Source organism: Tetrao urogallus (genome assembly GCF_951394365.1).
Source record: "Tetrao urogallus genome assembly, chromosome: 2".
Taxonomy (NCBI): Eukaryota; Metazoa; Chordata; class Aves; order Galliformes; family Phasianidae; genus Tetrao; species Tetrao urogallus.
Window position 1 is genome coordinate 16,490,005 of NC_136814.1, and position 117,674 is coordinate 16,607,678.

Genomic DNA, 117,674 nt, shown 5'->3' on the forward strand with positions numbered 1-117,674 from the left:
GAGAAAATATGAAGTAACCCATGTGGAAGACATATCCTTTTGTGTTTTAAAATTAACACTATGTTACTGTTTCCATAGAAACACTAAAGCAGCATCACAACAGGTAGCTGTACAGCCGGCAGACTGGTGATGCTCTGGATCCAGGCTGTTCAGCTACCCAAAACTTGCAGGTGTGATATTGTGTGACTTACAAATTGTGAAACTGGTGCAGCTTGCAGATGGAGTGGAAGAGCACGTACCTGCAGTTGGAGAATGCAGCCAGCAGAAAGAATCTCAGCTGTGGTGTTAATAGATGGTTAGTATGGACATAATTTATCACCATGCTTTCCCTATTAGTGCCTTGCCATGGGTGTTACTGAAGGGGTGTAATACGTCAGTGGGGCCTCTAGTACAATTTGATGTGTATTGATGAATTTGATTTGTGTCTTATGTTTGATCCAATCACGCTCTTCATCTTTCAGCAGAATGTGGGCTTATAGGCAAATAAGACTGCTGCTGTAAAGAGGAACTTACAGATATGCACATGTAAAAGCAACATGTGGTCATTCCCTTTGTGGAAGCTTGCCATCTTATCACAGCTGACTGTACACACAAGTGAGTACATCTATGATGGATATGGGTGCTATGGGTAGGCTAAGAACTAAGCTAAGAAGTGGACTGAAATCTTCCAGCCTTTTCATATCAGTTATTGAGCAGATGGTGGGCCACCATTATTACTATTTCATATTCCAGCCTCATGGAGAGGGGCTGTGAGATGGTGATTTCTTTTTCTCAGCTTGAGACCAGCAGATCTTGAGAAGCCACAATATTATTATTATATTAATCCTCAGAGATCCTCTAAAGTTGAATTCCTTGAACCTGGTTCCTTGTGTCTTACTGTTCCTAGTAAGAATCCCTTGTCCCAGACAGTTGAAGTAAATATTAACCTGTGAGTTGTATATAAAAGAGATTGAACTGCTTTGTGCTGGTCCCTTTTTGCTGAAAGAAGCATCATTTGCATGAAGGCAGGTGGCTGGAATGTAATGATCCTTGATCCCAGTTTATTCTAGCAGTAACTGCTCATCACACACTCCTAATTCCTGCCATGACCTGCTGAAAGCGATTCATCCATACACATCTTATGTCGTGCTGAAGCAGTGTGAGGGCATACAGTTGATTAATGTGTTTGTTATGGGGTTGTTGGTACGTCTGGTTCAGGCATGATAACATTTTAAGCTGTTTTAGTGTAATATCAAGCATTCATCTAATGATAACACGTCAGAATGCAAAGGCCATAAAAAATCTTGGTGAACAGTTTATAGAGTCAAATCTGAGCCAAGAAGCAAAAACCACAAGCATTGTCTCTGCTACAAAAGCTACAACAAACCATACTTATATAATGAAGTAATTATGATTTCCCAGTCTCAGAAGTTTTTGAAAACAGCTTTCTCAGGCTTTCCACTTCATCACCATTTTTTCACTCAGAAATACATTAAATTTTATAACTGTGCTGATAAATTGTCACACCTGAAATAGGTCAAATAGCTGTATAAATACAAGTCACTGAGAGAAGACCTCTGATACAGTCCAAAAAAAAAAAGAAAGGAAAAGCCACTTGTGTGAAAAGCAAGCAGCCCAGGCTAGCTTTTGTGGTTAAAAGAACTAAATAACAAAAATGTCAAAGAGTTTTTCCAAACCATTTTTTATCCTAATCTTCCTGAAATATTAAATTATAAGAGCTGCAGTCGCAGGCTCCCCAGGCAAAACTTTGCCACGCATACAAATTCAAAATAAATAATAAATGGTTTTGTACGGGAAGAATGCAATTCTTCCTACCAAAGTATTGAATGTACTGAGGAGAGCATGTCTCCTTTGGCTTGTAGAGACGTTTAAGAAGAGAAAGCTGCCATTTGTCTTGTTAAAGCAATAGCAAACAATATTTGTGGCCAAATTATGCTTTACTCTCTGCAAAGCAAGAAAGCCAACAAAGACTCTTTATTCTAATAACAAGGAAAAATGTAAATGATCCCTCATCCTGTGTTCCAAGTACAAATGACTTTTGCATGGAGAGGCTTGGGCTCCAGTGGTGAAATTACAGTGGTTGAAATTTGGCAATTTCAATTCCATCTCAGTGATAACAACAGAGGACACAAGAACCCTGAGTATTTGCTATTACACTGGGACTTTGATCCCAGCAAATGCCAGGAGCATACACAAAATGCCCAAACACTGCCTGCATAGCAGCCATCTGGGTGTGCAAAGGACTATCTCTGAGATCTTCTGATCTTGATGCAGTCATGAGGAGGAGAGGGTGCTCCTCTAGAGCATTGTGGCAGGGGTGCTCAGCTGGGACCAAAATTCAAAGTCCTCTGAGCCCTGATTCAGAGGTATGTTGAACACTTGCAGCTCCTCTGTGTTCTTTGGAAACCGCAGGAGGCCAGATGGCCAGAATCTGGTTCTCTCTTAAGAGCAATTATTCACAAGTGTCCAGGAGAAATAAAACCTATAGCAGTCTGTTGCTCTTCCAGGCCAGTGAAAGACCCAAAAGGCTGGATCCAAATGTAATTGCTGGCAGGATTTCCTAAGATGAAGTACAGCCTGCAAAATACCTGTGTACATAGTTCTGTTCTTTTGGGAGAAGAATTCTGTGCTCCTTATTGATTGCAGGTGGTAACAGCCCCCTTTGAATGTATTTTGAATAGCTGATAACTATAGTAACCTTAATAACTAACAACAAAGTACCCAATAGAGCTCCTGCTGTAGATATGACTCAGGAGAACAGGGATGACGCAGGTGAAATATTTCACACAGCCCATGGGTATTCTTCCGAGGTTTCCATCTAAGGCTCACCCTTCTTCAGTATATGAGATATTACAAGATTACAGTTTTCACCAGCAGACCATAGTACAAAGTACTGCTTTAATTCATGGATATTAAATCTGACACCTCAGCTGTAATATACTAGTAATATTGATGTGTCTTATGTGTCCATCAACTTCCTCAGCAAGTACACTTTAAATATGCAAATAGAGAATAAATCCAGGGTATATATTGAAAATGCAACTGAAAGCATTTCTGTTAGTAAATAAGTGCATTAGTACTATGTGAAAGTTTATTAAAACAAGCAGGCTTACACATATGCACACCTAGACTCAAGAGATCTCATGAAAAGTAACTAAACTTCAAGAACAGCCACTCCTCTGATGAAGACATGTAGTCTCTAATTCTCTGTTTTGCAGAGCTGCATCAGACATCCAAGGGAGAGATCACACGTTTAGAAAGCAGCAGAGGAGAGGGATCTGGCTCACAGTGCCAATGGGTAAGTGGTGAAGCAGGGCTGGGAAGAGATGGAGCAGGAACAGCTCTGAGCACCAGACAACAGAGAAATAACAAAGCAGTGTCCTGAAAGCACAGTGCAAGCTTCTTTGGACTTCTTTTTAAATTTATTCTGCATTTAAGTTTTTCTCTTAATTTCTTTCTCCAATAAAAAATGTTTTATGATTTCAATTTCCAAATGTTTGACTATAACAGAAGCAGATGTCCGGTCCTGTGAATAACTACAGCTTTATCTGCAAAAGTTCTTTACTTTCCCTACCAACTCTCTGGTTAGAGAGAATGATATGGAAATTCATTTTCAGGAGATGAAATTCTGATGGAAGCCTATGGCTCTTAATGAAACATACTTTTGTTATGCTGTGATTGCCTGTGGAAATGTTAGCAGAAACTCTTCAACTGCCATTGTGTCAGTAGGGTAGGAGCAACTTAATTGCAATAATAACAAGGTGGTTCTCAAAGAATAAATCAACTCTGCAGTAAGCTCTGCCTTGAGTGTAGATCAGTGACATCTCCAAACAATTATTTATAACACAAGTAGTCAGTGTGGGCTATGGGGCAAAGTGACCCAACAGCCACAACCATTTCTTGTTTTATTTCCTAATCTTTTTCTTTTCTTTCTTCCTCTTTTTTTCTTCCTTTTTAGTTTTGTGTGTGTGTGTGTGTGTGTGTGTGTGTGTGGAGAAGAAAGGAAGAGTGCATGGAAACTAAGACTATTTGTGTGTGATTACTATAAGCAAAATGGCCTTTTCTGAATTAACCTAATTTGCAGAAAAGTGGGGGAAGCTTAATTAATGATCACGTGAGACTTGGAATGACACTTGAATATCTTGCTTACAGATTGCCAGCCAGGGCTGCTGCAGCTCTTTATCTTCTGAGGTCAATGAGGGAGACTTTAGCCAAGTGATTCTGAGCCCCTTAGATTAGCCTACGAATAAGCTGGGGAAAGGAAAATGAGACCTTGAAGTGTAGAATTGTTCGCTTCAACCCATAGGTGCTCCTTGGATGGAAATATTCATTCATCTCATAGGTGCTCCACGGCCTAATGAAATGAGGCATTCAGTTACTTTTTTTCTCCTAATTGGATATGCCATTAAAATAAATGCAAAATGTACTTAAATATAATTGTAACATACTTTTCTGGAAAGAATATGTGAAAACTGTACAAGTCAGCAAAGATCTAGGTATCTACTTCAGTGTAGTTATGCAGTTGGTCTCATACTTAGGCAACACTTGCCCTCTATATAAACCTACAAATTTCTTTATGTATGCTATGGAAAACGATAGCCATTAGGGTTGGAAAGCCTCTGGTCCAACCACCTTACCACTAAACCATGTCACTCAATGCAACATCTTACCCTTTCCTTGAGCACCTCCAGGGACGTTACTGCATGGTGGTAATTCACACGATGACTGGCTTTTATGCTGAGTGTTCAGTTTAAAAGGACAAATTTATCTGGCAAAAATTCCTGTAACAAACAAGTAATCCTCCTGAAAATCTCAGAGGGAGTAAATGTTTTTTATCTCTATCCCTCTAGAGTGATTCTTTGTCTCCAGGTATTTTGCTAGCTTTCTGCTTGAACTCTGTGGGGGAGCTGATGGGACGTGATGATTCTCGGGGACTTGTGATCTGTTTGGGTTGATCCTTGAACTTAGGTATTTAGCTGGGGGCTGCATTTGTTTGGATGAATTAATTTAAAAGTTGTGCCAATGCAAACACATATCAGGATTTTCATTTTCTAGAACATTAATAAGAGAATGGAAAGTGTATGAAGCCAGACTAATTCATATCTTCATTCAAGCAAATACTCAGGTAATATATTTGAGCAAATGCCTTAACACTGAATTTGACGTATACCGAGGGACTGATATTTAGATTCTCCTCACAGTTTGCAAAGCTGCCATAGCACTACGTATATACTCTGAATAACCAACAAGGACAGGTATTAAGCGTACTGAAATAAAATAGAGTTGAAATTGTGCTGCTTCCAACAGCTGCTGCAGCTGTTACAGAACAGGAGGAAATGTTTCTAAGCTATTGCCTTTCCTACCAGCACCAAGAGCTCTGAACTCAATCTGAAGCACTGAAATGAGTCAGTGAGTTCAATAGACTGAAGAGGGGCTGAAATTCTCTGGCTCTGGGTCTAGCCTGGTTAAGCAAGCCAGTGGGAATTCACTGACTTCCATTGACTTGAAGTACAGCACTGAGCACTGAGCTATGGCAAAAAGCAGAATAGCAGAATGGATCTCGACGTTTTATTTATCATTGAGCAGATTGTTTTTGTTCTTCCATTATTCTGTACTTCTCTGACATGACTTTAACCTGTTGTGGGGATCAGATAGCAAAATGCAAAGACAGGTCTTATCAGGCACATCTCACCAGGTCTTTGGCCTGTCCTGCAGAGCATTGCTGCCGAAGGGATGGAGCACACTGCTCAGGTGCTGCATTGCAGACCCCTGTCTCCCTGCTGTGCTTCTCCCCCATGGAATGGGGATTGCAGCATTGCCTGTCCTTGCAGCTACAGTGAAAGGGTCAGGGAATTTGAGACTATGGTAATCGGTGACAAATAATTGCCTAATATAGACATAGCTTCCCGTCCTCTCATATCCCCTATTTACAAAAAGCATTCAAAAGACCTTCATTTTTCTCTGTGTTACTCTGGAACATAGTCTGTAGTGTTTATTGACAGAAAAGCAATCATAGCAACAGAACGCTGGAGGAAAATTTGATTATACTTATTTATTACACCAGGATTTTCATTATTTCACAAAAAATACAAAGGCTTTCTCACTCTTACTCATACTCATTTCTTTCTGTATTGAATTCAATTCCTCTCCACTCGGGTACTAGTTTACTGAGCATGCTTCAGCTAAACAGAAGGCCAGAGAGGTCTCAAGTTAATTTACTGCCCTGAAGGTACTCATCCTTATGAGCCATAATACTGACAGAACCCTAAAGCAAAGATGAGTGCCACTTCTGCCACCCCAGCCTTCTGGATGATGAGGCACCTAAACCTCCAGCAGGCATGTTAGGAAAATCAGAGTGTGAGCAATTACCTCCTTAGAAACAGGCAAACAACAGACCCCTGCAAATGAAGATACGGCAGTTTTCTGTGCATTTCAGTTAGGGGAATTTATACTTGCAGCGCAATCCTTTCTACTTCATTCTCTGGGCTGTAAGGTGACCCAGAGGTTTGCATTTGCCTTGGAAATATTCAAGCCACTTCATGGAAGTTTTTTTCAAGTTGGAGATTTCATCTTCACTCTTCTTTCATCTTGTGATATTTCTTCTTGCTCTTGCTTCACGATAATTCAAAAGGAAATATTTCCACTGAGTGTCCAAATGCTTGTTTAGTGTGCTAAATTTCACCTGACACAGCTGTATTCCTCCACATCTGCACAGACAGTGTGCAAGGGCACTCAAAGCACCGAACCGGATCCAAGAGAAGGACCTGGTAGCCTGGAAAGGTTTTAGAGGGTGCTGCCAAGTTGTCAGAAAGACTTGGAACAGCTGGGCACCTAAAGTTCAATGCAGAAATGATTGGTGCAGCCCTTAACTCTTGTGCCAGCCTTCTCAAGGGGGGGTGTGTGAGCCCTATGCAAAGTGCAAGGGCTCTTTAGTCCCACAGAACAGCACAAATGTGGTGCCCAGTCCTCTGCACAGAGACAAGAGATCTGGAATACGCTCTCTGTGGTGTCATCCTAATGGAAATTAATGTTAATTAAAGAAAACTTGGTTCCATTTAATTGGAAGCACTTGCTAGTTGGGTTGCAGAATTAACCATGTGGGGCAGACTGGCATTTCGCATTGTCTCTTGCTCAAGAGTGGAAACCAATTAGAAGTCGATGACTTTCCACTCTCTCCCGCTGCGCTGCCCATCCTTAGGGACTCACTGCACCAAACTGTTCTCTGTGCTCACTCATCTGCAGAGGGTACAGGGAGCAGAGTTGCTTGGCTGCCTTCTGCCTGGGAAAGCCAAGCAGTGTTGAGACAGCAGCTTTAAGCACAAGCAGAGTGCTATTACTGCTGTCTCTGGGAGATCCATCAGATAGAGGAGGTATCTTTTTGCTCTGTGCAGAGGCCATCTCCACACGAGCAGAGCCAGGAATTCTTTCCAAGCTCACTGCCAAGAAAGCTGTCATGAGAAGCCAGGACAAACCACAAACATTGATTCTCCTGGGGAACATGAGGGTGGAGAGAAACCGAGCCCTTGGAAAGGGCTTTTCTTTTCCGTTATTGTAGATTTGAGTGTGCCAACCATGATTACTACATTTTTTAAATGACATATCAAATCCTTATGTCCAAAAGCCCTTAGCGGAACAGCTCTCAATCTCTTCCAGTCACATCATTTTTGAGTCTCAAGCTCTATACTGATGGTTCTGGCCATGATTTTTCTCTCTTGCTCACTTCATCCCCTGGAGCTCAGGTTAAACATGATGTCACTGCCAAGGAGAGAAGATCTCTCCATAGAGGTGAATGGGAGCAAAGAGGCAAAGGTAGGAGTCACAGAGCCACCATCCCTATGGCTGCTCTGGCTCTGGCAATTCTTTATTTTAATTTATTTGTAATGTATCAGAGCACAGACTGGTGAATGTTGGAAGGCAATTCTGAAGGTCACCTGGTCCAACCACCCTGCTCAAGCAGGGACATAGGGCCAGTTTCATTTCTAGAAAGCTAAAATAATTGTTGTCATATAGGTCAGAATTCTAAAATCTTTCACCCCTGTTATTCACTAATCTTTCCATTTTCAAATGAAAGTTTTTCATGACAGAGATGTCAAGTATTATTTCTACAAACTGTTGTCTTGTTTTCATAATGTAATACAGGTAAGAAGTACTGGGAACACTAATGTCTCCTTCGGTCTTCATTTCATCAAGCTAAATAAGTCAACCTCTTTCATTCTCCTCTTTTAACATCAGCTTGTGTGTCTTTACCATTTTGTATCTATTCCAATTTGGGTTCAGCCTTTCTGAATTTAAACAACCAGAATTTCACATATGTTTGAAAAGAGGTGTTCTTATTCAATGTGGTATGTTCCCTTCTCACCTGTGAAACATTTCCAGGCTGTGTTTTCACAGATGGGATGAGCCAGCATAGTAGTTCATAGCTACTGAAAAAGAGAAGCTTGAGCTGGAAGGGACCTTTAAAGGTCACCTAGTCTAATTCCCCTGCAGTGAACAAGGACAAGCACAACTCAATCAGGTGCTCAGAGCCCTGTCCAGCCTGACCTTGGATGTCTCTAGGGATGGGGCTCCATTGGTCCTGTTTGCGTGAGACTCTTTCTCACATTAACCTAGGGTAATGAAACAGCATCAGCACTCCTAAGAAAAAAAGGCCAGGTAGGGTGCAGGAGCACCCTATGAGAAAGGAAGACTTGTTGCTGTCTGCTGTTCTACTTCAGAGAAACTGTTAGGTCACAGCCTGAACCTGATTGAGCACCTGGTGACGGGGCAGCCCTGGGAGCACAGGTGTGAGCAATTCACTTGTGCCACCAGAAAAACAACCTCATTTAAGGGCTGGCAGCCACAAGGCATACATCTCTATTTGGAGATCCCCTCCTTTTTCAGTATGCTCTGATCCTTGGAAAGGGGGTAAGTGATTCCTTTTCTGTTACTGGATTGAGGCTACTACCTTTCTTGGGTTGAAAGCATCTATGTCTGCTGCTATCTATGCTTACTCCTGCTGACCAGGGAGAAAAAAGGACTCACTGGTCCAGCCCTTTTCATTCCAGCTCTAGTGAAGTTTAGAACTTTATGGAGCTTTTACTATCCTTGTTAGCTAGCGAAGGGAAACCTTGGCAAAGCTTTGCTGAGAGGCAGACCTACAAGGCAGAGAGCTTCCCGATGTGTTGTTTCATCTTTTCCTACTGTCTACCTCAGAACAGCACCTTATGTTACAAGAACTTGCCCTTAGGATAGTGAGTTGGAGAGATACTGTTTACTGTTTCCTTCCCTTAAGTATTTGTCCCTGTTGGAGCCTGCCAGGAGGACTTCAAGTGAAAATCTAGGGTGTTCACAGAAGAAACTTCTCCCTCTTTTGCAGAGAATGTAGCTTGATGTAGTTTTGCCCTGGTTTCAGTTGAAACTGAGCTCATTTTTCCTCTTGGTGTTCTGATGTGATGGTGTATTTTGGCCTTGCTAGAAAAAGTGTGTTAATAGTATGCTGATGGTTTGGTTGTTGCTGAGTGACGGGAGCACAGTAGGACTAGGTGACTTAGTGAGGAAGAGCTATGGCCTTTCTGGTGAAAGACCAGAAAACTGAGGAGTTGTTTAGGGCCAGCTAGTACTTAGGGGCTGGCTGGGTGTTAGTGGGTGGGTGGTGAGCTGTTGTTGGGAGTGGTTCTCTGCTCAGTCAGCAGTGGTGGCAGGTGATGAGACTTTGCATTGTGGAAGTGCATGGGGGGGAGGGAATATATATATGTGTATGTGTGTGTACGTATACATATATATATATACATATATATCTTTGATGTTATTTTTCTTTTTCCCTCTTCTTTTTCTGTATTTAAAAAATAGCTTTTATCTCAGCTCTCAAATTCTACCTTATTTTTCCACCCAATTCTCTCCTTCATTCTACTTATGAGGGGGAAAGTGTGGTGCTGAGCTGCCACTGGGTTAAACTAGAACCATCCTACCAGTAGAGCATCTAACAGCTGCTTTCTGTGGTGATAGGTTTTGCAAGGAGCAAAACAGTGTTGTATTAACAACTCTGTAGCCCTGTAGGTTTGTAGCCTGGCACAGCAAAGAAAAAAGCCAAGCGCAGACAAGGCAGGAAAGTCATGCCTTCTGCTGGAAACAAGCACAGATGGCCGCAATGCAACTGAAAGTACTCCAGGGCTCACTCCTGATCCAGTGGACTGTTTGGAACAGAAGAGGTAGCAATCCATGGCATATCCTTGGCCTCCTGTCAAGAAATGATTGATTATCAGAAGCTGTGCTGATGGGCCATGACCATCTAAGAGCCCTCGCACATTAGGCTCTGCAGCAACTTTCAGCCACTTCCAATCAGAATTTCATTTAAGGTGCAGAATTTCTTTTTAGGCTGCTCCTGATCACTCTGGTTTTATTTGATTCTTAAGCATCCTTTTCCAAGTTACTCACTATTTTGGTCATTTTTTTCCACCAGCCCAAATACAAAAGGGCTTGCAACTTGCAATGAAGTTTGCCAGGTTGTTTCTTCCAATGTTTTGCTTGCAACATGCTCTGTCTTTACCTGTTTGCTGGCAGCTGTACAGAGGTGGAAGATCTTCCAGGCTTGATATTGACTACATTATCAAACTGCCTTTCTGTGCAATTTAAACCAATCAAGGAAGGGTGTGCCGAGTAGGCTTCTTCAAATTGCTCCTCCACTTGCTATAAGCAAGCAGTTCCTCGAAATGCTGTATCTTGTAAAAGATCTTTATTCCAACAGCTGCAGGCTTCTCACAAGGCTTTCTGGAGTTATTCAGAGGCAAGGAAGGCAATGTTTAGGCCAGCAGATTTTCTGAACAGACTCTCAACACCATCAGCAGGGGAGGTGAGCACAAAAGCACTGGGCAGCTGAAAGGCGTGGTGACTGAAAGAGGGGAGAGGAGCAGGCAGGAGTGGGTTAGTGCTTACTGGTTCTGCAGCAGCTGTGTCAGGAGACACTAGGGTGTCCTGGTCAGCTTCACTGGAGGAATTATACTAAATTCGTCTTCGTCCCATGCTTTCTTTTTCCCATGCGGCCTGTGGAAGGGCATCCCCTAATGTTGTGCTTGCTTCCTTACAGCTGCAGGTGCTATTGCTGCACAAAACAGGTATGACAGTGATTTTTCCAGGAACAAACACTTCCTTTGTGGGGGAAAGGGAGAGGTGGAAATACAATTCAGAAAGTAGAAAAACTTATTCATTAGTACTTCTGAATAGTTAACTAGTACCCAAGATTAGTTCATGTGAGTGTAACTTTCAGCCTTAATTGACTCACAGTAACAATGAAGCAGGAATAAACCAACAGGATTCATCAGTGTAGCTGAGATCTGAGCCCTCTGTAGCTTCCTTCTTAGCCATCTGGGTGTAAGACCAGCAGAAAAATCAATAGCGAGAGAGCTCCCCTTTCCCACTCGCCCCCTGTGCACAGAAGGTGGGCATGAACCAAGCACACCATGACAGCTCAGGTATGAGCAGTATTACAGGGTGTAATTACTGCTCTCAAGGGTAAGCTGAGCCTCTGCACTGACAAAACAAGGAGCCTAGTGATATTAGTCTTCACTGTAAATACTTCAGATGAATGTTGAAGTTATATGGGAGGAATTTTCACAGAGAGCCTTTCCCTAAGCTTCTCCAAAACACACTTTCCCAGTGGTCCTTGCCACAGTGCATCCCTATGAATGCACAGCTGTTACTCCCTAAATCCCTTTGTGCTAGAGCTAAGGGATGCTGAACGAAGCTTGTAGGGAATGGATTTCTTAGATATACAAGGTGTATCTGTGTGCAGTATGAGTGAGTTTGTGCAGGTTTATTACCTAACCCAAGAATTGTATATTCTGAGGGACTAAGCAGGGAGTGGGCTTCAGAAACTTGCTTGGCACAGGTGTGCTGAAACAGGTGGAGGGTCTGCATGCCCAGCAGGATATTTTTTGTGTTTCTATGGTTATCTGGTGGCCAAAATAAATCAAATACACTTCTTGTGGATAAATATCTAAAGTAGATGATGTATTTTATGGCTGTCAGATTCAGATGGTTTGTTAAATTTAGAGATGATAGATTTATAGCCCAGAAGGGATTATTACAGCATAAGCAGAGACCACAGACTTCCCGCTCTCATTTCTGCGTTTGCCTTCTTTAGTGCTATCCATGTTCTCCCTTGAGGGATGAGGCTTTTGTGCACAGCCCCAACATAAGCAGAGATATGCATGCCTTGGGCATGGCTAGCATAATGTCAGAAGATCCAAGGTCCCTGCTCTAGCCCACTTCTAATTAACTTTCTTCCTTCTTAAGCATAATCTAGTTTTCCTCACATCTGCTGGTGAAACGTGCATCTCCCATTGCCATAGCCCTTTCCTGGTCTCCTCTACTTTATTTAGCATTCAGATTTCAGCCACTTTTTTAATTGCAGACCTAGTACTTGATGCAGTGCCTGTTCAGTGGGGTGAAATGAGGCATGAGGTGGCAGCTGCAGTCTCTTGCATGGTAGCTGCAGTGCATATGCTGTCATAACTGTTGCTCTGTTGCAGGCTACACAGCCCCTACTTGTTCTGTATCTGCTTTTCCTTTAGCACTGTTTCCACCATACTTTGATGGGGTAAGAAACTGATTGAAATGTACCAAACCGTATCATCTTGAGTGCTCAGAAAAATCCCCGCAGTTGGTGGGTGGCTCTGGGGGAGGGAGTGATTGATGCAAAATGTCCCCTCTCCCCAGGAGATCTTTCTCCCCCACGCCCATAATCCTACCACTTTGTACTTATATAATATTGTCATCTTATGTGGCACATATGCCATTGATCTGTCACCAGCAGGAAACTCCATTAGAACTTGGAGCAGGAGACTAAGCTGGGCTGTCTTGACCTCTGTGGCTGCTGCATGGTGGGCTTGTGGCCTCTTTGCACTGAGAGATCCTACTGATTTTTATTTTTTTTTTTAATTTTTTTTCTTTCCTTACCTACTGAGTTGAAGATTCATTGACAGACCGTATTAATTTATTAATGGAATCTTATCTAATGATCAAACTGTTTCCAATTAACAAAGAAAAATCCTGTGCAAGGGCATAATATGCTGTTCAGCAAGGAAACTAAAAGCCCTGACCCGGGGCAGCATTTCTAGGAGTACAGACAGAAGCAGCCTGCAAACACTGTAGATGTTCCTCTGATCTTGCCTCAAGGCAACTGAGGGGCTGATCAGCCCAAATACATCCAGCAAAAGCCTTATATTTATGTAGCTGCAGTGGGACCAAACCAACAGTGCCCCAGGGCTGGGATCTGACAGGGTAAGGGGAGGGTGTACTGAATGGGAGCATGCAAGGGGTGGTGAGGATGAAGAAAGGAAGTGTGCAGTCACTGTATGACAGATCAGGGCTGGAAGGGAGAAATAATTCTTGCCTGCTGTTCAGTTTAGTGCAACACCACTGAATTTCAAATAATTTCAGAGAATTTATTGGATAAGAGTACATCGGACTACCAGGAATGGAAACATTTCATTTTAAAATGAGCAGATGATTCTGCTAAGCCAAGCTCATCTTGGTGGTGAGGTAGGAGATGTACCTGGGATACACTTGAGGCCTTGGTGCAGTAGCACAGGGGACTCATTGGTCTTTCTGACCTTAATGGTTCTATAAGATCACCTAGTCTGTCCATCAGCCTATGTCTGTGGGCTTTATACCATGTCCCTCAGCACCATATCTACCCTTTTCTTGAACCCTTCCAGCAACAGTGACTCCACCACCTCTCTGGGCAGCACGTGCCAATGTATAACCTCTCTTTCTGTGAAGAAATTCCTCCCAACATCTAGCCAGTCATTGATCTCTGGCAGCTGCTCAATAAGCTCACCTCTTAGTTTTCTATCTCCCTTCCTGGATTGTTAGGGTTCCTTGCTCTAACGTGTATTATTCATCTATTCTATTGAGGTTAGCCCATAACTATCAGAAACACCAGGTCTCTATGAAATCAGCCTGCTTTTAAGCAGAAATTCCTCTCTGCTCCAGCACCACTCCCTGCTGTGCTGGAGCTATTCTTACACCCATTTGCACACACAAAGCATGTGCTGCTCATGTTCCTCCCAGCAGGCCCCAAAGGGCAGCAGGAACAGCTGTGTGCCAACTGCCCACAGCCTCCACATCCGGAGAGCATCCCCTCCTCCAAACCTCCAGCACACAATTTCACTGTGTGACTATGCAGCGTGTCACATCATCATATCCAGTATGTGCTTTAGTGAGTCTGGTATATTTCTTGTGTGAGGCTACTGTCTGTGAACCTTTCTCCTTCCCTCCTTCCTTTACAGAATTTTGGATCTGGCCTTTACCTGTGAGGCAGCATCTCTTCAGATTAATTTTTTCCCCACAATACAACAGGGTGCTCAGCACTTGCACAGGATGATGAATGAGAAATTTCCTTCTTGGTTAATGTAAGTTTATTCTTTCTTTCCCCTTGAGCTTTACTCTCTCATTAGACGTGATGAATTGCAGAGGTAACCAATTTTCAGATGCATAGCATTTGATACAAAGAGGAATCAAAATGTTGAGATGTAGCTGTAGGTTAGCAAAAGGCTATTTGGCTGTCACACAATGACTGTAATGTTGCTCCTCTAAGGCTATCGATGTGCCAGCACTTGTGTGCACTGGATATCTTGTGTGGGCACACTTGGATTTCTTTCACCTCCAGTCCTGTTCAAGTTGTACTGTCCTTAATATTCTGTGAGCTAGGCATACTTTACAGATACAAATTTGTAAATACAAATTCAAAGTACATCTAGGCTAACATATAATGTTTGATTTAAGAGTAAATTTAGGAGCAAGACTCAACAGTGAAGCAAAGATGCACTGTGAATTTGGATTTTTAAGGCACAGCACTGACACCTTTTGCATGAGTTCCTATATCCAGAGTAGCAGATCCCAGCTGTTCTCAGGAGCTTCCTCCTAACATTAGGTGATAATTACATCCACTTGACATTTCAAATGCTTATACCAAAAAAATGTAGTCGTCTTTTGACTTCTAGACTAGGAATAGAGGGGAAAAAAAAAAATCTGAAAATCTGTTTAGAAACATACTGTAGAATCATAAAATGGCTGGGGTTGCAAGGAACCACAAAGATCATTCAATTGTAATGATCTTTTGTGGACAGGATTGCCAACCACTGAACCAGGCACTAGATAAGATTGCTCAGAGCCTCATCCAACATGGTCTTGAACACCTTCAGGGATAACTTCTATCAGTCTACCCTCTAATGTACGAAGACACGTTTTCAGAGCTTGTAGCTTCTCTTCTGCTGAGCTGTGGGAACCACAAGGCATATCATGTGTTAGAGGAATCCCACCCAGGGATGAGGCAGTCCCACTCTGCTCTCAGCGTTCACAGGATGCAGCTCCCACTGAAACCATACTAAAGCAATATTTTTAACATGACTTGGAAGAACTGTCATCTCTTCCTGAACTGTCAGATGAGAGTTGGGGTATTTTTAGCAATTAGCTGCATTCAAATGTTCTTGGTGTGATTTGCATGGAGAGCAAATGGTTTAATCGATTAGCAGGAAGGGTCAGCTAATCCTCTGGACAAAAGCTCTCTGTCTTCAAGGCAGATGGAAACCTCCACACTTTGCAGTACAGACTGACTTGCTGGTTTCAGGAGGGGCCATGTTATCCATGGCACTTCACAGAACTAACGCTTCTCCCTTGATGAAGTCTGACACTAGCTATTAGGCTACCATGGAGTGGCAGGAAGCTCTGATATAGGTGGCAGTGTAGTATGATCACTGCCTCAAAATGGCCCTGATTCTGCTCATATTTGAGTTGCTACTGCACGAGGCACATGCTTTCACTTTAAGCCTGCAGTCAGGGGGCTTGAGCAGACACTCGAAATTTAACGAGTTGTTCAACAGATTTGTTATAAGTCCTCCATTTGCTTCCCAGCATTTAGTATGCAAAGCAATTTGAGTACGTCTCTTGCTTGATCTGCAAAGCTGGGGAATTATTCAGCTGGGAAAAAAGTGCAAAATATTAATTGCTGGCAATTGGCACCTCTCCTTGATTTCTGCACAGGAGCAAGCCTCAAGCCTGCCAGCTGCAGCACTTCTCTGAATGAGGTGTGAGGCTGTTGGAGGCAATGGCTGCTGGATGTGGCTGCCCCATAGCCCAGAGCCTTGCAGGAAGGGCTGAATGGGAAAATCTCTCTTCAGGCATAAAATCACCTATACTTGCAGAGCTGCACCAAGACAAATCTTTTTCTGTGTCTTGGAGGGGAGGGAAGCATGGTCTGCCTTTTCTGTCTCTTGACAAGCATCTGTGTGAGTCAAGATTTCCTCTGCAAGCCAATGTAGGAACTTTAATGCCTGAAATTAAATATTCATTTTCAAAGCTGCATTCAACTGGAAAAAAAAGTCAATTAGCGTCTCTTGCAAGGGGAAGAAAAAAAAGTCTATTAGCTAAAGTGGTGACATTTCCTTTTGATAGAAAGCTGGTGTTTCCAAGAGTCTGAGATAAAGGCTAACAGGCAGTAATCAAAGAATGCATGAACTAGGCCTTATGCAATATCTCTTCCATCTGTTCAGCACAGATCCATGTGATCCTTACCATTAAGCACTGAGATTTCACTTCATCCTACAAAAGAAATCTCTTGCAATATGTGAGGAGTGTTATGTCAAGGCCACAATCTTTCTGCCTGGACTTATGGACGCATTCCCCCATAGCTGAGCTAAAATGAAATGTAAAGATTGTCTTGGCCAAGTGTAAAACTAGTCACCAGTCATAAAAGTAGAACTGAGAGGGTCTTGGCTTCAGCTAGGGTAGTTAACTTTCATCACTGTAGCTGATGTAGTGCTGTATTTTAGACTTACTATGAGAATAATGGAGATAGAGCAGCAATGATTAGCTGTTGCTGAGCAGTGCTTGCACAGAGTCAAAGACTTGGGCAAGGATCTGCCCAGCCAGTGAGGAGATGGGAACAGCACCAGGATAGCTGACCCAGACTGTCCAAAGGGATGTCCCATACCATATGACACCACGCTCAGCAATGATACTGAGATGGTTGTTTGGGGGTAGCTAGCTTTGCTCAGGGACTGGCTGGGCATCAGTTGGCTGGTGAGCAATGGCACTGTGTATCACTTGTTTTTGTTTCCTTTTATTTCTTATTAACTGATTGTTATCTCAACACCTGAGTTTCTTTTTTTTTTTTCCTGATTCTTTCTCCCATCTTTTTGCCCAGAGAGGGAGTGAACTGGTGTGTGGTGCTGAGCTGCCTGCCAACTAATGCACAGCATAGAGCTTAAGAAGGCACTGGACCCTTGTACTCACGTTTGTCTAAAAGATGTGTGGAAAATGCTACGTTGCATCTCAGATGCTGGGCTGGAACTGAGTTTTCCTGGAGAAGTCTGACCATCTGGAGAAGTAGAACCTCTTGTCTCATTGCCAGTAGTGATGCTTTGATTATGCTTGTTAAGTGCGGACAGATAAAGCATTGACCACTGCACCCATTCATTATGGCTTTGTATTTTTTTTTTTTTTTTTTTTGGTAGATTCCTAAAAGCAGAGCTGCTTGCAAAACAAATGGAAGAAATTGCCTTCATTGGGCTTCCCTCCTCACCCCTCAGTGAGAACCTCTGGAGTTGTACCATGCAGCTCCATTGCTTCATGCAGCAGTGCTCTGGCTGTGAGTTCCAGTAATCTGACTACCCAGTGAGTATTTTTTTTCTAATGTTCTTTAGAGAAAACACTAATTAGCTTCAATCAAAAGTAAAGAATCTGATGCTTCATCCTCTGGCACTGCATGTTCCTTGATTGAAAAGAGACAAGCTGGTATTTGTGTCTTTCCTCTGTAGAGGAGACAACTCAACGAGAGAACAGGTTTTGCAGAGAAAGTTGCTGGGAGTCAGAAAGTTGTACAGAACTGCTGAGGCCAGGGGGAAGGGGAAGGGAAATGGTTGCAATTTTGGCCTCCCTTCAGAGAAGGCACTGCATAACCTTTATGGGCATGCTGTCTGTTTTCAGCTTGGGGGAAAAAAAAAAAATAAAGGATGGGGTGAGGAACCTTTCACAGATCTTTATCAGCCTCCACCACACTGTATTCTGTGCTTGGAAACACAGGCATACATGCTTGTATTCACTCAAATTGAAAGGGATTTTTCTACATAGTTCCACATAAATTGATCTCACACTCATTCCTTTTCTTACAATGTGAACTCACAAAATGATGAACAGGCTCGATTCCTGTGAAGGTCAGTACATGTGCTCACTACCAGCAGGATTTGTCCCCTTTGCTTTATGCCCATGTAAGTAGTTTATGATTATTTCTCCTTAGCTAACATATTAAAATGCCATATTGCTCCATTTGTTCTTCACCAGGAATATGAGAATTACCGCTCCTTCAAGCAAGTGTGGAAATGATTCTTTTTTTTTCTTTCCTGTTAATGGGCTTATGAATCTAATGGGCTTCATAAAAGTGTCAGAGATTGGTGCAGATGAAAAGGGACCACTGCAGACCTCTACTCAAATTGAGTCCAGCAACAGTTTGCTCAGGGCCTTGTACAGCTAGTTTTGAATATCTCCAAGGATATAGATCTCACAACCTCCCTGGGCACTCCAACATTTTGTGATAGTCATATCTGAGATGGTCATTTGTTTTTCTGGTTGGATTTCATGTGTGCTATTAAGAACAGATTCCGTTAGTACAGATTCCCATAAAACTGGTTGCTATAATGTGTGAAAACGAAAGATAGAGTAATGGGCTATAATCCTGTCAAAGTTTTATGGCTTCAAGGTCAGCTCTGAATTTGGCTCATTATGTTGGTCACCTGACGGCACTGACAGAAATGCGGAGTCATGAGAGTGACATCTGTGAAACAAGAGACTTAAAGAACTGAAAGCAAGATGTCTCTTGGGAGCTGTATTCTTAAGTATCTGTAGAACTGTAGCAAGGCTCTTCTCTTGCTGAAGCTCACGCTTTCAGTTGCTTGTACCACCTTGACTTCTCTGCAGAGGCAGCAGGCAGTTGTAGAGATCAACAAGGTCCCCCCTCAGCATCCTCTTCTCCAGACTGAAAAAAAAAAAAACAAAAACAAACAAACAAAAAAAAAATTATCTCAGTCACTCCTCATAACACTTATTTTCTAGTCCCTTCACCTGCCTCATTGCTCTTCCATGTGGCTGGGATAACTGCTAGTAAATAAAAATGACTTTGTTTTCTCCCCAGGCCATCACTGACACCTGCCCTTGCAGTCTGTGCCCCCACACACCAAGCATTGCAGACCAGCACAGCCATATCCGAACTCCCTCTGAGCAGCTGCGTGCTCATAAGGGTTGTGGAGTATCTGCTGGGGCTGCTTTGCACCAACGTCCTCCTGGCCAGGGTGCTGTGAGCTCCAACGTGTCAAGTAGCCAAGATGGAGCAGCAGTGTGAAAGACGCACTATATGAGAGCTGTTATAAACCAAAGTGCTGCTATATGTATTTTTTACTTTGTCCCAAGAAGCATACACTGTCATCTTTTGGTCTATTTTGGTTCCTGAGAATGTGAATAGAATTATGACGCAGGATAACTAATTAAGACTAGTTGCAGGATGATTAAATTAAGCAGCATTTTTCTTTGGAAGAACCATGAGCATTTCATGCCTTAGATAAGTGATTTCCATATGCTTTCCCTTGGCTAGGAAATGCAAGTTGCTTGCTACATCCCTGCTGACTTTGGTCGCTGAATTCTTGATGTTAGAGATAATGAAAACTATCATATCCCATGCTCTCCTACAGACTTTCTGTTCAATGCGGAGTCTGAGCATTTCCTCCCATCAGCAGTAATGATAATGAGTCTCACTTAATGAGCATTCACTAAGATAAATGTATGCATGACAACAAATCAGCAGCTATGGGTGCAACCCTGGAAGAAAATTACCACAGGACCCCAGAATCTCTCCTGGTGGTCTTCGATTTCTTGGTCCCTTAATGAAAAAGGAGGATTATCACCTTAGTCAGGAGTGATCCCTGCAATTGGCTCATTCTTTAAAGAGATGCTGTAAGGAAGGGCCATACTTTCCAAAAGCAGTTTCTGAAATGTAACTGTAGACCACAGGATTGCATTGATGCAGCAGCTTGGCTATGACCTGAGGAGGCTGAGAATAGCACTGGGTCCTCTGCCAAAACTGAGCCTCATCTCATCTCTCGGGCATGCAGGGATAACTCTCTTATTCAGACAGAGCAAAAGCAGGACAAGGCAAACTACCTGTAAACAAGCGCCAGTGTGCAAATGTGGAGCCATCCACTTTGATAAATGCTGAAATGGTATCCCTGCAGCAGCTGCTGCTTCCAGTGCATCTGGGCAGGCAAGAGCTGCTTGTCCTCTGCATCACCCCTACAGTGCCAAACCATGGTCAGCAGTGTTGCAGGAAGTCAGGGCCACACAATCTCACCGCAGGTCACTTAAAGTTGGTTTTATCTGTAAGTAGCTCCTGTCAGCCTTAACGTGTGCAAAGCCTTATGGAAGAAGTGCCTGGTCTCAGCCCATTTGCAGAGAGGATGTGTTCCCTTTGCAGCACCAACCAGAATGGCCAGCTCTGGCTGCATGCATCCTCAGCACAGAGATGATATGCTTCCCTCTCACCCAACAGGAGGTCAGCATGCCATGGAATAAGACATGGGTGGCAAAACTTGCCCTTGACTGCCCTCATGCCATTTTTCTTGGCATAAGGTGACTTCAGTTTCCAGGGTTGCTAATCCACTGTAAAGTTCACCTCATAGCTGGAGGGAGAGCTGCAGCTTTACTTAGAATCGACATATTGCTGTGAAATGTGTTGCTTTTGGCTAATGTATTTATCAATGAGTTGTTACTCTTGTTTCTTTCTCTAATTTATGTCATCACTGCACGGCACACTTTAACTCTCTGGTGTGCTTTGTGCAGTTTGTCTACAAGCACAGAGCAGATGAATGCAACCTGATAATAGCTGGTTTGCACTCATTAGAGCAGCACTGGAGGGTTTGCGCTCAGTGTGGACAATGTTTTGAGATTAGGAAAGCAGAGATCAGGGCTCTTGGGGTCTGCTTCCAGCCCTCCCTCTCTGTCTGGTCATTACCAATTACACACTGTGTAAATGGGATCTTAACCAGATCCCTGAAAAAATGTGAGACATCTGAATTAAGTGGCTTAATTCGTTTTGGTAGATTTGTGAATACATCAGATGCCCAGAAAGGTTTGTGTCTGAAGGCAACTGGGAATGAGGCAGAGCCTATAAGGGGGGCAATGAGGATGTGGCTGCCAGCATAACAGGAGTCGCCTCCTCACCAAGGGCCAAGTGTGGTGAATTATGGGGTATCTTCCACTTTCACTGCTCATTAGTTGCACTTAATGAATTAGTGGAATTTGCCATGTAATGGGTGCTCAAAGGACGGAAATCAAATCCTGCTGCTCACCTGGGCAGAACTGCAGAGTATCTGGACAAATATAAGTCCAGCCTTCGCCTGATAAAAAGAGGTGATGGAATAAAATCATAGAATCATTAAAGTTGGAGAAGACCACCAGGGTCATTGTATGCAACCATCGCCACCCGGTGAAAAAAGGTGCTTGGGAACTCAAGTGGGGACACAAGCTTCTGAAGAGCATCCAAATAAAAAAGCAGATGGCCCAGGAAAGAGTATTCCATAGTTTTGCCCAGGGCTGACCAAATGGGTACAGGATGACCCAGATTAGGAGACCTGCATTCTGCTTTTTGCCCGGAGATGGTTTTCCTGCTCATGTCAACAGGCAGCAGAAATCAAGGAAGGGCCACAGGTGCCCACTTGGCCAGTGCTCATCCACCTCCAGCTCACCACACTGAGCATCTCAAAGGAAGGCTCCCCAGCAAGACTTACAATCATGTCTTTCCTCTATTATGTCTCCTCATGATCATCATTAATTAGATATGAATTTAACCTTCAAAGTCCAATGTATTACATCCCTTTTAATGTTTGCAATTAGGAGAACTCTAAATAATTTTTCAGCATTGCTTTGCCGCAACGCCTGCCTCTGGCTGTAGACTCCATGGTTTAATTAACCTGCCATAAGAACAAATTTCCTCTTACCCTTTTTTAATTTCCCACTCTCTAATTTCATCAAATAGTCATTTGTGTCTCAGTTGCCACATGGGGACTGTAAAATAAGGATGGTAGCACAGTATTTCTACCCGGGGGTAATGTCAGTGCAAATAACCTCAGTTCCTGGCAAGCATTCAGATGCTAACTATGGCAAGTACTGTGGCTGTGCTGAGCTCTCTGATACACACCTTAGACTGTGATCTTCCCCAGATGTGCAAGTCACACCCCTGTTATGTTGCCACTGAATTACTGAGATGAGGCTGCTCACTGAAGTTCTCAGTTGGTTTGAAACATTGCTTCTCCTCCACCAACCACTCCTTCCTCGCCTCTTCCCACATCCATTTTCCCATGCATCTGGAATGCTAAAAAAACAGAAGCTTATTTAAAGAAGCTTTCTAAAAAGGGGGGAACCATCAGAGCTGCTTCCCAGAGAGTTCTGTGCTGGACTGTAATGCAAAATTGTTCAGGACTGCTGAGGAGGAATCATAGATCCATTAAGGTTGGAAAAGAGCACTAGGAGCATCATATCCAAACATTAATGTGTCACCACTAACCAAGTCTCTCAGTGCCAGTCAGCTCTAGGCATCAAAACCCCACCCTTGCACAGGAGCCACGGTAGGAGATACATTCTCTCCCAGACAGTAGGATAATCCCTTTCATTTCTTCTGTGGCAAAACAATACGACACTCAGATGTGGGTGCATAGTTTTGCATCCCATTCCCATTGGAGTGGTCTGGGGGTTGATCACTTGCACAAAGAGAGAAGGCACATCTGAGTCATAGTCACTTGTTGCACCTAGTCAGCTGCCTAAATGCAAACAGGGTCATACCAGCTATAGCAACTGTGTGCAGCACCATGGAAGAAACAAATCATTCATATGGACAGGATAACATAGCTCTGAAAGGGTTTTTTGTACAAATTTCTCAATTAGTGCTAAATTGTCTCCCCCGGCAACAAATCCAGACCTGAGTAAGAACAGTTCTGGCTCCCCTACAGGATATATACAGTAGTGTTCCAACATTTTCTCACTCTGTATGAGATGCTTCACAGGGTGGAAAACTTGTCAGAAGGCATCTTTGCATATCTAAGAAATGGAGATCAGTGCAACACAGTATGGAGGATTTAGTGCTCAAGGCACTGTCAGCACAATGCAAGGGGAAGCACTTGGTTCTGTTTCAACAGGGAGCTGTGTTTTGGCTTCCCGGGACCTGCACTTGCAGAATGCAGGTAGCAAGTTTGATTCAGTTCTGCTCTGGTTTTCAGAAGAATCTAGTGAAAAATGGCCCTGAAGTCAAAATGTAATTCTGCTGGGGATGCCATAAAGTGTGGGTGGAATTCCTATATAATCGCATGACTCCAGATAGGGAGGCTTTAAGGGAAGTACTATGGATCCTGATATTTACGATGAAGCCTGCAGATCAGCCCTAACAACTGGATGCCGTTCCTCACCTACACTGCTGTGCACAAGGCAGGGAGCCCATATGTGATACATATTTTTTCTTCATACTTCTTCTATTTCATACTTTTCCTGGCAAGTACCACATTGTATGCACCAGCAGTCAGTACTGGACATAAACAAAACTTGGCTCTGAGGATCTGGAGGCTCTAGCCTGCTGTGGTTACAGAGAGGGGAAACAAACCACAGGTCTCGTGTGCCTTTGTGTCACTTGTCATCAGCAGGATCCCGAAAGTCAGCAGCCCACTGACACTGGTCTGTTGTTAGAAAGGGATGTGGAGAGCCTGTGTGGAACCATAAAAATCTTATTCTCTCTAACTGCTGCTGCAGCCCGTTGTAAAACTCAGCAGCCAAACACTGAGGTTTCTGAAATACTGAATTTACTTCAACGTATGATCCCCTGGGAAAATGGCCTTGCAGGCACCACTTCTCAATGCCGCCAGAGCATCCACTGGTTTGTAACAAAGCACAGCATCCACAGTGCTGTCAGCATCACTGAGGGCCCTGGACGAGTCCTCGCTCACCGGTCCCTCGCTGCCTTGTAAGAGGGAAACGGATGTGTTATGATCCACACGTCAGGCTTCAGACACAGAGATGCAGAGTGAGATGAGGCTTCGGAGAGCAACAGATTTATGATGGGAATTAACGTGACGTGGGCAGTACAATACCACAAATCAAGGAGACACTGTAAGAAATTACATTGCTATGCAGTTAGAATCATAGCAGTGTAATGCTTTGTGCGGACAGCCTTACTTCAAGTCTGATCCTTTCAAGCACCGGGTTTGAGTTTATTCCTGCAGAAGAACCTCCTATCCTCTTTTAAAAAGAAAATCCACTCAAGCCTACCTCGAATGCCGTTAATTTAGTGGCCCCAGTGGAAGGGAACAACCACCAGGGAGACGCTGCTCCTTTGCAGGAACCCTATAAATAAATACCGTATAAACAAAAAGTATTTTCAGAGGCGCTGGACACATTCGTAGAAGAAGAATTCCCCCAAGGGTAATGGTATGCAGGAAGTCCCCGAGCCACAAATCTCGGAGTCGCCATCAAAGGAACAGAAAAACACTCGGCGACGGGTTGCAGGAACTTCAGCGCCCCGCAGCGCCCTTCCCCAGCGAGGCTGTACTGCCAGCGCCCCCTGCTGCCGCTACAGGCTATCACCTCCGAGGTGAGAGGGACGCAGAAGGCCCCGCCCCCAGCACCTGCCACGTGACCGCCGCTCCCCGCCCCCTCCATTGATACCCCGCTCCGCACCGGAAGGTTCCAGGCGCCGCCAGACATGGCGAGTCGCTGCCCGAGCGTCGGATGGCGGCCGGGCGCTGGGGCGGGCAGGGTGCTCGGCGCTCGGCTAGTGCTGCCTGCGGCGGGCGCGCGGCGCGGCTCGGCGCGCCTGGGCTCGGGGTGAGGGGCTCGGCGCTCGGCGGCGATGGCGGAGACGGGGGACAAACCGTACCGCGCGGAATACGCCAAGAGCGGGCGGGCGTCGTGCAAGAAGTGCGGCGAGAGCATCGCCAAGGACTCGCTGCGCCTAGCCCTCATGGTGCAGGTACGGCGCTGCCCCCGGGGCTCGGCTGTATTGCCGGGGGCCCCCGTTGTCGTCGTCCCGCGGGGCTTCGGCCTCACGGCGCCGCGGGGCGCCCGCAATCTAGCCCGGGGGGAGGCAGGGAGCGTGGCGCCCACCCCGCGCGGGGCGCCCGATGGAGCGGAGCGGCGACGCACGTGGCCCCGCTTCCTCTGCCTTTTGTCTGCGGGATGCGGCGCCGCGCTGCCGGGCTCGGCCGGGCCACGCTCTGCGCTTGTATCGTGGTGCCAGGTACGCGCAGAACCACGGGGCGGTTTGGGTCGGGAGGGATGCTGACCGGCAGTGGGCGGGGCCGCCCCCCGTCTGCTCGGGCTGCCCGGGGCCGCGTCCGACGCTCCTCCAGGTGTGGGCCGCCCGCAACTTCTCCGTATGGCCTCGGGCGCACGGAGCGGCTCGCTGCGGTGCCGCGGGGTAGGCGTGCGCTCGACCAGAGAGCCACGCTGGAAGCACCGGTGGCCGAGCGCCGGATGTCATTAACGCCGCCGTTGTTTGTGCGCGGTGTTTGGTGCCGAACCGCCTTTCCGTTCTCTCCGCTGGGTGTCGAAGCGCTGCCGGGTTGTGACCCGGCGGCTCGAAGTCGGCCCAGCACAGCTCCGTCGGCGGGGCGGGGTGCTGCAGAGCTGCAGGGTTTGGGCTGTGGTGCTGCCCTGCTGGAGGCTGTGGTGTTCCCCTGGCGTCGTGGGGGCTCTGTGTCACGTTTGTGGTCTTTATGGAGCGAGGCCAGTGGCTGGCGTTTACCCAAATATTCTTCATTTTCCCCTCACCCCACTCACTTGGGTCTCAACTGCTGCACCTCAGCCTCGTGTGTTTTTTCTAGTCGCCCATGTTTGATGGCAAAGTCCCTCACTGGCACCACTACAGCTGCTTCTGGAAGCGGGCGCGCATCGTGTCCCACACGGACATCGATGGCTTCCCTGAGCTCCGCTGGGAGGACCAGGAGAAAATCAAGAAGGCCATTGAAACCGGAGGCCCTGGAGGAGGTAAGCAGAGCTGTCCTGGTGTCCAGAGCTGGAACCATGCTCTGTCTTCTCAGGCTGTTAGAGTTACTTAATGGCCGTGTCCCTGTGGCAAACGGTGTCAGAAGAGTTGCTGTGGTTTGTCCAGTCTCCAGAGCCAGGATGCAAGCACTGTGATTCAGACCAGTTTTAAAGCAGAAGGGGAAGGGGGGGGAAGTGGAAGAAGGCCAAGGCAGTCGGCAGACATTTTGCCAAATATTTTTTGTTATAAATACTGTATCTTGTTTTCAGTTCTTTGGTATTAATACTCTTTTGGCATGCAGTACTTACTATGTTGCCACTGCAGAACATGTTTGTGGTAGCTCTATAGAGCTGTTAGGTGATTAACTGAGCCAGGAAGAAATGGGGTGATCTAAGTACAGAGCAGACCAAACCCAATGAATGACTGTGTAAACCAGATGCTTGTGCAGTTTCAGAATGATGACTGCCTGATGAAGTGTATTAATAATTTAAAAAAAAAAAAAAAAAAAAAAGGAAGTTATCACTTTAAAAGAGGAAGAGGATTTTTATTTTGAGAGGGGCTCTGTTTTGAAGCAGAACACAGGTTTATTAATCTAGACTGCTGACAATCCGAAACAGATAGGGAAAAAACAAAAAAGGAGGGAGGGTGCCTTTTAAAGCTCTGTATTTACTTTTGCTCTCCAGGAAAAGGAGGGGACCAGGAAGGAGGTGGCAAAGCTGAGAAGAGCCTAACTGACTTTGCTGCAGAGTATGCCAAGTCTAATAGGAGTACGTGCAAAGGCTGTGAGCAGAAAATAGAAAAGGTAAAAAGCTTCTCTTTAGTTCTCCATCTCATCCATCTGTTCTCCCACCAGTCTCAGTTCAAACAGAAGCTTCCCTAACTGCATCCTGATGTCCTGCACTTGGAAGGCAGTTGTAGAGTTTCTTTTCTTGGTCTGAGAAGCAGCAGTGTCAGAAGACTGACATAAAGGCACTGGAGCCTAGACTTCAGATCTGCTGATGCTTCCTTCTTCTTGGACGTTACAACAGACTGAAATGTTGCTTGCCAGCATGCTTGGTTAGAATAGAAGTGTGAAAGAGCCACCGCTAACTGTTGTCTGCTCGTTCAGACACTGCAGAGATGTCAGCCTCTTTCTCCTTCTTTGTTTCTATGCAGTGTATGAATCAGATAAAAACAGCAGTACACCTAATTAATGATAATGCCCCATATTTCAGCTTGTCTTGTTGCTCTACTTTTAGAGACAATTTGCAAAGTGAAGCTGTGAGCCTCTGATAGGTGAGAATAGAGCTGCCAGTTCTGTGCAGTTGGTGAGGACCATGTGACAATGCTGGTATACTTGTGTCTGCAGAAATATTGCTGGCTGGGGTGTAGACAATCCCTTATTGGAGCATGAGGCATTGCAGTCTAAAAGCACTTAAGCCAAGTAATTATTTGGGCATCTGAAAAGTAATTTGCAGAGGATGAGATTGTAGTAAAGATTGACTGATAAGGACATAAAGTCAGCTTTCAGAGTCCCCTCCGTGTGGCTTGGTGATGTGATCTTTGCTTATTCCTGTTAACTGGCAGGGAGTTGAAGGTGTAAAGACTACAGAATTATCTGCTTCAAGTGTTCTTTTTCAACAGAAAGTTACTTAATAGGCTGTTTTTCCAACCTAGGACAAGGTATTAGTGAAAGCAGCAGAGCTGTAAGGAAAGGGTTTGGACAATAGTTGCAGGCTTTGGTGGAGGAGCTATTGGCATTTAGCAGGTGTGCAGGAAGCATCATGTTGGTAATGAGCTTACTAACATCCTGCTCCTCCCAGTACGGCCTAACAATTGCTGTTGTGTCTTTTTATCCTGCCCCAGGGCCAGATTCGGATTTCCAAGAAGATGGTGCATCCTGAAAAACCGCAGCTGGGGATGATCGATAACTGGTACCACCCAGACTGCTTTGTGAGCCGCCGGGCAGAGCTGGGCTTCCTCCCGGCCTATGGGGCCACCCAGCTCCTGGGTTTCAGCATCTTGAAAGCTGAAGATAAAGAAACTCTGAAGAAGCAACTACCAGCCACCAAGACAGAAGGGTATGTGGAGGGTGCAGCAAATTGTGTGATTTCAAGGAACAGTTACTTGCCTTTGTATACGTTTGTGATGAACGTGTTGTGGCATTGTTATCTCAGTCTTAAAAGGATAGTGCTTGTAAGAGGATGTGGTCATCCAGTGGCATTAGGGCAGGTGACAGCAGGCTGATTCCCCATCCCTGGGAGGCTGCAGTCTGCTTATCCATGTGACTGCACTGAGGAAAGGCTGAGTCTGGCAGCTGTGACTTAACAGACTGATGTGGGGTTTTCAGCCATAAATATTATGCATGTGATAGAAATGGATATGGGCTCTGCACTCATTGTGCGATGCTGTTATCAGCCTTGGTTTCTCTGACCTAACCACTTGTTACAGAATTGATTTGACATCTACACGTTGCTGATCTGTGATATGCAGAGTCTGATAACAGTGCTTATTGCCTGTGTGGTGCTTACACTTGGATGCTTTTGTTTGCTGAACCTTTTATGATATTCAGTTGAAATTTTATTGCTTTGTGTTGAAATTTTGAATGGAGGCTCTTAACAGAAGTTGAACTGATAGAGAGCCCTTCCATGTGGCTTGCTAGTTTTGGTTGATCTTTCTCAGTTAATGAAGGCTTTTGTGTTTGAAGCAACCTTGCCTACCATCACATTTGTTAACACAAGCCAGTGTTGCATTTTTCCCTTGAAGGAGGAAGCATAAAGTATCACTGGGTTCTACAAACAGGAATAGCGTTGTCTTGTAAGGTGTTGGGCTTCACTGTGTACTTCCTGGACTGAATTCAGCAATACTTCTGCAAGGAGTCACTGTGAATCTGCCTAGTGAGACTGACATCGGGTTCTGAAAAGATGCAGTCAAATCTGTGCAGTCTTTGTCAGTTTTGTTCCTGTGTAAGTGTGGGGCTGATTGGCGTGGTTCAGAGCTTCTGAGTATCAGCGTTGTTTTTGATCATAGATAACGGAGGAGAGCTTGTATAAATTGATCTGCATGTTAAGAGGCTGCCACTCAGCTTATGTGTTTGATTCTTGGTTGGCAAGCAGTTGTTCCAGAAGTGTTCAGCAGCAGTGCAGATGCTGTGGGGAAGGTTCTGCAGTGTCATGCAGATACTTTTCCATGGGTCCATATTCTAATGTTCAGCCCTGTCCCCTGAGCTGCTGGAAGCTGGGACCCTTCAGACTGTGCTGTGCTATCTGGGACTGCTTTCCTTTCATATAGTAGGCACCTTCTTTCTGCGTGCATTGCAGGATATAGATAGGAGTATTAAGTTTATACGTATTTGCAGCTTATTGCATTCCACTTCATCCTGGGGCAGTGAATGAGTTTAATAAGGTTATTAGTAACTTTCTCCCATGTCTTCAGCAAAGCTCTGGAGATTTGACTGGTTTTTGTTTGTTTGTTTGTTTTTTTGTTGTGGTTTTGTTTTGTTTTGTTTTGTCTGCCCTGACTCTGCTTTTCTGGGCTACTCTCTGTGATGATATTCAAAATATGAAAGCTTTGCAAAGATAGGCCACAGGACAGTTTGCCAAGTCACTGTGTAAATAAAAGTCTAGAATTGCATTGGAAAAAAGCTTAGCGTGGTGATGTAGGGTAATGTGAACCAGGACCTTATGCCAGAAAAACAGTAGGAAATGCCACCTTTCCTGCTTCCACAAAGCACTGCATGAACAAGCCTCTTGCCTGTGAGAGTGCTGACTGGCTCTTGTGAGCCATGTGAGTCTTGTGAGCCACCTTTCTTCTGTCATTTGGGCTGTGTGTTTGACCTGAGGGTATTAAGGATGAATTGGCGAAGAGACCATCTGTCTCAGAGCTAACTGAGTGAGTGGGAGTGTAAATAAGTGGAATGAGTGGAGTGGCCGTTCTTCCTACCTGGGGATTGTCTGACAAGTACAGAGTTCTGAAGAAGCCAAGAAAAAGCTGGGGGGGAAATCCAGAAGCTTGAATGAGGTGCAGCTGTCTCCCATTGTTTAGCTTGTGCATTCCATCAGATAACTGGTATTAATGACAGAAATTGCAGCTTCTTGCAGAAACAATATCAGAGCATCTGCTGTAGGTGAGATTCTGAAAGTGATCTTCAGTTATCTCTACTTGTGCTGCATCCGAATTGCATCCAGTCAGCTGTTTTGCAGTTTGAATATGACATACCCAAATTCATCTGCTGCTTCTGCATGTCTGGCCTGTGCTCAGCAGAGACACTCTGACTGGAGCTGCTGTCAGCCCTTTGCATAAGAGCAATGATGTCACGTACGTGTTGCAGGTGAGTGAAACTGAGGCATTGAGCAATGCTACCAAGAATAGGATGGAAAAATCTCTTCCCTCTGAAGGACAAAAATGGGAAGATTTCCTGCAAGGATCCTAGCTTCTTTCATTGGTCATTGCTGGATGAGGCATGCAGTCCTCCCCTGCATGGAACTGCTGCTCAGTACGGTAGCAAAGCCTCATTCTGGAGGTGTTGTCAGGCAGCACCCAATTAGCTACAGATTATCTGAAGCAGAGGGTAAGTAGTCGTGTCAGCAACAATCTGCAAGTCCTTTACAGAGTGAGGAAGGGGGTTCCATTTCCTTCCTATATCAGGTGCTTGCTTTATCCAAGGTTGCTGTCCTTACGTCTTTGTTTTCATTCTTATGAGAACATGAAAAACGGAGTAGATGGGAAAGAAGGGCCAGTTGGGAGTGGGCCAGTTCACCTTCCTCATCATCTTTTTTAAAGCTGGAGTGGATCTTGTAGTTCTGTATCTTCCAGGGAGGTGAGAAGTGTTCTGTTTTGTCTGGTCAGTGCCAGTCTTCTAAGCAAACTGTTGGACTGTACCTGTTCAGTGCATAGACTTTCCCTTCCCCAGCAGGAGAAAGACTGTATGCAGCAGCACAGTGACTGGTCCCAGTGATGGCAGGTAAAAAGAGTGTGTGTCAACGAGTGTCTACAATGAGTAACTGCTTTGTTAGTTTTTTGTAAAATTTGTGACTTTAGACAGATGGAAGATGAATTCACTTTTGTCCATCCCTTCTTGAAGCTGTATAAAACAACAGTTGGTGTTTGCTTTAAGTATTGGGCGTAGACAGGGACAGAAGAGAAGGCAAGAAACTTCCAGCTGTATACCTCTCTGCAATCCATATGATCCCCTCACACTGCAGTTTGGCTGGAGCAGGTATGACAGCTGTTGGGTACACGCAAAGCAGCCTACTATCCCCCCCCTCTGAGAAACTGTCAGAGATACAAATCCCTTCTGGGACTTGGATGGTTTCCCTTGGTCCAGGGGCTTCCCAGCAGGGTGACTGCCTTCCAGTGCTTTGGCTTTCCTCCTTTTGGAGGCAAGTTGCTACACAGCCATCAGCCTTGGCTTGTTGGAGGCACCCTGGCTCTCAGCCTGCCAAGGAGAGACACTGCAGATGCACAGTGTTTGGGCACCCATCCTAAATACTTGCATGATGAAGCCCTCTGGCTTGGGAAGGTACAGCAATGTGTGCATTGTGTTCATGCTGGTGTGTTTTTCCCTGATTGTTCTGTGTGTCTGTGATTTGGTTAAGCTTCCAGGAGCTGTGATTTGCATGGTGAGCACTTCGTGTGTTTGGTGCTGCAGTGATCAATGGATGCTCTAGGCTTGTACCTTGTGGAGCCTGCAGCCAAAGGCAGAAGAGCACTCTTGTGTGGCCTGGGGACCTTTGGAAGCATGGCTGTGCATGGACTGCATCCAGTCCTGCCTTGCTGTTTCTTGTCTGTGCCATTTAGGAAAAACAGTATTGTGAATGGAAGAGCAATTGAGAAATGTTAACAAATGTTAACTTTGTTCTACCCAACGGCCACAGCTTATGCGTACTTTTAAGCCTGTCTGATGTTTTTAAATGATTGTAACTCTTTGACAGAGTCTGACAGTGCAGTGGAGCATCCAAGCTGTGCTCATGCTCTACCTCAATTTCCAGGCCCATCCTGCCCCAAATGGGGTAAAATTTCATTTTATTTCCTCGTGATGAGAACATGCACTGAGTGATTTATTGATACTGATACAGGCAGACCAAGGGGGTGACATGGCTCTGGAAACCTGAATGTTCTTATGAGGTCTTATCATTCAGAATCCTGCAAAAATCCCTGGCTTTTGTTTGGCTTTCTCTTTTTTCTAGTCTTTCCTGTGCGAAGTTTCCTGTACCTTCTCCATGCACATCTGTAATGGTTCAGCTAATAACAGTAAATTTCCTCACACAAAGCTGCACAATAGTACATCATGTAACCATAGTCAGCCTGGGAATACTTTGCAGGCAGGAACTTCTTCCCATCTGGTTTCAAAAATCTGACTCAATTCCAGTCTGAAGGGGAACTAGCTGGGAAGTGTCTGTTTTCCCTGCGGTACCTTATTAAAATGAGTACATTTGCTGTACCAGAATTGTAGAATCATTGAATTGGAAGAAACCCTTAAAGGCCATTTAATCCAACCTCCCTGCACTAAAAAGGGTCACCTAAAGCTTGGTCAAGTGTTCAGAGCCCTGTCCAGCTTGACCTTGAATCCTTCCAAGGACGGTGTGTCCTTCACCTCTGTAGGCAAACCTGTGCCAGTGCCTCACCACCCTTATTGGAAAAGCCTTTCTTGTATCCAGAGAGTTGGCAGCAGGGGGAGGGAGGGGATTGTTCCTCCAAGCTCTGCCTTTGTGAGGCCCTGCGTGAAGTACTGTGCCCAGGTGTGGGGTCTCCAGTACATGAAGAATGCCGTGTGTCCAGCGGAGGACAGAGATGCTCAGAGGACTGGAGCACCCCTCCTATGATCAAAGTCTGAGGGAGCTGTTACTGTTCAGCCTGGAGAGGAGAAGGCTGTGGGGATATCTTGCTGCGGCTTTCCATTACTTCAAGGGAGTTGATAAGCAGGTGAGAGACCAACTTTTAACATGGTCTGATAGTGATAGGACTGGGGGGAGGTGGCTTTAAACTAAAAGAGGGGAGATTTAGGTTGGATGTTAAATGGAGAATTCTTTACCCAAAAGGCACTGAGGCGCTGAAACAGGTTGACCAGAAAAGGTGTGGTGCCCCATCCCTGGTGGTGCTCAAGGCCAGGTTGCATGGGGCCCTGGGCAGCCTGAGCTGGTGGCAGCCCTGCTCATGGCTGGGGATTGGAACTGGATTGCCTTTAAGTTCCCTTCCAACACAAGGCATTCTGTGATGATTCCATGGTAGTAATAACTTTCATTGCTACCCCTCCTCATATGTGGAGAGGTGTATTCTCGTGGGTCTTGTGTATGCCTTTGGAGTAACTAATATGGATGTGGCTGAATATGCCTGCAGTTCCCAGTGTTGTAGCATTTTATGTGCTGTTCTGTCAGATCATGATTATCCTGTGAAAAACCCCAAAGTGTGCCTGATCTAATTGAGGCAGTTGTTGCAGAGCCAAGTACGTGTCTGTGATGTAGCACTGAGGAATTTTGAAAAGTGGTCTTGCCACTTATTCAAGTCTGTGCAGATCAGCAGTCAGTAACCTGAGCCATTTTAATGACTGGACAGGCATTTAAATAACTTATTTTCACTATGTATGTTATTTATTTTTTCTCTCTTAGAAAGAGAAAAGGAGAAGAGGTAGATGGAAATGTGATTGCAAAAAAGAAATCAAAAAAAGAAAAAGAAAAAGAATCAAAGCAGGAAAAACAGCTGAAGGTGAGTTTTAGCTGATTAGATCCTAAAAGCTGCCTAGCTAGAAGAATGCAGTATCAGATACTAATTGAAGAACTGTGGTACCTGGAGAGGAACTGTACCTGCTGCCTAGATGAAGCAGAGTTGCAGTACAGCTGGTCCTTATGTCTTGGCACGGGAGGTGGCCTGTTGCAAAGCCATTGCTGAAGGCGATTCTCCCTGCTGTTGTCTCCTGAAATAGAGGAAGGAACTTCTCTAGGACTTAGGATTATTAGATTTAAATAGATTAGGCTAAATGCCTTCTTTCTCTCAGAGAAGTTGGTTTCATGAACCTTCCTGTTTCATCTGACTGTGGTTGCTGAAGCTCTGATAACAAGCACTGTTTCAGAAGAGTTTGGCAACCAATAAAGAGCTCACTGTAAAAATGAAGCAATGGCAAAGTGTGGAATTAGATTACTAAGAGATCATATCTCTCTCACCCTATGAGAAGCAGTTGTTGAGTACAAAGTGTGATAGATTGCAGCTTTCTACCTTTTAATTTTGGAATTCTGTGGGAAGAATTCCTAATGGAGCTGTAGGAATTTTATATTCATTAAAAGTTTGGCGTAGGTACTTTCCAAGAAAAAAGTAACAAGCAGCTTTGCTAAAGCTAACACTTAATGGAGCTGTAAAGAAAATGATATGATTGGATTTCGTAGGATGTTTCTTTTCTGTCTAACCCTTTCACCTTTTGTAGAAAGGCCTGAAAGAATGTGCAAGCCTGTCTGGGCCATTTCATGTTTCTGATAAGTGTCTTAAAGTAAGGACAGTGTGTTCCAGCATTTGTGATTTTTATTTTAATACAATACACTTTTATGCAGTGATATCCCTGCTGTTGGCAGTGTGAACTGGGTTGATGATGTTTGCAGAGGCTGTTGAGAACACACTGAGAGTAGAAGTGTGGTAGAAACACAGGTTCCACTCCACCTAAAAGCCAATTGTTTTGCTATAAAAGCTTGTATCTTTTTGTATGGGGTAGTGCTCTATGAGTTGTTCCACAGTCTTTCTTCTCACATATACAATGCAGAAGCATTGGTTTATACAGAATCCCATAAAGCCAAGCTTTCCCTTGCGATCTTCTTGTAAGAGTACTTTTGAAAGCTATCGTGTGCATATATATCCATACTGAAACCTGAAGCATGTAGCTTTAAAGACCTGATCTAGTTGTTTGGATAAAACATGTGGTTCTCCCTGTGGTGAATCTGGTGGCTCTTGGCGTTCTTCACCATGCTGCATTACGGGGGTGTTCAGTAGTGACTGTCTGCCAGTAGCTAAGCTGACGGGTTTTGTCCACAGGAGCAGACAGAACTGATCTGGGGCATCAAGGATGAGCTGAGGAAGGTCTGCTCCACGAATGACCTGAAAGAGCTGCTGATCGCCAACAAGCAGGAGGTGCCTTCGGGGGAGAATGCAGTAAGTTGGTCTGTGGTCATTTTGCATGTGTGCTGGGTCTTCAGTGTCCCAACTGATTGGTATTTTTGTCACTAGCTCTGCAAAAGCGCATTGGCTGTGGTGCTTCACATTGCCTCCTGACTGTTGCTTTAGGCTAGAGGAGGCAAAAACTGCGTTATTTTCTAGTTATTTTCTGGCATGCTTTCTAAAAAAGCCACGTTTCAGATTGTGTAATTGGCAAAAGGTTTCTCTCTTTCAGAGGCACATGTCACATGAAGTGTTTTTGTTTATTAAGGCTGTAGGGAGTGTGGGATGAGATGTGGGAAGTGTCTAGACTCAAAATGGCCAAGAAAATCTCTAGGCAGGAAAACTGGGGCTTGTCTGAGCCTACGTTCCCACCTACATACTTGTGCTCAGATGCAGTAGCTCATCTACTTTTTTCCCTCTCCAGCAGTGCTGTCTGGTCAGGCTCTGTGTGGGGGTTATGCTCTCCTGAATGCCAGTTTTGTACTCTTTGTTGTTTTAGATCTTGGACCGAGTGGCAGATGGGATGGCGTTTGGAGCTTTGCTTCCCTGCGAGGAGTGTAAGGGGCAGTTTGTGTTCAAGAGCGATGCATACTACTGTTCAGGGGACATTACTGCCTGGACTAAGTGTGTGGCTAAAACACAGACTCCCAACAGGAAAGACTGGGTAATCCCAAAGGTGGGTGTTGACTGTAAATGTGATGATCTGAAGCATGCTTCTTAATTGATGCTTCCTCTTGTGAGGAGTTTGGATGTTGCATGCTGGAGAGCAAAGTGTGCTGCAGTGCTCAGCAGGTGTGACAGCGGGGAATCCTGTCACGGCTGCATCTCTCTGGGGGCAGTAAATGTAGAACAAAGTCATCCCTTTTCCCAGTAACACTAAATTAAAAGAGATATTGCTGATTTGATTTAAAACCAGTCATTTACTCTCCTCTAGCTTTGGTTTCTGAATCAATGAAGTGGATATTTGCCTATCTTAATATGAGTATCTTGGAGATCCTTTGAGACCTGTGGTAAATGACACAATCTGGCCAGTGCTTAACTTGGCTTTTAAACTTTGTAGTAGTATTTGTTGTTTTTAAAATCTGTATGCTTCTATCATACAGGAATTTCGTGAAATTCCTTATCTCAAAAAGTTTAAGTGTAAGAAGCAGGACAGGATATTCCCTCCTGAGGCAGCAACTGTGAACTCCGCACCACCTCCATCTGCATCTGCTCCTTTGACAGAGACTCTCTCTACACCCCAAGGTCAGTGGAGTTCAAGGTGGTGTTTGATGCCATTTCCATCCAAATGGGCCTCTTGAATAGGCCTGCTGTTTGTGGTTCTCTTACCCCTGAGCAGTCTGAACTCTCCTGGTAAGAAACAGAATTGCAGATTGTCATGTGCTACCTCTTCCTAGCAAAGCAAGACCTTTTTCTGGCTCATTGGGCACACATGCTTGGGATCTTATTGTTTTTTTCATGTGTGTGTGGTTACTGTTTTTCTGACAAATCATTTTGGGTATTTCTTGATGATGTGCTCACAATGAATCAAAGAGTTAAAGGCCCGTGTCCCAAGTGAGATCTGCTGTGAAATACTTTCTGATTTGGTTTTTTGGGGAGCATCCAGGTTCGTCAGTAATATCAGCTTCCGTATTCTACACCCAGTGTTAGGTTTTTAAGGTCAGGAAGTTGTTTGAAATCCTCTTTGTGTACTTAGTCTCAACAACTGCTGACTAGCATTGTGCAAGAACAAGTGTTCTGTCTCCAACCTGCAAATTGGCAAATGGTTCAACTCCACTAATTCCATAGAGGCCACTGGCACAAGTTGCACCCTTTAGTAATGTGCCTTGTCCACTAAGAACTGTAACTTCTTATTTAGTTTATTTAGCCTTGGCTGTAGTTTGGAGAGCAGGGAGATGTTGTTACTTGGTGAAAAGGGTGAAAGTAATTCTGTGTAGCTAATATTAGCCAGATCACATTGTTTTAACTGGCAACTTGATTCCCATTCCAGTGTGTTCTGAAAGTAAATACAAACTACTGACTAGAATTAAGCCCAGATTACTTCGTTTGCTAGCAGCCTAACTCATTTATGTCTGTGATGGTGGATGGGAGGAACAAAAACCTTTCAGTTTAGCATTCATCTTTAGAAATGCAGAAAAAGCTTTCAGACATTTACTGTGCCCTGGATCCACCTGCACTGCAAAGCTCATTGCATCAGTATTGATTCTATAAAGTAGCGAAGCATCAACTGCTTACCGATGTGCTTGTTGCAGGGTTTGCATGATTCAGCCAGCTTCCAACTTTGAACTGTCTGTAAAATTGAGACTCAAATGTACTGTAACGTGTGAGAATGCTGTTGTTTGAGAGATAAACTTTCTCCAGCTCCTCAAAAGCACGTTTCCTTTTGAAGAGGCAGGACCTTTCATGCTGTCCAGTCATCAGATGAAGAGGGAAGCTGAGCAAAGTCACTAGTAGACAGTTCTGAAGCAGACAAAAAAAAAAACAAAAACAAAAACAAAAAAAAAAAAAAAAAACCAGCAGCTAAATGCAGGCAAATAATGTGCCCACATACACATCTTTTCAGCCTTCCATTCGTTCTGTTTGTTGTATGTGATTTGTCATCTCCCTTAGAGAATGGAAGCTTTCTCCCACTCATTAGTCAGACCCACTTGGACTCATCTCCCTGCAGGCTGTGCTGATTGTTCTGAGTGTGTGGGATGCTGTCTCTTTCTGCTTATTATTTGTGTGGGGAACTCTGTGCCTGTCACTAATGTGTCGTTTTGTTTCTGAACCCCTAGACAAACCCCTGACCAACATGAAGATCCTGACTCTTGGAAAGCTGTCCAAGAACAAGGAGGAAGTGAAGAATATTGTGGAGGAGTTGGGAGGAAAGATGACAACAACAGCTAACAAGGCCACCCTGTGCATCAGCACACAGAGTGAGCAGCCTTGGGGTGGTCACTGGTAGCACTGGATGCATGTACTTGATTAGAGCTCTATGTGGGTTAGTGTTTGGATTAGGGATGTGTTTGCACTTGCATGTGACCTTGGAAAAGTAAAAGGAAATGTGAGTTGGTTGAGTTTTACTTACCTAGCAAAAATGTGGGTTGTGCCGTAAAGGCTGGACCAATCGAGTAAAATGTGTTTCTGCTGTAGTCCAGTCTGCAGCTTTGAATGTTGTGGAAATGCATCTCCTCAAAGTTTTACAGAGTTCTGAATCATTGTCAGAAGTAGAGGCTGAAGTCTTGAAACCTCACTGTTGTTTGTTTGTTTTCCTCCCTTTTCTGCCTCTGCAGAAGAGGTGGAGAAAATGAGCAAGAAAATGGAAGAAGTGAAGGATGCCAAAGTTCGTGTGGTCTCAGAGGAGTTTCTTAAGGATGTGAAATCTTCCAGCAAGAGCTTTCAGGAGCTTCTCTCTCTCCATGCAATTTCACCTTGGGGTGCAGAGGTGAAAACAGAGCACCAGGAGGTAGCAGTGGATGGGAAGTGCAGCAAGCCCCAAAATATGAAGAGTGCTGGGAAGGTCAAAGAAGAACAAGGTGAAGAACGAAGTGATTGTTTCTCCAGGGCCCTGTTTAATGCTCTGTGTGCACAAAGAAAATCTGGGTATAGTCTAGCCTCATCCTTTCCTAGAGTTCTCTGATTGTGTTTTCCCTCATAGTAAATTTTAAAAATCAAGCTTTAGGTAAGACCAGGTTTAAGTGAGTTTGAAGCTATCTCTTGACAGCTTCTGTCTCAGTGGCACTCTTAAAATCATAGAATCATTAAGGTTGGAAAAGACCACTAAGATCATGTAGTTCAGCTGTCAGCCCATCACCACTGTGCAGTAGTCTTCACAACTGCCACATCAAGCTTGCATTATTCATGCTGGAAAGTGAACAAAAGCATTAGATATGCTCAGCTTCTTTTCCATAGCCCCCAAGCTTTTAGCTTGTCATCCGGTTTCATGTTATTGGCAATAACAGCAGCAGGATCTTCAAGAGTACTGAATGTCTGTCCCACATGCCCTATGAAGTTTTAAAGTCCCACTTAAATACAACCACAAATGTGACTTCTATCTATTGTGTAGTTGGAAAAACAATATTGGGGTCGGGAGGAAGGAAGGTAGATGTTATCTGGGGAGATCTTGGTTTTCATTTTCTTCTGGGGGGTGGCTGCTGTGAATTAGCTGCTAAAGGCAGGTGAAAAGCCATTGAAGTGTGGTGGTTTTATTCTGGAAATCTGATTTGAAGCCTCATTAACGTAGTAATTATGCAAATTGAGAATTTATATCTTGATTCAAGTCAAACTGTATTGCCTATGTAGGAAAAAATTATCTTCTTATCCCTGCAGGACCTAGCAAGTCTGAAAAGAAAATGAAGCTAACTGTTAAAGGTGGAGCAGCAGTAGATCCTGATTCTGGTGAGTGAGAACAATAGCTGAGCCTTCACCAAAGTCTTCAGGATTCATGATTGTTTGCAGCATTCTTATTTTTATATATATTTTTTTTTATCTTGTAGAAGGAAAAGGTTTTTCAGTCATTAATGTAGAAGTTAAGGATGCTGTAAAAGAAAGTGGTGTTTTTAAGACAGCTTTTCTTGCTATCAGAGGAAGGCAAGAATTCCTTGCCTTAAAGCTTGGACATTCTAGGGTATTCTAATGCATCTTTCAGGAGGTCCATTTAAACTAAGGTATACACATTTTTCTGCTTCAGAAACATGTTAGAGGAGTGGATAAAGGCTCAGGCAGCAGTGACAGTGGCTGTGGCATAAGCATTTGCCTCAAAGACTCTTTGAGCAGGGGCAAATGATGCTACTCTCCAAATTGATTATGTACAGATGTTGTCCTTAGAATTCATACTGCAACTAAGACCAGCCTTCACTTTTTCAGTTCATTTTTTAATGTGACGACTGTAAAGCTATATCTCTCTTGAGAATTCTTCTAGCCAGTCATGCAGTGTTCAGGGCTAGATTCTAGGTTGCCCTTTCTCAAATGTACAATTTTTTTTCAAGTTAGGGTTGAGGTTCATTCCAGTGTACCTAAAAGCATGTACCTACAATGTGTTGGAAAGTAAGCTTCAAATAGTTTTTAATGAGCATGTTACCACTGTTCTTTCTGATATTTTGTTAATTTTCTCACAATTTTGAAACACCTGGGTGAACATGAATGTAGGAAAGAAAGCTAAAATAGTAACCTCTGTGTTCTAATTCTGTTCCTTCTTTGTAGGCTTGGAGGATTCTGCTCACGTCTTTGAAAAAGGTGGAAAGATTTTCAGTGCAACTCTTGGCCTAGTGGATATTGTGAAAGGAACAAATTCCTATTACAAACTGCAGCTGCTAGAGGATGACAGAGAGAGCAGGTGAGTTCAATTTTCCCTAGAAATGTCTTTGTTCACTTTTTTCTAGTAAGTACTGGATTTTTGGTTTCTACAAAAGTAAGGAAGGAGTACAATGTTCTTGTAAGGAGTTATGGATAGATGTGTTTGTTTAAAAAAGGTGGGAGGTGCTGAGGAAGAGCTGTTGAATTGTCTGGTAGCATTCATTTGTGTATCCTGGAATGAGTGAGGCACATACGAAGATATCCAGTTAACCCAGTCCAAAGAAGATAGCAGGAAAATCACAGTGCTCTGTGACTGACAGCCGCCCATGAAAATACAGGTTTTTCTGTTTTAACATTCAGGAGCCCAGTCATGAAGTATGTAATGTTGGGAATCTTCCCCATATTCTCCAACTTAATTTTGTCTTCTAGTTGCAGAGCTGTGACCTTGGAAAACAAAATCAGATTCTGTCTCTTAACATCACAGTGTAGTTCTGACCTAGAGTGGTACTGAGGCTTAGCAAAATGCAGTGAAAGGTCAGGAGGTGATTGTTATCAAATGTGGTGGATCTGTCCAGTGGTTGTGCTTCTGATAACAGATACAGAAATTGAGAGGGATGTGGCTGGTTCCTGTATTTGGAGTTTGTATCTGGATCTGTGATCCAGAGTTTGGATCTGGATTCAGATGGAGGGTTCCCAACACCTGTGCTTTCTGCCTGACAAGTTGGAAAAATTGATTGCTGAAGCTATCCAAGTTAATGTTAGTACAAAACAAACAAATACTTCGGTTTTTTCTGTTGTCCCTAAGAATCTGAACTCTATGACTTTGAATCACAGGCTTAAGTATGTGTGTTGTTTTTTTCCCCTAAATACATGAACTCATAAGACTGAAGATGTGTATTTGTAAAAAAAAATATTGACTCAAGTGGTAATTGCTACTTTATTTCTTTCCCCTTCTCTCTCTCGCTGTGCATGCATTTATCTTCAGAGCTGTACATCTGGTGTGTTTACAGCAGGTGTTCTTTACACCTGTTGTTGGACATAGGCACTGTGGTGGCTCTTCTGTTGCTTTCTTGCAGAATGTCTCTCCTTAAATTAACGACATGCAAATGGCTGATTCACAGTTGCAGAATCAGTTTCATTTGGACTAAGATCTAGTGCCAGAGCCTTTACATCTGCTCTTTTCTCGCGTTTCACTTCTCTAGGTACTGGGTGTTCAGATCCTGGGGTCGTGTGGGCACTGTCATTGGGAGTAACAAGCTGGAGCAGATGCCATCAAAAGAAGATGCTGTTGAACACTTCCTAAATTTGTATGAAGAGAAAACTGGCAATTCTTGGCATTCAAAGAACTTCACTAAATATCCCAAAAAATTCTACCCACTGGAAATAGACTATGGACAGGTAACTGTTAAATGTCCCTGTGCCAGGTGGAGCATTGCTCAGCTGCTTTCCTGTAACTCTTCTTTCTGCGCTCATTGACACTTTAACTTGAGGGATGAAGTGCTGGGGTTTTGCTGCACAAATAATTAACATAAGCATAGCAAGGAAACTGCTGGGAGGACAATTATTCTTGTTTACTCTGTGTAATCTTACAGAATTTGAGATGAAGTAAGCAGTCATTTCGCAAACTCCCTGTTTTATTTTATTTAAAATAGACAAAATAGACACGCTTCATCTGTTTTCTGCATTCAAAATCCTCCCAAATGGTGAAAATCTTATGCAGCCCAATGCTTAGTGTGCATGTTGAGCAAGCTGAGGAGGAGAAAATATTTGTTACCAGTAGGATTTGGCTGTTTAGACATCTGTGCTAAATAGGAATTCTATTCCTTCTGCCCATTGGGAGTGTATGTACGTAGATAAAGACACCCATAACTTAACCTTTTTTTCAGGTGACATAGCTGAATGCTGCTAGTAGCTATAAAGACATCAGAGAAGATGTTTTCAAGACATTGCTTTTTTCTATAGCCACATTACTGGATGCTGTGTTTCAGCGTGAAGTAGCCAATGCTTAGCTTTCTTTCTGGAAATTTGAGTATTGCAGCAGGAAACTGTCTGTTGTGCTGCAGTGGGCTATGGCACTGAAGTGTCTGGCAGATGCTTTATGATGAAACACTCTACCCAGGAAAATTCCCAGGAAGTATTGCTTCTAACTGATGATGCCTGTACTTACTGATGGCCATTTTTATTATAAAAAATGTTCTGAAACTAAGTATTGTATCTCTACTTTGTTATAAAACAATGAAATAAGCATTCTTTTTTTTTTTTTTTTTTTTTTTCATACCGTGGTGTCTGCAACAGAATCTTGCAGAACAAGTGAATACTGCTGTTTGAGGTAAAGCAGAGATGCCACAGTTCAATTCCTTTAATTCTGCCTTTATTTTACAATGCTGCCTCTTGAAACACTTCTGCCCAGTCACTGAATAGGTGGATTTTTGACACCACTTATCTCCAAAAAGTCAGACCAGCATCCAATGCTTCCTATGAACTTCAGGCTAGTAATATTATGTGTCCACTAAATTGGTTTTGACTGGATACCATGGCTGCCAGTCTGTTACCTTTTCCTTTGTGATTTTACTAATTCTGGTACTACGTTTTCTTCCCAGGATGAAGAAGCTGTCAAGAAACTGACAGTGGGTGCTGGGACTAAATCAAAGCTTGCTAAGCCAATCCAAGACCTTATTAAGATGATTTTTGATGTGGAGAGCATGAAGAAAGCTATGGTGGAATTTGAGGTGACTACACGCATGCATGTGTCTCAGTTACAACTTCCATTTCTCTCTATATCATACTTGCACAGCCTGAAGTAAGTTCTTTGCAATCCAGGGTGTATCATACTTTGCAGAAGTCACTGCTAGTTTTAGATCAGCACTAAATCAGAATAAGGTCAAGAGTCTGACCGAGGTTTGACAGGCTGTGGAAGCAGTAACTTACTTATGATGCACATGAGCGTGTTCTTTGTTCTACAGCAGGGAATGTTTGTATCAATCTCCTTCTGAACTGCACCAAACTATAGATTTTGTTGTTGTTTTATTTCTCATTTGTTCTAATGATACCCTCTTTTCATCCATTCTTCTTTCTTTCAACTTTTAGAGATCAGTCTGGTAGTATCTCTGCTTGCATTGAAAGAGCAGAGATCCTGCAGGTTGTGTTAATACAAGTTATTTAGAATCAAAGCAGACTGACATGTCAGTTTTCTTCAGCCAGCTTAGTTGTCTTCTTCTAAGACTTCGTATTTAAGCAGCTTATCTAAATGTTTTCAGATGTATTGCTGTAGGTTAGTTATGTTCTTGTGTATATTCAATGTGTCTTGATTTTTTTTTTTTTTTTTTTTTTTTTTTCTGAAACAATAATAATAGCTTGTAACTTGGAACTGGCAAAAGGCTCTAGATCATCTATTGGGATGTCATCTGGCTTTGTAAAACTCTGAAACTCTGTTAATTCATACAGCTGCACATTTGTAGGAGACATGAGAATCATAGGACTCACTTCCTACTAGATTTATCTCATGCTGCTGCTGGACAGCTGTTTTTCTTTAGAGGAGGAGTTTTTTTTTCTAGTCTCATGTTTCTCCGCATCCTCCAAAAAATGGCTGTGTGATGCATTTAACAAGCCTGCTGTTGAGCTTTTCCTTCTATCTAGGCAGCCCTTCTATGACTAAACTGTGAGTTCTGAAGCACTTTTCTTCCTGCTTCTAACTTAATTTTTGAGTTTCCCCTCACCAAGTGTACAGAGTGTTATTACAGTTATCCATGTCATTGCCTTGCATGAGGCTGATGGCTACAGGGCAGTCTGTTCCAGTGTTTTGCCCTCTTGCATGGGTAAATATCTCCCTCGCTCCTCATGACATCCTGGCACGTGCAGCTCTGCAGCTAATTCCTCATGTTCCCCTCAGTGTTCCTCACAGTATTAATCTTCAAATTTGTCCTCAACACGCGATCAGTTTTGAAGTCTGTCTTGTCTTTTGCATCCATCATGGCTCCTCTTAGTAACTGACTGTGTGTATACATAGCAGCAAAAAGTAAGAGCTCTCCTTAGCCCAATACAAGGTGGAAATCTCTGTTTAAAAAAAATCACTTCAGAGCTTTCGAACCAGTCTCTGTAGCTCAGAACCATCTTCTGAGTTCAGCTTGCAGAGAAGACTTGCACACAGCCAGGGTTCCTTGTTCTGTAGTGAATGAATAACGTATAGCTTATCCAGATAGTATACCGTGTACGTGGTTTCATAGTCTTTCATCCTTGAGCTGACTTATAAACCCACCAAGTAAAGTAAATGCTAGTTTCACCTGCGGGGTGTATGATGAGTATTGTAAATAGTCCAGAGAGTACATGTGTGGTAAATGACTCCATTGGTGTTTACTTTTGCTATGTGCTTTTGTATTCAGGCAGCCCATAATTGTGCAAAGATTTAATGCAAATCAAACTCATTCAGGATCCACGAATACAAAAGAAACAGTGACAAATGAAATCAATTAATAGATAAATGTAGGCAGTCAAGGCATCAATTCTGACTTAGTTGCTTCTCATTTTTTTCAATCATGGATGTGAAATATCTGAAGTATCTCATAACCTCTTTACATTTGTCCATTGATTATTGTAGTATTACAGCTGGGGGCTGGAAGAGAGCGTCTAGGTTTTACATGTGTATACAGAAGATCTTATGGGCAAGAATTCATTCTTTCATATTGCTTCATTGTTAGCCTGAAATGTATACTTACCAAAAGGATTCGGAAGCACCTTTGATAGTAGGTTAATACTAAAATCCCAGTCAGACACTTAGGATGCATTTTGTGTTACTCTGCCACGCCTAGTCTCCTGTTGCTGCATTGCTTTGTTTATAGGACATCTTTTCAGTAGCAAACACTGTCCTTCTGATACCATTCCTCGATTAATACCAAGTCTGAAACGTGAAGAGATTTGTTCCCTGGAAACCAGAGAGATAGTGCTGCAAAAGTTTCAGTGTAGTGAAATCCTGTTTTAATTGTTTCCAACTTTCAGATTGACCTGCAGAAGATGCCACTGGGGAAACTGAGCAAGCGACAGATCCAAAGTGCATACTCCATCCTTAATGAAGTTCAGCAGGTGAGTGTGACAGATGTTTGAGCAAGTGGGGAATTTGGTTGTTGTGGGCTTGGAATGGGGTGACTGGTGTTGCTGGAGGTTTATTTTGTTGTTGCATAATATAAGAGACAATGGGAAGAGGGTGTGTATTTCTATCTTAAAAGGACTGGGGGAAACCGTTTTGTTGAAATGTAAATGATTACTGATTTGTGTAAAGATCTGAACTTGCTCTTAGGTGTAGAAGAGTATGTGGTTTCCACGATGAACTAGTTAGTTCTCTTTGTTGTTGTAAAAGTTTAAGCAGTGTTTGTATCTTTCAAAGTTTATGTAGTGCTTTTACCTACTTCAAGCTTTTGTATCAAAACTTCAGCTGGCGAAGCTGGTGTTGCCACCCCAGAGAATCTGTCCAAACGTGAGGGTAGAAGTAGTCGACTCAAGGAGGCAATCTGGCTTGATGACTACTGTATTTACACATCATGACATGGACCGTTCCAAGGATCACTGCATAGTAATGCCTGAAAGAGCTTGCAAAAGTACATCAGCATATGCTGCTGTTTGTTTTGTTTTTTTTGTTGGTTGGTTTTTTTTAGTCCTGGGCACCTTGGGAAAGCATTGTTTAAAGGAAGTTTTGATTTCACCTTTCTTAGAACACATCCACGCACGTACCTTTATTTTCCCTTCTGGAAAGCATAATCCCATTAGATTTTTTTCTGAGCAAGCCTTGGCACTTACTGTGTGCAAAAGAATAAAGCTGCCCCTTTTACTCCTTAGGTACTTACAGGATTGAGATGATTTCTATTGCTGCTTCTGTTTATTTGTTCTCAAGTATCCTGTATACACCTGTTGCTGTGGAGCCATATTCTGGCCTATTCAGTAATTTTCTTTTGCTGCTTCTTGTCTTATATAGGCAGTTTCTGATGGTGGTTCTGAATCCCAGATCTTGGACCTCTCAAATCGTTTCTATACTCTGATCCCTCATGACTTTGGGATGAAGAAACCACCTCTTCTCAGTAACTTAGAATACATTCAGGTAATTACTAGAAATAGTATGCTGTTTGCAGGTAACAAGCCTAGTACTAGACCAAATTCGTGAAGTGTGAAGTATTTTTTTCAACACCCAGCTTTTATGAGGTTAAGCTTGTGGGCTTTTTCAGAATATCTGATTATTTTTTTTTTTTTTTTTTATTTATGTGTTTACATATGGAGATTATATATAAGGTTTTAGAAGATACATAAAAATAGCTATAACATGTGAATAGATGTGTGAACACCTGTATTATATACAGGCATTTATTTAAAAGGCAGTCTTGTTAAATGCCAGTGCCTGTGCTTCACGTAAATTTTTATAATTTGGAAGTGTTCTAGAATTACTCTGAACATCAAAGATGCAAGTAAAATAACTTATTTAAATTATTCAGGCTAAAGTGCAGATGTTGGACAACTTGCTTGATATTGAGGTTGCTTACAGTCTTCTCAGAGGTGGAAATGAAGATGGAGATAAAGACCCAATTGATATCAATTATGAAAAGCTTCGAACTGATATTAAGGTAAAAAAAAAAAAAAAAAAAAAAAAAAAAAAGTGACTGACCAGGAATGCATGCTGATGTCTTTTTGGAGTGTTAACAGATCACCTAAGCTCAAAGTGGACAGGTGTACTGGCATGAGTTCAAAGAAGGGCCATCAAGATGGCTATGGTGCTGGAGCACATGTTGCACAAGGTGATGCTGAGAGACCTTGGGCTTTTTAATGTGGAGGAAAGAGGGGTTTGGGTGTATCCTACTGGTGTGTATAAATTCCAGGTAGGGTGAAGAAATAGAGAACATCATAACAGACTTGTTTTATTGTGGTGGTATACACTGGCAGAATGAAAGGCAATGGAACAAATTGAAATGATTGAATTTTTTTTTTCCCCCTAACTGTGAGAGTTGCCTAGAGAGGCTGTGCTGGTTCTATCTTTGCAAAGTATGACTGGACTCAGACTATAGCGATCTGCTACAGCTAATCCTGCTTTGAACAGGGTGATTGAAAGTCGTGCAAGTTTCCAGAGGTGCCTTCCTATTGCCACCAGCAGCAGTTCTCTGATTGAGTGCTTTCTGTAGACTTTACCAATTCACTGGTTGAGGATAAATTTCCACCTAAATGATTAAATAGAGAGGCAGCTTAAACTGGGGAGCATAAGGTGAATGTCTTTATTTTATAACAAGTTTGCTAATTTGTATTCTAAAGAAACATCTCATTTGCTTCTTTGCAGGTGGTTGACAAAGATTCAGAAGAAGCCAAGATTATTAAACAATATGTGAAAAATACTCATGCTGCTACTCACAACGCATATGACCTCAAAGTTGTGGAAGTAAGTATGAGAGTACTGGGATTTAAGTTCATGCAGGTTAACTTTCAGTCTATTTAGTTGCTTATGGCTTCAGTTTATTTTTGAGTACTTTCTCATTTCCTGTGTTGAAGGCAGATTTTGATAGGCCAATTAGTATTTTATTAAATAGAGGAGTCTAGACAGAGATGAGACTGAGCTTTTTTTATTTTGTCTTAATTTGCTGCATAAAAGAGTAGTCATCTGAAATCAAGCTTTAGTTCCCTTAATGATTTTTTTCAGAAAGCGATGGTCTCGTGAGAATACAGAAGAGAGGGTAAAGGAGTAATGCGGTTCTCTGTGATCAAGGCTACCTCTTTTGTGAGCATAACATAGCAAGCTGTGAGCACTGAAGAACATTTAGATCAATTCTCATAGTAGATCGGCCTATTTGCCAGATTGGTTGTGTGAAGGTAATGGCTTATTTACTTACTAGTTCTTTTTCTCCTGTCCCATTTTGAATTGAAGATCTTCAGGATTGAACGTGAAGGAGAGAGTCAGCGTTACAAGCCATTTAAGCAGCTCCATAATCGCCAGCTGCTGTGGCACGGTTCCCGCACCACCAACTTCGCTGGTATCCTCTCGCAGGGTCTCCGGATAGCTCCTCCTGAAGCTCCTGTGGTATGTTCAACAGACAGATTCTCTGGTCGCCTCCATCCTTGTGCCCAGAAGTGATCACGGTCAGAGAGAATCTACATAGTAGGATTTTTGGGGGGGGAGGACCCAGCATTGTCTCTGAGCACAAAGACAGCATTCAAAAGTCCAGAGTGGGTTGCTGTATGGTGTCTATGAGAGTGTGAGTTCCAGCTTGCTTTCCTGAGAGCTCAGCCAGATGGATTCAGTACTGCCTTTATATTACTGATGTTATTATATGAATTTTTCAATCTCTTTTCCCACTTCACTCCTTCCCCTTTGCTGCAGACTGGCTACATGTTTGGAAAGGGCATCTACTTTGCAGACATGGTGTCCAAGAGTGCCAACTACTGTCACACATCTCAAGCTGATCCAATTGGGTTAATACTACTGGGAGAAGTTGCCCTTGGAAATATGTAAGTAGCTCATTAGGAGCATTTTCTAAACATGCTTAAGAGTATTATAATAGAAGCTTATATTAAAATTGAAAGCTGCTTCTTCAGTGTGAAAAAAGAGCACTTTGTATTTCTTTAAAAATAACATTGGCCTTTTTTGTCAAATGAGAACTGTTGGGCAGTGTAAAAACATGCTGGAAGTCCAGAATCATGTTGTAAATGCCAGTATCAATAAAATTAGTCACTGAGATGAAGTATAAAGGCAGCTGACCTTCAGAAAAATAGAATTTAAATTAACTCACCGTAATCTGAAGCCTGAAAAAAACAAACAAACATACATACATACATACATACATATTTATTTATTTATTTTTACCAAGAAATTTTAAGATGAATATCCAACACTGTTGTATGTTCTTTGTGCTATCCAGGTATGAGCTAAAGAATGCTTCTCACATAACAAAATTGCCCAAAGGAAAACATAGTGTGAAAGGTAAGTTTTCTTTGCAATCAAAAATGCATTACCAAACTCGTTTTATGTCTCTGTTCTTCGTGAATAGACCTACAGTCTTCTCATAGCTGTGCTTCCTTAAGCATTTGCATAATATGTAGCATTATGATTGCATCTGAATGCATGTATATAGAGTGTTTTGAGATGAGAGTTAGTACACTTGAAAATGTAAAACTGAAGTTAATGGGCTGCCTAAAGTTCAGGATGAGACTTTCATTTCCTAGTACAAGAAGAACAAAGTAAGGTGTATTCTCCACTTTCATACTCGCTTTCAACAACAATACAATATGTTTTAGAAGAAGGATGAGAGTTTAATAGATCAGAGGAATAATTGTTTAGCTTTCAAAGCACATTGGAAGCTAGTAGCGAAGGGAAAGGCTAAGGGTGAAAGTTCAGATACAACAGCTGTTCTCATTACATTTCTATCAGCAAAAGGTAGGGGTAAAAGAAAAATGAAAAAAGACTTCATTCTCTAATTCAAGCACAAGTAATAGTAATCATGACTGTCTTTACAGAGATAGGAAAGGTCGATAGCGTTTGGTAGTGAATGACTTTTCTTGAATGCTCAGTTTTGAGAGGTTTAATAAATGAGTTTTCTAAAATTTATTAAAACACGATCTAACACTTTTTCAGTGCATTCCAACTATTACAAATGTCAAATTAGATTTGTATTGAAGAATCTAAAGAATGAGAATTGATTTATTAAAACTTCCTGAAAATTTTACAATGTTCACATGTATGTGCTAAGGTACGAGAGCAGTAAGGGTAGTCTGATCTGTCCGATTGTCTAATCGGTATGACAAAGCTAACAGCAAAAAGAGAAACTATTCTTTTAACACAGCAGAGTACAACTACTATAAATGCAGCGGTGCTGAGCTGAATAAACTGACAATGTCTTTTATGTTCTCTTGAAGATATTTTTCCTCCCAGTCAACGTATGACAACATATGGAATGTAATACATGACTGGCTGAGTCTTTTTCTTTATGTGCAAAGTCTGATGTCTGCCTTCAAGATTTGTTAAGTAATGTTTTTTTCCTTTTCTAGGCTTGGGCAAAACTGCACCTGATCCCACAGCCACTACAACCCTTGATGGTGTAGAAGTTCCCTTAGGGAATGGGATCTCAACAGGAATTAATGATACCTGTCTTCTGTACAATGAGTATCCTTTGCTGTGACATTGGTTGTGCACTTGGTGTTGTTGACTTTAGCAGGTTCTTGCTAATACTGGTCAGGATTTTTGCCAGTGTTTTGATTTTTAGATCTGTTTTTGAGTACATGTGTTAGACTCTATTTTCAAAAGGAGACAATTTTACAGTTGTCATGCTTAAGTTACCATCTTGTTAAAAAGGAAACAGTACACATACCAAATTAGCTGTTGCTCCAGCAAGACTCAATGGCTTAAGGTATTGAAGTGGCCTGGATGGATGTTGCCAAGTACCTTGCTCTGCTGATATGTGTGCCAGAACAAGGGAAGGGGAATGCAGCCTGTGGTTTCGCATCACACAAACATGGTTTCTTTCTCTGAATGCTGTGGCTGGGAGGAGATGGAGGAGCAGGCTACTTGGAGTCTCATCACACAGCTTCTCTTAGGTCCTCCACATCCTTTTCAAATATGAAGGTAAACATCAGAATGTCTCTCAGAAGAGTGTAGCCTTTAAGCCTCTTTCCAGGCAGAAGTGCCCCCAAATCAGCACTGCTCTGAGAATGTTGTGAGAATTTGATGTCTATAGTCTCACTGTAAAGATTGTCGAGTGCTTGCTCGCTATCCATGAAACAAATAGCTAATTAATACAATCTCCAGACTATGTAGAAACTGGCTTCTTGGTAAGTTGTTTTCCTGTTAGAAGCAGACTGACTTTGAGATTTGAGGTAAATTTGTGGCCTAAAGCATTAAGAATAATTGACAAGAACTGTATTCTGAAAAAATACAGTGCAGCCACTTAAACATTCCAGAGCTGCCAATAACTGTAGAACTCTTCCAGATTTGTTGGTTTTGTTCATTTGTTTGAAGGAAGTAAAGATTAGTGAGTTTTTGTTGAGAGGTAGCAGTAGAACTTACACGTAGCTTGTGGCTGAGAATGCTAGTGGAATCCTGAGGTGCATTGAAGAGTAGCCAGCAGGTCAAGGGAGGTGATCCTTCCCCTCTGTTCTGCCTGATGAGGCAACATCTGGAGTACTGTGTGCAGTTCTGGGCTACTCAGGTCAAAAAAAAAAAAAAAAAGCAGGGATCTCCTAGAGAGTATCCAGCAGAGGGCCACTAAGATGATAAAGGGCCTGGAGCATCTCCCTTATAAGGGAAGGCTGAGCAAACTGCATCTGTTCAGCCTGGGGAGAAGAAAACTGAGGGGTGATCTGATCAATGTTTACAAATATCTAAAGGAAGGTGAGAAGCAAGTGATTAAGGCCAGGCTCTTCTCACCAATGTGTAGTGATAGAACAAGGAGCAGTAGCCTAAAATTTGGCCATAGGAAGTTCCGTACATATTGAAGAACTTCTTTATAGTAAGGGTGATGATGGACAACTGGTGGTACTGTTGTCCATCTTCTGTGGAAATATTCAAGACATTCAGGACCCATCTGGACATCTACCTGTGCAGCCTATTTTAGGGAACCTGCTTTAACAAGGGGGTTACAGTTGATGATCTCTTGAGGTCCCTGCCAATCTCTACGATTCTGTGATGCCAGGTCTGTAATTTCAGATCTCATTTAAGTTATGTTGTTCCACTATTTAAGTAGCAGGAAAGACATGTTGTATTTTCTACCTGACAAAAGTAACGTTCAGGAGGTACAGCTCCGTATCTAAGACAGTTCACTTGCCTGCCGCTCTGGATTCTTGCTACGCCATCATTTTTTCTCCATGTGTAATTTAGTTGACAGTTTCTAACTCATATAGGATATTTTCAGATTCAAAGAAAAATCAAATTTAAAGATTCCCAGCTTGAAATGTTAGAACTGCGTAATCACACAAGTAACTGTATGATAACTTTAAGCTCAGGGATGAAGTTTGACTATATTTGGAGTTTAGAGTTTTAATGTGTTTTTAATATCAACAGCTGTAATTGTTCCTTAACATTCTTCCTAGATATATTGTGTATGATGTTGCTCAGGTAAATCTGAAGTACCTGCTGAAACTGAAATTCAACTATAAGACATCACTCTGGTGAACAGTAATTAGGAGTCCTGTTAGTTATACTGTAGTTGCACTATAGCGTTGACTTCTGACATGCTTAAGCATTGACTTCACTTATCAAGATACCGAGAGCTAAACTGCAAGAGCGGTTACTAAATCCTATTTAGTACAACAGTTAGTGAAAGTTTTTATATAATGTGGTAACACAAGGACCTGAATTCTGTTGAGAATGCGTAGTTGGTTTTGTGTTATACCACTTCTATCTGTGGGGGCTATCAAGTGTTTCTTTCGATTGGCCGAACAAAATGGATGACAGCAACAGAACTGTTTTTTAGCCAGAGGTGGGCAATAGCAGAGAAGGAACTTGAGGGTGTTTGTCATGTTTGCTCTGTTAGGGTTCCCACTTGTTTAAGATACCCTTTTTTTCAGTTTTCATTTTGAATAAATGATGAATGTGCATTTATTTTGAGGTTTAAAAAAAAATAAAAGATAATTTCATACTAACAGCTTTACGTTTCAAAATTTCCAAATTGTTCTGCTTTGTTCTGCGTTTAATCATTTAAACGTATCTGCTGGCATTTTCTAGAAGATATATCTCTCTGAAGGTCAAATGCCAAACATTAAAATCTGCAGCAATCTTACCTCAGGAAGTCATGGTGAAATGAAAATTTGGACTTTCCACTGAGACTTCATCTGTCAACAGCTGATGTGGTAAACATGAAAAATGAGCTTGTAGCTGTTTGAATCTAGTGTTGGCCCCAATAAACCTCATTTAAACATATGCTTTCAACATAATGTAAATTGGTTGTTGTAGACTCAAGCCTTATGAACTCCAAGTTGAGTTTGGGTGTTAGAGGGTAAGCTTCACTTATCATGGCCTGGAGTGAGGTATATTGCCACTCTGTGGGTACACTTGAATTTCTTCTCTTGAACTATAGCAATTTCATTGTTTAGTGATGGTTATTACTGAAACCAACTCACTTTCAGTAAGTCATTGAGCAACACAGAAATAACTTGACTATAGAGCATCATCAGCATAATTTCTGTTCTAAAAGTACTAATTTCCCTGAGCCATACATCCACCTTTTCCTCTAGTTGTGAAGGACAGATTGTCTTATTTCCTGGTGCAGTTCTGCATGGACACTGTAGTAGGTATCTTCTGCAATCAAAGTTCCCTTCCCAAGAAAAGACCATTCAAGCTTATGCTGACTATTTGTGTGGAAACGTCAGATCTATTTCCTGAGATGTGGTGATGTTCTGGTGCCTTCTGAAAGATAAGCTCCCAGCCAGAGTGGTTCCTTACAATGTAGTTGTTTCCAGGATTCTTGAAGGAGAGGAGGGTGAAAAATAGTAGATGGAAAACCAAGGAGAGAAAAACATGGGGATTGAGCAGGTAAGTTGTGTGACTGGAGGACAGCTGAACTGAGAAAATCAAATGAGGGTGCTGTCCGTGGGATTTAAAAGAAGTGTAAAGAGTGGCTGTTTTCTTACGATTTTTCAGTTGCTTTGTTGATGACTAATTGTTTCGCTTACAAAATAATTTTTTTGTCTGTGACTTAAATGCAATCTTTTCACTCTCTGCAAGAAAATATGAGAACTCACTCCATTTAGTTAAGGTACATTTTTTTTTTTTCCTCAGAACACCAGCTTGCAGATCAGTTTGGACCAGGAAGTAAAGATAGATGCTTTTGATGTGTCCTCTATCATCTATGCCAGAGGTAGCTCAAAGTCCCTTCCTGCTCTGAGAATGTCCTGCCCTGAGATGACTATAAACATCAGGCTACTGTAACAGTGCAAAGGAGCATTTTATGATGTGCATGTAGCACTGCTTTAATTGCAGCATGAGCAAGTATATCTCACAGTCTCTAACCTTGCACAGGCAGCCTCCCCCTAGGGCCTGGCTGAGGAAAGCTGCACGGTGACTGCAGATAAAGGCGTCTGGAGGATGCACCCAGAGTGGAGCTGGGTGGATGGGTAGGCCCACTTCTGTCAGAACTGCTTGACAGCAGTGAGCTGTTGAAACATTGGGTCCCATGACCTCTTTTCTAGAGGTGTGTTGAGGAATGACTAATGATCAAAATGTTGAACTATGAGCAGCAATGTATAAATATTTAATCATTTGTCTTTATTTAATTCAGGCATTTAAAATGTCTGAAAATTTTGTTGTCCAGTGGCTTGCAAAGGTTTAAGGTAGTCTGTACATTTATATCAGGTGGGTAAACTGAAGGAACCCAGCCTAGGTTCACTAACTGCTAACTTGTAAATAGTGATTTGTCCATTTTCATGAAAGAAAGAAGTGGCTGAGAGATACAGCATGAGTTGCCCAGCTTTGTATTATCATTCATTTGCTCCAGTGCGGAGGCAGCGCACGAACCAATGGGTAACTGTGGGCTGCTTTCACAGAAAGTGAGATGCAAGTACAGCCTGAAGGCAAGCAGTAGATACAGCTTTGCAACTACTGAGAGGAGAAACCATTGCTTCCCCCTTCATTATGAATTCTCATTGCATAAGGTGGGACTCCCTTCACAAGAATGTCCTTCATTTTCTGAAGAGCACACTTGTGGCTTCTGCCAGTTATCTCTGCCTTTCTTCCACTACCAAGCCTGCCTAGAGTTTGTGCTACAGTGGCACCTTGCTGCTTTCTGTCCCTGTGATGTAATGCTATCTGTGCTGTGCTAACAAGGTTGTGGACCCGCTGATTAGGTGGTGGTGTAACCTGTGTTTTAACACCATCTGCAGTAATTGAGGAAAAATGGAACTGGTTTTTGCAGCATTTCAGCACACACCATTAAGGGTAGTTGCTTAACATGACCCTCTGGGAAAACTAATAGCATGAGTGAAGCCAATTTAAGGATCTTCCTCCACCTGTGCAAGGCAAGAGAGTCAGCAATACCTAATTACAGGTTGTTAGCAGTGTGCAGAAGTTCTCTCTCACGGTGTGTGTCTATCAGTACAATTGTGTCATTTCCATATTGCCCAAGCATGAACTGCAAATTTGCCCAAATGATATGAAGATGCACTGGAAGCATTGTGTGTTTGACAGTCCACAGACTGGCAGAAGGCTCTGGTGCAGCTTTGTCAGTCATGTTGATGTGGTTTGGAAACACCATGCACAAAAGATGTGAAAAACACAGAATGCAGACATACTGCAGCATAAAATAGTACTACAGACCAAAATAGTTTATAACAGGAATCCTTTTTGCACAGATTGCTACCTTTTCAACATAATGAATGGTAATAGCTCCTGCTAAATATTTTCCAAATGCAGAAATATCTGGTGTAATGCTGTTTGGAGCTGAGTTTTCCTTTCTAAGATGACCAGTAGGAGATGTCCGGGGCATTGGAATCTTGAGGTAAAGAGAATCTGTTAAAGGTATTATCTTTGAGTTGGTTGGTTTGTTTTTCTAAGTTCATCTTCATCTACCCACCCCCAGAAATTCAAGCCCTGAAGAGTGGTGCAAAATGTGACTGTTGTTAAATAAATAAATGAAAGTTTTATTCCTTCACCCTCCCCTGAAATTGCCTTGCCTTGGTGAATACTGTACCACGGAGGAGGTGCTAGGTAACTGCTGCTTTCCTGTCCACATTCCTGTGTTCTGTGGGCTCCCTGATCTCAGCTAGATGCTTATAGAGATGCAAATATGCCTGCCACTCTGTCCTGCATCGCAGCAGGTGCTATTGGCAATGTGTTTCTTTCTGAAATGCAACGCTCACTTCAGGTTTCACTAAGATGATATTGTCAATTGATTTTGAATTTAAATTTGCCTTTTGATTGTTTTGAGGTATTATGGGTGTGCTTAAGGAAAATAGAACAGTTTACTGTACATGCACCATTGGATCAATTGCTTCCAGGGGAGGGCGGGAGGCTGTGGAAAGACTGTGCCCTGAAGGCGGTGGGCACGAACCGGGCAGCCTAGGGCGGCGGGCTCGGCTCTGTGCCGGAGCTCAAGGAGGGCTGGGGCACCGCTCTCAGACTTCTTGGGTGGTGCTGCGCGGAGCCACGAATCGGACCCTCTGATCTTTATGGGTCCCTTCTAACTCCGGCTATTCTGTATTTCTACGCCGCCTCTCGGGCTGCGGACGGAGCGCTGAGGCAGCTCAGCCCGCGCTGAAGCGAGATACCGTTACGGCTCCGCGCACGCGCCCCCTCGCGCGCCTCGCCCGCCAGCGCCGCCTCGCGCAAGGCTCCGTCTCCTCCCCCACAATGCACCGCGCCAGGCAGCCTTTGAAAAAGCGGCGCGGCTCGTTCAAGATGGCGGAGCTCGATCAGCTGCCTGACGAGAGTGAGTAGCGACCCGTGCCGCCGCCACCCCTTCGCCTCTCTGCCGGGCCACCCGCCACCGGTCCGCCTCCATCTCGCCGCCGTCTCGCCGCGAAGCGGCGGCCCGAGCCTCCTCCCCAGCGAGTGGGCCACCCCCTCGCCGCCGCCGTCACCCGTCCCCGGCGAGGCCCCGGCCCGGGCGGCGGCGCGAGGAGGGCGGCGGGCGGGGGGCTCCCGTTCGGGAGCGCGACCCCGCCGCCCGCGGAGCTGCGCGCTGCGGGCCGCCGATCTGCCCGGGCGCGGCGGCCGAACGTAACCGGGAGGGGTGCGCGTTGCCGGGTGTGGGGGCGCGTAGTGCGGGCGGGGCGGGCGCCGCCGGGGGCTGCGGGCGCTGCGGGGGGCCGGAGGAGGCTTCCGGGACCCCGTGTCGTGTCTGGGGGGGGAAGGCCGGTCCTGTGGGATGGGGACACGGGCGGACGGGTGTACCCACGTCCAGACCTGTGTGACGGTGTGGGGTTTGTGTGAGCGTGGCATTCAGAGAGCGCGAGGACCGGGTGGAAACTGGAGTACGGATGAGAAGGGCGTACCTTTCTTTGTGTGTGGATTCGAGCACCGTGTGCTTGAGTGCTATAAGAGAGGGCATTTTCAGTGTAAAACGTTCCTGCTGACATGTTGTCCTCCTAAATTATATGGCAGTCTTCCTAAGATGATGTTTTTCAAGTGAGTAACTGAAGCTGCTAGTATGCCAGGAGGAGAAAACATGAAGGGAAAAAGGGGTGAATAAAGGAGAAAAGATTGTGACTTACTTTGGGTTTTGTTTCGTTTTTCTTTGTGCTCTTCAGTGACATTAGAAGTAGTTAGTGGGACAGCATATGTGTGCTATGGTTTGTAGATGAACTATTAGCATGTGCCATAAAACCCCTAAACTGCCTGCTGGAAAAAAATAACCCAAGGGTTCCTTGATACTCAGTAGGGGCTGAACAGAGCTCTCAGCCTGCAAGGACAGGCTCAGCAAAGACAGGCTGAGAGAGCTGCAGTTCTTCATTCTGGAGAAGAGAAGGCTCTGGGGAGACCTGAGAGCGGTCTCTCGGTATCTAAAGGGGGGCTGTAGGAAGGAAGGGATCAGATTCTCTAGCAGGGTCTGCTGTGACAGGACAAGTGGAAATGGTTTCAAGCTAAAGGAGGGGAGATTTAGATTGGACGTAAGGGAGAAGTTATTTGCAATCAGGGTGGTGAGGCAGTGGCACAGGTTTCTGAGAGGTGGTAAATACCTCATTCCTGGTGATGTTCAGGGTCAGGCTGGAGGGGCTCTGAGCACCTGATCGAGTGACGGGTGTTCCTGTTCATTGCAGGAGAGCTGGACTTAGATGACTTTTAGGGGTCCCTTCCAAATCAAATGGTTTTATGATTCTACGAATTGAAGCTTGTTAAATGTGTGTGTGTGTATATATATATATATATACGTATGTATAGTATGTGTTTGTGTATGTATGTATATATGTAGAGAGAGAGAGAGAGGGAAAGAGAGAGAGAGAGAGAGAGAAGTTTTAGTACTCTTTGTATTGCAGTCTTCCCCTTACCCTATTACAGATATTTTGGAACCCTTTTGTTTATAGTGATATGATAAGCAGGAGTCAGAGTCTATGGCTCATAGAATATCCTAGGTTGGAATGGACAGGGTGAACCCAACTCATAGCCCCAGTCAGCACCACCCAAAATCCAAACCCTTTGAGAGCGTTCTCCAAACAGTCCTTAACTCCTGTGCTGGGGCTGTGCCCACTGCCCTCTGGTGATGAACCTTTTCCTAAGCCCCACCTGATCTTCCACTGGCACAGCTTCATGCTGTTACCTCGGTTTCTGTTATTGGTCACTACTGTGCCTGCCCCTCCGCTCTGGCATACTCCTCAGTCTGAAACCACTTGACACTGAGATCAATCGTTGTGTTTTATCGTGTGCTTTTGTAATCATTGCTGTACTTTAAGACCTGATACTTACAACTGAAGATGTCATCTGAGTAAAGAAGGTTCAAAGGCTGACACAGGAAAAGATGGCCTTTGTGAGAAGCAATTTGGAAGGCTGAGCCTGCGTTTCTTACAGGGGTAGTGCACGATGGTACTCATGGGTGAGGTGGAAAGGAGTGAGCGTGAATTCACTGCTTGCAAAGGGTAGGTGCATTCCTGTAGGCAGGCATCAGTCATAGCTACAGAAACTTGTGGGTGTTACTTTTGTGCAACTGTTTACATAGAAGTACTGGTCTGAAGTATACACTTGTATTTTTACAAGATCAGTGGTGTTACTGTTACAGGTCTTTGTGCAGCACCTTCCTTAGCTCCGAAATATGTGCCTCTTACAATACTGACTTTAAGGCTTGCTCATGAGACACAAATGTTGTAGGCTTACATGAGATATTCACGTTAGTTTATACAGGAAAAGTCACCTGTTAATTAGTCACTGCATGGTAGAGCATGTTTTACAGTATGCTGTATTTTTGCTATTTTGTTTTTAATGAGATTTCGTCTAAGGAGAGAAACAACTAGATTGTTAATGCACAGAGGCTTTGTTGCAATGATCTTTGTGTGGAGCCCGTTGCTGTTCTATGAGTTATAAAGCAAAAAGGAGTTTACAAGTAAAAGGGAGCCTCTCCTCAATGGCTTGGCCCAAAGTCTTGTAGATCAGGTCATGACTATTGTCAGTGCATAGTCATGACAACAGGCATTTTGATAATGGATTTCAGTTTAATAGTTTTACATCCTTGTAGAAAGTGACTCTGATTGTTCACTAAATAATTCAGCAGTTTAGGAAGGTACGCAGACCAATAACCATTTCTTTTTAAAGTTACTCTGCCGCTTTTCCGAAAAAAAGAAATAAAAATCACTCTTGGGATACCCAAGAGGTTTAAAATCTCTTTCAGATCTGCCACTTAGTGTCTATTGTTGTTCTGAATGTCAGCTCTAGCAGAACTGTGCTTACATAAAGCATTGCAGAACTGCAAATACACGCTAAGCTAAAACTAGGGCAGCTGGTAATTTTGGTGAACGTATGTACAACAGAGTAGTTCTGAATTTTTAGTGATGCTGTTTTGTGCATTGCCGTGGTTTGTGAACGTGCCAAATACTTCTGTAACAGGAGGTAGCATGGGGCTGAGATCCTGCTTCTGACTGCCTGGCAAGGATCTTACAGCTCTGACAACTGCAGGGAGAAAAGGGTTAACAGCGTGATGTGGCCAGTATCATTGTTTTAACCAAGGAGATTTATGAAGGATCATCGAAAACTAAGGATGGAAGCTTTACTCTTCCTTTGGTACAGCTCAGTTGTCTATACTGTACCTTGTTAGAATATGATAAATGCAAGTCACGGATCAACTAAGAGAGCCATAATTAATAGAGAGTAGCATTTTATTGCTTATTAGATCTATTTTCCATTATCACTGGAACAGTGTTTAGGTTACTGTTCCTACTTTGATCACACCCACACTCCAGAGAAAGCACTGTGCATTTCAAGAGGTTAAGTCTATATAGTTTTCCCTTTGGCACCTTTATGTTGCCTACCTACAGCACCAGTGAGGTTTGCTAAGTGTGCTGTTTCACCTGGAACAGGTACCCCAATGCACCATGTTAGTGTCACGTAGAGTTGTGCTGTAGTACAAGCCCTTACCGTGGTGTGGCTGTCACTGAGTCTGCCTGGCACGTGGAGCAGACACACAGTGCCTGTATTTGTGAAGGTCAGGGGTAAATACAGACCTTAGGAACAAGGTCAGTGCAGCAGAAGTCTCTGGTGCAAGTAGGGGGTTTTAGTTGTTTTCATTGGACAGAGAGGGACCTTCATGTTTTATGGAGTGCTGGTGAACTAATAGAAATGCGGAAGTTTTCAAAAGTATGTCTTGTGCTTCCATTCCTATTCTTTCTACTTCTGGTGAGCGCTGTAACTGTCGCTATATCTGGATCTTTTGTTTCCTATTCGATTCTTAGACCAAGCTTGTATTTTCATTCTAGGTTGATTTCACACTATCTTCATATGGCTTTCTGTATACAATCTAGTTTGTAAGGGTTAATAAGCATGAACATCACAAAATTGTGTTTGGAATCTTTCATAGTAGTATAAAGATAAGTGTCTGAAATGCTAGGGCAGCTCATGACTAGCTTACATGTGATCCTTGTGACTTCTCCAGCGTAGATTGTAGTCAATAGTAAATTGTAACTGGGTTTTCACATGTAATTCTAATTAGACACAGTGATAAGAGAAATGAAATTTTGTAACATGGTAAGACTATGCAGCTTCACTTTCAAATTGGAAATCTGATTCAGTGGAGCTTGTGCCAGTGTTCTGGTAGCACCTGCTGCCCTGGCAAGTTGTGTAACATGACTGGGCAGTGGGTACTTCTTAACCCAGGAGGGAGTTAACACCAACAACCTCAACAACCAAAAAGGTGGCAGTGTATGAATTAACATGCATTTGATGGAGTTGAAGCCTTTTCTCACTGGTGTTGCAAGGGGGAGAGGGAAGCAGTAACACCGTGTGCAGAAAGTCCTGTGAAGAAAGAGAATTTCTATAGCAAAACCTGTCACTGAAAAATTCCAGAGTATTAAAATATGCAGAATTACCTTAAATACTGATCGTTGAATTTATATTTTGAAGACAGAATTGTTTCTTCAGACGGTTGGGTTGATGCCCAATGGGTGACTAATTTTAGTCAGTTCCTTTTTCCTCCCTTTGTCTCCTGGTGATTCTGCAGCAGAGGTAAGCAGTGGGCAGTTGTACTGTGCAAGCCAGATGGCTGTTTCTCTTGCTCGCAGAAGGAAAAAGCAGTTGATCGTATTAAAGTGTAAATAATGCTGCCTTGTCTCTTGCTTCTAGTAATACAACCTTATTTGTGAATTGCTTGGTTTTAAAGTACATGGAGTAAAGCTGAGGTGAGGCTATGATCCAGCACATAGTGTGCAGATGTGGTTAGCAGACAGGGTTAGTCCTGGCACACAGCTATGTATTTTTGCATTCCTGTGCACTAGTAAGCCCTCAGAATGGGTTCCATGGGAGTGAGATGCCATCTCTGCAGAAATACAGGTATGCCAAGCTTGTTATGGGGTCATCAGCATGAGGCTGATGAGCGAGCGAGCTACTGAGCTGTTGCTGAGTGCTGTGGTTGTGATGCACACAGAAAAACAATTGCAAGCTACAGGTGAATCAGAGCCAGAATGTGATAGCAGGAGGTAGCACAGTGTAAGTTCGTGCAATGCAAATACTGACAGTGGTAGTGTGTTGCCAAATCTGTATTGGTAGATGTTACTAATAGTTTGTAGGGTCTTGTGTTTTAGCATAGTCAGAAGGGAAGGGGACGAGCATCTTTTATCCCACAGATGGAAAGTGCAGCACAGGGTAGCATTTAAGGCAGAAATCATCATCTTTGCTCTCAGCACATTTTCCAGCCATGGTTCCAAGCACCTTTCCCTGCATAGCCAGTTGTTCTGCTCTGACACTTCCCTCAGCAGCCGAAGGAGGGATGGGGCATACCTCTCACCACTTTAGTTTTCCATCCCTAGGGCAAAGCAGCCATGAGCCTGGCTCCATTGTGGGCATTTGAGGCAAAAACTCAGCAGAGCCTTGAGATTACAGCACTTGGGAAAGGGCACAGGACATGTTTTGTGGCTGCTGAACAGTACCCACAGCAATCATTTTGAACAGCTTGCTTTCAGAATTGTCTATTACCATGGTATCAACATGTTGCCCAACATGAGAATGCAGTGTTTTTAAAACAAATATTTTGGCATTGTGGTTATTCTCTGCACAAGTCCTGTAAAAAGGATTCACAAGACTGAAAAAATTGCCTTCTACCCAGTGTTAAACTAGGATTTGGAAATATGCAAATGTCAATTTGATTAGTAGGCTCATAACATGAGGAGAATGCTGATCCATCCATACTGAAAGCTAAAAGTGATCTGTTGTTACCTGAGGTTTCGGGGAGCATTTAAGCTTTGAAACTCAGGTTTTTGTGTGGTGTGTGCTTTTAACTTTCTAAGCTTTCCTGAATGAGCTGCTGTTTTAGCGGGCAATCACTGAAGTGTTTCCTTTAATTAAACAAGTCACACTGAGCTTGTGTAGGTGAATGATGTCTGGGAGGGTTAATGACTCAACCTGTAATAAAGGCTTGTGTTTTTCCCTTCTCCACAAGTTTCCTTAGCCACACCATTTTTAGAGCCAGTAGTGTAGCTTGATGATGTGGGCTTTAGAGATTTTCCTGCAAGCAGCAATAAAATGAATGCTCACCTGTGCCAAAAGTAGAAAATGTTGTAACAATCTGATGAGGAAAGTTTTCTTATTATATTATCACTTATCTAAACAATATAATTGCCTATATTGATTTAGATATGCTCTTGGAACTCCTCTTTGTACTCATGTACCACTAAAATCAGTAACTTTGGAACATCGCTTGGGTCATTTGTAACTTTTGTTTTCAAAAACATAATCAGCTGTTATAAATTCACTATTTGAAAGGGTGACTGAAGAGTCTTTCACAAATTTAATGCTTTTGTCTGTGTTCCTACTTAAAATAAAAGGATAATTGTTGAGAAGTTGTTTTGCTTATATGTTAATATTGAAAATCTCCAGCAGGGCGTTCACAGCTCCTCATACTGAATCGCAGTGATATTCCTAGAATCACAGAATGGCTTAGGTTGGAAGAGACCTTAACGATCATAGAATCATTAAGGTTGGAAAAGACCTCTAAAATTATCTAGTCCAACTGTCCACCTAACACCAGCATTGCCCACTAAACCATGTTCCTTTGTACCACATCTACACGTTTCTTGAAACACCCCCAGGGACACTGACTCCACCACCTCCCTGGCAGCAGTTGTGCATTTTGCTGTGCTTCATCCCAAAGTTGTCTTATTTCCAGTCTCAGTCACCTCCGTGATGCAGTGAACCCGGAGGACCTGGAAATAGATTTTGGCCGCAACATCCTATGTGATGCGTAGGCCTTCTTTGCTTCCACCCATTTCTTGTGAAGCGCTTAATGTTCGCACAAATGAAATCTGCCTGCTTGTCATAATAGGTATTTACATTCAAGTGTATGTGTGTGTTCTGCTTTTATCTCTGTAATTAAAGTGCTGATTAAAAAGACTGCCAGCGATTATGTAATTATGTTCAGAACAGAAGTAGTGTACAAAATTAGCCCCTATTTAATGTGGGGTTGTGATGGTATGAATCCAATAATTATTGCGACCGAAAATTAGAATTGTTTCAGAAAACTTAGTCTATTCTGAACAATAGTGATCTTTATGATTTCTGAAATGTTTTTGTCTGTATTAAACGTTGGGTGTGTTTTGTTGAAATCTGTTACTACTCAGAAGGTCATCCTGGTTTCAGTTTTTGTGTCCTTGGTTGAACATGAAATACTGCCAAACTAAATGGAAAATAGAAGGGATTGGGCTGTTTTCCTTGAAGTTTGATAAGACAAGAAAACTTGACAAGAAAATCTATGCATCAAGTTACTGTCTATAAGGTAAAATTAAGCTTAGTTACACATCTCTGCTGTCATTTTGATATTCTACATTTATTCTAATGCTTTAAACTAGATATTTTTGCGATTTCTTACATTAAAATATTTCAGTTTTACTTCAAATTCACCTAGATTGGAAAATATACAATAGCTTTAATTTACCCAGTAATATCTTTGTGATATAAAGCTTCTCCTCAGTTACAAGAGGTGAATCCGCTTGGAACCAGGTCAGCACAGAAGCAAGTTCCATAACTTTTATGTTACCAAAGCAGGTTCTGCCTGACCAACCTGATCCTTCTATGAGCGAGTGACCTGCTTGGTAGATGAGAGAAAGGCGGTTGCTGTACTCTACCTATAGTTCAGCAAAGCCTTTGACACTGTCTTCCACAGTATTGTTATTGAGAAGTTGGCAGCCTGTGGCTCTTTGCTGGGTGGAGAACTGGGCCCAAAGAGTGGTGGTGAATGGAGTTACATCCAGCAGGTGATCAGTCACCAGAGATGTTCCCCAGGGGTCAGTACTGGGGCCTGTCCTGTTTAGTAGCTTTACTGATGAGGGGATTGAGTGCACCCTCAGGAAGTTTGCAATCGACACCAAGTTGGGGGGAAGTGTTGATCTGCCTGGGAGTAGGAAGGACAGTATCTGGAGCATCTGGACAGGCTGGATGGATGGGCTGAAGCCAATGGGATGGAGTTCAACACAACCAAGTGCTGGGTCCTGCACTTCGGTCTCAACAACCCCAGGCAATGTTATGGGCTTGGGGTGGAGTGGCTGAAGGACCTGTGTAGAAGAATAGATGTGGGGGTGTTGGGTGACACTCGGCTGAACATGAGCCAGCAGTATGACCAAGAAGGCCAATGGCATCCTGACTTGTATCAGCAATAGTGCAGCCAGCAGGAGCAGGGAAGGCATCGTCCCCCTGTACTCAGCTCTGGTGAGGCTGTGCCTTGAGTGCTGTGTTTGGTGCTGGGCCCCTCACTACAAGAATGTCCCTGAGGCCCTGGAACGTGTCCAGAAAAGGGCTGTGAAGGGTCTGAAGCACAAGTCTTATGAGGAGCAGCTCAGAGAGCTGAGATTGTTCAGTCTGGAGGAGGCTCAGGGTGACCTTATCGCTCTCTACAACTGCCTGAAAGGAGGTTGTGGTGAGGTGAGGCTCAGGCTCTTCTCCTGGATAACCAGTGATAGGATGAGAGTGAATGGTCTCAAGTTGTGCCGTAAGAGGTTCAGGTTGGCATATTAGGAAAAATTTATTCTCCAAAAGAGTGCTTAGGTGCTGGAATGGGCTGCCCAGGGAGGTGGTGAAGTCACCATCCCTTGAGGAGTTCAAGAAATGTTCAGATGTTGCCCTAAGGGATTTGGTTTAGTGGGGAAGTAGTATTGGTGGTAGGTGGATGGTTGGACTATATGATCTTGGAGGTCTTTTCCAGCCTTGGCAATTCCATCAGTGTGTGATTCAAGCTGTCAAAGTTTATTTCACCTGTGAAAGAAATGTGCAGGAAGGGCAAAGGTGTAGCCCAAGTCTGTTACCTTGCAGTTGAGCAGCTTGAAAGAAACTGGGAGAGGGGCCTTCCAAACCACCAGTGAGTGAAAGCTTGTTCTGTTTCATTGCTCAAACTCAAACAGATGTTGTCAGCAAACATTGAAAGAATAAGGAATGCAGGTGCTTGTTTGTTGTTTCTTTTTTTTTTTCTGTCCTCACTTCACCTGCATTCATTTCCAACAGCCCACCCCAAGCCAAAATACCTTGTTCTCTTGGAAAGGGGCAATATTTCATTCTTGGCTCTGTGTCTTCCCTGTAATGTGTCCCCTTGAAGCAAGGATCTCTGGCATTATGAAGTTAGTGGGCTTAGGGCACAGATCAGAAGAGTCACAAGCAAAGGGATTTCCAGGCCTTTGGAGCAAAAAATTCTCTCTGGAACTGCAGTTTGTGAGAAGCTGAAGGAAGGACCTGGGGAAAGTGAGGAGGCAGAGGAGGAAGCAGTGCTAGAAGGAAAGATTGCAACAGTGGGACATAAGTGGTAAGAAGGAAAGGTTGATTTGAGAAGAAGTCGTGAAGTTCTGGAAGCACTTTCAAGCAGAAATACATTTCCCTTTGTCTTCTCTTATTGTAAGTGCTTCCAACGTTTTCTTCTTAGAGAGCCATTTGCTGACTGCAGAGCATGAGGACAGTGGTGAGGCCTAGCTTTTACTTTTCTCACCCAGAACCACACAGAAATCTTACAGATGCCATTCAAGGGGAGCAGTGAAGTTCTGATGGATGCACTACACAGTTTGAAAACTGAAAACAAAGCAAGGATTGTGTCTACATTTCTAATGCCTGAATCTGCTGCAAGGAGGTACTACTGGGGGCAACTGGCTATCTGACCACCTGCTTTTGATCCAAGCTTAGCACACACAAACTACCTCTTGTGTGGACACTTCTGGCACTGAAGAATTTTGAATTAGTCGGATGATTAAAAGAAAGTTACTTACTGTATCCTAGTAAATCATGTAATGTAGTTGCACCTGTGTGTTGTTTGGACATTAAGCCTGTTGAGAAGCTGCTGTGGTGAATGAAAGTGCTCAGCATCTGGAACAGTTCTGTAAGTGTGAAGCTAAAGGAAGAACAAAAAGAGTTTTGTTGGGTCATAATCATCTAATACTGTCCTTGGTGCAGTGGGAGGTGTCTTGAGTTCCCTCATTCAACTGTGAAAGTTTTAATATTCTCATTTCTTCCTAAGAATTAAGAATGAATAAGTTGTATACTTCAAAATTGTTTATGTGGATTTTCTGATATATTTCAGGTTCTTCAGCGAAAGCACTGGTGAGCTTGAAAGGTAAAAAGATAACATGTTATTTACATGGGCAAATGAAACACCCCCTCTGACTTTCATGTATGCTTAGTTTCTGGCTCTAAAATATGAAGAATATAACACTGAAAAATATTTGGTTTTGATGTTTTGTTGTGTTTTCTTAAAATATCATTAGTTTTGTTGTTCTTATTAGTTAGCTCTGTAGGCTGATAATGCTTGGTGGTTGAAACTGCGTACGTTGTGGTGTGTTCAGACACTGTTCTTCTGGATGGCATTCCTGAAAAGTGTTACTTCTTAAGCATTGCTTAGGTGGCAGGTTTGATGAGAAAATTGAGGTAATTTTTCCTCTCTGGAGGCTGAGACAGGAGAAGGATTCTTGGTGAGATCTATACATGTGACAAATTTTACGTTAGGAAGGAAATTCATAATCACTTTGTGTTTTCTGTCAGCAAGTTGTAGGCTAACTCAAAAATCTATTTCTTTTGTTTGAAATGAGCGTTACATACAACTTTTGAATACTTAAAATCTGCCTAACAATAGAGAAGTTTCATTACATATTACGAGGCTTGTACTACACGAGGAAGATGACATGGTTTGCTGAATCTCTTTTAATTAACATAGCTTGTTTCACTTAAATTTGTTTTACTTGTTGGTTTGCACCTGCTTAATCACTTTATTTTCCCCAAGATTCAGTTTTAGCTTGTCACCCTGACAGGGGAAGTAATGGAAGTAACTGATTTCACCAAAGGAGGTTTTATGAAATCTAAACTTTGTTTCAGAAATAGTGAAGTTCTTTTCACTTTTCTCCCTTTTTAATTGATGTTCAGAATAATTCAATAAAAATGCTGAAATCTAAAATCCACTTATATTTGAATCTAAAGAAGGAATGCAAGTAAAATAAATACATAGTAGTAGTGGATGATGTTACACTAAGTTTCAGATAGTAGTTAATACTTTTAAGTATATATGCATATATACATTTATATAGTGTATATGTATTAATGACATGAATTTCTCACAACAGAGGGAAGTTTGTCCAATACGTGGAATGAAAAATATAATTCACTGCAGAAAACTCCCATTTGGAAAAGCAAGAATGTTGGCTCTACTGTGGAAATGGTAAGAAGCAATAAAAAGACAACTTTTGGATTGGCAAAATACGATGAAGTTGATAAAAAAATTTGGCTGAGAATTCATAGTTTCTTAATCTCAGAATGTTAAACTGTCTGCTTCACAAGCAGTCTACGAAGTTCCAATATGAATTTAAAGCATTTTTTATAAACGAATAAGCAAACAAATTAAGTTGCTGACCTTGTTCAAGATAGCTGCTAATCATTTTCTCTTATTGACCATTTATTTTATCTCATGAAATATCTTATTTCTAATTTAGGCTCGGAACTGACCCGTAAGGAAAAGGAAGGGGGAATGTCACTTCCATCCTTGTGCCTTCCGAGGGGGATATTTTAATAAAGATGAAGGGATGTCAGTGAAATGTTCTGCAGTATTCTGAGAGGACTCATAAGAGGACCTTGAGTTAAAGAATGTCCTTGGTATAGGGAAGTAAAAGTCAAAGAGCCTGAATCTTCCAAGATCATGTAGCCACTGTTAGGCTGACCATTTCCCCCTCTCTGTTTGAAGTATTCCATTGTCACTTCTTTCCCTGTTGTATCAAATTCAACCTTTTCTTGATTAGTCCAGGTGTTCTCAACCTTACCTAGCTTTTTAATGTTTGTTTGGTTTTGCCAGCAGCTCTGATAGCAAGTTTATCTGCATGTGTGTTAGTGTACTCTTCTTACTACAGACTGAAGAATGTATGAAATACTCTCTCAATTGCTATGCAGATCTTTCTCCTACACTTTTTTGATGCCACCTTTTTCCAGAGTACTAGACTAATTACAATCGACTTTCCAGCTCTCACCTTTTTTTTTTTTTTTTTTAATTTTAATTCAAATCATTAATTTATTTATTGTGAAGTGCTTGTTTATTAGAAGTGGAGAATTATGTTTGGAAACTATTGCATTTGCCAGCTCTGCATGCAACCAAAATACCTGAGCAGTATCTAGTAGTGCATTAAAGCAGTGTGACTAACATCTGTCACCTAGTTTGTTCAGTGACTTTTTTTTCTCCCTGTGGAGAAAATCTTACTCGGAGAAAGTGTTTGTTTGGGGAGGATTCATGGAGATGTATGTGCACACATTGCTGAGTGCTTATGCTGGGGAACTACAAAAGTCTACAAAATGCAGCTTCAGGCAGTGACTGCAACTTTGCTATGGCCCTGACTTCCTGACAGAGTTCATGACAGTTTCCAGCTGTGTCCCAGGAATGGTTATCTTCTCACAGAAACAAGCTTTACTGACAATATAAAAGATTATATGCTCTATACAACAGAAGTCAGTAGCTGTAACATTAACATCAAAAAACTATAATATCAAAACTTTGTCTGTCTCTAGGTACTCTAGATATCAAAAATAAGGAGTGAAACTTTGAATTTAACTCAGTATTTTATATAAAGCTGGGACGTGGATCAGAGGATAGATTAATATGTTAGTAATGGCCCATGCTGCATAGATGTTACGTAGTCTTATATACTATTTTGAGATCCGTGTACACTAGGAGCTTTAGGTTGTGCTATTGATTGAAAAGTCTTTCCCAAAATGCCTGACCTATTTAGCTGAGGTGGATGTTGTTTCTTTTTGACAGCTGTTATTTTATTCTGGTGTTTGACGTCAATAATGCAGACTGTAAAACTTTGTTGTTTTGGGTGGTTCCTTGGAATAGAATTTGATAGCTTTTATTGAGGATTGGAAAGCAGTTCTATTCCAGTAACGTAGCCTTAGCGGAAAGTTGAAGGAACTTTTAAGTTTTTCTAGGTGGAGTATTTTTATTCCTATATCGCACATGATTTTAATCTGGTATCGCATCATCAAGTACTGCTGTACAGGCATTTGCGAGTGAAAAATAGGTGTTCTGGAACCAGCATCTCAAACATCAATACTGAAATATAATAGAAAATATCCAAGAGAACTTGACCCCAAGTCTGGTAGCCAGAATGATGTGATTAAGGGGGGAAAAGGAAAGAAAAAAGAAAAAAAAAAAAAAGAGTTTAGTAACATAGTAAGAGTCTTTATTGAAGCAGGATTGTGATTTCTTTCCATGCTCAAATGTTAGAGTAGTTCTGACCTTCCTTTTTTAGGCTGATAGCTTGTCGAGTTCAACAGAAATGGCATAAAAGAATATAAAGACATTATAATTTAAATCTAATATTGTTTTTAAGATTTAGTAAGTTGTCAGATTTGAAGAAATAAAATCAACACATGTTTCTCTGTCTTCATGTACAACATCCAGAACAATTAACATGGTAAACTAATCACTGATAATATGATGTGGGCACTATTCAGTTACCATGCTAATATATAGCTTCTCTGTTCAATGTGTGTCTCTCTCCTGGTTCATAAAGTGTGTAAGAAATGGGAGTTTCCTTCTTCCATGTGCTTAGTCCAACACATATACAGAACTATTATCCAACTGCAAGGGGGAAAACATACTTCCCTGGGAAAGCACCGGCTATTCTCATGGCATGGGACAAGCCAATTTTTTGCTACTACTAAGGTATTCAATTAGAAACGTGTCTTTTCAGATATTTTAATCAGTTACAAGCTTATTAAATAAATTTCTCATATATAAATGCTTATTAGTGAAGTTTTATTTTTCTTTCTTGATTTATTTTATGATTGCTGCTGGGGACTTATTTTTGCTGTTAATATTCTTCATGTTGTGGGAGCTACAGATTTCATATCAATACTGATTTGCAGCATTCCACCACTTCTATTGGCAGAAATGATTTCTGCATTTGTTTGACCTTCACTCATCACCTTTGTTAATAGTTTGAATTACAATGGTGCAGCCCTGAAATTCTGCAAAGGAGAGACACTTCAATTATGATTGGCTCCTACTGCAGTTTTCATGGAAGGGAAAGCTTCTTGCTTTTAGTGTTGACAGCCAGTCAGAGATTACTGTTTTGACCTCATTGAAAACTCAAAATTTTTGTTATAGAGTAAAATGTTGAGGAATAACTAAACAGAAGTGTTAGAAAGGAGGGACAAGCTTCTTGGCACACATTTACAATATAATTTCTCATTTTTTAGTCAGCCTTCTCATTCTTTCTGGGTTAGCATGAGTAAATTTTCTCTCTTAGCATGAGTAAATTTTTGTCAGCATAAATTCTAATTTCTTCTCTTATCTGATAGCTTGATAACTTATACAAGCTTTATATTCTTCAGATGTGAACTTAGAATTCTCTAGTGTAGGTACTTCCAGTAAATTAAAAATAATAATAGTAAAATAATATACTCATATAATCCGTGCAAAAAAAATATATACAGCTAATATTTTTGATGAGAGCATACCGAAACACAGTTTAGACAATTTGTTTTACCAAAAATTTAGAACAAACTGTTTAAGAGAGGTGTTTATAACCAACATAAGTAATGTATTAAGCTTAGATATACAAGTGTTCAGACATCTAACTCATCTGGATACAAGTGGGAGTTAGGTTCTAAATTCTTGCCTGGGACTGGGCCAGCAGCAGGGTAATGGATAATGGTTAGCACTGGAAAGCCTTGATCCTTAAATTCTAAAAATTAGAATCCTTAAATTAGATCCTTAAAACTAATCCTAAAATTAGATCCTTAAAACTAGTAGGTGGCAAGAGAAAGGCATTCCATTTCTCTCACTGTGAATACCATGCATGAACAGAGAAATCTGTTTTTATTTTTTTCTTGTAATTCATTCTCAATTTTGATATGTGCAGCCCTTCAGAAATTCAAAACGGAGTCGACTCTTCTGTGAAGAAGATGACAGACAAATAAACACAAGGTCACCCAAAAGAAATCAGAAGGTTGTGATGGTTCCACAGGTACCTACATGTATGCAGATATTTTTACCAAAAACGAGAACAAGCCCATATGTTTTAGTTGAAGAATAGAATATATTTGCTTTTCAAGTTGCAGTATCTGTCTATGAATATGCCTGTGAGGAAAGATGTTGCTAGGAGTAAGCCTCAATTCAAACCAGTTTTGTATTTTCTTCATCATAACTGCGTTCCTATGATTGTTTATGAGAGCGCTTGTTCTTTTTGATGCTGGACATAAGAATACAGAGCTAGAAAGCAGTCCAGAGTTACAGCATATCTTACTCCTGCACAAATTTATTCCACTTCAGTTAAAAATTGGCAAGGGTTCTTCCCCAGACTACATCATTTATAAGACTTCTATATAAATTAATATATTTCAGTAGTTAGAAACTTGCTGTAGAGTTATAGCCTTCAATATATTCACAGCCATCTCTACCGCTGTCCTGAAATGATGCCATCCTCCAGTTCAGATAGCTCCATTGCTTGACTGTCTGCTTCTTGGTATAGCACAAAAGAGTAGCAGTTATTTTTCTTGCTCTTTATTTGCTGTGTTAAACCAGGCATCATCTGTTTCAAAGAATTGGCTCTCTGACATTCCTGTCATCCAAATCACTTCTCTGTGTACCATCACCTTGTGAGTCTAGATTTGCCACACTGAACAAGTAGTACTTGAATATGCACCTTATGAACCATACTGTGCTGTGTAGAATGGGGAAGACTTAGTAACTGCTGTTTTGCTGGATTTGTTTTGTCAAAGATGTTTCTCTCTTTTGTTACTATGATTTCTTAACAGTCGAAAGGCCTGGATAATGTCCTATGCCTAGTTCATCTGTACTTAAATTTGGCTTAGGAGGTCCCACAATTGCTAGAAAAACCTTTATGAGAGCCTACAGCTGCTTTAACACGTGGATCTTAACACTGTGCTAGCCTTTGTTTCCTGGAGTTCCAGTGGAAAAAAGGGGGGCTGTATATACCAAGTAGTGGTTAAGCATAACAGGTTGTTTCATCCCAGTTTTTTCCTGCAAGGTGCCTACCTTGTGCTTTATTCTGCTACTGCTGCTGAAGGTCTTTTGTGAGCGTTTGGGAATGGATAACAACTAATTATGGCATAGGGACCCAGTTAAACTAATGTTCTTGAAGACTGTTATGTTTTCAGTAAGCTTTTCTTTCTGTTAGTCAAGATTGCCATCCCTGTAAGGAGATTACAGAGCTAGTTTTCTAGTCTTCTTTAAACAGTTCTTAGATTATGCATGTGATCTAAGACAGTGCCTTTCTGCAGTTTATAAAATAGCTGTCAAACTTGGTTTAAACTTGATTGCTTATGTCCATGCTAGGTACTCTTCCAGTTTTTCAAAAAGTAGATGCTCTGCTTGGGGCTTTGACATTATTGTGCTAGTTTCATCTGAAGTTTAAGAGTTATCAAGAGTAGAAGCAGTAGGGCAGATGAGGTGACTGATGTTGCTGGCATTTCAGCTACCACATCACGTATGCCAACTTGAAACTATTCTGTAGTGCCTCAAACATTTGAGGCCTGTGTGTGCTTCAGTACTTGTGTACTATTATCAGCAATGTAGTTTCAGTGTTGGAAAAAGCTTTTCTTAGAAGAGCTTTGTGCGAAGATAATTTGTTGTGCTGATCCTGCTAAAGTTTGCCATCTGTTTTGCTTGATTGCATTGCTGATAAAGTGCAGTAAGGTTTATTACAGATTTGCAGCAACAACAACAAATTTTCATGTAACAATATGTGGAATTAAAATGTAGCAATAGTTAATATATGAATTTGTATCAAGAAAATCTAGTTTAATTATTTGAGTATTGAAGGACAGCAGACTGTTTAACCGTTTCCTTTGTTTTACTATATAGAAGTTTAATACAACGATGTCAACACCAGACAAGAAAGCTTCACAGAAGATTGGTTTACGGCTTCGTAACCTGCTCAAACTTCCCAAAGCTCACAAGTGGTGCATATATGAGTGGTTCTATTCTAATATAGATAAGTATGTGTCCTTCGTATAAGCATATAAATATTCTATTAGTATAGAAACAAGTTGTTTTCTGAAATTGAACCGTACATTTCTATACACTGTTTAGACACTCCAGAGTTTATTCTTGAAAATGATTTTCTTTTTCTTTTTTATAATGAGCAACCTACTTGAGTAGTTCTTTTAGTTCTTGGAATGTCTCCTCATGGAAATAATTAATTTTTTATGGCCTCTGCCTCTAGCAGTTGCAAGATTTTGTTCATTTGTTTTTAGCTTCTTAAGCATGAGGTTAGCAGAACACTTATGTTTTTTGAACCCTTGGGTCAGTGGTGTACAATGAAGATGGAAAGGAGACTGCCTCTTCAGAAGATACCCATTCCCTACAAGTTGTAAACTTTTATTACTTATATTTCTTCCCTATTGTCCCTGTTATTTTTATTGTGATTGCAAACAGACTACTGGGTTGTGACTGTTCAGCTCTTCCCTAGATGTCAGTATCTTCTTAGGTCTCCTAATATCCCAAGTTGTTTCCAAAGTCTATGCTTCAGCCTTTATTGCTTAACACCACCTAGTAAGGTGGTATAAATTGTTTACAAGAACCATTTTAACTTAGTCCTAATCAAGGAATAAAATGCAAAAATTGTTACGGATTAACTGTTGTGTGAATCACTAATGTTTAATAAATTAAAGGGTGGCTTCAGAGTTAACAAGCATTCTTTTCCAGAATTTATTCATAATTACTGTTTTTGTTTCCAAATTTAATAAGAATTGCTGCAGCTCTTTTTGTTAACTTTAGCGTGCAATCATAGCAACAGAAAAACATTTTCGAATCTGTTCACCACAACCGGAAAAATTACATGTTCATTTCAGTTTGTTCTAAATTCATCTTCTGTGGGAGTTAGATCTTTTGAAAGAAGTAGTTTTTACATGGGTTTTTTTTTCCTTTTTTTTTTTTTTTTTTTTTTTTCCCAGGAGGGAGGGAGTGGAAAGTCTACTTATTCTTAGTAGTAATTTTAGTATGTGACATATACAATCTTTTTTGTTCTTTTTCTTTTTTTTTAATTATACAACAGTCCAAGAACTTTTTATTCCCAAATGTTTGTGAAGCTTTAGATCTATCAATAAACAAACATTTGTTTTAGCAGATAAATCTGAAAATCTCTTTCATAATTATCAGTGTATGCTTGTAATGCTACTAAGTTACAATCCTGTGAAGATATTATCATAGTTTAATTTATTAAGAAACTACATTTCTATGGAAGAAGAACTTTATGTTGTTGTGGGTGATAAGATCTAGACAAGGTGAACCACAGTAAAGTTTAAAGCATAGAGCTGTCAACTGATGAAATATGGAGCTCTCTACACATCTTACAATATTTTAACCAAATCTTATCCTAAATTGACATCATCAATTTAAGTGCCAATTACTTGCTGAAATTTTGTAAAATACTTTAATCTTGGCAAATGTCATCTATGAGATTATTGGGTGATTTAAACTGTTTCAGTTGAGTTCTGTCTACGGTGCTGTACGTAGGACCATTTTTCTGTAAAATCCCATTGGCTTTGTTATGGTTGGAAACTTCTAAAGAGCATCTTACTACTACAAGGATCAGAGGGCCGCAGTTTGCTTACACCATTTCCCAGAACTTCCAGACTTGTAAATGCTGTGGGCTTACAGTTTGCCTGCTTAAAATTAAGTGACAGTAAAAATCAAATACAGATTCTTTCTCTTTCTTTCTCTTTCTTTTAAAAAGCTTTCCTTTACATGGACGTCTTATGTTACTGAAAGTAAATCTGATTAAAATAAAACTTTTTCTGTACTCCCTGATCTGTTTTTTGAACATGATTGATGACCCTTAGCAGTCATCAATCTTTCCCCTCTTAAATCCCAATGCCCTGCAGAGAATGGAGGAAAGTGGCTTTATCTAGGATGCACTACTTTTGTTTTCACCAGGTGAGATCTATTCCGGTTGCACATGGTCTGTAATGATTAACCTGCTATTAGCTAGGCATATCCATTGCAACTCCCATGTTTTCTCAGCCCAAGAAGCATGTAGGACAAAGTAAAACACAGTCGTAAAACATAAGGTGTATCTTTGTGTTATGACAGATCATAATACCTCAGAGAAGTTTGTAAGTTGGTAGGTTCTCTGAACTTTCACTTCTATTGTAGTAATCCTCTGCTTTGTCGTGGAGTCATGGTAGGATGTATATCTGGAGAGCTACAGAGACAGGTTGGCTCAATTTCTTGTAGTTTGGGAGCCTTCTGAGAATCTGATTTATTATTGAATGAATTTATGAAAAAGGAACCATTTTTCTATTCCTCAGTATCCTCTTGCACATTACTACTGTCCCTTCCTTTATTCTTAATACCTTGCTGTATCTTAATGGTTTCCTTCAGTGGGCTGCAGTGACTCTGTGACACTTTGTTGGCTTTGCTGAAGTTTCTTTTGATGCTCTTATACACATTACAAAGCAGAATGACTGTCTATGTTTCCCCATAGTAGCAAGATAGATGAACACTTTTAAACATCATTCATAGCAAGGCTCAAGCAGAACAATAGTCCTGGAAACTTTCTGTCTTTTGTTTTCAACTGACTTGATTTCAGGTTAAATTTATCTTTGAAATAGAATTAGGGATTTTTTATTTATATGTATTTGTACTTCTCATTTTCAATGTATTTCTTATTATGAATGGGCTTTTTTAAGAATCTTCTGACAAAAGTTTATTGAGTGTAGTTAATAGAGAACCAATTATATTTTAACAGACCACTATTTGAAGGAGATAATGATTTCTGTGTATGCCTGAAGGAATCTTTTCCAAATTTGAAAACCAGAAAATTGACAAGAGTTGAATGGGGAAAAATCAGACGATTAATGGGAAAACCACGGAGGTAATTTTTTTTTCCTTTTCATTTAATAACTGCACGTGGTTTCATGTTACCTGAATTGTTTTTTTTCTGGAATCATTTTGCATGTGGATAGTAAGTAACAAATGTGTGTGGAATAACTTTTTTTTAAAGTAATGTTCTCTGAGCATATACATCACTTCTCACCCCTCCGTTCTCAAAAGCTTGTACTTGAAATGTTCTCTACCCTCTCTAGATATGTGATAAGCTAAAGTATGTTGAAATTATTACTGCATCTTCTATGTTGCAGTACTTCCTGGAATGGAAAGCAGGGCAGTTTTCCACTATGTATTTTCTAGAAATAAGTAGCTCTTCATAGGGAAAACAAGTGCACATTTTCATCTCATTTATTGTATTATTTCTTTAAACTATTTTCTAGATTTTCAGCTTCTCCTGGCTTTGCTGCCAAAACAAAGAGGGGAAAACTCAGTCATACAATATCAGACATTGTGGACAAGCATCCAGTATTGAATGAAGAGAATAGTTTTTTCTCTATTTAAGAATTCTTAACTTTTAAACCCACTGTCAGAACCATTACAGCTTGGAGAAGAAAAGGTTCAGGGGGTGATCTGATCTATATGTACAAATACGCAAAGGGAGGATATAAAAAAGAGAGAGACAGACTTTTTTCAGTGGTGTCTAGAGAAAGGGTAAAATGCGGTGGGCACAAACTCAAACACAGGAGGGTGCCTTCTGAACATAAGGAATTGTTTTATTTTTTTTTCACTGTGAGAGTGACTGAGGATTGGAGCAGGTTGCCAGGAGAAGTTCCTGCCTTGGAGATGCTCAAAGGCCATCTGGACATGGTCTTGGGCAACCTGCTCTCAGTGTCCCTGCTTGAGCAGGGCAGTTGGACCAGATGTCTTCAGAGGTCCCTTCCAGCCTCAGCCATTTTGTGATTCCGTAAATTCTATAAGATCAGGAGAAAAATGGTAAATGATGTTGAGGTAAGAAAAGACTGGTTTATTAATGGAGTCTAAAGAATATAGAAATTAATTATTAAAATAATCAAACTAGTTTAAGCTTAACTGTGATATAGCTTTTAGTTTCTCTTCGCTATGCTTCTCTCGAAAAGGAAATTAGTGTAGTTGAAGGTTATAATCTTTCATTCATTCGACTTCTGCCAAAGGTACGTATCGCTATATAATGCCAACTTGCTTCATTCTACGATGCATTGGACCATTTAATTGTTACATCTTTTTTCTTTTTTTTTTAAGCTGTCACATAGAGAGGGTTGTTTTGAAGAGGAGGAGGACCCACAGTTCTAAGTGGGCAAAAAGTTCTTTCACATAAATTCTGAAGTTAGAACCATGTGACTGGATATAATCTGATTTTGTTTGTTAACCAAAAGATTATGTGATCCTGCCTTATGTCAATTAGGCATTTCTGCCTGTTTTTTTTTTTTTTTTTTTTTAATAATTTAAAACAAGAAAATATTGTCAATATTTTTCAAGATCTCAATAGAGTTCTTTTGTCTCGGTTTTAAAAGATTTTGAATGATTCTAAATCATTCAAGTGCTTTATCAAATAATTTTAATCTACTTCTGGAGTATAGTTTTTTATTATTTCTCTGTTGGAAATTTCTGATATCTGTCCACAGTCAGGTGCAAGTAAGATAAATACCATGGTAATACTGATATTTCCTCAGGAGGGAGAAGAAATAATGATATTTCACATTCATAGTGTTGATGGCAGAAAATAAGTGTCTCTGTGTGATAGCTGTCCACAAGGTTATTGTCTTTTTTTTCTTTCTTCTTCCATTTTGTATTATTAAATATAAATTAAATATATTGTAGTATTTTCTTATGTCTGCTGCTATGTTAAACATCCCATCACACCAGCAACAATGTGGTTGGATAGCACAGCAGTATTCTTCCTGGGAACCCACAAAGCTTGTAAGATTCCAGAAGGCTGTGAGAATATGTGCTACAAGAAAAAGAAGAGGAAGTTGTTAGTCTTGTCTACTCTATATAAATTTCACTGCGGTTGTGAAATAGGAATGAACATAAATTAAGTATAGGTATGCTTGTCCTGACATTATATGATGATGATGATCCCCCCCGTGTTTATTCAAATGGTGATGTCCAAGGTAGAAACTGAGAGGCTTCTTAAGAGATTGAACACTTAGATGGAAAAATAAGGAAGTTGCAGTGTGATCTCTACATAGTTTTTGCCTTAACTTTTCTTCATAGTAATGGTACAAAAATGAAAGAACATTTTGGAGAGAACATTTAGGAGATTTCCCATAACAGAAGGTATCACAGAATCACAGAATCACAGAATCACAGAATCACAGAATCACCCGGGTTGGAAGGGACCTCAAGGATCATGTAGTTCCAACCCCCCTGCCTAGCAGGGCCACCAAACATACACATTTAGATCAGGTTGCCCAGGACCCCGTCCAACCTGGCCTTGAACACGTCCAAGGACGGGGCATCCACAACCTCCCTGGGCAGCCCGTTCCAGGGCCTAACCACTCTCCTCGTAAAGAACTTCCCCCTAACATCCAACCTAAATCTTCCCTCCTTCAACTTGGATCCATTTCCCCTAGTCCTGCTATTGTCAGCCCTTATGAAGAGTTTACTCCCCTCCTGGGTGTAGGTTCCCTTCAGGTATTGATAGGCTGCAATGAGGTCGCCCCGCAGCCTTCTCTTCTCCAGGCTGAACAAGCCCAACTCCCTCAGCCTGTCCTCATAGGGGAGGTGCTCTAGCCCCCTGATCATCTTAGTCGCCCTCCTCTGGACCCTTTCCAAAATCTCCATGTCTTTCTTGTACTGAGGGCTCCACACCTGGACACAGTACTCCAGATGGGGCCTCACAAGAGCCGAGTAGAGAGGGACAATCACTTCCCTGTCCCTGCTGACCACCCCTCTCCTGATGGAGCCCAGGATCCCATTTGCCTTTCGAGCTGCCAGAGCGCACTGCTGGCTCATGTTGAGTCTCTCGTCCATCAGGACCCCCAGGTCCTTCTCTGCCGAGCTGCTCTCAAGGACCACTCCTCCCAGCTTGTACGGGTGCCTGGGGTTCTTCCGGCCCAAATGCAAAACCTTGCACTTTGCCGTGTTGAACCTCATTAGGTTCACCCGAGCCCAGCTTTCCAGCCTGTCGAGGTCCCTCTGAATGGCATCCCTTCCTTCCACCGTATCAACCGCACCACTCAGCTTGGTGTCGTCAGCAAACTTGCTGAGGGTGCACTCAATTCCCTCATCGATGTCATTGATAAAGATGTTAAAGAGCACCGGTCCCAAGACAGACCCTTGGGGGACACCACTTGTTACCGGCCTCCACCTGGACATAGAGCCATTGACCATCACCCTCTGTCTGCGGCCTTTCAACCAATTGCTTATCCATCGGGTCGTCCACCCATCAAATCCACTTCCCTCCAATTTGGAGATGAGGATGTGGTGGGGGACCATGTCAAAGGCCTTGCTCAGGTCCAGGAAAATGACATCGGTCGCCTTCCCTTCGTCCACCAATGCCGTCACTCCATCATAGAAGGCCACAAGATTAGTTAGGCATGACCTTCCTTTGGTGAAGCCGTGCTGGCTGTCTCGGATCACATGCTCATTCTTTATGTGATCGAGCATGTTGTCCAGGAGGATCTGTTCCATGATTTTCCCAGGCACGGAGGTGAGACTCACCGGCCTGTAGTTCCCCGGGTCCTCCCTGCTCCCGTTCTTGTATATGGGAGTGACGTGACCCTTCCTCCAGTCGTCCGGGACCTCACCTGACAGCCACGACTTCTCAAATATGATGGAGAGCGGCTCGGCAACCACCTCAGCCAGCTCCTTCAGGACCCTGGGATGCACGCCATCCGGCCCCATAGACTTATATTTATTCAGTCTAAGGAGGCACTGTCGGACTTGCTCTGCCCTTACAGTGGGGAGGGATTTACCTCCTTGGTCCCCACATAGAGGTTTGGGGATGCAGGGCTCAGGGACGTGAAAAAGACTAGAATCCTGGCCACCAGTGAAGACCGAGGTGAAGAATTCATTCAGCACCTCAGCTTTTTCTTCATCTGTTGAAGCCAGTTCTCCTTTTAAATTTACCAAAGTAGGTACACCCGTTTTGGCCTGTCTCTTCTGGCCAATGTACCTGTAGAAGGTTTTCTTATTGTTTTTCACATCCCTTGCCAAGTTCAGTTCTGCCTGCGCCTTGGCTTCCCTGATCCCACGTCTGCAAGTCCGGACAGCATCCCTGTACTCTTCCCAGGTGACACAGCCTTGTTTCCAGAGCTTGTACACCCCTTTCTTCGCCCTCAGTTCTCTCAGCAGGTCCTTGCTGAGCCATGCCGGTTTCCTACCTCGCCTGCCCACTTTCTTATTCAGAGGAATGGAGACCTCTTGTGCTTCCAGGAGGGCATCCTTGAAGAGCAGCCAGCTCTCCTCAACATCTTTGTCTTTGAGGGCGGCGCGCCAGGGGATCTTGGCCAGCAATCCATTGAGTAGCTTGAAGTCTGCTCTTCTAAAGTTCAGCGTCCTGATCCTGCTCTTTGCCAGGCCCACATCGCTTGAGATCACAAACTCAACCAAGGCGTGGTCGCTGGAGCCCAGGCAGCCTCCAACTTTGACACCTTTGATGATCTCCTCAGCGTTTGTGAGCAGCAGGTCCAGCAACGCTTCACCTCTGGTCGGTCTGTCCAATACCTGAACCAGAAAGCTATCGTCAATGGATTCCAAGAGCTTTCTGGAGCTCTTGCAGCTCGCCGTGTGGTTTTCCCAGCAGATGTCCGGATGGTTGAAGTCCCCCACCAGGACAAGAGCCCTTAAATACTTTTCCCTTCCCATGACCCACAGTATCTGGGACAGTCTTTCTAAAGGCATCTGAGCTAGCAGTGAAAAATTCCTGATGCTTCTGTTGTAGGGCCTTAAGAATTGGTGGTTAGTATTTCAGGCTTTGAATTTCTAAGGGCATGAGTCAAAGAACATCAGACAGTATCTGCTGTTCCTGAAGTAAGATCTTGTGCATAATTACAAGATCTAATACTAAATTCCATTCTTGCCTTTTTGTTTCTCTCATTTTTTGTCTTGCTGTGATAAGTTATTTTGTTCTCCTCAATGGAGCTGAAAGCTCTGACCTATATTTTGCTAGTTCATATTCATAGCCTATGGCAAGGATTATTTCACACTTTTTCCTCTCCAAAAATAAGTATGAAGAAAATAATATCTTTAAGAATATTGAAGTAAGCTTTGCATAAATCCTCAGCCACCATCTATCTTTACCACATCCCTTTCCAGATATTTTGAATTTCTTATGGGGATCATTAGGTAATACACAACTCCAGGTAAATACGTTTTGCTCTTCAGTAGTAAACTGGTGAATGGACACATGCCCACTGTTGCTCAGTCTACACAGAGTACAGTTTCTAGACTACACAAAGAATAGAATCACAAAATCATTAAGGTAAGAAAAGATTTCAAAATCATCTAGTCTAACTGTCCACTTACCACTTGTATTGCCTACTAAACCATGTCCCTAAGTACTTTGTCTGCCTTTTCCTTAAACACCTCCAGGCACCATGATTCTGCCACTTCCCTGAGTGATGACTTCTGTGGTGATAGTGATTTGAAAACCTAGAAAAGGAACTTTCTCTGCAGTGAATTGCTGTGCAGGTCTGAGGGAAGTACTTCATTGATTCAATTTGTTCCTCTTCCTGCATTTTTATATGTCTTTTGTAGGACTAAGATCTCAGTGAGCATGCTGAGCAACACAAACACTCCATTCCCCATGTAACTTTGAAACCATGTGTAAGACAAAAGGCCATGATGCATGCACATGGACAAGCAAGTGTAAAACCACAAGTCAGTGCAAAAGGACTCAGCACATTGACAGCTCAATTCCTGTGATCATATATATTGCAAGAAAGAGAAATTTTGGAGATTAGCAAAGTGGCTTTGTGAAACAGTTTGAGGGATATACAGAAGAAAACATGAATGTTTATTTCAGCATATAATAAGAGCAATCAGGAGACTTGGAAATAGAGGAGCTGGCTGCTCAATACTACATGAGAGAAAAATAACTAAGCAAGATCTTTATGAGTTTTTAAAAGGAAAATAGTTGGTGGTATGGAATGGGGAACCAGTGGAGAAACTTTCACTGTTGTCTAAAATAACCTCGTAAAATAGCACTTTTTATTGATCACTGATCAACATTTAACGAATAAGTTCTACAGAGGATGTTTAAATTGCATTTGACTACAGTAAAATGAAGAAAGTTGTAGTAAATTATTTCATAAATAACTGCTTCTGCAATTATGCAGACCTGTGATAGCATCCGTACTCCTTTAAATGGTTTCTGTTGTCCACACAGGAATGGTTCCTTAATTAATGAGGAATAGAGATAGGAGCAATGTCTTTATTCTTTCAGTATTATTCTCATGTATCATTCCTATTCAGGAGATTAAAAGTGAAAATGAATAAAACCAAATAAGGACCTTGTGAGTCTGCAGTATCTTAAATTACAGTCTAAGACCAAAGCAAAGGGAGAGATGAATGTTAGAGATGATCTGATTTTACACAAGAACCCCTGTTCAAACAAATTTATACTGGTACTGTGATCAGTGTCAGAACAATTAATCTACGTAATAGAGATTTGCGTCTAAGAGGTACTCGGCGTGAATGCAAGTAGAAGAGACAGGGAAATGCCCTTTTATGTTGAGTCTGCTGCCCTTTCATGCTAAGTTTAACCTTCAAACAGTTGTACTGTGTACAGTAGGTGCTGGCAGGCAGGTACCTCACAGTAAATCCCGAGTACAAGCGTTGAGGTGGTGTTCAGGATAGGCTGGATGTGAGGCTTGCTTCAGCTTTGTTGTGAAGCCAGATGGACCACTGTAAGCAGAAAAAGTCCTCAAAAGTTGTACTCTTTTGAAATATTAATGCAAACGGCATACCTGAGTCCTTCTGGTTGTTCTGTGGATGGTCCAATGTTTGTTTAGGTTTGTTGCTGTTTTTTCTGTTGTTGTAATTTTGTTTTAAGTAAACTGTTACTCTAGGAGCAATAATTCCAGAGACTCAGACCATCTAAATCTGTTCACCAAAATCTTTCTCTCTTGAGCACTTCTCTCCAGGCTTTTTCAATTACTCTCACTGAGTTGTAAACTGTGCTTATTTGTTTGCTATGTCTTTGTATATGTATGTCCTCAGTGTCGAATCTAAGTATAGTTTTTTTACCTTATGGTATTGTAGGTGCTCCTCTGCGTTCTTTGAGGAAGAAAGATCAGCATTAAAACAGAAGCGGCAGAAAATAAGACTTTTGCAGCAGCGTAAAGTTGCAGATATTTCACAGTTCAAAGATCTTCCAGATGAAATTCCATTGCCCCTTGTAATAGGAACAAAAGTTACAGGTAATTTCTTAAAAAAAACTAATAAACAATACCCAAGATTTTTGCAAAGATTTTGGTAAACCGTAGTCGTATATAGTGTGCATAGATAAAATAAACTTAAAACATTAAAAATTCATTGCTTTTGTTGCTGGCTCATTGAGAAAGTGCTTATAATGATTACCTAGTATTTGTAAAACAGTGACGTGGTTTTGAGATATGATCTTGTGGTTTATTATGTCTGGTGTTGAAACTGTAGTTGTTTATTTTTATTGTTGGTATTGTTTGGGTTTGTTTTGTTTGAAGTAAAGAATATCCAACAAATCCTAGAGAGGCTTCAATGCCAAGAGCATAGTGCTGTCTGAAAGTTTAAAATATAAGCTAATATAAAACTTAAGCTTTATTTTCCATAAATATAAAATGACGTCTCAAAACAAACCTACAATTCATACTGCAGAGTAGTTGAATACATATGCTAAATAGGACATTGTCTTATAGAAAAAAATACTAATACCCGAGGAAGGAATCTTGTTAAAAAAGCTCCTTTGTAAAGGAAATTCAGCTTTGCTTTATTTTGTAAAACCTCTTAAATTCCTCCTTCCTGTCTGTGAAGCAGGATACTTTTCACGTGAGCAAAATATCTCCCACTCTAGCCTCTTCTGTTCATTGCTTTCTGAGTTCTTCAGCATCACTGTCCTTAATTCTTGCTGAAAAAGCAGGCATGCAAAGCACCCTGTATCTTCTCACTCTCCTAGAGCTACATCCTTGAATTTTGCTCTAAATCTTCTGAGTATGCCATCATCAGTGCAAGTGGTCATAGAGAAATAGTATGCAAAATCATTCCAAAATTGATTTTTGCCTGCAAAACCTAATTGTCAGAAGGAATTGGGTGTTAAATAGTATTTTGTCTAGACGTAAATGTAGTGCTGAAGATTGGATGTGGGAAATGTTTGACTTGCAAAACTAAATTTGACAAAAATTGGGTAGTGTTGCTAGCGGATACAGTTTTTTTTTTCCTGGGCTTACAATTTTTTCATCTAATCTAGTCAGTTTTGTTTGTTTGCTTTTATATATGTACTGGATGGTGCCGAGGTTACATGCAGAAGATTTGCTACATCTGTTCTTCTCTGTGACATCAGAGCATTATAATATTTGCGATTTTGTGGAGGTTTTTGTTATTGATATATTTTTTCTTTCATTTGTGTTTTTTTTTTGTTTGTTTTTAGCACGATTACGAGGTGTCCATGATGGGCTATTCACAGGACAGATAGAAGCAGTAGACACTCTTAACGCTACGTACAGAGTCACTTTTGACAGGGCAGGTCTTGGAACACAGACAATCCCAGATTATGAAGTTCTTGTAAGTAGTAATGATACATTCTCAAAATAGCTGTAATGCAAATTCTTTTTTTTTTTTTTTTTTAATCTACAGTTGTATCCTTTAATCTAGAAGAAGAAAATTCAAAGGATTGATTACATCCAGAATAGTGTTGTCATAAACCAGAAACAAGCATAACAGATGTATGGGAATTTCTGGGAGAATGAGTTTCTGCTGATGATTGTTATATAGAATCACTTTTTCTAATACAAATGTAATGACTCAAGCTGAAATAACAAAATAGAGTTACTGTTTTAGACTGAGTATGAAGAAGTATAATGAGTAATGTAAATTTTCAAAGAAAATTCTGCTGTGGGATCTAGGCAGAATTTCTAGAGTTGTTCAAGGAACCCTGGCTCTTTGTAATTTGCCAAAGTCAGGAAAGGCTTGAGATAGTTGGAAGCAAGTATTATATGTTGATTGAGTAATTTTGAAACATTTATGGTAATGAAACTAATTGTGAAAATGCTACTTCAGCCAAAAAAAATTGAATTATTTCCCAGCTCTCATGCTTTTGTATTGATTTATGAACTTCAGGGAATTGTTTCTGTTAAATAGTCTGGCCTAGACTGCACGATTTTTAGAGGGCAGCATGTTCTTTTGTATCTTGTATATCATTTGGTCTACTAAAGGAAGATAAAATTGTCTGAGGTCTACTCTCTCTTGCAGGATTTGGGTTGGTGGGGTTTTTTGTTTGTTTTAATGCATTGCTATAACACTTTTCAAATTCCAACAGTGGAATATAGTTTTGAAGCTGCCACTAGCCCGAAAGCAAAATGCTTTTCCTTTTTGTTGCTTGGGCCTGGAGCATGGGTGGGCATGGCTAATCCAGATTCCAGAAATAAAATATGTATTTGAGAAGGTATGTTAAGCTTTTAAATTAGCCGGGCACCTGAAGAATATCCTTATTTTTCTTGTCATTGCAGAGTAATGAACCTCATGAAACCATGCCAATCGCTGCCTTTGGGCAGAAACAACGGCCTTCTAGGTTCTTTATGACCCCTCCCCGGCTGCATTATACACCTTCACTCCAGTCTCCAATTACAGTAAGTTGTTTATTTCCTGTAATTTATAATATTGTTCAGAGAAATATTTTATGATAAATCTTGAAGCTGTTAGCTTCAAGGCCTTTGACGTAAGTTTTCTCAGATTCCTCAATAAGGTAATTTTAGCAAATCCCTCTAAAAAAAAAGAAGCTAATAAATGAAATACTCTTTCTTGTATAGGACAGCGATCCTTTATTAGGACAGTCGTCGTGGAAAAACAAAATTTCAGGCACAGACAGTGAAACGCTAGGTGGCTTTCCAGTAGAGTTCCTCATTCAAGTGGTAAGTGTTAACTTCTGCTCTTAATTTTGTTGTGTATTGCCCTTTCTGTGCTTATTCTGCCCATTCTTCTGCAGTTAAATGAAATTCTGGTGATATCTGAAAGATAGTAATATCAAAATGATTAAATTATCAGAAGAAATTAGTAGTACATTTTTAAGTTTTTTCCTCATTTATTAATAAACTTTAAAATTTGTTGCTCTTTTCTCAGACCTCAGAAAGGCCTTATGTCTCCAGAAGTCTCTCTTATCTTTCCTAGTTCTACCAGTGGTCTAAAAAGATATAATTTTTGCCTCCAAATCCAAATTGTTTTATGATTCATCTTCATGAATTAATTCTTCTGTGATTTTTGTACAGCAGTTCAGAAAATTATAGGCGAATGATGTTAAGAAGATGAGATTTATTGAATATCAAATATAATCTAAGCAATTTATTACTCAGGATGATGAGATAACGTAATTGATCGTGTGAGCTTGGTTTATAATCTATGATTGAATTATTTAATGATGAAAAGTAGTTTGAAATGTGCTACAAGAAATTGGAATACTCAGTGTTAAAATTATTTAGAATTGAGATGTGTTCTTGTATACATTGAAAATCTGATAAAAGTTTACAATTGGCTCAAAGAATCCAGTTGTCTGTGGTTCCCACTGGTACAGTACATGTTGACCTTTCAGCATAATTAATTTTACTTAACAGAATGATTTATTCAGTTTTTTGCAGTAATACTGCGTGAAGCCAGTCTTGGAAAAAGTGCTCTGGCATCTGGCTTAGCCAAAAAAACTTGAATTAGAGACAGTCATCCTAAGATTGGTTACGTTAAGAAATGAAATAAACAAAAGATACAGTCTTTGCTTATGCTACTAAGCTGGATCTGCAGCTATCATCCTCCTAGAGTCACTGAGTATCATCAGTGAAGCTTTATGACTTTGGTACTACACTGCTCCATTTGTGAAAGTGTTTCTGTATTTCAAATCTGAAAACTGTATAATTTCTGTCATGTTTAGTGGTACACCATTACTCATTATCAGGAAACCTGAAATTTTTAATCTGAGATTTTGAAGTGAAGGCACTCGAGAGGTACTGTGTTAAGACATTTTTTGCATGAAGATTGTCAAGTTTTTTGAAAGAAGTGAAGCTGTGGATTTTTTGCATTGGTTTGTGATTATACTTGATTGAGGTTTCTGATACAGGTGTCAAGAGGCTTAAAACAAATTTTATTGTGGGAGTTTACATTATTTTTAAGCTTAGAGCATTGACATACTTGTTAAAAGTGAAGAATGATTCTGAAACCAGTGTTGCAAAATACACGGTGATCAATGAATATTGATCACTCTGCATTCACTAATGCAGAAGTAGTTTTATGTTAAAGACCACTGTTAAACAGTTCTGTCTTTTTTTTTTGTGCTCTGCTGCAGTAAAAATGTCAAAGCCCTCATTTGATTTAATGACGACTCAGCAGTTAAATGGTCAGAAAATCTTTCTGTGAAGGAAAACTTCAGAACAATTATGATTAGGACATAGCTTATGATACCATAAAATAAACAATTTCATGGAAAAGCTGTATTGGGGACAAGAGATTTAAAGAAAAACATAATTGTGTACCTTTAAAAAGGTTTCAGCCAAGCCTTTTAGTTCTCTTTTATGGGTTCCAAAACTAATTCACAGCAAAAGGAAATGTGGCCAGAAATATGTGCAGTGATTAAGTAATGAGAACATTGTCCTTAAGTACAACTTGGAGTTGTATGCAAACACTCAGTCTTGTAGCAACCACTTTTCAACAGCACTGTTGATTTTTATTTTTTTTTTAATTAATATTATTTTAATTTCTGCATATTTATACTTTGCCATCGGGCTTCTTTCTGATCCTTACTGTGGACAAAGATATGCTTTTCTCTTTGTTTGTTTCTTTGGGTTTTGGTTTGGGAAAAGATTAAATTTAGACTGGGAGGGAAGCAATCCAAGACCAAAAAAATGTTTGCAGTGTAACTGCATGTCCAGTAGAGGGAGAATGTTAATGCAGTACAGTCAGAGAAGTGTATCAGTCTGATGACTGTGGAAAAAGAAGTATCTTCTCATCTTGAAGACAGGAAGAAAGAGCTATGAATGCTAGATTTTTGTCTGGTTTTGTGTGTGAGAGAGTTTTTGAAATATGTTCCCCATCAAGTTATTGCATACACTGAAATGCTTGTATTCACGTTGTTTATTTTTTAACTCAAAAAATATACAAAATACTAGGCATGCTCTAAGGATTGTGCCTTCATGTCTTTTAATTTTCACATCGGGAGGAGTATTCTACTAAAACATCTTTTCCAGTTTAGTGAGAACTATTTAACAGTAAGCAGGAAGAGTTATGCTGAAAATGAAGCTGCTAGGCTAGAGTTCCTCAAGGAGGAGAAGACTGACCTGAACTAAGGTATTCACTGCTGATACTGGCAAATGAAAAGTGTGTTCTGTTTAATAAAATGTAGCACTGGAAGAAAGTTGGTCAACATCTTAAGACAGCAGAAGATCAGAGTTTCTTGTAGGGAAAATTAAATTACGTTGACCACTGGAGTACTTCTAGAAGTAGGGTGAATATAATGTAACAACGAAGGTCATGGACTGGATCACATCCTTGAATATATATGAACATCATCATAGAAGCTTATCACCAAGTAATCGTTCCCAAAACTTGCAAGATAAAATAGCCTGCGCTAAGCTGGGAACACACCAGCTTCATCAGAGGGGCTTAAATATATTAGTTGCTGGGTGGTGATGACAGCATAGCTTGGCAAAGAACTTTTTGGCAGCACTGTCAGAGAGTATTCAGTACTTTCCCTCCTCCCAGATGCCATTTGCCAACACCTCTGAGTTTAAGTATAGGTGTTTGCATTGGTTTAATTACATCTATTTACTTCACGTGGGCACCGTGAGGCTTATTAAATGTTTATGTACAGGCTTTGAGAGATTTGCTTGGAAAGCAGTGCAGAAAAACTGTATGTTAATCTTCCTGTTGACTCACAGTATCGCGCCCCTGTTATGATAAGATTAATTTTGAGAACTAAAAGCCAGTTCCATTTAATTTAAAGATAATGCTGATGTTTGTTAGATACCTAATCAGCACAAAAACTTGAATGTCCAGCTGTATTGGCCTCTGTGGGCTGTAAAATACAGTACTGTAGTTTCCCAATGCTTTCCTTTCCTTACCTTTTCTGTAAAAAGAATATATACCAAATATTCCTAGAACTACTTGAATATAACTACTTTCTCTCTGTTTTGAACAGAGCATATTAAGTTGTGCTTCCATGGAAGTCTTAAACTGAAAGAATCCTTTTTCCTTATTTGCATAGCATGCCAAGGATGGACTTTGCTGTACTCGTGTCAGTAACAATCAAATTATCATTATCCAGGCAATGCCTCCTATCCAGGTAGAGAGGTACATCTGGATCAGCTGTATTATTGCTGGGATGCCCTTAGGGTTTAATTCTGCAGCTTTCATTTCCTTGCTCTATATTCAGGTGCTATTAATTTTAAAAGCTGCTTTTTTTTTCCCATGAGAAAGTGTAATGCCATCATGTGCATTTGTGTGGCAGTGAACTAGATCAGGGAAATAATCCATCTCAAAAGTAACGATTTAAAAACATTTTTCCTGTCTTTCCTGAATGTATTGTTTATCCTTATTTTCCTTATGTGGTTTTCCATGTAGCTGCAAAACTGCTTGTGCTGGCTCACCATGAGTGTTGGGGGAAAGTACAAGGCTAGAAGCAAGCAGAAGGAATGGGAAAAGTACCTATGCAGTATTGCATCACATGGCGTATGTTGAACCAGGAGTTCCTATCTCTGCCAGTCTTCTGTTCCCCTTCTAGGATGCAGTTAAACCCTTTGAAATTTTTTAAAACCTGACATCTTGGCTCTGTTAATAACAGTAACAAAACCGTTGTTGATTGAAGTGAAGCTAAAATTTCTCTCTGTGGGCTTGAGAGAGTATGAACAGTTTTAGAAGCGATGTATGTGCTGAGAGCAGTCCCAGTGATTTCCTCTTCAGCCTGTTAGGTCCCCAGGGCAGAAGAACAGGATATACGCGTTCTGAAAGAAACAGGAAAAATGGAATGCCCAGGGCAGGACTGTAGGAAGTAGATCCAATCTGTATACCAGGTTTTATTGCAAGAATGTACCCAAAGAGCTAGTGATCAGTCCAGGGCACAGCTGAGAACAGGCTAGAATTCTGAGCAAAAGCTATGGAAGGACAAGTGCTGTTAATTGCAGTACATGTTATCACCATGATGGTACAGCTTTCCTTCAGGCTAGAAGAAAAATTAGGTTCTTGATTCTTCTGCCTCTAACAATATAAACTGTGTTAGTCTTCCTGGAGGGAATTCCAGCTGATGGATTTCAGCTTTCTCCAATCTAAGGTACTTGAAAATGCTTTTAAAAGCCTCTGAAATATCCATTGTTTAGTCTCAATTAATTTTTATTTCTACATTTTGATGCTATAGACAACTGAGAAATGTATTTTAAAATGGTAAAAAATACATCCACTTTATTATCTTGAATCTGTATGCAATTTCAGAACTACATAAGGATCTGCTCATTCTAAAAAGAGCTCCTTTGTTTTAGACCAGATTATCGAAAATCCTTATGATCAAGAAGGAACACATCAAACAGTTAAGAGAGATGAATACGGAAGCAGAAAAGCTGGTAAGATTGTTCTCAAATCTTAAGGATATACTTTAATAGCTAGTGCAAATTGATACAATTAAAACAAAGTCTAGATAAAAAGCTCCTTATTGCTTTGTATAATGTTTGAGTTTTTAAATTAGTTTTTTAAGGTAAGTCAGAGAGGTCAGTTGCTTTAAAAGCATTGTGCTTTGGGAACATGTTAATGTTGGCATTGGTATAATATTTCCTTGTTTTATGTGTCAATTGACGATGATGTTTCCTTGTTTTGACAGTTGATATATACTATGCACTTTAAGGATTTGGGGAGTCAGTAAAGCATTTGTCTTATTTTGTAGATGGTAGGTGTGCATTTAGGCTTTTGGACAAAGTGATAACTCAGTTCAGATTTTTTCTACATGAATCTCTGAGTGCCCTTGACCTGCATTTAAAATTACAATATATGACCAGCTACAGCATAATTATCAGGAGCAGGACAGTTTTCTTGCTAGGCTTTATCTAGTCATCAGTCTGTGAATCAAAATTACAAGAATGCCTCTTCTACCACCCATGACTATCAATCAACTTGAAAGTGGAAAGCTATCAGTCTCAACCTTCTGCTAATGTCCATTCAGATAGTGGTCTCTACCGTGTACAGACAGAATGTTGAAGTCCAGAGAGGAAAAAGAATCCCTTTTATTTCTTTAAACCAAAAATGCTGATTTTTATTTTTTTTTAATATAAAATATTTGAATGTTGAAGACTTTATTGTGGTGTGGTTTTCTTCTTTATCCCTTTGGTGGCAATGTGCACATTATTATCGTGCTACCTATTGCCCCAAGGCTGCTCTTCAAAACCTTGTTATCAGTTCAGTTGTTATATTATTTCTCCTGTATGTCAAATGCTTTGTCTTTTAATTGTGCTTAATAAAACTAATAAAGTAGATGCAAAAAGAGGCAAGATTAAGACATGCTACTGCAGACTGTAATTCTGATGCAGAAAAATTACCAGCTCTCCTTATTAGAAACAATAAAGCTATCTGTTCCAACTGAGTTGTCTTTACCTTTGTAGGGGTAAAAAAATCCATAGGAAGGGCTGAGTTTTCACTAGCTTTCCTCTAAACAAAAATCCAGATATTAGCATGTCAGTTGTCTGCTGTGTCATAGATTTAACTTTTTTGTAGAATAAGAATACCAAGGAACATAACAACACTGAGAGAGCAAAGAAACAATAGAGAAGATGAGGGTCCAGGAAAAAAAAATCTTAACTCAGTTATAGCCTAGACAAGGACTTGGAGATAGCTGTTAAACACTTCTTCTGCTATTTGCTTTTTCAGTCAGCAATCATAAAGCAACTCGTGTCACTATTTATGTCCTGATAAAAATAGAAGACATATATTGGGTCATGTTCTTAGCCTGTCTGTAATGCTCTTTTGTCCCCTTGGTAATCCCATCTACATTTGTGCCTCTTAGTATGTGTTGCTTCTCCTTTAGAATGCATTTTCTTTGAACATGACTCTTTCTTTGAACATAACAATTGCCCACTTAAATACCAGTATCAAACTTAAACATGAGTAAAATAGAATCCTTTGACTTCATTCATTCAGGTAGAGTTTGTCAGACTTTAATAATCATTGATAAAATTGTTGAAATAAAGTTATTTGCTTTTTTTTTTTTTTTTTTTTAAATGATCCAGCATAGAAGTAAAAAGAACTGACCAAAATCAGAAGAGATATTGGTTATAGCCCATTTTTATCTGGCAATAGTAATAAATTCAAATACACACGAAGCAGGGAAAGGACTGCTTCCTAACAATGAAGCATCTTAACATCACCGTACTCTTTTTAGTTGCCATGTACACAGAACAGTATCCACTTTTCTGATGACTAAACATTGTTGCATAAACAAATGCAAATAAGAAGGATAGCTGGTTCATTTTTTTTCACTTGACCTGCAACGGAGATGAGGTAAAGGTGATGCTGGTCATTCAAGATAAGCATAGATGCCCTGTGACAGAGATGCTATCTGTTTCCATCTACTAAAAGCCAACCATCTTTTGTCTGCGAGCTGAGCTGTTTGTCAGTGTCTGGAGTATTATGTTCTGGAGCTGCTGGACATGTTGTCCTGTACTGTTCTTCTACTGACAGAATAATCTTCTGTTCATACTGTACAAAGAAGTCGTGCCCCACTATGAGTGAAAAAAGCAGGTCAGACTGTAGTTGTCATCTGTAGTGTTTAGTGCCACAGATTATCATAGTGCTTTCTGAAGAGAATAAAAGCATGGTAGTTACTGCACCAATTGTCACTTGGAGTTCTAAGCAGTGATACTAGGCTTTAAGTTTTTTCATGTTAACATTTCTATTAGGCACTGGGATTTCAAATATCCCAATATTATTTGAAAGTGAAAATTCCTTTGGATGAGTTCCACTTATACTGCACTTTAACATGCTTTGTCTTTTCCACAGAAATCCTATTCTATGCCAATAAGCATTGAGTTTCAGAGGAGATATGCAACTATTGTTCTAGATCTAGAACAACTAAACAAAGACTTAAATAAAGTGTTGCATAAAGTTCAGCAGTATTGTTATGAGGTAAGATTTTGCTGGAACCTGCATTTGTTTCTGCTTAACCTGAGTTACAAAATAAATCAGAATTTTCTGGGAATAGTGCATAAGCAGGGTTCATGTGGAACTGAAATTGCTAGCAGCTGTGTCTGTTTTGTTGTCTCTATTTCTCTCTGTTTCTTACCTGAATGCAGGCACTTCTGATGATGCCAGTGGCCAGTTTTGGAATAGGCGTGCATGTATATAAATGAAGAAAAAAACAAAGCAGGCTATATACCTGTGGACTTTTTTGCAATCGTTTCTCAGTTCATACATGCACCAAATGCAAAGGAGCTATTTAATCTTCATTGATCTTTCTTTCTGTCTGTGCAGCTTGCTCCAGACCAAGGCCTCCAGCCCGCAGACCAGCCAACAGATCTGAGGCGGAGGTGTGAAGAGGAGGCTCAGGAAATTGTTAGGCAAGCAAATTCCTCCACAACAGGACAGCTTTGTGTCGAAAGTGAAAATTTAACTGACCTTATCTCTAGACTTACAGCAATATTACTGCAGATTAAGGTAAAATAATTGCAAAAATAGTATCTCCCAATTAAGTACATAATATTAAGCCTCTGACAGCTTCTTTGTGCTGAACTGTTAGAACATTTTTTGTTTTCTTCTCCTGCAGTGTCTAGCAGAAGGAGGTGACCTGAATTCCTTTGAATTTAAATCACTAACAGATTCATTAAATGACATTAAGAATTCAATAGACTCCTCAAATATCAGGTACCACTACTTTGAGTATTTAATTCCTAATTACACGTTTTGTGTCAGCAAGCAATTGTTAATGTCTTTTAGAGGTGAATGTAAGTAAGTATAAGTAAGGATTTTAATCTGGTAACTGTTTATGGAAGTGGTCCCATTTAAAGGGATCTTCTTAAAGTAGTACAGAATTAGCAGTTTTCTGTTTGAACCTACCAGTGCAGTAACCTGATTTAAAAAAAAAATTTTTTTTAAAGTGATAAATCGATACAGCAACAACTAAAATGACTGAGGAGCAAGAAATTCATTGACAACTGTTACTTTAGAGTATTTTCTGTATGATTTCCCTATTTATTTATTTTTGTGTTATTCAGTCTCTTGTCTGTAAATATCAGACATTGGTATCTGAGACAATTAGAGTTTCTGCCTGGCTTCTATTAACAATACTTTAAATGGAAAAAACAAAACAAAACAAAACAACCCCACAAACAAACCAACCACAAAAGAACAGCCATATTGTGCCAGATCAAAGGCTCCTCTAGTCCAGCGTCCATTTTTCAACAGTTGTCACAAGCAGGTGCCTGAGGAGGCATTATAAAAATAGCAAGAACATGATGATATTCTTCCTGAGTATACTGTGAACTCTAACAGTTTGTGACCATGATTTTTTTTAAAAGATTTGCATAGTCACTAAATTACATAATTAAAAAAAAAATACTGAAATGCTAAGCATTTTCTTATGCCCTCCACACTGGTATTGCTATGTGCATGTTTGGTTGTTTTTGGTTTTTTGTTTTTTTTTTGTTTTTTTTTTGCCAAGATAGTAAGGCAGCTTTTTGATTTTATTGATTTTTTTGAAGGATTGAGAAATGTTTCTTTTTGTAGCACTTTTCCATTTTGATTTAAAAAAAAAAAAAAAAAAAAAAAAAAAAAAAGAAAGAAAAAAGAAAAAGAAACTTCCTGTCATCAATGTTGCAAGTAAATGTGGGAATGGATTCAACTAAGGGCTGATAAACACTGCTAAGAAGGTGATGATCTTTGCATTTCACTGTACTCAGTCTGGGTACTTTAGCATCTCTTCACAATGTTTTTCTTTCATTAGCTCCAGTGGTTCTTTACAGTTGGTCTTTAAAGAACCCAAGTCAGTAATTTTGACTTCATGCAACTGTTTTTGTAAATGCTATTTGCTGATGCAACCTGATAACTGATATGAATGCACTACTATGATTTATTTGACCTTGTAGAAGTACTCATATGCAACCCATAAGTAAGAGGTTTAATCCTTTTCTTTCTTTCCTCTCTCCCTTGTAGTTGTTTTCAGAATAATGTTGAGATCCATGTTGCACATATTCAGAGTGGTCTGAGCCAGATGGGAAATTTACATGCCTTTGCAGCTAATAACACCAACAGAGACTGAAAACTTTCTTTCAAGTGTATAGCAAGTAGTTCTGGAAAATCCTCTTCATTTATATATGCTTCAACAAATGCCCTAACTGCCAGAAGATAAGGGAAAAGAAAACCTCTCGGACCCTTTAAAATATATTATATTTGCTTCTTAAGGAAACCAGCATTACTGGCAAGCATTACATTAAATTTCTCCATTTGTTATTCACATGCGGTAGTTTTGCTAACTGGTAATCTCTTAGTAATTGCATTTATTATAATACACCTGAAAACATACTTTCATATAATTTGAACTTAGTTTTTAAAAGTTCAGATTAATTCTGCCCACCTCTTGTTGTTGGCTCTCCTGGTACGTTAGATGAAGTGATGAAGAGGAAATGGCTCACATCAGTAACTATGTGGCAGTCTTTGTTCCTTCAAGCTGCACTTCTGTAGGTACCTGAGATGCCACCAGCTAGCATGGTAATAGCATGGGCTGAGGGTTCCAGGTCTAGAGAAGCAGCGGTGGGATGTGGACAGAGAACTAAAGTTGCAGAAGATGTTGGGCAGGTCTGTAGATCAGCCAGTGTTTCGTTGGAACATTTAATTTATCATAACTTATATAAGAAGTCTAATGAAGGAATATAAAAATGGAAGTAATACCTTTCCAGAAACAGAGTTGTTACGGCTTTTTCCCTCTATGTGGGGCAAAAAGAAGTGTTTTAGTTGGTATTTTATATAAATGAGTGATAAAACATACTGTTTTTCCAACTTTTGGTTTGTTTTGCACAACTTTTAAATTAAATTCCTGGTTATCTGCATACCCTACATATATAAATACGAAGGTTTTTATAATAAAATATAACCAGTGAGGTAAACTGCAAAAATTAAAAGTGACAACCTGCCTATGAGTACATTTTTGGAATGTTAACCTTGTAAAAAGTGTGTATTGGTTTGTTTAAATAGTCTTGTAAAGCTTCTGTGTAATGAATCATTTCCAGATATGGATTTTCAGAGATAGCTGTAGAGTTGTTTTGGATTCCTTTAGATGCCTCATTAAATGAGGTCTTTTATATGTTAATGTATAAAGAATATGTAAACAGGATTATTTTCAATTTTAAAATTTTGTATAGTTTAAAGATGCTTCTGTATTCTGTGTTGGTATTGTGCCACTGCAAAACTTTAGTGCAGAGTTTATATTTAGCTAAACTTGTTCTGTTAATTAAGAGAAATGCATAAATCTTTTATTCTCGGTGAAATTTGTAACTGAATAAATTGAACTATAAGAGTTGATATATTTCACAAAAATGCAAACTTCTGGCACGTGGTTTCAAGTCATTTTTTTAAAAGAAGTTAATTGCTGAGAACGAAACGCGATGGCTGGGTAACAAGGTGAGTGGCTGTTGTGAAGTATCTAGAAAATGTACAAGGAGTGTTACAAAACACCAGACACTACTTCTGCTCCAGTTAGCTACAGAGCTGCTCCGCTCATCATGTAATAGAACATGGCTGTGGCCCTTCCAGTGCCTTTATTTTGTGTTGTTTGGTAAAGTAGATGGAAAGGTTCCCCACACTCACAGTTTTCATTTAAACAGAGAGAAATGCCAGAGCCTCACTTAGGGCACAAAGGTTCAATCTGACAATAACTAATGTGATCCACTGCTGGCATGAAGGGAAAAAATCCTCTTGCAGTTTACTTCCACCCCTCCCCTTCTTTCTGGGTGCTCACTGAACACCTGGTGCACAGTGCAGGGAGCTGTGCTGATGAGAAGCAGCTCATCTTTGTCTCCTTGTTTGCTCCTCACGTAGCTCAATGAATTCAGTCACTGCAGAGTGCAATGGAAAAGGAACAGCAGGCATCATCAGCTTGCAGGCTCAGTGTGCAAGCCACTGTTGTATACTTGGAAGCTGAGCACGCATGTGAATACTGTGAGTACTCCATCCCCGACAGCTCCTTGGGTACCCAAGTCCACTTGGGATGGATGGTGTCAGATTTTCATTTTTATTTGTTTGCTCTACTCTACAGTTTGGCCAGGGACAGCTCTGTTATTTTGTTTGTGAGAGAGTTCCTCAGTCAGCGTTCCTGTTGCACCACTCAGCATTGCAAGCTCTACAGGAGTTTGGCTGTCTCAGATCCAGCAAGCACAGGTATGTGATGGGTTACACCAAAAGATTTGGGGTATTGGTTACCTTGTCCTATAGGGTGTGATTTCTGACACAGGTTATTTTCCCCGACAGTACACACACCCCTTGCTTCTGTTTTTGTATCCAAAAGAGCCTTGTGATGTTCAGGAGTTGTCTCCTGACTGGTGTTCATCAGGTCAGTACTGGGGCAGCCCTACTTAATATATTTACTGATCTGGATGAGGGGATTGAGTGCACCCTTGCTAAGTTTGCAGATGATACCAAGTTGCGAGGAAGTGCCAATCTGCCTGAGGTCCTGCAGGGGGATCTGGGCAGGTTGGATCAATGAGCTGAGAGCAATTGTATGAGCTGCAACAAGACCGAGGGTTGGGTCCTGCACTTCAGTTACAAAAACCCCATGTATTGGTACAGGCTTGGGGCAGAGTGGCAGGAAAGACATGGAGGAAAAGGATCTGGGGCTGTTAGCTGGCAGAAAATGAGCTAGGAGTGTGCCCAGGTGGCCTCTTCTCCCAGGTAACAGTGATAGGACAAGAGGTCACGGCCTTAAGTTGCACATGGGGAGGTTGAAGTTGGATATTAGGAAACATTTGTTCTCAGAAAGAGTGGTGATGCATTGGCACAAGTTGTCCGGGTGGAGGCACTGTCCCTGGAAGCGTTCAAGAGCTGGGCTGATGTGGTACTAAGGAACATGGCTTAGCAGGCACGGTGAGGATAGGCTGACAGTTGGACTGGATGATATTACTGGTCTTCTGATTCTATTATCTGGAGTCTGACAGCTTGCTCTGCTCATAAGCAGGAAGAGCTGCCTTAAGATACGCATACACTAATATGGTCGTTAAAAAATGCCCCCCTTTGAGGGGCTTTTTTTTTTTTAAATTTCTTATGTGTTAACTTCACACTGTCCCATGTGGGAAAAGGCTGCTGGTTTAGTGCTCTCTAGTTCCCCTCGCTGCACCCGTGGCTCTCAGGGGCTATGGCCCCTCCGAGGTCAGCAGCCCGTCCCTGTCTGCATCACGAAAACAACTCTCGGCTCCATAGCAGCGCAGAGCAGAAATGGGAACTTTTATTTATTTTTCTCTCTCAAAAAGTAACAGCAGTCCCCTCCCCACCCCCATCCTCCCTAGAACAGTGCATTCGGTCGGCTTGATGGCTTAAAAAGGTTAAATAGAAGCTGTAAACAATGTAACACGGTGCCGGCAACCGGCTCAGCCGCCCCCATCTCCCGGTCATAAATAGGCGCAGTCCCTCCGGGATAAAGTGCAAGAGGCGCGGGCAGGGCAGGGCCGGGCGGCCGTCAGAGGGCTCGGAAGGCGCCGAGGGCGTTCTCCTCCCACTCCATTCCCGGCTCCGAGAAGCCGCCGCCGGCCGGGAAGGGGAACGCGGGGCGGGGCGGGTAGGGCCCGGCCGGGGCGCCTCCGCTCCCCGCGTGCGGGCGCGGCACTGGGCCGGGCGGGCCGGCGGCGCGGGGCGGCCACTCTCGGCGCTCCTCCTGGGCGCGGAGCATTGGGGCCGCGCCGCACGGCGGGCGCTGGGGCGGCGGGGCGGGGGGACCCGGGCGGGGCGGCCCCCGCTGCCGGCGAGACTTGGCGCGGCGGTTCTGGAACCAGACCTGGGGAGAGAGGGCGGCCGTGAGGGCGCGGCGAGGGCGGGCGGCGAGGAGGGCGGGCACCCGCCGCCCCTCACCTGGATGCGAGACTCGGGGATCTGCGTGGCGTCGGCCAGCCGCTCCCGCAGGTAGATGTCGGGGTACATGGTGTCCTGGAACACCAGCTCCAGCGTCTCCAGCTGCGCCGCCGTGAAGCTCGTCCGTTTCCGACGTTGCGCCGATGGAGCTCCCTCCGCCGCCGGGGGCGGCGCCGCGAGGGGCGCCGGGGCCGCCCCGGGCCCTCCCCCGCTGCCCCCGACCGTCCCGCACAGCCACCGGCCCGGCGGGCAGGAGGGCGGCACCGCGGGCAGCTCCGCCGGGGGCGGCCCGAAGCGCAGCGCGGCCATGGCGGCGGGCCAGGAGGGGTCCGGACTCCCGCAGGGCTTTATAGCCGGGAGGGGACCGCCGGGGGCGGGGGTGCCGAAGGGAGGCGGCCCCGGCCCGGGGGGTCCGGCGCGGAGCCGGGACCGCAGCTCCCTCGGTGCCACGGGGTTGGTGTCGCACCGCTGGGTCGTGTGTGGTACCGAGTCTGGGCGGCGCTGCTGTGGGGTTTGCATCCTGCAAGCGAGGTGCGTGCTGTCAGCTGTGCGAGCTGCAGGTGAACGCACCTGGAGAGCCCCAGAGTTCAGCTTGCAGCGGGCAGAGCCGAGCCTTGCCACCACCCTTCCCACCCCTGTGCCTGCGAGGAGCCATGTCCGGCTGCAGCACGGCCACCATCGGAACGTGAGATGTACAGGTTGTCCTCAGCGAACTGTGTTAGATGCTGCTCCCTCTGAAGGGAGCATCATCTCTGAAAGAGCTTTTATGCATAAGGCGTTTGTACCTTCATGCTTTCGCACACACACATGATGATCAGGTACTTTCAGTAATGTAGGCTTTCTCCCACCATCTCTCCCCATAATGCCAGCAACCTCCCACCAGCTCCCACAGAGCTTCATCCCAGTACCGGTGAGCATCACGTGGTGCTTGCATCTGCCCCGTGCTGTGCTGGCTAGGAATTCAAAGTCCTGAGGAGGATATTGAGACTCTTTCCCTCTCTAGTTCTGCACCCTGTCATTACTTCTGTCCTGGCTGGGCACAAAGAAGGATCCTACCTCTCGCCTTGAAAAGCAGAATCTACCATCAGTCCAGAAGTGAATGGCTTTTTTGAATTAATACATCTGAAATTGAGATAGCCATTTCTAAATATGGAACGCAGCAACAAAAGCAGGTGGAGAGCATGCTGCCATGTCACTGCTGCCATCAGCAGGCACCTAGCACGGTAAGGAGGGCTCTGAAACTCTGCAGCTTTAAAGAGGCATTTGCTGGCCTGCTCCACTTCCAGGCTGCTTGGACTCTCTCCAATTGCCGTGGGTCATAGAGTCGACTTCAACCATTTGCACTGACATCTCTCCTTACTGATTGTTGGAGCTGAGTTTTGGGTAGAGTCCTGGAATGCCTGCAGATATAAGCAGCAGCATGGCATTTGGTCATATCTTAAATGCTCTCCTTGGGATACCTAGTGCCTGTAGCCGTGTTGTTGCTCTGCCTGGAGGGGATGAGGCATTGCCATGCAGTGGTTTGTCAGTCACTAGGATACATGTCCTGTGTGTGAACCTCTCTTGCTTTTTACTCCTTCATTTGCTTTGTGCTGGGATTCTGCAGGCAGGGCACTCTGGTATGATCATTTTTTGTTCTACCAAGTGTACGATACGGGAAGGGGATTTTCTTAATGGGAATGTTCTCATTTCTAAAAACCATGTTGAACTTTTTAAGAGCACAAATTTAGGTCTCTCATCTACTTGAGTGTTTTCACAAATCTTGATGTCTTGGAGATCCCAATGTATGTGTTATCTTTAATGGAAGGTAGCCAGCAGGTTCAGAAGATTATGAGAGAAACCTGACATAAGAAGTAGCAATGGTCATGCACCCAGTTTCATCTCCTTAGAGAAATGTTAAGAAAAAAATGAAAACACATTTTTGCTGTAAAAGCTAAAATTTAATTAAAATTCTTCTGAAGAAGAAGCAGCAGCAGTGCCTGTATAACTGATGTTAGTTTTTCCAAAAAAAAAAAAAAAAAAAAAAAAAGGAAATTAGTTGTAGACCAGAGACATTTTTATGGGTGTGTAAGTGTGTTTGCTCCAGAGTTTCTTCTGGCATGACAATGTCATGTAATTTCCAGCTTCCCCATCAGACCCCAATACCAACAGCCATTAATGTAAACCAGGCTCAGGTTTTGATGGCTTTTCCTTTCTGCCTAAGAGGAAATCTTTAGAATGAATGCTTAGTTTCTCTCTAATTGCTCCTAGTTACCATGTAACTCCTCTGACAAAGCTCCTTACAACCTCCAAAAGCTTTTAGAGGTTTTTCAGGTTTTCCTAATGCATACGTACCAACATCTATGTATTTTTAGACACATCTGTGCCATTAAGTTGATCTCACCATGATCTCATGTTGCTCATTTACAGCTGTCCTTTGGCAGTGTTGGTGTTGCCAGCTCTCAGGCTGCAAAGAAGAAGAGCTCAACGGATTGAGCTGCACCTTGTCCTCACTCTGAGACTGTTTGCAGATGTGTAGAACTGTATTCCTGAGACCACTGAGACCTCAGTCATGGGTCTTCAGCTGTGGCTCTGAAAGCTCAGGTCTTCTGGTCACTGTGGGACTCCACACATCATCCTCACACATCATCCTCTGCTCTAAACGTGTTCCAGAGCAGTCAGACCCCGTTGATACCAGACCTGTGTAGGACGTGTTCATACAGCTGTGCAGTGCCGTAAGGATTTCAGGTCACCAGGTAAAGGTGCAGTCCTGCTCAGTGGCTGCATACCACATTTTTGGGGTTAAAATAAATGGGATCTGACTTTTTTGAAGGATGATTCTATCATGCTTTGCTATTATTAATCACATCTATGTATACGTGTGGTTTTATTTGAGAATTGGAATGCTGCCTTTCTGCTTTCAACATCCAGGCACCGGTAGCACCCTGTGACTCACTCCCTGTGTTTGGGAGGGAGGTGTGACCTGGTTGGGTGAACCATTTCCTATAAGGTGTGAGACGTGGCTTCAGGACCTCATGGTGCATTCGTGTATTCCGTCCCGGGGAGTCGATAAGAGCTGCAGACATACAGCAGGACTGGAAGAAAGCGGTAGGAAAGGCACAAAGACCTCGCAAATACATATGAAAGGATCAAGGGTCTGCGTGTGTTAAATCCCAACAGGAACAGATTTGGGGTGAGATGTCCGGCTTCAGAGGGAACTCATACACAGCAAAGGGGCAAAAGCAGAGTATGTCTGACTGCTGGCAGCTGGCTCCCTACCTTACGAGTGAGGAAGGTAGAGGATTTGGGAGAGGGAAGGAGATAAAAGCAAACGGCAGAGATAGTGTCAGGAATGTGAAAAAGAGAAGGCAGAAGGGAGCATGCCACCTGGAGGCACGCAGCCTGGTTGGAAGGCACCTGGGTATTTAGGGGTGAATTAAAACTGTGAAACCTGAGCCTGTCCTTGAGTTTGGAGATGTCCTGAGAACGGCCAGATGCACACACCTGGCAGTCACGGTGCTTCAGAAGTGAGAGAGCAGACTCAAAGATTTTTTTTTAGCAGCAAACCTTAGGCTGAAGCAAGTCCTGTTGACGCTTGTTTTCTCTGTGCCCTCTCTAGTTTTATAGTGTGATGCTGTGGGAGAACTTATAGCGTTTATTTAACTGACTTCTTCCTGTTGCCTGCTCATTCACATCCTCATCCACAGTCATGCTCTGTTCTTACAGGTATTTTTTTTAACATTTGTTGATGTGTGCATTTGTACATATAAAATTATTATGTTGCCTGAACTTCCAGTGACCTTTAGTTAATTCACAGCACAAACAAAGGAGAATCTCTGTCTCTGCAGATGAATAACAAGAAGAAAGGAAGATGAGAAGGGGAGTGTTAAGTTAAAAAAACAGAGCCCTGCTTTTCTCCTTGTGCTGCAACTCAGCTCTTTACCTGGAGCCACTCTGCAGGGTGCAGTCAGAATGTGCAAACCCAGCAAGGCTGGCAGGAAATGGCAGGGTGATATGTAGCACAGGGGCTACATCTTCTTTAACAGCATTGAATAATTAACAGGCTCTGAAGAGTCCACTATCTACTGCTTTTAGACTTCCTGGTCTTAGCAAGCAGTGTTAAGGCATTGTTTTCTACCACTGTTTGGCAGGCTCCTAAGCCCTCCTCATTCCACATGTGATGAAGTCTTTCTTCTATCTATCCCAGCTTAACAAATGGCAATCACGAGATTTTCTGGTTTTGTCTTGCAGTGTTTGGTATCTGTCTTAGTGCCTTCAGCTTCTGAAATCAATAGATTTTATGAGAATCTCGATTTTATCTTGTTGTTGTTGTTGTTTTAAAGCTAATGTCTTGTGGTTATGAAGAGAAGAACCCAAATATGAAGCAAACTCTCTTCTGATCGTTCACATCAGAAAGCAATGGGAAGCACCAGCACTCTCCTGGTAAGGTTGGATGCCCATTACAGGGTTAACACAGAGCCACCGTCTTTCCCTTGGCTGCTCTGTTCTGTTACACCACACAAATCTTTCTTTTCTGAGTGGTATTAGCTGCAAATTTCTTCAGCCCTGTTCTTTCCTTCTGCTGCTGGAGTGTGTGTACTTGTTGCATGCCAGGTTGATGCTCAGGCTTTGTGCTTATCATTCAGTCTACATGTTTCTGATCTTTTCTGGTTGGTTTTAGAGACAAGTAACTGTTTGTCTCTTTTTTTTGGCACTTGCAAAAAAGTAGTTTTGCTTTTCTTTGGCATTTTTTCCTTTCTGGGTTGTTTTATTTCAGGCCCCTGTACAGCTGGGAAGTTTTTCGGTTTTAAGATGTAGGTGGAGTGAGGGAAGTTCCACCCGAGCTGAGGATTTGTGGCTGATGATTAATTAAATCAGCAATTTCTGATGTTCAGAGCTGGGGTGTGCAGCAGTTACTATGTCATTTGATGAGGTAATTCTCTTCCATGCATTAATTGACTCATATTACCTTGCTATTTAAAATTGCACTGAAGAAAAGCAAAAGAAAGATAATTCTTTGTAACAAACTCAGTGGGCATTATTTCTGTGGGTTATCCTGATTTTTATAAGCATGATTATAGGCAAGATTTTCTGGCATCTGACGCTGAAGCTCCATGTGCTTGCATAGGAAAGTATCTCTTTTATCCTCTCCAGCTGCTCTTCTGCCCCATGTCAGCAGCCCAGTACAACCCTAAGGACTGCCTTGCTCCTCACTGCAAACAGATTGCCTCCTCCTAGGCCCTGTTCCTGCCCTCGTCCTGCCCAGTGCCCCAGGCATTTTTGCAAATTTGACTTTGGCCCTGTTTGTCAAGGGCGCGCTGTTGTCACTTCTTTAGTCTGACCCTCTCCTTTGTTGTCAAGAGGTCTTCCTCTTTTTATTGGTAGCTTTATCTCTTTCTCCTTATCTTCTAGTCTTGTAGACTCTTTCCCCTCTCTTTTGCATTTAACCAAGCTTGTCTTATCAGTATTAGGGGATTTAAGACTTTTCTCTTTGACAGCTTTTCTTCCCCACTGCCTGGAAGTTTCTCTATGCCATCGCAGGCCAAAGAGCAAATGCATTTGTTATTCAAAATGAGATAACTGTGTCCATGCCCTGTATCCTTAGGAGAGAGCATTTGTCTTCTTCTACAGTCATATTTTTCACATCTGGGAAGTTGCCCTTACGTCTTTGAGGTAATAGAAGACATAAGGGAGTAATGAGAATTTTCTGCAGGGTTGACTGATCAACAAAGGGTGCAGCAGCAGCACTGTCTGTGATTCTGTTTGGAGTTCCTCCATGACTATCACCACCCTTTGGCCTGGCCATCCATTCCTGAAATGTGAACACCAAGTCTTTATGACAGTGACTGGAAACTGCAAAACTGAACACAATATCACATTAGTCACAGCATCACCTGGATGTCTGAAATGTCATATGTGTCTTGGCCAGTGACAGTATGGCAGTATTAATGGTTTTCTGGCACTTTGAAAGTGCTGTCATCCTTACAAATCTTGCCAGGATGGAAAAAGCTGGGAAATTGAAAGGGGAGAAAATAAAGAGAGAAGTTTCACTCGGTTGAACTGTCCTTTCTCCTTGTTTTGTAAAGGAAAAGGAGAATGCCTCCTGTGAAGCATGGTGAAGGCATGCCTGGAGGGCAGTGCTGCTGCCTTCGTGGGGTCACTGTAGGGCAGCACTCTCAGCTACCCTGCATAACATAAAGCCAGGCCAGGAGAGCAGGCAGTGCATACCTTGGCAAGGAGGTAGTGTGACAAACTGGGCCAGATCCCCTCCTGTAGCACTAGGTGGGAGCACAGCATAAGCAGGGCAGCAGCGACGTTGGTGTGAGGCTGCAGTGGACTTTTCTGTTGCAGTGTTATATTCCTTAGGCAGAAATTCACTTGACCTTTTTTGGAAGGAGGAAGGCAGTGCTGATCATTCTTGGCCAGTGAATATGTGCTGAATATGTGCTAGTTCACTTGGTGAAGGTGACAATGAGTTTCCCAGCACAGAGAAGGCTTGTGTGCATGCAGCTTTCTCTTAAGGTCAGAGTGTGCCGTAACACCCCTCAGACAGTAAACAGTGCTGGACTGTGAAAGATGCTGTACTCATAACTTACCCAGGACGTTTTTGGCATGCCATATAACCAGTGCCAAGGAAAGGTTTTCAGACTGTGGTGATGCACTGTCTCCTCAGTTTTGCAGCCTTTGTTGGTGAAGGTAACTTCTTGTTGCGATGGCAAATCCCTACAGGATGAAACAGGGCAGTTCAGGGGGATATGTTTCCCATGAGAGAAATCTCAGAAGAAAACAGATGGAAACCAAACATTCTTTGGTCACAGAACCCAAGGAGAGGTGCAGTATGTGTCAAACCACGAAAGCTACTTCAGAAACCCAACCCATTCATATGGAGTACGTACAATAAGGTAGAAATCTTTTCCAACCTCAGTGATTATAAAATCATCAAGTCCAACTATCAAGTGCCAACTGTCAAGGCATCACCACAACTGTATATTAAACTTCAGACACGTGCATGCATGGCATGGATTTAGGACTTCTGGCGGCCAAACCTCACACAATGGGCACTGGTGAATCTGCTGTGCTAAAACTGTTTGGCTGAGTTTCAGCCACCACTGTGACATTATTTCCATTGCCCTTGAGTTCTGTCTGGGTCTCCCCTAAGCCCAGCTTCATTATTTTCTTACTGGTGAGTAGCCTGCTGGTGGAAAGCACGCTCCTGAAAGCTCTGAAAGCTCATGCACTCAGGCTCGTGAGGGAGGTCTGCTGTGGGATACTTCTCACTGATGAATTGTATTGCACAGTTGCTTTTACCCACTTCTATCAGCATCACAGTGACACCAATATAAAAGCAGCAACTGTAATTTTAGAGGTTATGCTCTCTTGCTGTTTTCCAGAGGTGGTTGGCCTTCCTGGGGAAGCCTTTTGTAATGCATGCAGGGAAAAGAAGCAGCCATATTCCCATGCTTTTACTGCCTTTCTGGCATTGCACCGCTTCCTGTGACCCTCTCTCCTCCCAGCGATGCATGGCTTTAAGGCTGCATAGGCTGGGTGAATTATATTTTAGAGTGAGACTCTATTTAGCTGTGATGTCAACTGCAGCAAACTATAAAAAGATCAGTAATGCTCTTTGAAAGTGTAACAGCTGCTGCTCTACACCCTCTCTGCTGTATTATCACTCTGCCCTATTTCATGTGCCACACAGCCAACATAAAATATTGTAGCAATCATCTCATTATATAGCTCAAGGAATGTGGGATAAACTCTCTAGAAGCTAGGAGGAACTTGAGGTGAGCCAGTCTGGGCAATTTTACACAGTTTGTTATCAAAAAGGTTATTTTATCTGGGCTTGCAATGTAGCATGCTTTTTCCTTAGCACTTGACTGCATGCCATTAGCAATTCCAACACAATGACAGCAGACCTGCAAAGCTTTGCTTTGGGCAGGCTGGATGTTACTCACATACAGTTGTAAACTGAGCTCGTCTGGACTGCATGGAGTGAGTCCAGCAGTATATTACCTGGCATATGAAGCACATCTTTGTCCTTAGCTGGGTGTGACCACATGTTCAAAACCACATTCAGGGTTCCCCCAGAGTCAGAAAATAAATTCTGTTTATCCAGAGTGAGCAGACAGCAAGTAATAAATGTGGAATTGTGCTAGCAAAATACACTGTGGCAGTACTGGAAATGGGGTCTTGGCTGGCCCTCTGAATGAGGACTCTACCAAGATATATTTTCCTACTCCTGGAGAATAGGAAAAAAAAGTTGTCTCCTGGAGTAAGCTTCACTCCTGGAGACAACTTGTAAATGATGTTCTGATAAATGATGTTCAAGACGTGTGCTGAAGCAATATGAGAAGTGGAGCATTGCCAAGTGGCTTGGTCAGCTGTGGCAGCTGGGTGTGCATTAGCACAGACAGCAAAGTGTTGCCTTCAGGCTGATGGAAAGCAAAGCTCCAAGCCTCCTCAGCTCCAGGTCCCTTCCTTGGTGGGACAAACCAATGCAAAAAGGCTGCTCTGTTGTATGTGGGTCAGTTGTGTTTGTTTTGTAGTGCAGATAGGGCCTTTGTAGTGGGGATGGAGAATGGCCTGTTTGTAAGTGACACGCAAAGTCCTTTGACACAGGTCTGAAGTGGCAGTGAGCTCACTTGTCTGAGAGGAAATGGTCGGCTTCCAACACGGCTGTTACCAAAGGTGACAAGACAGTTAGGCAATGTGAGGAGTGATTTTGCATCAGACAAAGCCTCTGGGCTGGAATCGAGCCCACCATGGCGCAGGCTTGCCTGTGTCTGAGCCCTGCCTGAGCTCACTGAGCCCTGGCACCCAGCACTCATACAGGGACATTGCAGAGGTACCCAGAAATGAGAGCAAGTGGCCTGAAGACACACAGAAAGCTTGTGAGCAAGCCAAGGAGCAGCCTCAATGTCAGCTTCCTGGCTCTGTTGAAAATCCTTGGGGAGGCTCCCCTGCTTTCACTCACTTCCCACTGTTTGCAGGTGTGAGCAGTGTCTGGCAGCTCTGGTCTCACTTACGTGCAGGCTGGAGAAAAACAGACCCACCCCAGCTGTTTTCCGGCAGCAGTGCCACATAATGACCCCATGGATTAATGAGCCCAGCAGAGGTTGCTGGGAGCAGGGTCTTGTCATTTAGGGTTTGCTTCTACTTCATGATCCCAGAGGCACAAGCAGCAGGCAGCACAGCGAGGCACTGCCATCACTTGATTACTTTGCTGTGGAAACTGCTCAACCAAAATGATCCCCGTGGATCTCTGGTCCTTTCTCAGCTCACTGAAAACAGATGTACTTCTCATACAAGTACAGAGATGGTAAAAGATTGCATATTTTTAATCAACAGTTCATGTTACAAGCTCATGCAAGAATCAGAACAGAGGTAAGTTCCTAGAGACCTCTAGGTCTGAACTGAAAGCACGAAGCGCAGCAGTGAACCCAGTGGGGCTCAGCACCCAACCTCACAGTTCAGAAGATGAGTTCCTTCAAGAAACAGCTGTGAGTGCAAAATTAGCAGAATAAGGAGCAGAGAGAATTTGCTTCTTGTATGTGAAAATACCCATGCAAACATATACTGCACGGTTGCTTGAATAAACTTACACTGAAGGAGGCTGACATGTCAGCAGAGCTGAATTTACATGCTGCAGCATGTAGCAATATGCTGTCAGGTTAAGAAGTGGCACATCCTTGCGTCCAGTCATGGATGCATAATGGTCTCACAGGGGGAGCTGAGTTGCTGTGAAATTTGAGGTTGTGGATTTTTAATGGCATCTAGAAATCAAGATACTGGAAATCCTCAAGCATTCAGTAACTCCCCAACCACAGCCTTCATTTATCCTGTAACACTCCACAGGTTAAGGCTTTCATATATCCATTGATAGCTGACAATTCGTTTTGTTAGAAACTGAGCAGTCTCCAGTCGGAATAGGGATGCCTGAGACCTTCTGTAAAGCTCTTGTCTACCTTTTTCTGAGGCTGTGCAATAGGTAAGTGGCTCCCGCATCTCCAGAATTGAAATCAGTAAGTCGCTGGCAGTGAGCTCATCTGTTGAAAGGAAAAATGCTGTGCAGTCCCACACTGGTGACAGGATGAAGCTGCCTGTCTCATGCAGTAGCCACAGGCTCCTGCTATCCTGGTCCTATGGCTATGGTTTTCCGCAGTGACTAGTTTATGTAATCCTTTCACTACTTCTTTGCAGAGACTTGGAGCTTCACAGTGTCAAAGTGCAATTTGCAAATCAAAGGCAATTGCTGAACTAACTCTTGCCAACATGATAGAAGGTAAGATCTTGCAGAGGGCCACTGGGAAAAATAAGTATTCTCTGAAAGCAGATGTTCTCCTAATAGTGCATTTTACAAATTCCAGGGGAAAAAAAGCTCCTTCAAAAAGAAGAAGTATATATATTTAAAATAAAAATTAAAAACTTGGATAATTTTGCAATTAATGCGTTGCTAAAACTGACCTGTTTTCTTGTGGCTAGAGAGATTTTCCTTTTAGACCTTTAGGACATTCCAGTCACCCTGATGGATGTTTTTCTCCCATCTATAAAGTTACTGTTGAGAAGATCAAAATGATTGGATTTTTTGTAGTGCATTAACTTACTTGCCTTTACATATAGAGTATTATTTTTGTCAAACTGGTCATGTTCAACACTTACTTGGTTTTGTGAAACTTGGGAGTCCTAATCAGGGCCAGAACCTCACTTTCATGATCAGAGCAGTCTGGGGACTGGGGCTGGAATGATGGTTCTCATGGTTTCCTTGCAACTCGGGATATTCTGTGACTCTGTGATAATTCTGTTTAGGTGATCAACAGTGAGATAATTACATTTCACACGAAAAATGACATGAGGGGTCATAATGAATGCCTGAGGACCTGGATTGGACATTTCACACCACAGGTTCAACCAGCTAAGATTGCTACTGCCCTCTTTTTGAATAGAGAAACTTAGCAAGAACTGGCTGCCTGTCCTTGGTAGCAGGGTGCTGGGAAGTGCTGGACACAGAGCTGCTGATGCTTAGCAATCCGTCTGGCAAAGGATTTTCTCATCCAGGTTTGATCTAGAAAGACATTTCAGTATCTGCTGGGAATGTTAGAGCCTGTCCTTCAACTGGAAAATATAACAGTATTTCATTACATGTCTTATATATATGTGAGTGTGTTTTGTCCTCTGTGTTTTGCTGTTATATAAAGACTATACAACGATTACAATGATAAGCACTCCATGGAGTCCTGTAACAAAAGCAACACACAGGAGATTCACATTCACATCCTTTTGAGCCTAAGAGCTTGTCTCTACTAGAAACACTTTGTTGCTGTGAGTGTCTCCGTGAGGTTAAAGATCTGGTCTTAATGCCTGTGTCTGTAGAGCTGCATGTAAATGAAGGCTCTTATCAGTGTGACTGTGTCAGCAAAGGATGCAGCTCTTAACTCACATACTTGCACTAGTAAGGCTCTTCAAGTGTCAGGCAGTTTCTGGAGACAGAAGTAAGAGAATTGCTCCTTTCATTATGATAGCATATTATCTCGGGGGCCTAATGCTGGCATTTTGAGCATTAACCTCTGCTGTTCTAGGACTGCTGTGCAGGGGCACAGCATCACTGAACGATGCATTCAGACTCTCCTTCCTGGGCTCAGAAATCCAGCCAGTGGGATGTAATCAACTTGGTTAAGATTTTCCTTTATAAGCTTGTTTTCTACCTCTTGCTTTGTGTTTCCCTCCCAAAACTGCCTGTTATGCCAGCCACACCAGACCCTGTTTTGTATGAGATACGTGAGGTCCCCAGCTGATGACTCCATGACCACATCCAATTATTTGTTATTATGTCCTTTCCTTCCATACCCAAAGATTTCATTATCTTGCAGGAAAGCATACAAAAGGAAGAGGATTCATATCTCTCTGTATTCAAGAGGAGAAATACACGAGCTGTTCAGCAGCTCTCAAGTATCAGCAACATAGGGGTGAGAAGGTATGTAAATGAACTTCAGGCACTTTAAGCCAAAGGTGCTAGCTCAGGTGACAGCTGTGCCAGATGTGCCAGTCCTGAACTCAAGATGTGATGAAAAATGAGGATTTGGCAGGTTAAGGAAATCCTGTTTGTCATTTAACTCGTTCACACTTATCTCTTTGCAGCCCTTTGCCCTGGCAGTTGTACTGATTCAGTTTTTTATGTGACTGGACTACGTGCCAGACCTGGGAATAAAGCCACTTAAAAACAGCAACAACAATAACAACACAGTATGGTGGGGACGGAAAAAAAAGGAGGGAGAGAGGCTCTATTTCCCTGAGATCCAGCACTGCCATTATAACCCCACTGCACCAAAACAGCCTTCTGGAGTGATTGATGGGGAGAGGAGTCACAGACTCTCAAAGAGGGACTTCTGCAGGTCAAGGAAAGGCACAGTTTCAAGTGCAGCCTGGAAACAAACCTAGACTTGTTACTCCACTTTGTAACAAATGCTCTCATGTTATGAAATTATATTATTGCTTATCTCCTTTGAGGATATCCTACTCATACACAATTGAGAGAAAATGAAAGTCCTGTCTCAGTAATTTGTCCATTGATGCCCAATAAGAAACAGGAGTGAGCAGGTTGTTTCCATCTTTGTTTAGGCACTTTGCTCCCCATAATCTGCCCTTACTTATTATCCTGGATGAAAAACAAAAAAATAAGAAAATGATACCTGATAACTATCACCATTTTGGTGGGACTTTCGTGATTCTCAGGGATTCTGAGCTGTGCACTAGACTTCAGCCTATGTTTGTTGCCACTGTGAACACAAAAACCATAAAGGGATGGAAGAGAATAGATTCAGTTCTGCTGTGCAGGATCTGCCTGTCCACTAGCAGTCCACGTATCAGAAGAAATTGAAATTGCCTGCTCTAATGCAATTCTCTGAGCACAGATTAAGGGAGATAAAAATACTCTTTCTGCACTGAGAATATGTCTGTTAGAGCAGAAGAACACAGGTAGGAAAGCAAGCTGCCTAGCGATCTGGTTATTTCAGTGACAGCAGGGGAGCTGGATTGATCTAGCTGCTTCTTAGGTGCAGTCTGGTATTACGGCTGAGTTTGTCTACAAGCTAGTTGCTGTCCTTGTTTCCCATTTACACTGCTTTCCTTAAATTGCATCTAGTGGCTGTGTGGCCACAGGGCAAAATCTGCTCATCAGAGCAGCAGAAAACTAACCATGCCATAAAAATGAATCGTTTTCAGCCAGATGGGCCAGCTGAATCAACTCACCCAGAAGTCCCTCCATCACTGGATTCAGCTCAAGGGAGAAGGATGGAGAACACAGCTGGAAGCAGTAATGGAGTGAGATCACCACTATTTGGCATTAGCTTGTAGCTCTAACTGCAAGGATGACCTGCCTCTATCCTCCCTTCCCTGCTCCGAGCAGCACGCTCCTGCCACTTCCAGTGTTTGCTTGACCTCAGGGAACTAGGCCTCTAAGTCAGCAGCAAACTAACCCAGCACCTGAGAAACAGAGTATTCTGCCTGCTTAATTAGGTGAAGGATGGAGGTGGGATGAGTGTAAGTCCTGGCACAAGGATGCTGATGAGCTTGTGTGGTGTCTGTGACTGGGAGGAGGCCAGGGTGGCTCCTTCTGACAGCAGCCATTTCACAACAGCTCATTTTCAATTCAACCCAAAGAAGGAAAATAAACAGCATGAAAAAAAGAGAGCCACTGAGCAAATGGAAACCAACTGTACAACTCTCTGTTGAAAAGCATTCACCTCATCATTAGGTGAAGAAGGACAGGCTTAATGCACGATTTTGAAAGGTATGTTACCTATCCGGTTGCTGGATGGAAGGGAGCGATGTGAATAGCACCACTTAGTGCCTGCATAGCTCTGCTCTCCCCAGATCACAGGCAGGAGGCTCAGCAAACGGTTTTGAAAAGAAAGCACCTTTCTGCCTATTAGTCCCTGTGCTATTGGGTGCCTGGAAGACCCAAATGCAGATATAGCTCATTTAAAAATCAAGCCAAAAGGAAAAAATACAAGAGGGCAGAAGCTGTGTAACAGCAAAGCGTGGAGGAGGATGCTGATGTTTTCTGAAATACCAGCAGAACTCAGGGCAGGGTCATGCTGGCCCTGCAGGGCCCCTTGGGAACACGTGCTAGTGGGGTTTAGACCCTGTACCAGAGGGCAGTGCCCTTCTGGAGGTGTTTCAAAAGAGCACCAAAAAGTGCTCTGACCTTACGTGAATGTAAGTCATTGTTCTGGTTGATTCAGTTTTTCTCTGGGCAGATAGCCAACAATGCAATCACTAATTGCACTGATTTCCATGTCCTCTCTTCTGTAAAATCAGTTTATTAGAGGAGTTGGTTAAATTCAGGAAGTGCTTAAATTCCTAACCATATCTTGCTTAGCAAGAACTTATTGATAACAGTGCTGTACTGCTCTCAGCTCATGTGCCTGTAAAGACCATGATTGGTTACAGAGCTGTACAGTTGCAGATGCAATTGCATCAGCTAAGATATATTAAACTGGTATAATTATTTTATTAGTCTGAATTGTTCTTTTATGATCATCTGTATCTGTTATAACTGCATCCATCCTAAGGAACATTTGCTCTCTGTCAGAATGAGAATATAATGGGAAGATAGCCTTCCACACGTGTATTTTTCCTTATGAGTCTCTCCAGCACTCTGTCAATAAAGCTGTTTTTCAGCAGTGTTTGCTGACACTGTGAAAAAGGTATTGCCAGACTCTACATCTGATTAACCGTTATCCCGCAGCTCATGTCATAATTTAAAGAAGTCAGCGTGAACGTCACCATAAATTACTCTATAAATACAAGGCAGCAAGCAGCACAGTGAGCTGTGTTACCTTTGAAGTAAAGACAGGTATTGTGCACCCTGCTGTGTAGAGGTCCCAGAAGGGATCCAATGTGTTTTAAAGGTTGCTGCTGTACTGCAGTCATTCAGTTGTCCAACAGGATGTGAAACACACAGCAGTGTTTGTTCTTGCGTGCAACGCGAGATTACACTGTGCTTTACTGGAAGAAAAAATAGAACAGTACTATGGTTATTCTCAGGCATCAACAAAAACAATCCACTGCTTTCTAGTAAAAAACTTCCATATATTTTTTTCTTTCTCTTCGTTCCTGCTGATTAGAAAAACTGAAACTGAAGTCTTGTTGACTGTGTTGATTAAGTTGATTGTGGTGGTGGTCTTGAAGAAACAGAATGCTCTCTTGCTTAACTGAAAAATAGAAGCATAAAACCTTGAGTGGGCTTATTTTTCTCCATAGACTTTATTCAACATTTGAGCAAACAAGAACTAATGAGAAAGGACAGATTGAAATGACTCACTAGGATTTTCACTCAATTAGTCCTGTGGTGCCATTACACGTTATTGTGCCAGCTCTGCTGATCGCAGTATGTCCAAAGCCAATTTACTGCGCATGTATGAATGCCTGAAGTGTAATCTTTGAGTTAAATGTGTTTGGAACATCTTAAGGGTTCCTGAGAAGATTCACTGGTTTGTGCACTTGCAGTAGGGTTACACTGGGCTTCTCTTCTCCAGGAAAAGCTAGAAGCCCCTATGAAGAGCAGCTCGGTGATGGAAGAGGTTGAGTGATCACTGAAGTGGGCAACACTGGCAGAAGCACTTCCATTAATCTGAGCACCTTCTGAAAGGTGCACATAGCTCTCCCTGCCAACCAGGCAGTCCACTTTCCTCGTTCGCCAGTATAAACCAAAAGGTGCAGTCCTGAGTTACAGGAGCTCTGGGCTGGTATGACAACAGTATGCCTGGCAACAGTGTTCATACCTGTTTTATTCAACGTAGCCATTCCTGCAAAGCTGCTAACCCTATTTTCACAGCAGGTGAGCCCATAGTGCAGTGGCAGACCTAGCTGCTCTGAGATGCTCATTTGAGATAACCAAATATTTAGCAGCCCTTGCTCTAGCAAACAGCACGTGCTCATTGCCCTGCACCAGGGGGCACCTGAAGGCACAGCTCCTGCAGCTGGGAGCGCACATGTTTCACCCACTGTGGGATGAAGGATACCAGGAAGAGTGGAATGTTTTTTTTTTTTTAAGACATTCTGGTGCTCCATAACTTTTTAATGGTTCACAGTGCACCTGCAGATGTCTGGTATTTTTCACTGTTGAACATTCACCAGCTTGAATTAAATAATTGATTTATTCTACATGAAGTTTCTAGGATTGTGTTTCCTAGTGGAGGCCACTGTTGATGGACTAAACTGCCTCTCTAAGGCTTGAATGTAGTCTCTCTTTGCCACATGTAGCCAGCTGTTACAAGAAATAAGTAATTTACTGGCTCAACTTAGCATCTTTCTCTTATCCTTGAATGGTTTTCTCAAGGATATAAATTATTGGGAACTCTGTCATAGTCATTCAGTAAAATCTCCCTCATTTACAGGACTCACGAGCAATTTGTTGAAGGTGTTAGGAAGTCTGATGTGGCAGTCACACACCAGCTGTGTGCCACAGAACAGCAGGACCTGTGGGAGCAGGGAGGGGTGTTCCATGCCCTGGGGATGCCTGGACAACATGCAGCTCCAGGTAGATTTGTTTTATTTTTAGCCAGATAAGCACATCTTATATTCTACTCTACCTCAAACAGCCATCACTGCATCACTGCAAATTCAAAAATTTTCTTCTGAAAAAATATTTCTTCATTTTTTATTACATTATTCCAGACTAGGATTTCCGGACTGAAAATCTGAATCTGCCTTTTTTTTTTCTAGTATTCTGTACTGACACCATATCTGTCTTTATAAACAGGACCCCAAAGCAGCACGGAGCAGAGGAGAGTGGGTGTAGTGAGCCAATTCCATGCTCACCAGCTAGCTGTGCAGAGAGGTGCTGAGGGTAAATCTGCTGAGCCTGCTGGCTCTGAACAGCCGCACACCAGGCTGCAGAGCTGCAGCAGAGCATGCTGGCCATAGCCATGCCTCAGCTGGATGCTACACTGACAGGTGTCTTGCTCTCCAGCTGCAACCTCTCCAGCAGACTATACTACAGAGAAACCCACTCTGCTGGCACGCCTGTTGTAGGGCATAGCAGGGCTGGCACAAGAAGAGATGAATAGTCACACGTTTACTAGAAGTGTCAAACATTTGCTGCAAAAGAGATCCTGTTATGAGACAAATCAATTTTCTGTCTTCATTCTCCAAATCAGCTCGTCAAGCAGGATGCTCACGGAGCATCTTGCATTTAGCTTGGTCTCCAGGCATGGGGAAACGAAGGGCTGTCTGATTGCGGGCGGCTTCTGCCACGAAGCAGAAACACCTTTGGGTTTGCTGGTATATAAAATGAAAATATTTCCTTCCATTTGAGAGAAACATAGCAAACCTTGTGGGGATCAAAATGTTGGTTTCTTTAAGGATGTATTTTAGGATAAAGACTTCAACATTTCTTAAAGTGGAAAGTTTAATATTAAGCTCACTGTGTATTAAACCACAGAATTAATGCAAAAATATATATGCGCATGTATGTATGTATCTATGAAGGATGGCCTCTGCAAACCAAGCAGGAAACGTGCCAGATGAAAATTTTGAGAATAGATTGAAAGTAATCTTGTAGATGAACTAACACATCTTGATGCAAAGCCAGATCTGATGTTGAAATTGTGCTTGCAAAGCAGGGTGCAGGCGTGCATGCAGGA

The 117,674-nt window shown here is 42.1% G+C and overlaps 3 protein-coding genes across 7 annotated transcripts; 2 read left to right on the top strand and 1 right to left on the bottom strand.

Annotated features, from left to right (window-relative positions):
* Positions 1-24,913: 24,913 nt before the first annotated feature.
* On the top strand, positions 24,914-52,565 carry PARP1 (poly(ADP-ribose) polymerase 1; the record flags this gene model as incomplete). Of its 2 annotated transcripts, none has more annotated exons than XM_079532695.1 (23): positions 24,914-25,033; positions 25,887-26,049; positions 26,731-26,849; positions 27,893-28,107; positions 33,634-33,730; positions 35,042-35,158; positions 35,664-35,840; positions 36,268-36,409; positions 37,942-38,082; positions 38,440-38,682; positions 39,476-39,544; positions 40,349-40,481; positions 41,644-41,839; positions 43,042-43,170; positions 45,434-45,517; positions 46,404-46,526; positions 46,915-47,043; positions 47,748-47,846; positions 48,330-48,482; positions 48,783-48,910; positions 49,321-49,382; positions 50,447-50,561; positions 52,484-52,565. In XM_079532695.1, 23 exons carry the CDS (start codon positions 24,914-24,916, stop codon positions 52,563-52,565), a joined length of 3,036 nt encoding a protein of 1,011 aa, XP_079388821.1. The 2 variants fall into 2 exon arrangements, with proteins under 2 accessions (XP_079388821.1, XP_079388822.1); XM_079532696.1 differs by having other exon boundaries at positions 26,737-26,849.
* A 4,170-nt stretch (positions 52,566-56,735) lies between these two features.
* On the top strand, positions 56,736-96,256 carry LIN9 (lin-9 DREAM MuvB core complex component; the record flags this gene model as incomplete). 4 transcript variants are annotated; one of them, XM_079532955.1, is made up of 15 exons in its annotated part: positions 56,736-56,814; positions 67,069-67,101; positions 68,102-68,196; positions 71,888-71,992; positions 73,852-73,985; positions 76,739-76,864; positions 84,064-84,221; positions 85,424-85,557; positions 86,502-86,621; positions 86,802-86,903; positions 91,500-91,580; positions 94,003-94,128; positions 94,474-94,656; positions 94,766-94,863; positions 96,151-96,256. In XM_079532955.1, the coding sequence occupies 15 exons, from the start codon at positions 56,736-56,738 to the stop codon at positions 96,254-96,256; spliced, it is 1,680 nt and encodes a 559-aa protein (XP_079389081.1). The 4 variants fall into 4 exon arrangements, with proteins under 4 accessions (XP_079389081.1, XP_079389082.1, XP_079389083.1 ...); XM_079532956.1 differs by lacking the exon at positions 91,500-91,580; XM_079532957.1 differs by lacking the exon at positions 86,802-86,903.
* Positions 96,257-99,661: 3,405 nt separating this feature from the next.
* On the bottom strand, positions 99,662-100,359 carry MIXL1 (Mix paired-like homeobox; the record flags this gene model as incomplete). Its single annotated transcript, XM_079550275.1, has 2 exons — positions 99,662-99,976; positions 100,051-100,359. 2 exons carry the CDS (start codon positions 100,357-100,359, stop codon positions 99,662-99,664), a joined length of 624 nt encoding a protein of 207 aa, XP_079406401.1.
* Positions 100,360-117,674: the final 17,315 nt, after the last annotated feature.